Here is a 144179-nt window from a genome sequence, read left to right on the forward strand (position 1 = left end):
TGCGTATTAGCAACTGCGTTCCTTGCTGAATCAGGCCCAGAGATCCTAGATATAGAAACACAGATAAGTTGCATGGAAATGATGAGCTGCAGACGTTTGGAGAACCCCTGATTATGCTGCTGAGGCTGGAATCAGAGGGAAAGCTGTCCCTGTGACACACTGTTTGGTGAAATCTTCCAGTTGCTGTATTACAAGCTCTACATAGTCACCTACATTTCAGAGATACTAACTCTAATACTACCCAAACATCACACTGTTACTTGTACTACTTGTAATACTACTTACAGTTGGGAGCTGATTAGCTGGAGCACCATTATCATATGAGTTTTATCACTCGTTGTGCATGATAACACTCATTGATAAATAAGGTCCGTGGCATATTAAGCAAGTGATATGAATACCTGTGACTAGCCATACCGTGAGAACTATTGATACGACCTATTGGTGGAGCAGGAAAGTATTACCAGAAGAGGACTGTCAGGACATCAAGGTGCCCACACGCTGTATGCACAGCACCCTTTACACCACACAAGTGGAGAAGTTGTCCATAGCAACCAATCAGCTTATAGCTAGCATTTATCAAGTACTGTAAAATGAAAGGTAGAAGCTGATTGGTTGCTATGGACAACTTCTCCTCTTGTCCAGTTCTCCACTCTTTGGGAGATTTGATGCATCTTTCCTAAAGTTTTTCCAATGATCTGTACTACTGCACGCGCTCAACACTTTTGCCACATACAAATCTTTTGTGAGTGTAGACTCCCAAAACTATCAGAATAGTTATGTAATTAGGCATAGATGCCACTGATCTAAGCACCGTAAAGGCCTGTGATGCACCACCAGACATATCCATGTGAGTCTAAATTAAATTCTAGCAATAAAGAGACAGATATTACATTTATTTGATAAAAGTATCAGCCAGGCACCTACAAAGTCAGTATGACCTAATAAATAAGTGTGTGAATAGACCACCGGGCAGATCCAGGTATCCGAGTGAGCAGGTAGAGAAAGCCAATGCCCACAACCCAATTGATTGGTCTTGGATGCCTCATCTTGCAAAGGAGAATGTCTCCTTCAACTAACACATCCCACCTTAGCAGAGCCGGCTCTGCAATCTTGGATGATGCCACTAATCTCACACACCTGAAAGGCCACATGAAAGGCCATAGCAAATGCTGACTGAAAAAGGAAAGATTTAAAAGGGGAATTACAAATGGTAAATGCAGTCTCTAGCAATAGTGGCAAAAAAGTGCATCTACCGGCTGCTGCCTATCCTCCTAGAATGGAGAGGCCCAAGCCCACCATTTTAGAGCCTTCTAGATAAGAACTCTCTTGGTAAAGTCAGTTTTCCCATAAGGTCCCAAAAATAGGAAATACTGGCCAAATATTTGATGCCCTCTGTCTGCTAATCACCTGAACCACCCATAGGTTAGCACAAAAGAAGATTCCTGGTCAATACCCAGTCAGCTGGCCAAGGGGCGGCACACCAAGACCCATCCAGAAAATCCCCAAAGCCATAGGCTTCTGCAGCTTCGATAAAACACCTGCATCTGAGCATTTTTCCGAATGGGTGAAAACCAAGTCAGTATAACACTAAACTGATGAGAGAAGAAGCTCCATATTCTCAGGTCCCACATAATTTCAGTCGAAAGCCTAATGAAATAATGATCCTTGACCACCCCTGCTGTAGATTGCTCTAGCGTCCGACAAAACACCTTCCCTGTAGGATCATTCAGCATGCGAAGTTGAAGAAACCCAAGAGATAATGAATTAGCTGCAAGTTGAGTTTACCAGTGCTCAATGACACAGCAAGCAAGGGTATACATTTTGATACCCAAATAAGTCAGCGTCATTGATGGACCTCCTATTTTGTCATGCACCATGGGAGCACCAAATTCTGCAAAGAGTGCAGACACCAAAAACTTCAAGGGGGAACATCAGTCGGAGCCAGCAGGGCCAACGACTAAAAATATGTCTAGGTAATGGGCAATGCCACCACCCCGGTGCCAGACTCCACACACCAATGTAAAAAGGTACTGAAATGTTCAAGAAAGGCACATGATACTGAACAGCCCATAGGCAAACATTTGCAAAGCCAACAAATGAAATGGCAATTCAATATTGATCATTCCCAACAAAGCACTCTGGCCCATGGACTGAACCATCGTCAGGGCAGCCTAGAATAATTGGTATGCTACAAATGGGATGGATTCATTGACTGATGCCCCCACTATAAAAGAGAGGTTCTGTATCAGTAGATACTTGCCAAACAACAGCCCCCCAGGGGAGGAGAAGCGAAAGGGCCAACCATTCAGCTCTAACAAACATCCTTGTCACAGTCTGCTCAGGAAGATCTCCTTCTGAGGAGCTGAAAGCTGATGTCCCGGGTTGAGGAAGGAACTGGAGGCAAGGGGCCTGGATGTATGTCCTCCTCATCCACAAGTACCAGATGTTGACGATACCTGACCAAAGGCGCAGAGTCTAACTTGCTGAGAGGTGTTCACCAGTGACCCTTCAAAGTGGAATATGGGTATTCAAGCTGCACCCAGCAAGCAGGTCACGGCCCTTAGGTCAGGTATCCAATACAAGTGGGAAATGGAGGAACGTAACACCCTGTACCCTGCTGGTACTGTATTGGCACGATGGAGTAACTTCCCAGAATAGTATATTGGAGGGGAATGAGTAAGGCTCACTGTGGACCTAGACTAGCACAGGAGAGTGACACTTGAGCAGTACATGGATGTTGTACTGAGTACATGGGTTGAGAACCCAGACGCACCGCTGGCACAGGAGAATGACACTTGTGTTGTACTCAGGTGTTGTACTGAGTACACTGGCTCAGAACCCATGTGCACTGCTGGCACAGGAGAGTGACACTTGTGTTGTACTCGGGTGGTGTACTGAGTACACGGGCTGAGAACCGAGATGCACCACTGGCACAGGAGAATCACTTTGAAGAGTAGAGAGGGAATACCAGAGATGACCTGTGAGAGGAAAGGAACCTGGAACGTAGTAACGGCAAGCATACACCAGTAGTAATGATGTTGTACAGGCAACTTTCTGCTGTCCTGAGCCAGGTTATATACCCTAAGGTAGCAGTCCTTTGGAGGACAGCGTCAGCTAACAGCAACCATGCTACCATTGGGTAAAGGATCAGTTTGTTGATAATGCTTGTCATGGCTGCGCCCATGATGGCAACCACAGTAACCAAGTCACTGGGCAGCACATGGAAGTCCAAGTGATCCTAAGGTATAATCCTCAGCACGTCACTTGCCGCCACACCAGACGTTTGACCGCTTGAGAAGTCAGGGGAAGTCAGTGCTGGAGTGAGTAATGGGCGATCCTAGTCCGGAACCTGACACTCCTTCAGTACCTTTAGCTGAACAACCTCCCGCAACTCGAATATCAACTTCAGATTACAGGGCATTCCCACGGGAATAGCACCACAATCTGAAGCCGATTACCCACAGATGGCCCATTGCTCAACCAGGCCACAGTAGCTTGATCAGGGTACCAGGCAATGGGCCATGACCCACAAATGAATCAGCAAAGGGGTCTTATCGAGCCCCAGTAGTACTGCCACCACCAGATTGGGCGGCTGGGGTGAAACCTGTGGTATAAGACCAATCCTTCGCCGAACACATCACCGATTGCTTAAATTACAGTGAATGTTGTTAAAGGCATAACAATAACTGACAACAGGCGCCACCAAGGAAGGACAAGAAGGTCCCTGTCTGAGATGAACATTCCCAGCATCAGGTGGAGGCCTGGATGGCAGTGTGACTTCCAACCAGACCTCCACATTGTTGCAATCAAATCCAATAATGGAGACCCCCAACTGTTTCTGTTATAACTCCTAGTCATACGCCCTCCACATAAATTCCCAGGACGCCTTAAACATACAGTGGACAATCAGGGCTTCTCCATTCAGTCCTATGGGAGTTATCTGCAGTAATTTGCTGTCATTACATGAAGCACTGTACACTGTACATTGTGTGTCCGTGGGGTCTCACTCAGTTTATTGTTTTCCGAAGACAAGTGGAATTCTACTTGAACCAAAGAGGAGCCAACCATGATTTCTTACGCTATTGTTTATTTTATGTAGAGATGTGCGGTTCAGTTTTCCAGAAATCCAAATCCACCTGAATTTCGTGAATCCCAGTAAATCCGAGTCACGGTTCTAATCTCCTGAGGAGATCTTGGTGAATCCGGGTCGTGGTTCTGATCTGTTTGCGGTTCAGAATTCAGATTTTAAATCCGAATTTAAGGTTTTGGATTGCAGAAATTACATGATTTTAGCTGCTTTTAAAACGTTTTATCTAATTTTTATTTAAAAAATCCAGATCCAAAACCAAAACCAAATTCAGATCCAAAACCTTGAAGGAGATACAGATCCAAAACCAAAACACGGGCATCGGCACACATCCCTAATTTTATGTAATCTCTCAGGAATACTCATTTCTTATGCACTCTCAAAAAAAGTTCACACTATCCAAACATACAAATATACCAATATTTCTTGCAGGTTTGTGAAAAGTTTGCTAGTAACTAATACCATATCAGTCTCAATGCATTGTTTCCTTAAATCTCAAGAACCACTTAAAGAACAATGTTTACTATATTACAAAAGCGCACTTGGAGCTCCTTAGCCTGATAATATAATTCAGTGCTGATTGGAATGCATTCTTTCACTTATTTGCACATAAAAGAGAAGTTAGAGACCTATCCAGCATATTTTGCCATTTAAAAGCATCAGTATCCTGCTGAGATGTTTAGTACTGTGATAGAAAACAGTAAATTAAGATTCATAAATACTAAACCGTCCTAGTTTCATTAGGTATGGAGTCCTTTGGTGCTTTGGAAAAAAAAAAAGGTCCTTTGAAGCATTTAAAATTTTCTCTCTCATTTCAGATTCATTATATATTAATTATGAGCATTATCAGGAATTAAAAAACATTGCCTCTAACCGCTACATTAGTGCTAATTCACTTGGCAGCTCGCTTTTATGCAATGAGCAAACATTGTAGTCATCTGCCATTCATTATTTATATATTTTAAAGTTGTGAAGACGCTTTGCCTTGGGGTAGAGAGTCTTTTAACCTCTTTACAAATGAAAAGGTTTTAATGTCTGCAACTTAAAAACCTAAGCAACAAATGACACAAATAAAAAATAGAAGTGAAGAAACTACAAACGAGGAATTAAAACAGTGTCTTCTAATAAATTAGTTGTTAGTACTGATATTTGTATAAACGGTACTTTGAGATGGGATGACTTCCCTAGAACTGCAGTAATCTAATATTTTAGGCGATAGAGTAAGATTAAAGGCTTCCAGTTTCTACAAGTATCAATTCAAGGTTCTACTTAACGTTTGCAAGAATTGTTACGTCACCTTTGGAAAATTGCTTTTTCAGTAAATTGTCTGACTTACGTAGATTGCAGATGTGTTATTCACCTAGTCAATCATTGAGTCTAGGTTCCGGAATGCAGGAATATCTCCACTCAACAATTCATGTGAATTAATGATGTTGTTAACTACTGCGCTTTTAGAGTTAGTGTATTTTATTTGTAATAATTTTTTTTTATTTATCTTAGTAATGTGTGAAATGGCAAAAACCCAAATATGGACAGATATATACATATATAAACTAATTTAATGGCTGCATTAGAGACAGTCTGCAACTAAAAAGCAGGCTTATGTCACAAGGGCACAGTTTTGTAGGTGGATAATTCCGTCATTCACTGGCAGAACCATAATTGTGTCTATATATTGCCAGCTGTAACTCATGGCCTGATTCAGAGCCGGACGCTATTTGCGGCCGCTCGTTCAGAAAAAGGGGCTGGCTATTTAAATTAAGCGCTCGCTCTTTGCGGTCTGTTGACGCCTCTATGTCTGAACGAGCGAACGAAACATGCGCTCACTATCTTCGAAGAAACGCCCCCCTGACCGCTCGCATCATACGTCATCTCCGCTATTTATTTGATTAATCGAGTACATCGAAAGGCGTATGAACTGCTCGCAGTCCTTGTGGTAGCATATTCCTACCGCAATCATGCGAGCAGTTCAGGCTAAAAGACAACCAAGTGACGTGGTCGATGACGCTGCTTTGTTAATTATGCACACACTTAAAACGCCCGTTTTGACCGTGTGGCACGCCTGCGTTCGGATCTCCACTCCCCGTTTTCAAGCACCTTCCCCTGTTACCACCCACAAACGCCTCATCCTGTCACTCAAATTAGCAGGCACTCACTATTTTGCGAGCACACAATTTTCGACCGCAATGACTGGTTCACGCATGCGTATTAAAACCCATACGCATGCGCAGATGTGCGAACATCGCTCGGAGCGAACGAGCGGCCGCTTATGAGCGGCTCTGAATCAGGCCCTCAGTGTATTTCTATTATAACCAGGACCAGGAAGCTGGCCAAGACCTATAAGCTCATTTTAAAAGTTGAGGAGCAGTGATGGATTTTACCTACCGGTTGCAGCACCCCAAGTAAATTCAGTGGCTTCACATTTGTAGGGCTTTTTGCTAATAGCAGGCTGGACTGGCAGTTTCAGAGGGAAGTGACTTAGATGCATCCCCAGACTGCCAGTTCGGACTGTGACTAGTAGTAGATGATTTCAACGTGAAGCTACTCCCCTTCTATTATGTCAGCCGACCATGGGTTACAGCCAAAGTAGTCTCTAGAAGCCAAAGGTGTAACCGCCTGCCCTGTTGGGAGGGACTGTGTAATGTCCATGCCTCTCTGCGTTCCCTGCGCGCAGCCACACAGTGAGTAGCATTTGGAGAAGGACGAGATACCAAACTAGATGACGATCAGAGAGGGGAGCCGTGGTGCCAGCTGCAGACGGCAAATGTGAGACAACTCCTCAAAATTCGAAAAGTAGGAGCCACCACAGAATAACTCAGAAAATAGTGCACTAAGGGTCTTTTCAGCAAGGATCGCAACTGCAAATATGCACGCAATCGGCTGAAAGTTTTGCGTACTGCGCACGCATATGCATCGCAATGCGTGTGCGCAAACCGGCCACTGCGATCAGGACTGTGATCTCAGTGGCTATGCAGACCCATCGCAGAGTGATTGACAGGAAGTGTCATTTGTGGGTGGTGGAGGGGAGGGGGGGTAGGCCATACGCAGGCATGCCAGTGCATTCGTTGCATGGGCGTGCATATATTATCCACTGCATACCTTACGCAGCTTCAATACTCATAACGTATAAAGAGGTTAGCAATTTCTGAGTAAGGCCAGAGCTTGTGAAAGTGTGCATGAGGCTGCGATGGTACTCGATGTTACCGATGGTTTCGAAGTCTTGCTAAGGATTATGGATGTGTGTAAGGTAAAGTGGGCGTCCTCATGTAGTGCTGCGGCAGCGTAGAAATCGCAATGGATTAGCATACTATCACGGTGAGACTGCGTGCGTAATTGCTATTGCAATCGCATCTGCGATCCGCAATTAATCAGGCCCTAAGATTCATCCTAGGGAAGTTTTTGGTAACTCCAACCCTTGACAAGTTTTGACCTACATGTCAAGGAATCCATGCATGGGGAATTTTAGGCAGTAATTCTTTGTTAATAAACTTTCTGCATTCTCAGCTGACAGTGAGTATAGTCCGTTTTGGAGGCTCTTCCAGTACCTCCTGGTAAGTTAATGTTCAATTTCAAAACCCAAGACTATATGACCCAATAGTGCAGGTCAATATGGTCTTGGCCTGCACTAAAGTTTCACAACAGCAGGAGAACCACAGGTTGGCCAGGACTGGTTTAGTGTTAGAAACACTCTTAGCAGGAGTGCCATGAAAGGTGAGCACTTACTTGCACTTTTTTTTAGCGTGCTTGCGTGTCTTTCCACATTGTGCAGCTTTTCCCACTTGTAACTTGAACTTGTGACGATGTATACTAAGATGAGGGAAACAGTAGGAGTGGGCATGTTGAAGCAACATGGTGGCCTAAGCATAGTGAGGTCATGGTGTGGGTGTGTTGACATGATTGCGTCTGCCTAGTGGTGGCTGATATTCGGGTACTGAAATCCTGTTGTAAGTTGTGAAATAATGATGATGGATGAAAGTGACTAAAACACACTTATTATTGCAAATAGAGGGAAACTGCTGCAAATCTGTTTTAAAAGTCAAGTTATATTACACTGAATATTTGTCTTACATAAATAAAGTACAGTATGCTTAATACTCTGTTGGGGAATGGAGAAGTTGCCCATACAGTATGTTATATTTGTGCCTTGTTCGCGTTGCAAATGCTCATTGACATTTACATGTCATGGGTGGGTACACATTAGAACGATGTGGTTGCCCGTACAGACTAAACTTTATAGCGTGTGATCGCACAATATATCATTCTGTGCATCCAGAAGCATGAGGTCGTACACGATATTTTCTGATCTGCCCTGCAGCATGACAGATCAGAAAATGATGTACTGTATATGACCCACGGAAGCGCGCAATCAGGCGTACACACAGTGCAATCTGCAAAATATGTTGTTCCAATTTGCCTGGAAAGGATATATCGTGGCATTATCACTCTACTGTGTACCCAGCCTTACATTTGTGTCCAGTTCTGAGTAAGTCCCTTTTTCTTGTCTTATTTGTTTTTATATGTATATTTTTAATATTACATTTTGTTATGATACATCTGACTTTTACTATTACCTTTACCAATAGACTGACAAATGGTGGCTCCAATTAGCGCTCTCTGCTTTGATTGTTTTTACCAAATGTTGTAGGTTTAAACTAAATAGGGCCTAATTCAGCATGGATCGCTATTGCGGTACCGTATGCAGACGGACGATTGTTGCATAATGCACATGCGTATCCACCAAAGTGCGCATGTGCAAGCTAGCATTGTGATTGCACTCCGATCACTTATGCAGATTCAAAGTCATCCCAGATAGAAGGATGGGATGTCAGCGTTTTGGGGTGGTGATGGGGGAGTGGTCGGAGAAATGTAGGCGTACCTTGCCATTTGAACACCGTTGAATAGGCGTGCATAAATTAGCCCCTGCCATGGCATACGCAATGTCACACCTCTCGGACGGATTATGGATGCGGCCCGTATTTAGGGAGTTGGCTAGACCTATGCCTGAGGCACATAGTCTAATGTGACGGCGGTATTCACCAGGGACCCTCGCAAGAAGGTTTGGAGTTGACACACAGGTCGCGGCCCTCAGGATAGGTTCCCTTATATAGGTGCTGGCAAACTCTGGATGGAGTGGAGAAGACGTATTGCTTAGTCGACTTGCTAGGTCAGAACCAAACGGACTAGACGGTACCAGGGAGCAGGCGAAAACAGGTCACAGGGATTAGCCGAAGTCAAAACCAGATATCAGATGCAGTACCAAGGGTCAGGTGAATTCAGGGTCCCAAACGAAGGTAAGGTCAGGAACAGGTAATGGAATAACACAGGAACGCTGGAGTATGGTAAATGAACCTATACTCTGGCACTGGAGCATTCCCACAGACTTCCTTATATAGGCAGGGCTACCCCAGTCACTTCCTGTGACATCACTAAGGGCGTGTGTATGGTCCTTTAAATTGAACACAGGTCGGCGCGCGTGCCCGTATGGAGCCGCGGCCACCTGCATCAGACTGAGGAGGAAGAGACAGAGACTAGCGGGGGATGCCGGTGACGCATCCCCGCTGCCCCTCCTCAGACCAGCGCCGTCGAACCCTGTAAGCGGGTGCCGGAGTCTGGGGCACTGTGACATTACCCCCTCCTCTAGGGGTGGGCACCGAACACCCCACAAAAGGCTTGCCAGGGAACTGCTGATGGAATTTCTGAAGAAGTCGGGGTGCATGAATATCTGACACCTTAATCCAACAGTGCTCTTCCGGACCATATCCTTTCCAGTCTACCGAGATTTGGACTATGCTTCGGGACATCCTGGAGTCTAAAATCTGCTTCACCTCGTACTCCTCCTGATGATCTACTGGAATAGCTGATGGAGGATCACAGGATTTCAAAAATCTATTCTGAACCATTGGTTTCAAACGGGAAACATGAAAAACTAGAGCTATCGACCCAAAGCCTGGTTATTCCAGTAACACAGGGTGTAACCCATACTGTATGAAGAATGGAGAATGACCCGCTGACTCATGAAACAAGTTGTTATGAGCAAATTCAGCCCAAGGAAGCAAAGAAACCCAATCATCCTGATTAGCCGACACATACATGCGAATGAAGTTTTCCGAATCTTGATTTACTCGTTCCGTCTGACCGTTACTCTGAGGATGATAGGCCGATGAAAAGCTTAGTTTGACCCCAAAACTTTTACATAACGTTTCCCAAATTTTGAAAGTAAATTGCATCCAACGATCTGACACAATATCCTTTGGAAATCCATGCAACCGAAAAATCTCCCTTATAAAAGTCACTGCTAAGTTTGGAGCCGAAGGTAGTCCTTTTAATGGAACAAAATGTGCAACTTTGGAAAACCTGTCCACAACTACCCAGATGGTAGTAAATCCTTGACAAGAAAGCAAGCCTGTCACAAAGTCCATCGAAATGTGGGTCCAAGGACAATTAGGCACTGGTAGTGGAAGCAGGGGTCCTGATGGTGCGTGCTGCGGAACTTTATGCTGAGCACAAATGTGACAAGCTGCCACAAAGTCCTTCACATCCTGCCAAACAGTTGGCCACCTATAATTCCTGAGATGTAGCTCCAAAGTTTTCCTTATGCCTGCATTGCCCGAGAAGCACGATGAATGCACCCACTGAAGTAACCTCTACCGGAACTCAGAAGCTATAAATGTCTTTCCCATTGGGATTTCTACCCGGTTGGTAACCACCACAAGTCACACAGGGTTCAGAATTGGCTTGTCTTCTTTCACCTCCTTTACCTCAGCAGTGTTGAATGCTCGGGATAGTGCATTAGCCTTGACATTCTTATTACCCGGTCGGTAAGTAATCACTAAATTAAACTGATCAAAAAACAGTGACCACTGGGATTGATGGTAATTTAGGCAGTGAGCTGTTTTAAGATACGTCAAATTTTTATGGTCGGTATATACTGTCATCGGATACTTTGCTCCTTCTAACAAGTAATGCCACTCTTGAAGGGCCAACTTGATGGCTAATAGTTCTTTATCCCTGACAGCGTAATTTATTTCTGGTGCAGAGAACTTTCTGGAGAAGAACCCACAGGAATACCACTTGCCCGCATTATCCTTCTGTGACAGTACTGCTCCAACACCAACCATGGAGACATCCACCTCCAGGAAAAAGGCTTGTTCACAACTTGGCTGCCTAAGAATGGGTGCTGAAAGAAAACACTGCTTTAAACTGAGGAAAGCATCTTCTGCCTCAGGAGGGCACACACGAGTGTCTTGACCCTTTCTGGTAAGAGCAGTGATGGGAGCTGCAAAGGACGAGTAGTTCCTGATGAATTGGTGGTAAAAATTGCAAAAACCCAAAAAGCGTTGAATTGCTTTCAATCCGACTGGACAGGGCCAGTTGTTGATTGTGGTAAGCTTTTCTGGGTCCATCTGAAGGCAGGAGCCCGAGATGATATATCCTAGAAACGTTAGTTCCTTTTGTTCGAAGGAGCATTTCTCGAGCTTTCAAAAAATCTGGTTGGCCCGAAGTCGGGACAGTACGTCACATACATGTTGGTGATGACTCTTTTCATCTTCAGAGAATATCAGGATGTCATCCAAGTAAACCACTACATATTTGTATAGTAAGTCCCGGAATATATGATTCATATATTTCTGAAAGACAGCTGGGGCATTACTTAATCCAAAATGCTTGACTAAATATTCGTAATGGCCATCACGAGTGTTAAAGGCAGTCTTCTACTCATCCCCGGGTCGGATTCTGATCAGATTGTAGGCCCCACGAAGATCTAGTTTAGTGAAAATCCTTGCTCCTTTGATTCGGTTGAAGAGCTCAGAAATCAAGGGCAGAGGATACCGGTCTTTAGTGGTAATGGCGTTCAGGCCCCGGTAGTCAATGCATGGTCTCAACCCCCCATCCTTCTTTTTGACAAAGAACAGACCAGCTCCAGCGGGTGATTTGGACTCCCTGATAAAACCTCGTTCCAAATTCTCTTTAACATATTCTGATACTGCTTGGGACTCAGGAAGAGAAAGAGGAAAGACCCTTCCACGAGGAGGCATCTTTCCTGGTAACAAGTCTATAGCACAATCCCACTCCCTGTGTGCAGGAAGTGTTTCAGCAGCCTTGTTACAGAATACATCCCTGAAGGACCTGTATGGAACGGGAAGAGGATTTCCAGAAGAAGTTACCGAATTCAGGATAACACGATGTGGGGGTTTGACCGACAACAAACATAACCCATGGCATTGAGGACCCCATGACAGGATTTGAGGCCCTTTCCAGTCTAAAATGGGAGTATGCCTGCGGAGCCAAGGTAGACCCAAAATGACTGGATACTTGGCTGACTGAAGTATGTAGAATGCTATCTGCTCTCGATGGAGCGCGCCCACCTGCATGGATATTTCTGTCATTCGAGAGTGGATGGTAGCTGTGGGAAGTTTATTCCCATCCACTCCAATGATACATAAGGTTGTTTGTAGAGGTACACTCTGAATTCCCAGTTTTTGCACCTTCTTAGCAGAAATTAAGTTACTACCGGCACCTGAATCTAAGAAAGCCTTAGAGATCTCAGAGGAATTCCCATGTAACAGAGTTACATTGATGGTAAACTGAGGAATAGTACAGTCTTTTGGGGTGTGTTGAAACCAACCTAATCTGACCACCCCTTGATCAGTTAGGCGTTCTTGTTTCCCGGACGCTTTGGGCAGCCGGAAAGATGACCCGGTTCACCACAGTACAGACAGAGCTTGTTTTTGAACGTCCTCTCCCTCTCTGAGGCAGGAAGGCGAGACTTCCCAACCTGCATAGGCTATTCAGGATACTCCACCAGTGCCGGGAACTGCAGAGCGAGCTTGAAGGTGAAGCGATGGGACTGTTCCTTCTCTCTTGCCATCTTCCTGTGGCGAAGATCTACCCGGATACACAAAGAGATTAAAGCATCTAAAGTGGTTGGAAATTCTCTGGATGCGAGTACATCTTTGATCTGATCTGACAACCCCTGCATAAATGTGGCCATCAGGGCTTCATTATTCCACCCTAATTCTGAAGTAAGGGTTCGAACCTGCACATCATACTGTCCTGCTGATTGATTGCCTTGTTTCAGCTGCAAGATAGCTGACCCCACAGAGGATACTCGTCCAGGCTCATCGAAGACTCTTCAAAAAACTTTCAGAAATTCAGAGCTGTTATTGACCAAGGGATCATTCCTTTGCCACAATGGTGAAGCCCAGGTCAATGCCTGACCGGACAGCAGTGATATAATGTAAGCCACCTTCGTCCTCTCTGAAGGAAAGTTTGCTGCTTGGACCTCAAATTGAATTGAGCATTGGTTTAGGAATCCTCGATAGCCTTTGGGATCCCCATCATACTTTGTGGGATTTGGAATTCGTAATAGAGCGGTAGCCCCTGCAGCTTGTACAGTAACGTAGGAGGAGTGGATAACTGCACCGAAGGTGACTGAGCAGCACGACTTGCTGCATTAGGATCTGCAGACACTGCATAATCTTGGCCTGGTCTTGTTCTTGCTTCTCTACCCTAGCAAGAAGGTTCTCGATCAGGTCTCGTGGGGATGGTTTCCCAGCAGCATCCATATCTTTTTTGGCCAGAGTATTCTCTCACACATCTCGGACGGATTATGGATGAGGCCCATATTTAGGGAGTTGGCTAGACCTATGCCTGAGGCGCGGAGTCTAATGTGCCGGTGGTGTTCTCCAGCGACCCTCGCAAGAAGGTATGGAGTTGGCTGCATCCGACACACAGGTCGCGGCCCTCAGGATAGGTTCCCTTATACAGGTGCTGGCAAACTCTGGATGGAGTGGAGAAGACGTATTGCTTAGTCGACAGGCCCGGGTCAGAACTAATCTGACTAGACGGTACCAGGGAGCAGGCGAAAATAGGTCACAGGGATTAGCCAAAGTCAAAACCAGATATCAGATGCAGTACCAAGGGTCAGGCAAATTCAGGGTCACAAACGAAGCCAAGATCAGGAACAGGTAATGGAATAACACAGGCAGGGCCGGCGCTAGGCTGTGCTGTGCCCAGCGCCGTCCTCTGTTGCCGCCCCATCCCTCCTCCGCTCCATCCCCCTGAGCTTAAATATCTCCTATAGCGCTGGGAGGGTGGTCGGCGTTTCCTGCGCCCTCCGAAAACAGTAGCGTTCCGGGCGACAGACCGGCTTGCCCGTGCCTGGAGCCGCTACTGAACACAGGAATGCTGGAGTATGGTAAATGAGCCTATACTCTGGCACTGGAGCATTCCCACAGACTTCTTTATATAGGCAGGGTTACCCCAGTCACTTCCTGTGACATCACTAAGGGCGTGAGTATGGCCGTATACATTTAACACAGGTCGGTGCGCATGCCCGTAGGGAGCCGCTGCTGCCTGTATCAGACTGAGGAGGGGGAGACAGAGACTAGCGGAGGATGTCAGTGATGCACCCCCCGCTGCCCCTCCGCAGACCAGCGCCGTCAGACCCGGTAAGCAGGTGCCGGATTCCGACGTGCTCTGACACGCAGCTTGAGTGCTCACTGCGAGCGACGAGGTTAGCAATTTCTGAGTAAGGTCAGACCTGTTGTAATTGTGTGTGAGGGGCTGATGTTACTCGATGTTCCCGATGTATACGCAAGATTGCAAGGTATTACGGATGTGTGAAAGCGGTAGTGGGTGCCTCTATGCTGGCTTTGGGCATCTCTATAATTGCTTTGCGATTGCAGTCATTAGCATAATGCGCAATCACAGCTGCAATCGCAATAGCAATCCGCAGTGAATGAGGCCCATAGTCCAGCCCAACTACATTGGCTCATGCATGAAATGAAGAATTAGAGGTGTCATTTTGCTACTTTGTAATAATTGTTCTATTGTTCTTGTATACGATGGATTAAAATGACAATGCGAGCTTCTGCTAGTATTTATCCAGGCATTTTACTGTATATGGCTCAGATGTATCACTGTGAAATTAGAGCACATCAATTATATCATTTTGTTTTTTCTATTTATGAAAAGATGAAAAGAAAAACACAAAACAAATGATGCACATAAAATGCTCTCAAACATCTGTGTCCTGTAGGGAAGTAATGCAATCGTGTCAAAAAGAAAAAGCATTGTGTCCACAAGAATATTTCAGAACATCTTTAAAAATGAAAAAAAAAAATATATATATATCGGAGTACATTCTTTTGAACTTATGCATAATAAAAAGAAAAAAATATTTCAAAGCAAAGGCCACAGATAGATGTATGCCTTTTGTTATTTAAAAAACTAGTAAACATATCTTCCAGTTCAGGTTAAAACAGATGTCTGTTATTTATTTTATCTGAAGAAGTTCTTTATATTATAACAAAACGCATTAGGAGAGTACTCTATCAGCTGCTCTATTTGATTTTAAACCCTTGAGTCCGTGCAGTTAGTCAGACTAATTCTCCACATACATCCCACTCATCATCCACACTCAAGCAGTGAAATAAAATTAAAAACAATACATACCTTGTCCCTACTGCTACTTAATTCCTGCGGGGAGCTGGGGTCACTAGATTCATTGCAATGGGCTGTAACCAGGGGGCAAACCCTTACCAGGGGCTTTTTAAGAGAGGAGGTGGCCTGTTTTCAGTCTCCGTGTGGGTCCCCTTTCTGCCGCGGCGCAGTACACTCAGGCACTGTGCCAGATTCTCTGTGCATGCCCATGTCTCTGGGGCTCATGCCATGTTCATGGTGACTTCTCTGCAGCGCATGTACAAGTCTCCGGGAAAATGGCCACAGCACCATTTTCCCGGTGATTTCTGCAGCACCAACGTGGGACTCCGTTGAGGTACCTTTGGACCAGGGACCGTGTGCACCACACACCCAACACCCATTATAGATACAGTACGCGACTTAAGCTTACCTTCCAATGCAGAAAAAATGCTGTGTAGTGAATGAGGTTACTGAACTAAAAGTCCTATATCTCCCACTTTCTGGCAAACATAGGGCACCCAATCAATGTGATCATCAGGCATTAATCTCTTACACTGCAGAAGGTTATTTATTTATAATAGTGCACACATATTTTGCAGAGCTTTACAGAGAATTTTTGGCCAATCACATCAGTCCCTGCCCCAGTGGAGCTTACAATCTATACTCTCTATCACATGCTGACACACACAGAGACACTAGGGTTAATTTTTGTGGGGAGCCAAATAACCTACCAGTATATTTTTGGAGTGCGGGAGGGAAACCAGAGTACCTGGAGAAAAACTCACACAAGCACAGGGAGAATATTCAAACTCCACACAGTTAGGGCCATAGTGGGAATTGAACCCATGACCTCAGTGCTGTGAAGCAGTAATGCTAACCATTACACTGTTTGTGCTGCCCATTAGGTTAGGGATGGGGAAATATCTCCTCCATCCTGGCTTACATTAACACCCTAGCTTTCACATCTGCTGGTATGTCTTAATTCATGCTACAGTATAATTAGTTTAGCCCTCTAGACTGTAGTGGGAATGTGGCTGCAGAACCCGGATTACAGTGTCCAAATTGGATGTGAATAGCATTACATGCCGTGAGTTCCCAGAGTTGATCCCCAGCGCTCAACAATAAACAGATGGTCTCTTGTTTCACAGAGGTGGAGGAGAGTGACAAAGCCACCCAGGGTTCCCAGTAAGAGTCACAGAATGCCCTGTTTTAGTGGGGAGCCCGGGGACTACATGTGGATGATCTAAGTCACTTTGGCTAGTGTATTTGTATGTGACAGTCTAGCAATAGACAGAGGATGATTATACCTTCCACAATTCCCAGAAGGTTGTGTTATTCCCTTCTCTCACCCTGGTAAGGTTGTGACTAGTGCTTCATCATTCCATCATTCCTTCTGTTGCTGCTAGAATCCATAAACTAACGGCATAGAGGGAGAGGGATGCCAATGTTTGCGCAGGTTGAGCGATTATCGGTAATCTGCACATGCGTCTGAGTTGCACTGTGCTTGCGTAATGTTTCATTGTAGTTTTCGCTCGCAGAGAGGATTTGTCACAAAGTGATTGGCAGGGACTTTTTTTGGGCAGCAACGCGAAAGTGGCGACCCAAACACAGCCCTATCGTGACCGTTTCCATGGCATGGCATGTGTCTGCCTGCGGCTGTGATCTCTTACACAGTGAAAATGGCTTCTGCATCTCATTTCCCGTGGCCAATCAACGCTACTATAGGGTTACTCAGAAGTCCCAGTGGCTGCGACACATACATTTTCGCATAACTGTTGCGGAAAATTTGCAGCTGCGGCCTGCGGTGGTATTAGCGCACATCTCTGAATCACAGCCTCACTATATAAAAATGTGAGATATTTTATGTGAATACATCTGACATAATAAAATACTTTGCTGATATGTCAGTACAAAAAACATATGTGCGACAATCAGTCTTATATAAATACAGTACATTAATTCATAGAAAGTCAAACAAAAATGTCAATTAGAATGAACCATTCCAGAAAGTATGACAATCTAATAAATACATTCTTGATTTACTTTAAATGTTCATTTATCTTAATGCTGCATAGAAGTGATCAGTTAAACTTTCTCCAGCATACATATTTAAACTTTCATGATTTAATATAGGCAAGTTAATTTAATGCTAGATAATTTTGCATCCTTCATCTGTCCTTCACTGATGTGTATTATTTAAAAAAAAAATCGCTCTGGGTTTGATAGAAGCTGCAGGAGAAATATGCATTTGCAAGTTCGGGAAAGTATAAGTGTCAATCACCTTGACATTATTTACATCATTGTAATTCTTCCACATTTCCCGGACTCTAGACATTTTAGAGTCATTGGTTAGTGCAGCCATGAGGGAGGGCTGTCTTTCAACAGGTAACAGAGGTGTAGTGGACAAGCATCCAATGACCAGAATGACCTGTCCCTGGTAGGGATGAGCGGGTTCCAGGGCTGGATTTCCCCCCTAGGCATCCTAGGCGCTCGATCACAGCGCTCCCAGAAGAGCACTGCGCGAGTACAATGTGATGTCATGATGTCATGCGGTCCCGCCTCCACTCCCAGAGAGCCTCCGGGCAGACTGTATCACTGTTATACAGCTTCCTGCGCAAGCGCGCCGTAGCGCTCAGGAGGATTCCCGCCGATATCGCTGTGAGACCTGTTCCCCGCCGCCAGTCTTCTGCTGCCACTGTTGGAGCCACCAGGACCAGGTAAGTCTAAGTGGGGGGCTCTGATGGAGGGGGATATGAGGAGAGGCTGTGATGGAGGGGGCTATGAGGAGGTGGTGTGATGGAGGGGGCTATGATGAGGGGCTGTGATGGAGGGGGCTATGAGGAGAGGCTGTGATGGAGGGGGCTATGAGGAGGAGGTGTGATGGAGGGGGCTATGAGGAGGTGGTGTGATGGAGGGGGCTATGAGGAGAGGGTGTGATGGAGGGGGCTATGATGAGGGGCTGTGATGGAGGGGGCTATGAGGAGGGGCTATGAGGAGGGGCTGTGATGGAGAGGCTGTGATGGAGGGGGCTATGAGGAGGGGCTGTGATGGAGGGGCTGTGATGAGGGTAGGTTGAGGGAGTGGGGCCCCAAACTGGTATCCTGCCTAGGGCCCCATGAGGTCTAAATCCAGCTCTGGCGGGTTCGGTTCCCTGAGAACCGAACCCACCTGAACTTTGGGGATCTGAGTCAGTTCCGAGTCGGCTCAGGTTTTCCCGCCTGACTCAGATCTGAAAACAAGGCAAAATTTCATCATCCCACTGTCAGATTCTCACGGGTTTTGGATTCTGTAAAGGTCCTGCGATCGCCTCCATTTTTCATTCTGGCTGTGGAGAGTGAAGAGGGAGGGAACTGGGAGCTGTGCTGCTGTGCATAGGGCTGGTTACAGTGTTGCTTAATGTCCATAGTGGCTGGCTGTTGTCCTTATAGGGGCTGGCTGTCTGTTGTTGTGACTGAGGTTATCCTGTCCATTATATAGAGGCTGGCTGTCTGTTGTCCATATATAGGGACTGGCTGACTGTTGTCCTGTCCATAGGGGCCAGCTGTAGTCCATAGGGGCAGGCTGTTCTGCTGTGTTGTCCAGGGGGTGCTCTGTCCATAAGGGGTGCTCTTCACCCCCAGTGTGACAAAAAAAAATCTGTGCCTGTTAGCAACACTTGTCATCAACGTAGGTGCGCAGGGGTGCTGTGCTGCTGTCTGTCAAGGGGCTGCTGCCTTTTTCAGGGGTGCTCTTCAGCCACCCCAGTGTGAAAAACAAATTTTTTTTTGTGTGTGCATGTTAGCCTGCCACATACGACCAGTGTTCAAATAATAACAATTTTTTTTGTGTGCATGTTATCCACACCTGTCATCAACGTAGGTGTGCAGGGGTGCTGTGCTGCCCATCTGTCAAGGGGCTGCTGCCTCTTTCAGGGGTGCTCTTCACCCACCCCCAGTGTGAAAACAACAAACAATTTTTTTTGCGTGCGTGTTAGCCTGCCACATACTACCAGTGTTCAATAATAAAAAAAATGTTTGTGTGCATTTTAGGCTGCCACATACTACAAGTGTTAAAATGATAAAAAAAAAAATTGTGTGTGTGTTAGCCTGCCACACCACCAGTGTTAAAAAAAATAATACCAACTTTTCCTGTGTATGTGTGCGCCTGTTAGCCACACTTATCAGCAACATAAGTGTGCAGGGGTGCTGCCTGTGTTATTTATCAAGAGGCTGCTGCCTCGTTCGGGTGTTCTCCCTCACAAGTGCCCAAAAAAATTAATTCAATCAATTTGTTTTTTTTTCTCTGTGTGTGTGTGTGTTAGCCATGGCATCACAAACAACTCTGCTGAGATTTGCATAAACATTTTCAAAGGTGAAAATAGAGGACATGGTTTAAAAAATGTAATAAATCAGCTAAAATTGTGGGCCTGATTCAGACTCGCTCGCAAGCAGGTCGATGGTGGAGCATTGCGCATGCGCCGCGTGCACAATGCGCGTGCGCGAACCCTGGAGTGAGTGACAAATTCACTCACTCCGGGGCTCACTACAAACGGGGCGGCTGTCCATGTTGATCAACAGCTTGCCCCATTTTGTAGGAGGGGAGGGGGGGTGGCTGGTCAAACAGAGGCGTTCCTGAAGGAACAGAGAAAAATGGTGATAGCGCAAACTATATTTCGTTGTAGAAAGAGTTGAATGAACAGTATCTGCGAAAGATCACACTTAAAAAATCACTAGGCAGATGTATATGAAAAATATTTAATAAGAATCAAATCAAATCAACATAATATATTGAAAAGGTTGATACATAAAAATCAATAGGTCAAGCATGAATATGTGGCTCATATGATGAAAGGATTGGCATGTTTAAACAAAAACAGACAATATAAATAAATAGAATGATGTACAAATCAATGGTAAATCAGCAGATCAAAATTTATATATGTGAACTGGGTAGATGGATCCCAATTCAAGGGATGAAAAGATATGAAAATACTGAGGCACGTCACTGTATGATTGAAAAGTTACCTAACCTGCAGGTTGGTCTAATAAACATCCATATCTCACGCTATATTCGATGTGTTGTAATTTCTCCCCAGATGGAATCAGCGGAATGGCTGGACAGCTATATATATTGGTCCAAAGGAGTTCTATAATCCTATGGATGATGTGATTAGCATTCCATGTCCCACAGAGTTGATGGAGTCATAAGAACAAGTGGTATCTCCCAATAATGATAGCCGCTCAACACCGGGCAATATGGTGCGTGGTACAGCAGGAGATCCTATGATCCTGTGTGTGGGTGTAGCCAGGGTCCAGCTGTGTGATGGGGGGTTAGCGGAGCCAGATGAGTCCTTCATTTCTTTGGACCAAGATCCTGCACATTTATCACTGGATACCATCCGGCTCCACTAACACACTACACATTTTCGGACCTGAGCTACAGGAGGAGCAGCTGCACTCTGGAATACGGTTGCATGGAGTTGCCCCTCTGACTCACTGAAAGTCAGGTAGAAGGGCCATGGGTAGGGAGTAGGGACCCTATAATCAGAGAACACAGTTTTAGCTGATTTATTCCATTTTTTAAACCATATTCTCTATTTTTTTCACCTTTGAAAATGTTTATGCAAATCTCAGCAGAGGCGTTTGTGATGCCATGGCTAGCGTGCATACACACACACACAGAAAAAAAACACATTGATTGATTGATTTAATTAATTTTTGGGGGGCACTTGGGAGGGAGAGCACCCGAACGAGGCAGCAGCCTCTTGATAAACAATACAGGCAGCACCCCTGTGCACCTACGTTGCTGATAAGTGTGGCTAACAGGCGCGCACACACACACAGAAAAAGTTGGTTTTTTTAACACTGGTGGTGTGGCAGGCTAACATGCACACAGAAATTTTTTTTATAATTTGAACACTGGTGGTGTGGCAGGCTAATACGCACACTAAAAAATTGATGGTTTTTTTTTCACACTGGGGGTGGGAGAAAAGCAGCAGCCCCTTGACACAACAGCACAGCACCCCTGCACACCTACATTGATGACAGGTGTGGCTAATGCACACACCAAAAAAAAAAATTTTTTATTTTTTCACTGGTGGTGTGGCAGGCTAACACGCACACACCAAAAAATTGTTTGTTTTTTCACACTGGGGGGTGAACCCCTGATAGAGGCAGCAGCCCCTTGACAGACAGCAGCACACCACCCCTGCGCACCTACGCTGATGAGAAGTGTGGCTAACACACACACAGAAAAAAATTCTTTGTTTTTTTCACACTGGGTGTGAAGAGCACCCATTATGGACAGAGCACCACCTGGACAACACAGCAGAACAGCCAGCTCCCATGGAGTGGACAACAACCAGCCAGCCCCTATGCACTATAGCCAGCCAGCCTCTTTGGACAGGACAACAGCCAGCCAGCACCTATATATGGACAACAGACAGCCAGCCCCTATATAATGGACAACAGACAGCCAGCCCCTATGGATGGACAGGACAACCTCAGTGACTCAGTCACAACAGCCAGCCAGCCCCTATATGGACAGCAGCCAGCCCAAATGGACATTAATAGCAGCAACTGTAGCCAGCCCCTATGTACAGCAGCACAGCACAGCTCCCAGCTCCCTCCCTCTTTACTCTCCACAGCCGGAATGAAAAATGGCAGCGATCGCGGAACCTTTATAGAATCGATAACCTGCGAGAGTCCGACAGCGGGATGATGACGTTTTGCATCATTTTCAGATCCAAGTCAGGTGGGAAAACCCGAGCCGACTCGGATCTGACTCAGATCCCCTAAGTTTGGGTGGGTTCGGATCTCTGAGATCCGAACCCACTCATATCTAGTATGAATGAATACTTTATTGTCATTAACAACACAAGTGATGTCAACGAAAAGCCATGCAGCTATATACCACATATCACCTGAGTGTGCACACACTTGATAGTTGTTCAAGTGTGTCTAAGGCAGTTGGACCAGTGATGACGTATTCCAAACCCACCAATAGGTAGGGGACCTAGCAGGCATGTGACAGGGCTAAAATATGCCCTGTGCAAGCCCCACCCCCGAACACATAATGGCATCACATCAAGGGGGCGGGGCTGCCAGAACCAGCAAGCAGGGAAGTGCTCAGATAATCCTTTGAGCACACCGGACGGCACCACAACCTGAGTGCCTGGAGTATCCTAAATTTGCTCTGGTTGGTTCTACAGTCTGCCAGTTAGTGTTTTAAGCACCCTTGCAAGCCAAATGTATGTGTTTTGGGGCAGCGATGCTGCCACCACCAGGGCTCTGCACCCTGGGCAGCAGCACCTCTGACACACACTTAGTTGAGGCCGTGTTATCAAATGTATTCCCCCATGCTTTATTTGCATTTGACTTGTCTTAACACATGTCTTCTGTCCTGCACTCGTTTTACCTGAGCTCCAGGACCATCTGTGCAACATCCAGCATTCTGGAGGTGAGAATGGCAAGGTAAGTGCCAGACTACACCACGCCCAGATCTCTCACCCGCCAATCGGTGATCAGAGAAGCGGTGAGTGTCAGACATGTTTCAGAAAATTTAGCGAAGCCCCATAAAGTGTACAAAACAATGTGGCTGCACTGTAAGCACATCCTATCACACACACTAAGATAAAAATTTATTTTTCCCATAATTGTGTATTAATACTTTCATTTTTGTTGATCAGTCTTGTCATCTAACCGCGAGTGCCTGATAATAGACCAATTTCAAATGACTGTGCATCACAATTTATAATGTAATGATCTAGAAAGTTTTTACAACTATTATTTTCTTCCAGTGCACAATATACAAAAAAAAATGAAAGTGAGATTCTCATCTCTGGTGCAAGATACATTTGATGACCCCTAACTGAGAGGTGATGCTGTCCATGTACTGAGAGTGGTTTGCTGGGATGGAAAAAGGACACTTACATAAATATTTGTATTACCAGACCGGATTGAAGTTGCAGGAAACATCTTGTGATTTAAAAATAACACTAAATATAAATAAATTAAAAAAAATCCACTTTCAGGGATGGGGGCATGGTGAACAATTAGCCGTAGAGATCCAGAGTTGTACACTTATGCCACCGCTGCTGAGTATGTGCACGCAGCTGCGATGTGAAATTATGCAAATGTAGCAGCCGTCGGAAGATGTAATATAGACGCTCAACTGCGGCTTTGCAAAGCCTGCCGGTCGCAGGTCTTTCGATTGTTACAGTAGTGAGTGAGTCTATGGTTCTGCAGAATGGCCATGAGAATTGAGACGCTGGTGCGATATTTCTTGCATACAGGCTCGAAGTTGCAGGGTGAGATACACCCCCGAAACGGTCGCGAGACATCTTCATTCTTTGCAGCCACTCCCCATTACCTCCCCCACAGGGGAGTATCTATAATGGGTGCAGGGTGTGCGGGGAACTCGGGACCGTGGGTCCAGGGAGGCCCCACTCCGCACACCCTGCACCCATAGTAATACTATGACACAGGGGTCCGGCGCTGTAAAAATGACTGGAAAATGGCTGCCGCGGCCATTTTCCAGTGGTTTGCGCATGTGCAGTACAGGGAAAATGGCCACCAGCGCCATTTTCCCAGTGACCAGCACATACTTTATAGACTCTGGGCGCACTCTAGTGCCCAGAGTCTATAACTCCGGCGCTGGTCGCGCACAGCTCAGTGCGCTGCTGGCCATCAGACAGAGAGGAGGGGGCCCGTGTCGGAGACTTCACACGGGCCTCCTCCTCTCTAGAAACGCCCCTGTTCCCCCAGATGCTCCACAACAATCAATCACACTGCTGCGAGTGACTGCAGTAATGTACCCTAATGCATGTGCAGTGTGACTTAGAGGTGTGCGCAGACGCCCGATAATCGATCAATTATGAAGACATCGGCATATCGTACATCTCTGAATCAGGCCCATAAGAACAATAAGGGAGTGTGAGTTAACAAAGTAAGTGAATAAAGGAACCTTCAATCAAATCGCTGATTAAAGGGATTCTTTTGTTGCATTGTTGCATAACTTCGGTAAAGTTTTCTATAAAACAATAATGGAAAGTAGTAACCTTATGGTAATGTACTGTTTTGGATTAAATAATTTGCTTACATCATTTTATTCTTCTAACTTATTTTCCATTTTTTTTATTTATTAATGCCCTATAGGAAGATGAAATCCCACAACTGCGGCACACAAATTAACCACTAATTCATTAACCACTAAAACTACTTAACTAAATAACAACTGAGATAACAATGTGGTATTTAAATATAGTCAGCCCTTTTATTTAAAACGTTGCATTATCTAATGGTGGTAGACAGTAGATCAGTGACTAAGATGCCAACAGCCACAATTACCCTTCTCTATGCCAAGTTATACCCCTTTTCCACCAAAATTCCGGGTCTGACCCGGAGTTGGAACAGGGTTCCTATCCGGATCACACCTGGAATTTAGCCGGTGCCGACTCGGGATATTCCCGAGTTGGCGCCGCTCACACCGGAGTCGGGTCTGCATAGACCCGGCTTTCCCGGCGTGAAAGCGGACGCTTGGAGATGACGTCATCTCCAAGCGCCACTGAAGCCGGACCAATCGGCCGGCCTGCAGCGCACTCCAGGTCATACTGACCCGGAGTGCGCTGTTCTCACAGCAGGGTTTCACGCCCATGTTAAACCCTGCTATTTACCTGGGTTGGATTGCCGGGTCACTCGACCCGGCGATCCAACCCTCACCCCTTTTACACCAGGGAGCTGCCTGGGTTAACCCTGCAATAACCCGGGTTTTAGCTCCGGTGTAAAAGGGGTATAATAGAGTCTCCAACTCCCACACCAATATACCATATAACACACATAAAGCGCACTCTCTTCTCATTCAGTTAGCTTAGTGCCTGTATCAAATTTCCTCCTTCTGCAGGACATTGCTAAACTAAATTATATTTATCAAAAGGTGATAGTGTCTATTTTCACCCTATATGTATAAACAGTTACTGCTGGTGATAACCACACCAGTGTAAGAATCTCTGAAGCTTTACTGGAGGGAAAGCCCAGAAACGGATTAACATCCACACGGCCTGGGGTTGAAAATGAACAAAGTCCTAGGAGTAAATTTACTAAAGTGAGAGTTTTTAGAAGTGAGTTTTAAAAGTGATGTTGCCCATAGCAACCAATAAGATTTTAGCTATTATCTTCTAGAAGGTGCTAGTTAAATGTTAAGTAGAATCTGATTGGTTGCTATAGGCAACATCACTTTTAAAACTCACTTCAAAACACTCTCACTTTAGTAAATTTTGAGAAGTGGAGGAGGTGTGACCAGTGCAGTGTGGGTGTGACCGGTGCAGTGTGGGTGCAGCTAGTGTCATGTGGGCGTGTACACCCCTACACTATCAGCCCCAATGTCTCCCTAAATGCATAAAAACAAATAAATGACATAGGCCCTCATTCAGACCCACTCGCAAGCGGGCGCACGTACGTTAGGCGTACGTACAAAAATATTTAAATTCAATGGCTCGCTCGTATTTTCGTTCGCATCTAAAATTCCTCCCTAAACTCTGACGACCCCTCCTCTAACTAACGAGCGTACGAAATAGCGAGCGTACATCCCCGAAATGGCTTGAAAGGAACGCACGCACAAGTATAAACAGGAAGTGGCCTTGTCAGATGTCGATTACCTGCTCCTTTATTCTGCCTACCTCCATCAATCGTATCATGCCAATCAATGTATCAATTAGCTTAATTGTTTGTTTTTTTTCAACACAATGCAAGAAACTTTACTCTTGTCCGTGTTTGTGTTTACCCGCAGAATACGTACGGATGAAACATTCGCTTTTATTGTTCAAAAAACATGTGAACCACAATTAAACAATTGTTCTATTGCTGTGGATCCCCGCATATTTCCCTGGGTTCATTTCTTTATTTAAATTTGCTTACGCATGTCACTGCATCAAGCCTATCATAACTCTCCAGAGATTTCTGACCCTGTCGAACACATGACTCATACACTAACCAATAAAATTGCTCCTGTTAATTTCCAAAATACATTAGCCAATCAGAAAATATTTACACACTTTATCAAAAATGATTTTTAAGAAAAACACCATTGCCATCATGAGAGCCTCCGCATTCACCAGGCACGAGCTGCTGGTGCTTACGGAGGTCATGGATCGCCGGATCACCAGCCAACCTCAACCCATCACCAACCGGCAGAAGCGCTCCGCGTATGCGGAGGCACGGTCCCGCCTGCGGTCCTTCGGCTCACGCCGCAACATCGGGCAGCTGGAGCGCAGGTGGTCCGACCTGCAACGGCGAACGCCCCGCTTGCTGGCATGCTTTCGCATGCAGATCCTGGAAAGTAAGTGTTATGTATTGTGGTTTTAATGTTTGTGTTTGTGGGGCAAACTGCGTGTGCATGTTTTCCTGTCTGTCCTATTTATTATTTGTACTCATATCTGCGTGTGCATGTTTTCCTGTCTGTCCTATTTATTATTTGTACTCATATCTGCGTGTGCATGTTTTCCATTCTGTCCTATTTATTATTTGTACTCATATCTGCGTGTGCATGTTTTCCTGTCTGTCCTATTTATTATTTGTACTCATATCTGCGTGTGCATGTTTTCCTGTCTGTCCTATTTATTATTTGTACTCATATCTGCGTGTGCAAGTTTTCCTGTCTGTCCTATTTATTATTTGTACTCATATCTGCGTGTGCATGTTTTCCTGTCTGTCCTATTTATTATTTGTACTCATATCTGCGTGTGCATGTTTTCCTGTCTGTCCTATTTATTATTTGTACTCATATCTGCGTGTGCATGTTTTCCTGTCTGTCCTATTTATTATTTGTACTCATATCTGCGTGTGCATGTTTTCCTGTCTGTCCTATTTATTATTTGTACTCATATCTGCGTGTGCATGTTTAACTGTCTGTCCTATTTATTATTTGTACTCATATCTGCGTGTGCATGTTTTCCTGTCTGTCCTATTTATTATTTGTACTCATATCTGCGTGTACATGTTTTCCCTCTATTTCTGATTTATTCATTCTACTCCTATTTGGCTTTTTTTTTGGGTTGTTTTTTTTTTTTAGTTTTGGTCCCCGGATTTGTCCATAAACTAACCGCAATTTGTTTGACATATTTTAGGGGGACAGCCAAGACTCCGCCGTCACCGTCCGTCCAGACGGCGTTCCCGGCCACTATCCCCAACCCCCAGCCAACACTCCACCCCAAATCTTTCCCCTATTCCCCACTCCTCCCCATCCTTCCCAGACCCTCTCCCGGAAATGTCGGGCCTCCTTCCCCTCCGTCCCACTTCCCCCTCTCCTCCACCCACCCCTCTTCCAATTACCCCCTCCCCGGAGTCCATCATAACTCCTCCCCATTCTTTGGGGAATGACGGATCCTCCGAGGAGGATCATGGAGGCATTTCCGGAGCTCCCGTTTTGGCTCCCGGTATGTTTTTATTTTGTTTTTTTTTAAAGCACAAACTGTTTGTATGTAATCATGTGTCGTGCCTTTCTTCGTGTTTTTGTGGCTTGACTTTTGGTGATTTTGCAGTTTGCCTTTACCTCTTCCTGGTGATTTCAACATACACATATCACACCTTTGGGAATTTGTACATAGGCCTTGTATTTTTGGCAGCACCCCCTTTTTTTTTTTTTTTTTAGGTTTAGGAGTGATTTCGTTGTGTTTTTGTTTTTTTAATGTGGATTCCCTATTGTTGTATTAACCCACACACTTTTCTCACCCACAGAGGAACAGAGGCGTCGGCAAGAGGTGGCGGATTGTGTTGGCCAGATGCGCCAACATGTAATTGGCATTCTGGTGGCCCTCGACCGGCTGTCTGGCCTCCTTCGCCAGTAGTTTTTTTATTTTTGTTAACTTTTCAAAATAAATTTATTCAGACAAATATACGTTCTGGCTCATTTTTTAAATCCAAAACCAAGATAGTTTAGCATGACATAAGTAGACTGTTCCTGCAAGGATTTCCCTTTTTTAAAAGTTAGATTGTGTTTTGTCTTTGTATGTCAAACAGACACAAGAAACACATAACAGTAACAATGTCATTTCCCTTTTTGGGTGTAGTGTCAATTACATATTTCTACATTTTACAGGTTCCTAGTTGGTGCGCAAGCTGCTTAGGCCAATCTTACAATATCCCAAGGTTGGGCCAGGCTTCCTTTTGGTGTGGGTTGGGAAGCTGAAAACATATTTCAGTTTAGCTCAACTGGCGTCAGTACTGGATTACCCCTTAGTCAAATGTAACTTGTGTTAACCTGGTTACACTTGCTGTTAACGTCCCAAAAAAGGAAGACCATTTCACTCTCCAAACATTTATTCACAACATAACAGAGAAAACAAAGTGGTCACTCCCAAAAAAAGAACACAGTGATAAATTCAAATACAACACATACCAAGAAATAATTAAATAAAAACAAAAAATCAAGAACTGGTTGACGAAGGACCATGCCAACATGATTCCACAAACATGGCGTTGCGATATGGGTTCCAGAATATATGCCCAAAAGGACCAGATCCAGGTTTGGTAAGGGTAGCAGGAAGTAGTGAGCATTGGAGTGCCAAAGATTATGTGAACAAACAGAAGATGGTGAGAAAAAAAACACAAAATTAGATGTTCGCAAACAAACACAAACACATTAGGTATAAACACTGTAGTTTTGTTACAACTTACCTAAAAAATCTGGCCACCACATCATCGCGTATGGCCTCCCCACATACTGACCTCCGACCAACCTTGGGGGGGCCATCCTCAGGTAAGGCATCCTCTGGCTGCATTGGGACACCACTCCTTATGGCAATGTTGTGAAATATCCCACACAGGACCACAATTTTAGACACCATATCCGGCACATACATGAGCTCGCCACCAGAGCGGTGGAGGCATCTGAATCGGCCTTTTAAAAGGCCGATACAGCGCTCCACCACTTGCCTGGTGGCTGTAAGTGCGGAATTATACGCACTTTGTGGCCCTGGTGTGGGAGCCAAATAAGGAGTGAGCAGCCAGGACATGCAAGGGTATCCACTGTCTCCTGTGAAAAAAAATAGACAACATCAGGAACACTGTGTATGAAGCTTAACATTGTTATGTACTAAAGGTCTCCACTTACCCAGAAGCCACGCATCACCAGCTTGTAGGTTGGTTAATTTCTGCCATATCCCTGATTGCCGGATGACGAAGGAGTCATGAGCACTTCCTGGTAATTTAGCATTCAGGGACAGGATCTGGAGGGAGGCATCACATACCACCATTACATTCAGGGAGTGATAGTGTTTACGGTTTCTAAATATTGCCTCCAGCCGTGCTGGAGGCTGAAGTGGTATGTGAGTACCATCCACAACCCCTATGATGTGTGGGAAGCCAGCTATTTGGTAAAAATTGGCCTTGGCCACACTAAGGGCACCCATATCCAAAGGCATTTTAATAAAATGATGGAGGTGCTTGAAAAGTGCCTCCATCACTGCCCTCAGGATCCGGGAAAAGGAGGATTGGGAGATGCCCGCCACTATTCCCACCGTTGTTTGAAACGATCCTGAGGCACAGAAATGTAACACCGCCATAAATTGCGTCAGTGGTGGTATTGCTGTTGGACTGTCAATTTGCCGCTCAAGATCACTTTCTATTAATGAGAGAGTGTCTATGATGATTTTGGGAGGTAGACGGTAGCATCTTAAAACCTCATCATCGGGCATTCCAAAAAGGGTGACACGTGTTCGAAATATCTGGGGCCTTGCATGCCTACGATGCCTACGCCTGGGACGAGTTTGAGGTTGGTCGTCTTCCGGGAGCAGGGCCAGAACAATTCGCCCCAGATCTACCTGAAATTCAAAGTTTACAATGTAAGGCTTTTGAGCCACCCCAAAAGTAACATAAAACTACTTAGCTTTATGATACCATCCATAGCTGCTTACATGCCGGGGTATTGTCATGTTACGTATAAACTGTAAAAAAGCCAAAAATGAGACATCAAAAATTTAGAGGGTGATTTTATGTTTGTCAAATTGGTGCAAGCCAACACATAAAATAGGCGAAACACACATTTGGCCATCGATGAAAACGACATTGCACACCGTACGTCAAATAGGGGTCAAATGGACCCCAAAAATGGAAAAGGGAAAAGCAAAACTGGTTTACATGATGAATAAGCCTCGAAAAATGCGTTAATTATTTCGCAAATGCAAGTCACTACACCAACAGCCAAAAATGCGTTAATTAGTTCGCAAATGCAAGTCACTACACCAACAGTCAAAAATGCGTTAATTAGTTCGCAAATGCAAGTCACTACACCAACAGTCAAAAATGCGTTAATTAGTTCGCAAATGCAAGTCACTACACCAACAGTCAAAAATGCGTTAATTAGTTCGCAAATGCAAGTCACTACACCAACAGTCAAAAATGCGTTAATTAGTTCGCAAATGCAAGTCACTACACCAACAGTCAAAAATGCGTTAATTAGTTCGCAAATGCAAGAAAAATAATGGACTTACCAAAATCGAATATATAAGATTTCCCTCAAAAAGGTCTTTGGGTCCGAAAGCCAAAACAAACTAAAATAGATGAAATTAGTGTTAAAAAAAATATATAAAACAAAAAACCAGAAGTAGACACCAATTGGCCACAAATTAGACTGCACAAAACTTACCAAATCAGGAAACGATGGCAAAAAAGAAACCAAAAAAATGCGAACGGAAAACCAAAACAACTGTAGCAAACCAAAAAAAATACAAACACCGCCAAATCCTCCAACCGCAAACAACCAAATCCAACCAACTTAACCGCCAACAATCCAACAACGCAACCTCGACTCCACACATACCAAGCCATAAATAGTGTTTATTTTCCCGCCCAAATTAAGGATGAATCATAGGGACGCACAATCAATGATGCGGCCGCAAACTAAGGACGCATGTATAAATACGTCACGAAATCACATTTAATTTCTGGTTGATTTCATTCTGGAAGCAGAGACATGGCTTCAGACCAGGGAAACAATGGCCAAAATTCCGGCGGTAAGGCCTTCATGCATTTTGTCTCAATGATTCTTTTAAAACATAATATTGTGCAAGTTGTGAAGTGGCTAAATCTGCATATTTACCCAAATAGGTGAGGAGGATGACATGGAAGAGACTGCTGGCCCCAGTCAACCCGCCAAAGCTGCCAAAAAAAAAAGGCAGCCACATTTCACAAGCAAGGAGATGGAGGTTTTGATCCAGAAGTGCGTTGACATCCTGCCCCAGGCAGCCAGGAATATGAGCCAAAGCCAGAAGTGGAGAATGTGGGAGGAGGTCGCCGTTGCTGTCAATAGGGTGGGTGATTATGTCCGTCTAGCCCGGGATGTCAAACGGCGGTAAGTAAACACTTTCCCATCCTATAAACAAACCCCATTGTAAAAAAAAGGATAATGGTTCCAATTTCATTCCACAGATGGGCAGACTTCAAATATCGTCTCAAGCAAAAACTTGCCGACAGGGCTAGGCATGCAAGGGGGACAGGTGGGGGTCCCACCCCTGTGTCATTGGAATTGACAGACTTAGAAGAGCTGGCACAGGGGTGTGTGCAGGCTGTGGAGGTGTTTGGCGTGTCCAACATGGATACGGACATGCCAGACTTTGCGGCTCCTCATGTTGGCCAAGGTAAGTCTTGTGATGTCACCAACTCTGAAATGCTATTGTGCCAATATGTAGATTCTAATGTGAGTCTTTTCGCATTTTTCCTAACAGAGACAGAGGCGGATGAGTCTGCTCCAGAGGGGAGCCTTGGCCGCAGAATTTCTGCTGGCTCTGCAGGGGAGGAACCAGTACATCCGGCTGAGGACCCTGCAGAAGCCAGTCCAGGGCGTGCCCCCTCGCAGGCAGTGCGCCTCCTCACAGAACTCAATTTTAAATCGGATTTCCATACGGAGATTCTGCAGAGGATGGACGTCAGTCTGATACGGGTGGCTGAGGCCCTGGAGCAAAATGCTGCGGCCAACGTGACCATTGCTCAGGCCCTGGCGGAAAATACCAGGGCCAACATCCGCATCGCCGATGCCCTGGAGCAGCTCGTTCGCCAGCACATGGTGGAGCCGACCTCCCTTCCTGCCGGAACATCCGGATCCTCCACCTCTGGCACAACATCAGCCAATCCTCCAAATGTGCCTAGCCCTGTGCCTAGTCCAGAGGCCACAACATCTGCCTCTGGACAGGCCAGCCCGATGGCATCCCGGACCCGGTCTGGCGCCCACCCTCACCCAGCCAAACGGACGAGAAAACGGTGACAGCAATGGCGACTTTTCCCACACTCCTTCTGTGCTTGGCTCATATTCCTTTCTGGTCAAAACTTCCCTCTCCTTTCTTGTGAAATGTTTTTAATTTTGGTATTTACGTTTATGTTACCAGTTATGGCTTTTTGTTTTTTTTTTACAAATATCTTTGCCACAAAAAAAAGGCAACAAAATATTAGGCCAATTTGTTTGTGTTTAAACAATAAATTTAAAACAAAAAACTGACATTGTATTGTGACATTATTGTACAAATGGGTTACATTTAATCCTGGCCCTAAAGACAAAAACTGACCCTCTTAAAAAAAAAAAAAGGCCTCTTTAAGGAACGTTTAAAAAATCACATAGCGATGCAAATTCCACAGTAAACCAAAAAAAAGGGGAGCTAATTAAAACATGATGACATTATTGTTTCAATAGGCCATAACCAACAAATTGTGGCCAAAATAAAACACCAAAAATGTACGCTAATTGATTGTGTAATCATGACATTAGCAGCTCTGATTTCCACCTGCGTACGCTTTTGTGCTATCCCAATAAACTGCTTTCCAAACACATACCAAGCCGGTTTTCAATCCAACACTAATTACTTTACTGACCAGCCGCGATTAATCGCAGCACCATCGTTGAGTCCCGGGACGGAGGAGAAGGCCATCGCCAATGTGGTCGAGTAATCCTGACCCTAAGCTGTGCGAGCATTTTGAAGGGAAAGCGGATGTTCCAGTGACGTATGAGACGGTCCGAACACATTTGACGTTCGCATCTGCTAATGTATGTACGCCCCAAAAACGCCTCGCCACGCCTGCGTTTTTTCATCTCCACCCCCGTCAACACCCAAAAACGCCCTGTTCTGTCAATCACATTTGACATGTCACTTCCTGTACGCTATTTTAGGAACGAGAGAAAAAAAGCTCGCAATCTGCCGTACGCACATGCGCAGTGTAACACCGACGCATGCGCGGTTAGTCAACATCGGAACGCAACGAGCGTACTGTTGTTAACGTGCGGCTCTGAATGAGGGCCATAATTTTCTGAGAAAAATAGAAATGTAATTTTAATACTTATGATTTATGGCCGACCAAGTGGCCAGCTGGTGGCTGGTCATCATCATGCTGATATGATGATGGGCCTATTTTTATGTGGTGACCTGGACAATGCTGGTGCTAGGTTAGGCAATGCTTCATTCTGACACCCCTGCCTCCCCCCATTTTCCTTTCCATTTGTTCACTTATCTCAGGACATCCTCTCATCTCATGCTGTGTTTCTCCATTCCTCGTCTGTGTCTGCTCCACCTCCAGTGCTCTCCTCTGACCTAACGATCTTCAGTCCTGTGTGGCTCCTCCAGTCCGTACTTGTAGTAGCAGCATCGCAACATTATTACATCACGTCTGTGACACAGCCAGGAACAGGTACCACCGGCAAATGGAGGCTTGGGGTCTGGGCGCTGTACCACTCTGATGATGATCCTTGTGTGAGGGAGACCTGGGGGCCGCAACAACCGTAATCCTGCCCTGCCAGCACCATGTAAACGAAGAATGTTTCTGAGAGACATCATTCTTTTTTTGTTAGGTGGACTCTTTGGTGCCCTTCAGAGGCTGGTGCCCTTAGGCATCTGCAAAAAGCTGACTAATGGTAGCATTGGCCCTAGGCCTGGAGATGTAGTATCATCCTCCATATTGCTGGCCCCAAAGAAGTCACTGTGCCCACTCGCGTGATATTGAGAGCAAACACCATGTCCTCTATTTCTCCTTGGCTTGATCCTTTGCATGCAGATGTGTCCTCTCATGTCACCACAGAGCTAGTGTCACACATCGGGGTTCCAGGCCCCATTACCTGATTTGGTGGTGCTGCCTCACGGTAATGAGTGCTCCTGCTAGATGGTGGAGACATCCTGGAGTTCTATGTCTGCCAGTCAGCCAGGTGATTGTCCATCCAGTCTCATCAACCTGAGCCAGCAAAGTATGGGTGCTGCCATCTTGAACGCTATCAGTTGACTACCCAACTTTCAACCAAGTGCCACTACCTGTTCAACTGAGCCACACAGCCTGTCAAGGACACGTGCTTCGCATTTAAACTTGCTCTGGCAATGGACTCATTGCCAGAAAAACCTCTTTCCTGAGACCTGCTTCCTGGCTCAATGTACCTGCATCTGTTCCAGTCCATTCCTGGTGGTGCTGACTCTGTCACCATTCCAGACTGTGCATTGCACACAGCATGTGCAAGCCTCCAATGTGCGCTACATGCAGCAAAGCCAGCATCCATTCCAGACTGTGCGTTACACACAGCAAGTGTCAGCATCCTCTCCAGACTGTGCACTATACACAGCAAGTAACTTTCAGGCTCTGTATACAGCAAGCTACAGTACTACATCAGTCGTAGGCCGTGTGCTATATACATAGCAACTACTACATCTGTTCCTGGCTGCACTCAATATGGCTGAACACATTATTCATTCCTGACTACGTGGCACACTCCATACATCATGGCTGATCCCTGCTTCCAGGGGGAACTTATCGCCAGTGCCAGGCAGTGTGCTATATCTAGCTAATGCTGTCAAACTACAGCAAATCAATCCATTTACTTCAAACTGCACACAAGATCCAAATATATCTCTCATCTGTCTCGACTGTATTATATTTGATAAGACTCATCTACCGGTCTCCTGGTGCCCCAGAGCCTACTGCCCCTGTCAGCCTGATCTAGTCTGTGCTTTCTATCTCATATCTCAATTAGTCCTGTTCCAGTCTGCCTTAATATTCCAGGCCACAAGGCAGCTCACCATCCTGCTCCACATTTTTCCTTGTACCCACTAATTCCATTAAGCATGAGTAGGAACTTCATCAAGCTGCCTAGCTTCATACACTCTCCTATTACAAAAGCTATCCCTAAGATTTCTGACCCAGGGCAACAAAACCACAGTGACCTGACAGCTAGGACCACTGTGCATGGCTGGGCGCAGTAATTACCATAACGCCTGAGAGGGAGACAAGCTCTAACACAAATGTTAATATGTACAGGCAAGTAGGTGTTGCTCTAATCCACTGACCGAGGACAAAAGGCATTTGCTGAATAATTGAGAGCTGTTCTGGTGTACAGAAGGGAGCAGTCTCTCAACCTTTTCCATTACCTACTGTATGTTTTAGATGGTAATGGTGATGACATTATAAGGGGGGAGCAGATCCCATGTAGGCATAACCTTCCTGGGGGTTGCAGCCCCAACTGTTATAGTGCTTCATGCCTTTTCGGACTTCTCTCTTCCTCCCATTAAAAGTATAAGATGAAACTTAGGGACAGATGTATTAAGCTCTGGAATGTGATAAAGTGGAGAGTGATAAATGACCAACCAATCAGCTCCCAACTGTCATCTTTCAAACTTAGGGGAAGATTTAATAAAGCTTGGAGAGAGATAAAATTGGAGATAAATAGCACCAACCAATCAACTCCTAACTAATAATTTACAGACACACAGGGCCTCATTTATCAATGAGTTTATCACTCAAAACTAGTGATAAATATCACTGTGTATGATAAATGGTGCTCCAGCCAATCAGCTCCCAACTGTCAACTGTTGGAAAAATGACAGTTGGGAGCTGATTGGCTGGAGCACCATTTATCATAAAAAGTGATATTTATCATTGGTTTTGAGTGATAAACTCATTGATAAATGAGGCCCTGGGCGGTATGTATCAAAGCTTACCGACGCGGTCTAAGCTCTTGAATGGCGGTGCTGACTTCATCGGATTTCTGTAGATAAAGTTAACGTGAAAAAAAAAATTGGAAAGAGCGTTGTTGAACTCCCGTGATGCTGCATACACAGCTGATGGGACAAGCGGCTGCGCGTACGTAACAAGGGACTTTTCACTTTTTTTTTTCACGGTAACTTTATGTACAGAAACCCGATGAAACCCCAGTCTGTAACATGACAGTTAGGAGCTGAGTGGTTGTTAGTTGTCACAAACTGTGCTAGAGACCTCCGGCTGAGACCCCTGCATCCCCCCATGCGCTTATGTCATCGCGTCTTGCTGAGTCGCCGGCCGCTCCTGTCAGTGGAATCCAGAGTGGAGCCTATGCCTGAAGGTGGTTTCCTGCATCCCCGCTGTTGCCTAGGTGTCCCAGCCACACTTCCATTCACTTCCTGCACTTCAGTGTGTCAGACCTCCGAATCATGGGCGTGGCCATCTTGGATCAAGTCAGGTGGTCCAAATCCATCCGGTCAGCAGCACTCTCCAGTTGCTCCAGCCAATCAGCATCCGACCAGGGGTATAAAAGCCCTTCCCTGACTCTGCCTCGTTGCCAGTACAATAGTGCACCTTGCCACAGCATGACCTATGTTCCTGTGCTCCGCTGTTCCTGCTCCAGTTTGTTTGTTCCTAGTTCCTGTGTACTCCAGTCGGGAGTACTCTTGCTCCCAATCCAGCACACTCCATCCCGAAGTCCTATTCTAAGTGCTTCACCTAATCCAGCACACTCCATCCCGGAGTCCTATTCTAAGTGCTTCACCCAATCAAGCACACTCCATCCCGGAGTCCTATTCAAAGTGCTTCACCCAATCCAGCACACTCCATCCCGGAATCCTATTCTAAGTGCTTCACCCATCCAGCACACTCCATCCCGGAGTCCTATTCAAAGTGCTTCACCCAATCTAGCACACTCCATCCCGGAGTCCTATTCTAAGTGCTTCACCCAATCCAGCACACTTCATCTCGGAGTCCTATTCAAAGTGCTTCACCCAATCCAGCACACTCCATCCCTCTCTGTCTATCTCCCTCTTTCTCTCTTTCCTCTCCCCTCCATCTCTCTCTCTCTCTCTACTTTCTCCTCCCTCTCTTTCTATCTCCCTCATTCTCTCTCTCTCCTCTCCCCTCCCTCTCTCTCTCTCTACTTTTGATGGGTACTGACTCTGTTCACATTGTGAACAAACTCTTACTTACAATATAAAGAAACTTTTATATAGAGAAACTTTTATATAGAGAAACTCTCTCTCTTTCTCTCTCTCTCCTCTCACCCCCTCTCTCTCTATCTCCCTCATTCTCTCTCTCTCTCTCCCTCATTCTCTCTCTCCCCTGGCTCTCTATCTCCCTCATTCATTCTCTCTCTCTCTCCTCTCACCCCCTCTCTCTCTATCTCCCTCATTCTCTCTCTCTCTCTCCATGCACCCCCTCTCTCTCTATCTCCCTCATTCTCTCTCTCTCTCTCAACTGATGTGTGCTCATTTACAGCTGAAAGTAAGTCAATATCATGAAATGCCCCCCAGGCTGAGCAGTACATGCCCTATGACATGCCCCCCAGGTTGAGCAGTAAATGCCCTATGACATGCCCCCCAGGCTGAGCAGTACACTCCCTATGACATGCCCCCCAGGCTGAGCAGTACACGTCCTATAACATGCCCCCCAGGCTGAGCAGTACACGCCCTATGACATGCCCCCCAGGTTGAGCAGTAAATGCCCTATGACATGCCACCCAGACTGAGCAGTACATGCCCTATGACATGCCCCCCAGGCTGAGCAGTACACACCCTATGGCATGCCCCCCAGGCTGAGCAGTACACGCCCTATGAGATGCCCCCCAAGCTGAGCAGTACACGCCCTATGACATACCCCCCAGTCTGAGCAGTACATGCCCTATGACATGCCCCCCAGGCTGAGCAGTACACGCCCTATGACATGCCCCCCAGGCTGAGCAGTACACGCCCGATGACATGCCCCCCAGGCTGAGCAGTACACACCCTATGACATGCCCCCCAGGCTGAGCAGTACACGCCCTATGACATGCCCCCCAGGCTGAGCAGTACACGCCCTATGACATGCCCCCCGGGCTGAGCAGTACACGTCCTATGACATGCCCCCCAGGCTGAGCAGTACACGCCCTATGACATACCCCCCAGGCTGAGCAGTACACGCCCTATAACATGCCCCCCAGGCTGAGCAGTACACGCCCTCTTCACAATCTCCCTGCAATGCTTTTACAAAAGTAGGCAAGTACATGTGTCAGTATGTGTCGTGTGTGGTATTATGTCCTTGCTGTTCCATCTGGTCTTTTTGCTGCAAATTTCATATCTAAAATGTAAATAATACTATTCAAACGGAGACTCAGGCGTTCTAAGCGCTGTACGTTTCAATTAGTTTCTGTCTCGCGGTTACGGATTAAGTGATTTTTTTAGCAACAGCTGAAAACTGGGATCTTTGAACCCTGTTTGAACAGTCCTGGATGTGTGTGTCACAGTTTAAAAACTGTTATATGAAATGTGTCAGGGAGAGGTGTAACATTCCTGAAAGAAGCTAAAGGGTATTGTATTGTTTGTCAGCTCTAAAATATCATGAGCTCATTGAAAGCTTTTGATGGGTACTGACTCTGTTCACATCGTGAACAAACTCTTACTCACAACATAAAGAAACTTTTGGAACAATAAAAACATGTTGAATCGTACATTGAAATAGAAAATGTCACATATTAAAACCATCAGCTTTGAGTCTATGGTATATGGAGCTCTCAGTGTTTGTGCAGAAATATATACAAAACACGCACTAGAGCAGGGGTCAGGGAACTTTTTTACCTTTTACCCCAAAATATATTTAGATACGCCGATGTTACCCCCTTGATTTAAAAGGAAGGAAATCATATAATAGTGCCCCTATATAATGCCCCTGTAGTAGTGCCCCCATAGTTATGCCCCTGTAGTAGTGCCCCCATATAATGCCCCTGTAGTAGTGCCCCCATAGTTATGCCCCTTGTAGTAGTGCCCCCATATAGTGCCTCTGTAGTTATGCCCCTGTAGTAGTGCCCCCATATAGTGCCCCTGTAGTAGTGCCCCCATATAATGTCCCTGTAGTAGTGCCCCATATAGTGCCCCTGTAGTAGTGCCCCCATATAATGCCCCTGTAGTAGTGCCCCCATATAATGCCCCTGTAGTAGTGCCCCATATAGTGCCCCTGCAGTAGTGCCCCCATATAATGCCCCTGTAGTGCCGCTTGTACAAAAAAACCACCAAAAAACGACTTACCTTAATCCCCGCTCCTGCATCCACCGCCGTCCTGTCCGCCCGACTGCTCCTCGGAACTATGGGAGAGACGTCTCTCTCATAGTGCGCATGGAGAGAGGCGGAAGCTGGAGTTCAGAAGAGAACTCCAGCCTCCGGCTAATGCGGCGCTGCAGGGAAGGAGCCGGGCACCCGCTGGTAATAACATCTCAGCGGGCGTCCGGCTTAGAGCCTCCCTGCGGCACAGCCGGGCATGCATATGCATCATTATAGAATGATTCATATGCATGCCTGGCTGTCCGTCCATTACCCCCAGGAATTTCATTTTTACCCCATGTGGGGTAATTTACCCCTGTTCCTCGACCACTGCGCTAGAGGATAGTAATACTTAAGGATAGGAAAAGCCTTGTTGTAGCAAGTAAACTTGGAATCTAAATATGTGGCCGAGAATGTAGTTTACATCCCGGCGTGTTTGACGCCGGCGCCCAGAATGCTGCAGCCGAAATCCCGACACCAGTCAGAATCCCTGCGTCGGCATCCTGACGGTAAGGAGTGGGGTTAGGGGGAGGGTTAGGGGTTAGGGTTAGGCACTAGTGGGAGGGTTAGGGTTAGGCACTAGGGCAGGAGGGTTAGGTTTAGGCTGCGGGGGGGTAGATATAGGCACAAGGGGGGAGGTTTTTGTTTAAGGTGCGGAGAGAGAAGGTTAGGGTTAGGGATAGGATTAGGATACCTACCCACAGGTGTCAGTATGCTAACCCTGTGGGGATGCCGGCACTGGGATTATGGACCTCATTCAGAGGCGTTCGTTAGTTGCAAGCGGTGGCACTGAATCAGTGAACGGCCATCTTCTTGTCGATTGTTAAGCTAAGGGTTACCACCCACAGCCTAACGACCGACCAGTTTGATGGTCGCGATGGTGATCACCTGGCTTATGACCAGACGCTAAGGTTGGGTCTGGGCACTCGTAAACCCCAGGGAGCTTTCTACTCTGATGGAGCAGGAAGCTCCCCACTGACATCACTGATGATGTCAGTGCGGCCGCCCACAAAATGGTAGGCATTTGTAAAGGAATGCCTCCGCTTTGGTAACCACCCCCCCAGACTGCCTACCAAATGGGCTAGCTGTCAATCAACATTGACAGCCGTCCCTTTGGTAACGAGCTCCAGAGCAACAGAGTTTCTCTGTCATTCCGGGGCTTTCGCATGTGCAGTGCGGTCGCTGTGCGTGCGCAGGCCTAACCATCAAGTCGATTATGAGCACATCGGTGCTTGCGACTGACTCTGAATAAGGTCCCATGATCCCCGGGATCCCGAGCGCCTGCATCCCGTACCCAACCCTGGTGGAGTAACTTGGTAGCATCACAGGATATTTGAGATATTATTCTATATACCACCCAACATTACTGAATGGGAAACAGGGCTAAATTATGTGGTATAGCTGGTACACCAAAACCCTCCCCAGATTAACCCAATCAGTCAGGGAAGCCACCAAAAATTGAGGGGTCAGGACAAATGGTAATAGCTGACCATCCTTTTTTCAATCCTCTAATCTTCTATTAATACTTCAATAAATAAACTGTACAGATATTGGGCCTGATTCAGCAAGGATCGCAACTGTGATTACAATTACGCAGTCTCACTGCAATCACTATGCCACCGCAGCACAACATAAGGACGCCCACCTTACCTTACACACATCCGTAATACATAGCAAGACTGAGAAACCATCTGTAAAATCTAGGGATGAGCGGGTTCGGATTTCTGAAATCTGAACCCCCCCATGCCCCCCCCGATCCGAGGCCGATCCGAGTCAGGCTCGACTTTTCCCGCCTGACTCAGATCTGAAATCGAGGCAAAACGTCATCATCCCGCCTTCCGGGTCTCGTGGGTTTTGGATCCTATATAAGGTACCCGCGTCGGTGCCATTTTCTCACTCGGCTGTGGACAGTGAAGAGGGAGGGTGGGAGTTAGGGCTGGCTGGGCTGTGTAGTGTAGTGTAGTGCAGTGTAGTGTTGTGCTGTGCTGCTGTTGTCCACTCCCCCAAAGTCCATAGGGGCTGGCTGGACTGTGTTGTGCAGTCAGTTGTCCATAGGGGCTGTGTCCACTCCAAAGTCCTGTGCAGTGTCCCAGTCCTAAAGGGGTGCTGTAGTGTTGTCCAGGGGTGCTCTGTCCATCAGGGGTGCTCCCCCCAAGTGCAAAAAAATAAATATTTTTTCTGTGTTTGTGAATTGTGCACACTGTGACTGCACGTGCATCAACAAAGGAGCAGCGCCAAGCGTGCGCCTGTGTCCCATAAGTAAAAGGCCGGCTGGCTTGTCCGTTAAAGGGTGCTGTAACCCCCAAAGTACACTCGAAACAAAATTAAAAAATATTTTCTGTGTTTGTGAATTGTGTGCACTGTGGCTGCACGTGCATCAACAAAGGAGCAGCGCCAAGCGTGCGCCTGTGTCCCATAAGTAAAGGGCCGGCTGGCTCATTTCTTAAAGGGTGGTGTAACCCACAAAGATCACTAGTCTCCAACAAAAATAAAAAATAATTTTCTGTGTTTGCGTGCGCCTTAGCCGCACGTATATATCAATATAACATAAATGGAGGACCAAACTTTCTCCGATAAAAATAAAATAGGGAAAGATCAAGAACCACTTCCTCCTAGTGCTGTTGCTGCTGCTGGGAGTTGTTCATCATCCCAGAGAGGAAGTAGGAACACCACTACTTTTACTAAACAATTGACCCTCCAACAGTCCTTAGCGAGGAGGATGAAGTACGACAGCAGTCATCCTGAAGCAAAACGTATAACTGAGGCCTTGACTGCTATGTTGGTGTTAGACGTGCATCTAAAATCCGCCATTAGTGCAGTGGGATTTAGACAATTGATGGAGGTAGTGTGTCCCCGGTTCCAAATCCCATCTAGATTCCACCTGCATCCTCAAAGCAGCAGCGACAAGCGTGCGTCTGTCTGTTAAAGGGTGGTGTAACCCTCAAAGTGCGCTCCACAAACAATAAAAAAATTCTTCTTTTTTTTCTGTCTTTGTGAATTGTGTGGGCTGTAGCCGCACCTGCATCCTCAAAGCAGCAGCAACAAGCGTGCGTCTGTCTGTTAAAGGGTGGTGTAACCCTCAAAGTGGGAAGGGTGGTTTTGGCAAAACCAATCCAGATCCAAAACACGAAGAAAGATCCAGATCCAAAACCAAAACACAAAACACGAAAAGTGGCCGGTGCACACCCCTAATAAAATCGAGTACCATCGCAGCCTCACACACACTTGCACAAGGTCAGACCTTACTTAGAAATCTCTAATCATCCGGTACGCAGTGAGAGCTCAGGCTGCATATGGGATCACAGTGGATAATTTACGCACCCCCCTGTCAGCATTCAAACGCACTGGCATGCCTGCGTTCGCCAACCACGCCCCCATCACCCCCCCAAATGATACTTCCTGTCAACAGCCTTGTAGTGTACTGGGGACTTAGGACCTCATTCAGACCCGGTTGCGAGCAAGATGTTTTGGTCCTGCGCACACACAGCGGCCGCACTGCGCGTGCGCAAGCCCCGGAGCGAGAGAGAAACTCTCTCGCTCCGGAGCTCACTACAAAAGGGCCGGCTGTCGATCTTGATCGACATCTCGGCCCGTTTTGTAGGCGGGGCGGGGGGGTGGCTACACAAACGGAGGTGTTCCTGACGGAACACTTGCCGTTTTGTGAGTGGCCGCACTGACATCAGTAGTGCAGGAAGCTCCCTGGGGCTTGCGGTTGCCGAGACCCAACCTTAGGGTCTTGTCGCAAGCCCCGATGGTCGCGATGGTCTTGACCATCGTGACCGTCACCCTGGTCGGTCACTAAGCTGTGGATGGTAACCCACAGCTTAGCTAGCGACCAGGAGGCCGCACTAAAAAAAAGAAGCGGCCGCCCTCATTCAGAGAGAGCGATCGCTTCTTGCGACCGCCTCTGAATGAGGGCCTTAATGTTTGCACCTTTATCACAATCCTGACAGTGTAATTTTGCACAATTCAGCGTGGTGGGATGTATGGCGCGATTCAGTCATATCAGTACCCGATCTTTTGCCTTTTTTCTCAGATAAGAGGTATGCGTACCTTGTGCTTTTGTCACATTAGCAGTGTGCAAAAGATGCACATTGAGTAAAACAGTGAGCAATAAAAAGGCATGGCGTGGCTTAATCGCATTTTTCATGACGCACGCATAAACGTATCTTCCTTTCACGACAAACAGCCCCGTTTGGCACGATTTGAGAATATGTGTATGTGAACAATTCTGTAGGTCAAGTTCCTGGGAGTTAACATCAGGTCATAATCAGCATTATCCATTACTGTATTTTCTTGCTTGTTTCAAATAATTTCTCACTTTGCTCAAAACACATAAATACACATATGATAAACTACGTGTATAATTAAATGCACACAATGTAATATATTTCAATTAAGAACAGAAAATTACATGTTTGAAGTAAAGACAGATGCACTTTATTTTCATGATTCGCTATATAAAATTAAGTGAAGTTTAAACAAACAGTAGGTTAGGAGAAAACAGGAACTGTATGATTTAATAAGTCGGGAGATTCAATTGAGATATTATACATTGCTTCTAGCCTTTTGCAAAAATCCACTAGCTCCAGGCACATACAAAAAGTACAGTGATGAAGACAAACTTTAAATTACAACATGATTGCATCGGTTTAGCTTTTTGGCATGGCAAAAAAATTGAAAAGACTATTAAATCTAAAAATGTATAATTCTGTTCAACCTCACCCTAGCAGTAAAAGTCTCCCTCCTGTAATCCCCGGGTTGTGCAAGGCTTTATTTAGAAGTCAATCATTATTTATTGATGTCCATCTCTCAGTCCTTTCTAATTCTGGCTTATACCCCCTCCCTGTTTCATGGTCCAGTAGAACAAAAAATCATTTAGAAGTATAATTAAAAATGCAAATAACACAGTATCACAAGTTAAAGATCAAGATTAAAAATAAAGCATAAAATAAAAAATTTAATTCTTACTCAAAATTGCAACGCATTTCACAGAACTTGGCCGCTCCCTCAGGCAGTGTTGAATAGTGAAAATTATTTTATTTTTTAAATTTCGTTTATCCGTGACATTCGTGAGTTGTATTATGATGAATTTAATCTACCTAATAAATCAATGATTAATCATTATAAATTTTTTGTTGAATCCTCCCTTATTTGTCAATTGCAGCCTATATATAATTCTTGGGTAAGAGGGTCTTTGACCACTTATATCTTAAGTGCAGACACTACCTTTAACAATATTATATTGCTCTGCTCCCATTTATGGAGAGTAAGGGACTAGTTTTGCATAGTGGAAGTGTCACAATGAAATTTTGATCTATAAAGAACCCAGTTCTCAGAGCCAGAGATACTCTCCTGATTTCAATTCTATTTCCTTTTGGTTAAGTTAGGAAACCCACTAGTTCTTCTTAGGTCGCAGAGATTAGGCAACCATTAGCGGTTAGCGTTACATTTATTTCTACATGTCTGTAAAGGAACTCTGCAACCTGGAGAGCAGCCCAGAGCATTTATAGGGCCCTCCGGTACTCACATTGCAACTTGTAGAGCCACCTGAAGATTCCAACAACTCATCCCATGGATATGATGACATGATGTCACATGTTCAGGGGCCTACAAAGGGAGTATTTTAGTCCTGCTACATCCCTGCATTCAGTGTATGGGCAATGAGCTTGCAGAAATGTTAGTCTTGAATATGCGAAAGACTTACACAAAAGGCAGTGAGGATGAATTCCGTAAAAGAACAAGGGTTGTCCCGGCACTCCGCCATTACTAAATTCAAACAATAGTTACTGTAGTATGGGTTGAGTCTCTCATATCCAAAATGCTTGGGACCAGAAGTATTTTGGATATCGTATTTTTTTGTTTTTAGGAATATTTGCATACTATAATGAAATATCTTGGGAATGGGACCCAAGTCTAAACACAGAATGAACTTTTGTTTCATATACACCTTATACACATAGCCTGAAGGTAATTTTATACAATATGTTAATTCCGTATTTCTGAATATTTGGATATGGGAGACTCAAATCACATTAAAATCAGGAATTATTATAAATATGCACCAAAAACTACTTGACAATTCTAACTTAAGAGAGTGAAAAGTTCCACCAAAATGTAAGATTTTACAAATTTCAGTAATTCACTAAGTTACCAGAAAAAGGCAGAATCTGAAAACAAGTGTGTAATTTAAATTAAGAACAGCATGAATAAAACTTTTTTCAAAATTACAAGAAATTTAAGAAATTAACATTTCAATCAACATTTTATTCCAATAAAATATTGCAACTTATTTTTTAATATAAGTTAGTAATAAAAAGAAAAAGCCCCATGTATATCAAACCAAGCAAGATTCGGTTACAGTATTTCTATTCACTGATTTATTGCATCCACACATATTTTGAGACTTATACAGTACTTATAAGGCATGTGTAGTGCTTCCCTCATCTTTACTGCTCTTACTGTAAAGAGCCCTCTTGTTTCCTGATGAAATCATACACAAACAACCTCATACCGCTGCAGTAAAGAGAAATCCAAGAAAACTTAAGGTACAGTCAGCTCCTAGAAAGACATGTTAGCTTAGGAATAGTCAGTAATGTTTCACATTTACTAACAATGGCTTGGAAGTATGCACATAGCAGAAATAAAACAAACTAAGCTCATAGTACTGGAAATTTAATATCTAAAGATGAAACATGTGAAGTGAACAGAAAAAACTTATGTAAATCCACATGTTTACTTGAAGTGCCAGGCTAGGGTTAGTGCTGTTTAAAAAATCTTTATTAATAATAATATTTTTTTTATTAATAATAATAAAAATATTTATTAATAATAATAATAATAATAATAAAATTTGTAATAAAAAAATGGTTGCTTGACTAACAGCATGGCAGAGTATTATTTATTGATTATTAATTTAGTCTTTCATTTACATCCAGAGTATAAAGGAAACGGTCAAGCGTTACAAGAGAACTAACAGAGAGAAGCGGGAGGAAAACACAAGCTAAGCTGGAGTGGAATACATTATCGGTATTAACAAATCACATAGATGTATCAATCCTTATAAAGAGGGCAATTGGAGAAGTTACCCATAGCAGCTTCTAGCTATCATGTCTCAAGTACATGCTATTAAATAATAGCTTGAAGCTGATTGGTTGGCTATGGGCCACTGTTCCTCCTGTCCCCTTTCAATGGTTTGATACATCCCCCCATGTGGACCTGCATTGGATTTCATAGTAAGAGTAAATGTTATGTGTGAAACACATAAGGATATTTGTCATAGCTGCTCAAATATTTCCACCATCCATGTATTATATTCTGATAATTTCCTTTAACAAAAATAAATAACTTTTAATATTTTTAGCTTTCCCCAGTATTTTATATGTAGTACATAATATAGGCAGGGTAATATAAGCAAAATAATGTTATATAAAATTACATTTATTATTATTTCTGTACTTTGCTGAAGTACTTTTAGTACATCTTAATCATTTTCTAGGTGTTTATTATCATAATTACTAAATCACCTGTATCATATTATTATTATTACTATTATTATTATTACTAATAGAAGTAGCATTATTATTACTAAATCACATGTATCTTATTATTATTATTATTAGTAGTAGTAGTAGTAGTAGTAGTAGTAGTAGTAGTAGTAGTAGCAGCATTATAATTATTAATAATAATAATAATAATAATAAAAAATATTATTAGTAGTATAAAAAATAGCTTATTAATGACCATTGTCTTATTTTGCTTGCAGACACTGTAAAAAAAGATTAACAATGAATTTCTACCTTTTATTGTAATGTTGAGAAGATATTGTTATTGTGTTAAAAAAAAGTAATATATGACTGTAAATAAATGACTCAGTTACCTTTTTGCAACTTCTATTCAATTTAGATATTATCATGTAAGCTGATTGTATTTGCTCCTGTAATGAGATATTATAATGTGGACCTCAATAGCTGAAATGTTGTGCAGTGTGGGAAATTCATAAGATATTTTCAGTAACTCTGGAAAAATGAGTTTCTAAATGGTGTCTGATTGCTCGACCAGCAATCTGAACCCCACTGATAGCATCGCTAGAGTCTCAGCACAGCCTGATAGCTTATGGGCAGAGATTTAATGATGGTACAAAATAAGAGGTTTCATGGAGTTCAAAGCAGTCTGGTTTCAAAACAACTAGCTTAGACATTAAAAGTAACAAGAGAACCTGCAGTTGAGGGTTATTTACTATTGAAGTACAAATGTGCAGTAAGATTGTGTTATCTATCTTGCACTAGATCAGTGATGGGCAACTTGGCATATTTCATAGGTCACATGTTTAACCCACCAACATTCAACAGAGCCACGTATTCTCCTAAATTGAAAGAAATCTAAAACCCATATGACCACTGTATCTCCACATCACCATTCTAAAATGCCCCCATTTGCTCCAAAATTCCAGCCAACTGCCCCATTTTTAGTCTTATTTTGGGTTTATGAAAAGGTTAACCATAGAGCAAAATATAACCTTATGGAAAAATGTAGGCTTCTTTGACATCCTAAGGGGGCCTATGTATTAATAATCGCGAAACTGACGCAATTATTAACAGTCCGTATCGCAACAGATTTGTTTTTCAGTTTTAACAAAATTACCCCTTCCATGTATAAACTGTAAAATAACTCACATGGACAGCAGTAGTGATAACCGCTGTCCCTGCAAGTTACAGTACATCCCCAGCATATCGGAGGAGACTTTTACATTGTCGAAAGGACTCCTCCAAAGAATCTGACACTACGCATGTGCACAGTATCAGTTTCTGGAGCCGGTTGGAGGCTGCGAGAATACCTGAATAGGCAGAAAGCAGTTTATGCCATCTAATGATGGAGTAAACCAACTGGACCAAACTCCAAAAAGCTTTGTTTTAACTTTAATGGGGACTGCGATCTGCAGTGCTAGTGAGCCTTCTGCAGGAGAGTTCTGTGTAATCGCCTGTATTAGGCTGTTGTTACATAGCGGGGATACATAAAATTATGCAGAAACTGTAGCTTCTGCATAATTTTATGAAACATCGGTTTGAAAAATAGACCCCTAAGTCACCTTATCTTGATAAAAAAAGTGCCACAAGACTGCACAAGTCAGGTCATCCTCAGGTAAAATCCCCTGCATCCAATTATTTACCAGCCCGGGGGATCTCTTATCAGTTGATCTATTTTATTCCTTAAGTAGCGTTTTCATTGCATATGACTGTATCTTATAATACATATGTATTAAAGAGCTGGCCCTAAAGTAAGTCCCCAGATAACTGAACCCTAGTTTTGCTGTAAGAGGTCAATTTAAAACACATGATAGATATTCACTCTTTATAATTCCAAAGTCATTTTGGTAAATACTGCTGTATATCATCACAAAAGAGCAGAAAAATGGAAAGTAATTTGCAATTTGAAAAATAGAATAATCTTGTAGAATTATTAAAGGTTGACTAAGAGGACATGGGTCCAGGGATTTCATGATGGAGAAAAAAATTATCACCATACAAATGACAGCCAATTCAACTCAAATTAAATATAACAGATACAAGACAGTAGTTAGCAAATGGGTAATAGGCAATAATTATCTCTAGAATTTAATTTACCGATGGGCCCCAGTGCATTGTGGCCTTGCCCCTTTCTGTGAAGGGGCGGGGCTTAGTGGATCGCGGACAGGGGGCATGCTGCCATCATGGCCTGATTAACAATGGGTGAGTTAAGCTCCAGACCCTGGCCCATTCAGCCCCGGCCACCCGAAGCCCCGCCCATGGCCAGCGAAGCTCTACCTACCCACGGACGGCCAAAGCTCCCCCAAACTTCCCGGGTAAACTAGGTTTAGACCATTTACCCCTGTGATGTCACGCGCAGCCAGCGGGGGGGAGGAGCCCAGGCTGCTTCAGGCGCCTACTGCACTGCACAAATACAGAGCAGAGGAGTCAGGTCCATCCATCACTGAGGGGCCTATTTATCATCAAAGGCCGTATGGCCTCCGATAATGAATTAATGAACTCAGGCCCTGATTCAGAGCCGGACGCTCTGACAGAGTGCTCACTCTGAATCAGGGCCGGCCCTCTTACTATTTGGAGAGGCCTCCTGGCCGCTCGCATAGCTGTGGGTGACCACCCACAGCTATAGCGAGCGGAAAAAATTATGGTTGCGATGGTCAAGACCATCGCGACCATCGGGCTTGCGACGCGACCCTGCAGTAGGGTCTCACTGCCGCAAGCCCTAGAGTGCTTTCGGCTCTATCAGAGCCAAAAGTACTCCCACTGACATCACTAGTGATGTCAGTGGGGCAGGCCCCAGACGGTAGGTGTTCCCATGGGAACGCCTCCGTCTGGGCAGCCACACCCACCAAAGGGGGCGTGCTGGCAATCACAATCGACGGCACGCCCCCTTTGGTGCGAGACCCATAATGACGGCTTGGCCGTCGTTATTCGGGTCTCGCGCATGCGCACGACGGAGCCGCCTCCGTCGTGCGATTGCACACTTGGGTAACATCGACCCGCTTGTGAGCGCTCAGCGCTCGCGAGCGGGTCTGAATCAGGCCCTCAGTGCAAGGGATACTTAAGTATCCAACTCGCAGTGGGGGAAATGTGACACCGGCGCAATTCATCATTGTTCCGGTGAGGGGACAACTGCTCTGAAAAGCAGTTGTCCCCATGGTTAGTATCGCAGCTACTTCTGTAGCTGCATTAATTAGCTGCTCCACGTCGTCCCGGCTGCGCATGCGTGACCTTGGGTCATGCATTCGCAAAGCCATCGGTGAGGTAGTGAGGAGGCAGCGGAGGGTTGCCCTTGGATCCCTCTTCACATCCCCGGAACTCCTTCCCATAGGAAGGAGCGGGAAACCGAGGAGAAGCGCCTTTTGTAGATGGCACTTGTTCTTGGCAGGAAACTAAAAACTTTCAGTTTTCGGAGTTTGCTGATTACCAAGGGGGTCCTATCGGACCCCTGATGATGAATGGCCCGGTACCTTAAATATGTGGAAACTAGCATTTCCGCATGGTTACCGGGCCAATTATCATTAGATAATTAGGCTCCTGAGAGACATATCCTCCCTCTGGGAAAGTAACTGTAGGTGTGAAAAATATTTTAGTGTTATCTAAGGGGGTTGGTTTATGAGGAGGGAGAGGGTGGATTTATTTTCTTTCTTGAGGATGCAGTGTTTTAATATGTTGGTGTATTAATGTTGTATGTGTGTGTCGTGCTGGAGTGTATTAATATTGTGTGTGTATGTGTGTGTAAAGGGTGTATTCATATATGTGTTTTATGTGGGTCACTGATGCTCTCTCTATTATATCACGTCCACTGCAACACTCTGTATTATATTGTGAGCACTGCGACAATCTCTGCATTATATGGTAGGTACTATGGCACTCTCTACTATATGGCGGTAACTGCGGCACTCTGTAAATATATGGCGGTCCCTGTGGCACTCCCTGTATTATATGGCAGTCACTGCGGCACTCTGTATTATATGGTGAGCACTGTGACACTTTGCATTATATGGTGGGCACTGCAACACTGCATTATATGGTTGGTACTGCGGCACTCTCTACAATATGGCAATAGCTGCGGCACTCTCTGTATTATATGGTGGTCACTGCAGCACTCTGTAAATATATGGCGGTCACTGTGGCACTCTCTGTATTATATGGCGGTCACTATGGCACTCTGGACCTCATTTAGAGTCTCTCGCAAGATGCGATCGCTCGCTGGCAAAAAGGGGCCGGATATTGTAATGAAGTGCTCACACTGCGTCTCGTAAGGATGCCCACTATGTTTTAGCGAGTTACGGCAAAGTGCGCTCGCAAGTGTCTAAAGATTCCCCCTTACCACTCGCAACAGACGTCATCTCCAGGAAATTAAAGATTAATCGGGAGCATCGAGAGCCATCGGAGCTGCTCGCAGCCCTTGGGGTTGACTTAGCCTGCCGCAAGCACTGCGAGCAGTGCTGGCTAAAATACATTCAGGTGACGTGTACCATGACGTTACTTTGTAAATTATGCACGCCCTTTAAACGGCTTTTTGGTGGCCTGACACGCCTGTGTTCGCACAAACACTCCCCCATTCATAAGCACCTTCCCCTGTTACCACCCACAAATGGCCTTTCCTGTCAATCAACTATCGGGAGTCACTTCCTGCTCGCAAGCCGTACAAGCAACGGATTTTGTGATCGCAAGGACTCATACGCACATGCGCACAACGAAGTGCACGCATGCGTGGTCTGTTAACATCGGCCGTGTACGAGTGAGCAGCCGCTTGCAAGAGAATCTGAATGAGATCCCCTGTGTATTACATGGCGGTCACTGCAGAACTCTATTATATGGCAGTCACTGCAGCACTCTGCATTATATCATGGTCACTGCGACACTGCAGTATATACTGGTCAGTGCGACACTCTCTATATTATATAGTGGGCACTGTGGCACTCTGTATTATATGACAGTGATTGTGGCACTCCGGGTCTCATTCAGACCGATTGGCGAGCGCTGAGCACTCGCAAGCGGGTCGATGGTGGCCTAGTGTGCATGCACACGACGGAGCCGGCTCCGTCGTGCGCATGTGCGAGACCCGGATAGCGACGGGCAAACCGTCGCTCCTGTTCTCATACCAAAGGGGGTGTGCTGTCGATGTTGAGTGACAGCACGCCCCTTTGGTGGGCAGACCGGGGGAGTGGCTGCCCATACGGAGGTGTTCCCATGTGAACGCCTACCGTCTGGGGCCGGCCCCACTGACATCACAAGTGATGTCATTGGGAGTGCTTTCGGCTCTGTTTGAGCCGAAAGCACTCTAGGGCTTGCGGCAACGAGACCCTACCACAAGGGTCTCATCGCAAGCCCAATGGTTGCGATGGTCTTGACCATCGCGACCATCTTCCTGGCCGCTCACTATAGCTGTGGGTGGTCACCCACAGCTATGCGAGCGGCCAGGAGGCCGCTCTAAAAAACAGAAGGCCGGCCCTGGTTCAGAGCGAGCGCTCTGTCACAGCATCCGGCACTGAATCAGGCCCTCTATGTATTATATGGTGATCACTGCAACACACTCTGCATTTTATAGTGAGCAATGCGACACTCTGCATTATATGTTGGGCATTGCTGCACTCTCTGTATTATATGGTGGTCACTGCGGCACTCTCTGTAAATATATGGCGGTCATGTGGCACTCTCTGTATTACATGGCAATCACTGTGGCACTCACTGCATTATGTGGTGGGCTCTGCAACACTCTCTGCATTATATGGTGAGCACTGTGACACACTGCTTTATATGGTGGTCTCTGCGACACTGTATTATATTATTCGCACTGCGACACTCTGCATTATATGGTGATCACTGTGACATTCTCTGCATTATATGGTGAGCACTGCGATACTGCATTATATGGAATCGGTATGATTCCCGGCAGTGCCTGGCCGACAACAACAGAGTTCCCGGCAGTGGAAGCCCGACAGCGCTGGAAATCCCGATCGTGGATAGGTAAGTACTAACTAACCTAACCTAACCCCCTAACCCTAACCTCCCCCCCAAGTGCCTAACCCTAATCCCCCCTCTAAGTGCCTAACCCTAACCCCCCCCTTCCCCGCTGCCTATACCTAAGTCCCCAGGGCGGGTGCCTAACCCTAACCCTCCCTCCCCCTAGCCTAACCCTAACCCTCCCGGGGAGGTGCCTAACCCTAAGTCCCCCCCAGGAGCCCTAAACCTAACCCTCCCCCCAGTGGCTGTTTGCTCATGGCGCCCGGCATCCCTTCAATCAGGATGCCAGACGCCGGTCTCCCGGCGTCGGGGAAATGTCAGGCATCTACTTCTAGACGCCTGGTATTTCATCCCCCGCCGGGATATGACAGTCAGGAAGCCGGCTGCTGGTTTTAAGGCAGCCGGCTTCCCGATTGTATACCCATTATATGGTGTGTAATATATTGTGATCACTGCAACACTCTGCATTATATGGTGAGCACTGCGACACTCTGCACTATATGGTGAGCACTGCGACACTCTGCATTATATGCTGTGTAATATATGGTGATCACTGCAAAGCTCTGCATTATATGGTGAGTACTGCGACACTCTCTTCATCTTATAGTGAGCAATGCGACACTCTGCATTATATGGCAGGCCCTGCTGCACTCTCTGTTTTATATGGCGGTCACTGCGGCACTCTCTGTAAATATATGGCGGTCACCATGGCATTCTCTGTATTACATGGCGGTCACCGCGGCACTCTCTAGATTGCATGGAAATCACTGTGGCACTCTCTGTATTACATGGTAGTCACTGTGGCACTCACTGCATTATATGGCGGGCTCTGTGACACTCACTGCATTATATGGTGGTCACTGTGACACTCACTGCATTATATGGTGTTCACTGTGACATTCTCTGCATTATATGGTGAGCACTGCAACACACTGCATTATATGGTGGTCACTGTGACACTCTCTGCATTATATGGTGGGCACTGTGGCACTCTCTGCATTATATGGTGGACACTGCGGCACTCTATATTAATTATATGGTGGGTACTGCGACACTCTGCATTATATGGTGGGCACTGCGGCACTCTGCATTATATGGTGGACACTGCGGCACTCTATATTACGTATATGGTGGGCATTGCGACACTCTGCATTATGTGGTGGGCACTGCGACACTCTGCATTATATGGTGGGCACTGCGACACTGCATTAGATAGAAAGTAATGTGAAAACTCTATGCATTATATGGTGGGCACTGCAGCACAAAGTGTAGCAGGCGCTGGCACCTTAATGTAACAGGACTAACAATGAGTTTTTCCCTCACCGTACATACATTTCAGACTTTACAATACTGATAGCTGTATCCAAGGTAGCCCAAGGTGACTAGAGCTACAGCTTCTAAACCCTATGCTTTCTGGAGACTGGACATAAAAATTATTAATTACCTGGTTTTAAACTATAACTAGAATACCAGATTTAGCATTATTGTTGTTATTTTTTTATTTTTTATTTGGACCTGTGCATTTTATAAAAATTTCACTTATGCTCCTCTGCTAGCTAGCCACGCCCCTGGCTGGCCACACCCCCTTTAGTTGTGCACCGCCTCCCTTCAGTGAGCCCCTAGCAATGCATTCCCCCTATGGGCCCTTCATGTCCCAGTCCGACACTGCTAGTAGTTAAATAGGCATCTTCATTGTTACTGCTGCTGCTATAACTATATAATTATATAACATATGTTTTTTCAATTACTTCAACACACTATTTTCTAAACATGTAATAACCTTCTCAATAACACCTATATGAAGAAATATCAAAACATATTATTACTCAGTAGACTGGCATACCCCAGACTGATCAGTCATTTCCTTTGAAGTGAACACAAAGTTACTTTGTTGGAGTACTCTCTTGCTAGGTAGTTACTGTCCTACTATATGCATGTACTTATAATCCACTCTAGGCAGAAGTAACAGAATTAGCGGCTAATGCTGGTCTTTCTAGATTCCAGAGAACAATAGAATCCACTTTCCAATTATAAAGCACATTTAAAACAGATCCACTTTAGTAGCAGTTATCTTTAGCACTCAATAGTATCAGTAGATCCTCAAGATTTGTGATGTCTAACAATGCCACCAATATTGTAAGAGCAATATAGCTGTATTAATTCCAACATGTCCCATGTTTTGCTCACGCAAATCAACTTTGTGGTGCAATTTTTTTTTTAAAATGACAAGGCCGTGCATTAGATGCTCTCTGTGGCTCAAAAAATTTGTGGACATATTCGCCTTTCAGCAGGCACAAGTAGAAGATCCTGTAGGAAATGTTGAATTTGCCCTGCCACCAGCTGAAGCAAGAGTTAGTTAAAAGGTGGAACTTCACCCTTCATATGCTTCAGCAGATGGAGGAACAGTAAAAAGCCATCCAAAGCTGCACAGCATACTATGTGTAATGGTCTGGTTTAGTTGTGGGCCCGGGGTGGTTACAGGAGCAAACACAGAAGCAGATTTAAATAAAAAGGTAGAATTTTTAATGAGTGGCTTAGAAGACATGGGAATGGCAAAAGCAAAAAGTCCAGGTTTAGCACTAAAGTGCACTTGATTACTGTAGTGAGGATAATAGGAGAATGTCCAGAAAGTGGCAGATAAGAACAGTCTGGTATGCAGGTTAGTGAGCTGAAATAAATACAGGCAGTGGTGATGAGTCCAGCTGGGAGTGAAATAAATACAGGCAGAGGTAATGAGTCCAGCTGGGAGTGAAATGGAGTCAGGGTGCAGGGTGTCAGCAGGCTCAGGCACTCAGGCAGGGGAAAAGGTAGTGGAGGATGCAGGGTTGTCCAGCAGGTTTTAGGAGTTGACAAGCAGGCTGGCATGTAGCGTTTACACAGGTAACAAGAGGTGAGCACAGAGAACTCCCTCTCAGCTAGACTGAGATACACGTTACACTGGCAATGAAGGAAGGCTCTGGACCTTCCTAAATACCCCGTGCTGTGCTATGACTGGCTGGAGGGAAAACATGACTCACCAGGATTGGGCAGTTGAATTACATGGTCAGAAGGCAAGATGGCGGCGCCCATGCCAAACGGAACGGAAACACTGCCAGGCCTTATCAGCCCTGAATGACAATGTGCCCTCACAGAACCATGCGCAGCCAAAGCCCCTCACCAAACACCAGCATCACTGCCAGACACCCCCCACCATAGTGACCTCACAGGTAATACCCGCTGATCACCATGCCGAGAAACCCTGGCTGTGACACTATGACAAAGGAAGAGGAAGGGGAATGTACCTTACTCAAGCTCTATGGAAAATACTTTCCGTGTTGTGCACAGTGCTGTAACCCTTCGAAGTAGTCACCTATGGAGTGAGTTCAGACAGGTTGAGTGAGGTAATTCCCCTAATTAGACTGTTGGAAAAGCAGCTCGAGAAACTGAAGAAGGAGCTGAGACAAAGCGATTCTGCTAAGTATGACAGACTTTTAGATCAAGTCCTGTATTCACTTCACCAAGATCCAAGGGTTATCAGGAGATTACAATAGGATCAATACATTTTGGCGATTGTGCTGGATCCCAGGTTTAAGTCATGTGTTGTGTCTTTCTTCCCAATGGACACAGATCTGAAGAGATGCAAAGAGCTGTTGGTAAGCAAATTGTCAGCTCAAGTGGCACGTGATGCAGCGATGGTTTCTCCTTTTGTTTCTCCAGGAAGGGCATCTGCCAAGGAAAAAATAAACTTTCCCTAAGACCCACAAGTTTTGACATCTGGTCAGGTCTAAAATAATTGGCTACAATTAATGAGACCTCTACCATGACTCCATTTGATATGGTCACCATTCAAAGAATGGTTGAGAACTATTTTAAATTTTTTAATGATAGCATCCAAATAGGCATGTCAGACAGTCTGTTTGACTACTGACAACAAAAATGGCAATTTGGAGGCCCTTGCACAAACTGGCTTTGCTTTACTTGAGCTGCCCACCCTCCAGTGTGTACCCTTCAGCACAGCCGGTAACCTTGTCAGCGATCAGCATAGAAGGCTACTTCCTCAAAATGTGGAGAAGATGATGTCCATCAAAATTAACTACAAATTCTATGCCAATTACATCCAGGTATTACAGAGGCACCTGTAACGATGGACTCCAGTGGGGATGAATTAATATTGTATGAAGGTGATGTAGACACAGATGAGGGTGAGGAATCAGATGATTATGACACCAGCATCTTGCCTCTGTAAAACCAGTTTGTGCATGTAGAGATCATTGTTAGCAATGTCAGCTGCCCATTGGTAGCTTGTTTTGTGGGGGCCCAAGCAAACCAATCACTTCATGATTGATATTGTTCATGAAGGTGTTTGTGGTGAAGATGGCAGGTGCTTGGATCTAGCTGAGAAAAGAGTTCTAGCTGATGCTGGTCTGCTTTTTGGTACTTTTTAGCCAAAGTTTCTGAATTTTGAAAAACTTTTTTGATGGATGCGCTGCAGATGACATAACAGGGAGGAGGTTCCTAGATGGTTAAGGTTCCTACCTATACTTACTCTGGCTTTACAACTGGTAAAGATGTCTTGATAATTGTCTGGATTTGGATAGATCCATGGGCACCATGCAGTTAAAGCTTTGCTGCTCCCAGGATGCACTAGGTCCATCCTACTATATACCCCGCCCCAGCCACAGGCACCTCGGTAAGTAGCCAAGGTCGGAGGAGATAAAAACAGAGAGAAGGAAGACTGGGACACACAAGAACCATACTCACAGAAAGGGAGACGGAAAACCTGTGACCAGCCACATAGCCCATTTGAAGCCAGGTGCGTTAGGGCAGGCGCCCTGTGGACCCTATGGACCTCATAGAAACAGAGATAACAAAGGTAAGTTCTTACCATATCTATTATTTTCTACTTCAGGTTCCATAGGGGGTCCACAGGGTTGACCTTGGGGATGTCCCAAAGCAGTTCAACTAAGGGCGGGGACGCTCCTGTGCTGAAAGGAGAATACGGTGCCCGAAGGATGCATCCTGAGAGGCGAACGTGTCAAACTTATAGAATCATAGAAAAGTCTGTATGGAGACCAAGTGGCCGCCTTACACAGCTGAACAGCTGAGGCGCCATGGCCAGCAGCCCACTAGGGACCCACAGACCGAGTGGAATGAGCCTTAACAGAGGCTGGGACAGGTAACCTCGCCTGGGAATAGGCCTCACAAATAACTAAACGAAGCCAATGGGCCACAGTTTGCTTGTTGGCAGGCCAACCTCTCTTATGAAAACCAAAGAGGACAAACAAATAATCAGACCTGTGAACGGAACTAGTGCAATCAATATAAACCTTGAGAGCACAGACAACATCTAAGGAAGCCTCACCAGATGAGAGATCAGGTAACTGAAATGCCGGCACCACAATTTCTTGATTAATGTGGAACTTGGAGACAACCTTAGGAAGAAAATCCGGACAGGTGCGAAGAACCGCCCTGTCCTGGTGGAAAATCAGAAAAGGCGAACGGCAAGACAGTGCGCCTAGTTCTGACACCCTTCTGGCTGAAGCAATTGCCAGGAGAAAAACAGTCTTAAGTGTCATCCACTTTAGCTCCACAGACTCTAGAGGCTCAAACGGAGGACCCTGCAAGGCCCGAAGGACCACAGCCAAATCCCAAGGAGCCACTGGTGGAACAAAGGGAGGTTGAATCCGGAGGACACCTTGGAAAATGGTACGAAAATCAAGTAGCGATTCTACGCTGGAACCACACAGAAAGTGCGGACACATGAACCTTCTTTGAAGCAAGGCGTAATCCCAAGTCCAAACCAGAAACGCTTGAGGATCATAGTTCCTGGACTCACACAATTGAAAATAAGTATGCCACACCCTGTGGTAGATCCTGGCAGAAGCTGGCTTACGTGCTTGTAACATTGTGCCAATGACTGAGCTAGAAAAGTCCAGGGCTCTCAAGACTGATGTCTCAAGAGCCACACCATCAAAGACAGTTGACCCAGGTCCGGGTGTAGGCAGGGCCCCTGAGACAACAAGTCCCAACGTTGAGGCAGAAGAAATGGAACGTTGATGGATAGACTCTTAAGATTGGAGTATCAGGGATGTCTGGGCCAAGCCAGAGCCACCAGCAGCAGCGTGCCACCATCTTGTTTGAATTTACGAAGGTGGCACTCCGCCCAGGAAAGGATGTGTGACACCTCCGACATCGCTGCTCTACTGCGAGTCCTCCTTGATGGTTGATGTATGCCACTGTGGTGGCATTGTCAGACTGAATTTGTACTGCTCTTCCGTGAAGAGCGTGACCGGACAACTGGAAGGCCCTTTACACGGCCCGAAGCTCTAGAATATTGATGGGAAGAACCGCTTCTTCCGCTGTCCAACAACCCTGAAGCGACAGGGGACCCAACACCGCCCCCCAACCCCGAAGACTGGCATCTGTCGTGAGAAGGACCCAGTCTGGGATCCAAAAGGGGTGGCCCTTGGTGAGATGAGTTGTCTGAAGCCACCAGGTCAACAATAGGCAGACCTGCAGAGACAATACAAGCATTTGCATCCGGATTCAGTGAGGCAACCCGTCCCACTTGGATAGAATCAGCCTCTGAAGGGGCCAGGAATGGAATTGGGCATACTCCACCATGTCGAATGTTGACACCATGGACCCTAGAATTCTCATTGCAGTGACACCTGGGAACTCTTTAGGCAACTGCCGACTCTCAGTTGTAGAGAGGCAGCTTTCTCCGGAGTCAGGAAGATCCGTTGCTGACAGGAGTCTAGAAGGGCTCCCAAATGAACCATCCTCTGTGATGGAATGAGAGAGGACTTTTTCCAGTTTACTAGCCACTAGCCACTTGCACTTGGAGACAAGCGATCGTGAGGTGCAGATGTTGTAAAAGGACCTATGGAGAGCTGCCCAGCAATAGGAGGTCATCTAAATACGGTAGAAGCCTTATAACGTGGCTGTGCAGATGCGCCGCCATGACAGCCATCACTTTCGTGAACACTCTCGAAGCCATGGTCAGACCAAAGGGTAGAGCCTGAAACTGGTAGTTTCTATATTATTCTTTTTCCCAAGAACTCACATACCGAACCTACAATCCTCTCATTGATTATCCAATGCGAATTGTATAATAATCAACAGCAGAGATTGGGTCTGATGCAGTGGTTCACTGTTGACTTTTTTCAAGGGATGCCTGCACTGGGAAATCTCTCATTCTCTCTCCACTACACTGTATGAGATAAGATAGTAGAGCCCAGCTGCATCCAAGGATACATCCAACTTACCTTCATTTCTACTTTCTCATTTCAATTACTCTTCTTAGTCTGACTAGCTGCAGCAGGTGACTGCGGCATCAGCACCGGCTGATCCAAGGGGGGGGCGATCGACCCCCAGCCCCCATACACAGGCCGCCGCCCAATTGCCAAAAGTCCTGCCCGGCACCCATTTATTGTGTGCTACTACCTGGGGGCACTGCATGAAGGGGGCTGCTATGTGGGGGCACTGCATAGAGGGGGCAGCTATCTGGGTGCACAGCATAAAGGGGGCAGCTATCTGGGTGCACTGCATAAAGGGGGCAGCTATCTGGGGGCACTGCATAAAGGGGCAGCTATCTGGTGGCACTGCATAAAGGGGGCAGCTATCTGGATGCAATGCTTAAAGTGGGCAGCTATCTGGGGGCACTGCATAAAGTGGACAGCTGTCTGGGTGCACTCCATAAAGGGGGCAGCTATCTGGGTGCACTGCATAAAAGGGGGCAGCTATCTGGGGGCACTGCATAAAGGGGGCAGCTATCTGGGGGCACTGCATAAAGTGGGCAGCTATCTGGGTGCACTGCATAAAGTGGGCAGCTATCTGGGTGCACTGCATAAAGGAGGCAGCTATCTGGGTGCACTGCATAAAGTGGGCAGCTATCTGGGTGCACTGCATAAAGGGGGCTGCTATCTGGGTGCACTGCATAAAGTGGGCAGCTATCTGGGGGCACTGCATAAAGGGGGCAGCTATCTGGGGGCACTGCATAAAGGAGACAGCTATCTGGGTGCACTGCATAGATGGGGCAGCTATCTGGGTGCACTGCATAAAGGGAGCAGCTATCTTGGTGCACTGCATAAAGGGGGCTGCTATCTGGTGGCACTGCATATAGGTGGCTGCTATCTGGGGGCACTGTATAAAGGGGGCTGCTATCTGGGGGCACTATATAAAGGGGGTTGCTACTGTACCTGGGGGCACTGTGTAAGGGGGCTGTTACTGTACCTGGGGGCACTGTGTAAGGGGGCTGCTACTTGGGGACACTGTATAGGGGGGCTGCTTATTTGTGTAAGGGGGCTTCTACTTGGGGGCACTGTACTTGGGGACACTGTATAGGGGGGCTGCTTATTTGTGTAAGGGGGCTGCTACTTGGGGGCACTGTATAGGGGGGCTGCTACTTGGGTGCACTGTATAGGAGGGCTGCTACTGAAGGCATAAATAGGGGGACTACTACAGGGGGAACTACTACTGGGGGAACTGCCTAGAGTGGACTACTACTGGGGGCAATGCATAGGGGAGGACCACTTCTGAGGGCACTGCATAGGGGGGCCCAAAATATATTTTTGCACCAGGGCCCACCACTCTAGTTCCGCCACTGGTCTCAGTCTACAGTCCGGGAGCGTGGCAGAGATTAACAGCCTGTTAATAACCTCCTCCGCAGCTGGCCCCCCTGTCCTCCTTTGCACAAAGTCAGAGATTTGATTTCTAACATGCGTAGTGAGGACAGTAGGGCACTTGGATCCATCAAGGCAGGCACCATCTTCTTGACTTCAGCAGTTGTGCAGACTGCTACTGGGATGGGCTGGCTGACACACTATGATCAAGTCTTCTCCTGCCTGGCTGTCACTATTCAGGATCCGAGGAGTGCTGTCACTATCACTGTCTGTGAGTCTTTGCGGAGTATATCAGTGGGGTTGGGAGTTAGGGTCTTGTGTACATAGGGGCTGGGGGGAGCCTTTGTGTGGCAAATTATTATTGAGTGGGTGTGGGGGGGGGAAACGGGGGACAGGTGCACATGTTGGGCTGGCCTGGGGGACTCTGGGAAACCTGTTCTGTGGTGGGGAATATTATTGTGGGGGATGGGGGGGTCTGGTGAACATGTGGGGTTGGGGAGAGCCTGTTCTGTGGGGAATATTATTATTGGGGGTAGCCTCTGTGGAGCATATTATTAATGGGAGGGTCTGATGCACATGTGGTGCTGGGGGGAGCCTATGGGGAGCATTAATATATAATTGGGGGATCTAAGGGGAGGAGTTGGTATTCTTAAATCGCACCCCCTAAAAGTAAAGTCTAGATCTAGGGGCCACGCAGGCAATCTGTTAGCCTGATCGTCTCCTCTCCACTCTTTCCTCCCCAGGCTGTGAAGTGTCAAGTTTAATTTCACAGCCTGGGAAGAGGGAAGAGCGGAGAAGAGACAATCTGGCTAGCTACAGCAGGGCAATCAGTCTGGCTGGGAGATGCAGACAGACTGGACTCAGGATGTCTGTGGTGGGGCCTGCCATCCTGCTAATGGGAGAATGAGATCATCTGTCTAAGAAGGAGGGGAGTTGATCTGTCTAAGGGGGAGGGGAAATCTGCAGGGGAGATACTGAACTAGGGGGAGGGGTTCTTCTATACTAGGGGAGATATGATCTATCTGTGGGGTTATTTTGTGCCATGGGGAGATGGCCTTTCTTTGGGGGAGGGTGGGTCTGCTATACTAGGCGGGAGATGATCTGTCTGTTGGGTGGGGTCATTTTGTGCTAAGTGGAGATGGTCTTTTTGTGGGGGAGAGAGGGTCTGCTATACAAGGGGGGAGATAAAGTTTGTGAGGAGTCATTTTGTGGTAAGGGGAGATGATCTGCCTGTTGCGGGGGTATTTCTGTGCTGTGGGAGATGATCTGTGTGCGGTGGAGGATGGCTATTCTGTGCTATGGGGATAAATTGATCCAGTTTGTTAAATTTAGGACAAGTTCAATAGGTCTACAAGGTGATATATGAAGGAAATTGGAAAATCTGTTCATCTGATGCTCAAAATGCTCAACAAGTTTCACTTAAAACCTAGGACCTCATTCAGACCCGTTCGCAAGTGGGTCAATGGTGAAGCCCTAACTGCGCGTGCGCAAGCCCCGGAGCGAGAGAGAAATTCTCTCGCTCCGTGGCTCACTACAAAGGGGACTGGCTTTCGATGTTGATCGACAGCTCGTCCTTTTTTGTAGACAGGGAGGGGGGGTGGCTGGGCAAACTGAGGCGTTCCTCAAGGAACGCCTGCCGTTTGTGGGCGGCCCCACTGACATCACCAGTGATGTCAGTAGGGAGCTTCCTGCTCTATCAGAGCAGGAAGCTCCCTGGGGCTTGCGGTAGATGAGACACTACCGCAAGGGTCTCGTGGCAAGCCCCGATGGTCGTGACCATCACCTGGCCATTCGCTAAAGCTGTGGGTGTTCACCCACAGCTCAGCGAGCGGCCAGGAGGCTGGCTCTTAACAAAGAAGCGGCCTCCCTCATTCAGAGCGAGCGCTCGCTTTTTGCGAGTGGCTCTGAATGAGGTCCATTGTGGTTTTCTTTTATATACACATTTGCTGATGGACCCGGCATCAGCAAATGTGTATGCACTTGCCGCAGACAGGGTCCAGGTGCAGGTTGTGTACAGCTGATATGTCTTAACGATGTAATTCAGACATATCTGATGCTGACTGCTGGTTGTGTGTATGGGCGACCCGCCCATCGTCCATACACATGCAACGGGAACCCGAAAGTGATTAGTGGAGTAAATGTGACTTTTTTTATTTTTTTAAACAGGCCTCAACATTTCAAGATCCAGACAACAAAAATTGAGGTTGTGAAGACTGCAGGTAGGATATAGCAAAACAATCCACTGACGCTATTTGCTACCTTCCTTAATCTCCTGGCACCCAACAGCTGTTTATACCATTTATGTTACTCAACGCTATTCCTCCCCATCCTCTCCAATCTAAAACTTTCTCCACAGCGCCACTTCTGTGGGCCTTTGCAAGCAGCTGCAAATCTATGAATAGATATTCCCTAATTGTAGTGTTATGTGATGGAGGATTGGGATGACAAAGGGGGTAGTTTATCTGGACAAATAGGGAGGTGCTCTTTGTACCACTGCAAACCCATTTAAACTAGAGTATGTTGCACTCCCCTTGTCCCAGTTATTGCCGAATACCTCAGTGTTATTATAGTAAAGATGCACTTATACTTTGTATTTAAGCTGTAATTAGTTATGTAATGCACTTATAATGTTCATTCTAGCATCCTGTAATCAGTGAGGAGAGCATATTTTATTTTTGAAGGGCTAAATTTTAGTGGTAATGTATTGCTACAGCTACACTAGCAATAGTGACATATTAAGTCCCAAATGTTGCCCTTAAAAAAATTAAAATATGCCTTTCTCACTGATTACATGCAGGGTGCTACAAGGAACACTACCTCTATTAATCTGTAATTAGACAAAATGTTTGATTTAGACCCTTTTTCTCGGTTGCTGACACTTTGTGGTACCCTATAAATGAAATTAAACTTCATAACAATAGTTAATATACTTATTAATTACTCAAAATCATTCAAGGTTTGATAATGTGTTTTATTTCAATTCCATTTCAGCAAATTCTGAAAACTGGATCACAACTTTACAGGAGCCAGGGAAACGGTAACAAACCTGAAGAAAAGGTAGGATTAAAACAGCATAGTCTGTCAACATTGTTCCAGTTATTTAATTTCTACAATATTTAACTTAAATTATATTGACTTCTATTTAACGAAAATCAAATGACTGCATTGTGTATGTATGTGTGGGTGCATAATTGTGATATTGTGTGTGTGTGTGTGTGTGTATATATACAGTCAGGTGCATAAATATTGGGACATTGACAGAATTTTCATATTTTGGCCTCTATTCACCACCACAATGGCTTTGAAATGAAACAAACAAGATGTGCTTTAACTGCAGACTTTCAGATTTAATTTGAGGGAACTTACATCCAAATCAGGTGAACGGTGTAGGAATTACAACGGTTTCTATATGTGCCTCCCACTTTTTAAGGGGCCAAAAGTAATGGGACTATCAACTCAAAAGCTATTTCATGGACTGGTGTGGGCTATTCCCTCATTATTTCATTATCAATTAAGCAGGTAAAAGGTCTGGAGTTGATTCTAGGTGTGACATTTGCATTTGGAATCAGTTGCTGACGACTCTCAATATGAGATCCAAAGAGCTGTCACTATCAGTGAAGCAAGCCATCATTAGGCTGAAAAATCAAATCAAACCCATCAGAGAGATAGCAAAAACATTAAGGGGGTCATTCAGACCCGGTCGTTAGCGCCGATACGCTCAGACTGGTACGATGGCCCCCCACAGAGCATGCGCACGACGGCGCCGGTGCCATCGTGCGCATGCATGAGACCCGCTACGACCAACAGTGCCGGTCGTAGCGGGTCTTGATCCAAAGGGGGCGATCTGTTGATGTTGATTGACAGCTCGCCCCATTTGGAAGGTGGGCCAGGGGGGTGGCAGCCCAGACATAGGCATTCCCATGGGAATGCCTACCATTTGGGGGTGGCCCCACTGACATCACTAGTGATGTCAGTGGAGAGCTTCCGGCTCAGACAGAGCCAGAAGCTCTCCGGGGCTTACAACAAGGGAGACCCTACCCTAGGGTCTCGTCGTAAGCCCTGATGGTCGCGATGGTCTCTGACCATCGCGACCATCACCGGAGCGGTCGTTAGAGCTGTGGGTGTTAACCCACAGCCTAACGACCGCAACAGAGGTGGGCGGTCAGGATGCAAGTGGCCGCCCAGTTTCTGAGCGACCGCTTGCATCCTCCGATCGCCTCTGAATGAGGCCCTAGGTGTGGCCAAATCAACTGTTTGGAACATTCTTAAAAATAAAGAATGCATCGGAGAGCTCAGCAACACCAAAAGACCCGGAAGACCACGAAAAACAACTGTGGTGGATGACAGAAGAATTATTTCCCTGGTGAAGAAAAACCCCTTCACAACAGTTGGCCAAATCAAGAACACTCTCCAGGAGGTAGGTGTATATGTGTCAAAGTCAACAATCAAGAGAAGACTTCACAAGAGTGGATATAGAGGGTTCACCACAAGATGTAAAATATTGGTGAGCCTCAAAAACAAGAAGACCAGATTAGAGTTTGCCAAACAACATCTACAAAAGTGATTACAGTTCTGGAACAACATCCTATAGAGAGATGAGACAAAGATCAACTTGTACCAGAGTGATGGGAAGAGAAGAGTATGGAGAAGGAAAGGAACTGCTCATGATCCAAAACATACCACCTCATCAGTGAAGCATGGTGGTGGTAGTGTCATGGTGTGGGCATGTATGGCTGCCAATGGAACTGGTTCCCTTGTATTTATTGATGATGTGACTGCTGACAAAAGCAGCAGAATGAATTCTGAAGTGTTTTGGGCAATATTATATGCTCATATTCAGTCAAATGCTTCAGAACTCATTGGACGGCGCTTCACAGTGCAGATGGACAATGACCCAGAGCATACTGCAAAAGCAACCAAAGATTTTTTTAAGGCTAAAAAGTGGAATGTTATGCAATGGCCAACTCAATCCCCTGACCTGAATCCGATTGAGAATGCATTTCACTTGATTAAGACAAAACTGAAGGGAAAATGCCCCAAGAACAAGCAGGAACTGAAGACATTTGCAGTAGAGGCCTGACAGAGCATCACCAGGGATGAAACCCAGTGTCTGGTGATGTCTATGCGTTCCAGACTTCAGGCTGTAATTGCCTGCAAAGGATTTGCAACAAAGTATTAAAAAGTGAAAGTTAGATTTAGTATTGTTTAGTTTGTCCCATTACTTTTGGCCCCTTAAAAAGTGGGAGGCACATATAGAAACCATTGTAATTCCTACACCGTTCACCTGATTTGGATGTAATTACCCTAAAATTAAATCTGAAAGTCTGCAGTTAAAGCACATCTTGTTTGTTCATTTCAAAGCCATTGTGGTGGTGAATAGAGGCCAAAATATGAAAATTCTGTTAATGTCCCAATATTTATGCACCTGACTGTATGTGTGTATATATATATATAAATATATATATATATATATATATATATATATATTTGGTTTTTGGGTTTTTTTGTGTGTGTGGCTATGCATACATATATCCTTGTGGGATGTCTTCAATACCAACAATAGAAATATCCTTGTCATCTACAATTTTTTAACATACACGTGTGTGTGTGTGTGTGTGTGTGTGTGTGTGTGTGTGTGTGTGTGTGTGTGTGTGTGTGTGTGTGTGTGTGTTCCAATGTGAGGTTACAGCTTTTGTTAAGATTTGTAAGCAAGCATACACGAATGAAGACCAAGCAAAGTCAGTATATGACACAGCACAGGAGTATATAAAAGAATTAACACACAGGAGCTAGAACCTTACAATACTATAAAAATGGTCCATGCCAAACCACTGGCCAGGTATTAAAGTATAAAAATCAATCACATAATTTACTTTCATAAAAGATGGATACATAACGCAAAGTCATAAGCGGGTGTGAACGTACAACTGTAGTTCTGACCAAGCTTTTTAACCATCTGGAGCAGGATATCAAAGGATCCTTGGATTGCCACTTTCTTCTAGCAGATATGTTTCCTTACATTTATAACCTGGTATGGATCACACTTGGATGGATTTATGTATGCTGTCACGTTCAGGTTTGTTACATGCTTTTCTTGATATTTGTTTCTGTAAGTGCATTTATTAAATATTATTTTTAATGTACTTGGTGGTGTTTCACTATATACAATTTTTGTTTTTGGGAATTCGAACACATTGCAAAGTTTCTGAAAGCAGCAAATTAGTTATTTTGAAAATTTTGGAAGTATCCAAGAAGAGTGAGAAATACACAGCGCTAAAAAGTAAAGTACATTTGATCATGACAAGACATGGAAAATTATTTTTGAGCGCAAAAGAGTGGACATGCTGGCAAAACACTCCACACATCACTACAGCCTGGACTGGACATGGACTGACTGACATGACTTATTATTGTTGTGCAAGTTAAATACTGTACACCATCATTCCAAGATAAGAGCGCCCCCGCAGCTAATAAAGGCACATTTGTATGCAACTTTACAGATGGAGCGAAAAAGAAAATTGAAAGGTGGTGCACAGGAAATATGTGAGAAGAAAAAGCAGCTGCTGGCCTCGGAAGCAGAAAAGTGTACCAAGTTGACTGACCTTTTTAAGGTTAGTGCTTCTAGTGGACCTTCAACGGCACAGCAAACTGCACCAAGAGATGAAAGAGAAGAGGATTACAGCTGCAGTTTGGCTGGACCTTCAGAAACAACACAGGCATCAAAATAAGGAAGACGAGAAGAAACTGCAAGTGCAGAATGGCCTACTGCAACCTACACATTGATAGAAGGAAGAACAGAGGAATCGGAGAGCTCTTCCTCTGATGTGGAACTCACAACTCAGAGGACAGAAACTGAGTTATCCGAGGGAACATTGGATAACCAGAATGCAAATGAAGTTGCAAATATTTTTGATAGGCCAAAGAAAATGAGAGGGCTTTCTTTTTTCAATCACATCCAATACAACCAATGAATGACAACTGTCTCTCTTTTGCTGGAAAAAAGGTATTTCTACAGAAAAATGGTTCAAAACGTTCTTGGATATCCTACAGCAAGTCATCAAATGCATTATACTGCATAGTATGCTTGGCATATAGCAAGTCCAATGAAAATAGTGTGTTTATAGATGGAATGAAAGACTGGATGCATACTTACCAACGCATCAATGAATATGAGACTAGCAAACATCACACTACTTGTGTGGAGGCTCATATGCAAATTTGAAGAACAAAGACATTGGAGAATTGCTGTTTTCAGAGCAACATCAGAAAAGAAGAGAGGAGATAAAATGTAACATACAGGTTATGGAAATGGTTGTTGAAGTTATCAAACTGATTGGAAAACGAGGTTTGTGCTACAGAGGAAGCAAATCTGAAGCTGCATATTCATTGGATGATTCACTATTGGACCATGGGAATTTCCTTGAATTGCTGATTCTACTTAGCAAATATAATCCAGTGTTGAAGAGACATTTGGACAAAATAGTCAAGAAAAGTCTCCAGGCACACAGATTGGGAAGTAAAGGTCATGGAAGTTTATTAACATTCATATCAAAAACAATGGCAAACAATGTCATCCAGGTGATTGCTGGCTTAATTAAGAAGACTGTTGCAGATGAAGTAAGGGAAGCTGGTATGTATTCTGTACAGCTGGACACAACGCAAGATATATCAGCAAGCGACCAATGTTCCATTATAGTTCGGTATGTGGACAAACTGAAAGGCATCCAGGAAAGACTGCTGGCAGTTGTCAATTGTACAGATTCCACAGGGAGAGGGTTCCCTGAACTTTTGAAGGGAGTACTGGAGGCAAATGGCTTGGATATAAGTCACTGCATTGGTAATGCAACAGATGGAGCTGCAAATATGCAAGGCATATACAATGGCTTTTCTACGTGGCTTACCAATGAATCACCAGGACAAGTGCATGTGTGGTGTTATAGCCATATATTAAATCTTGTAATTAGTGATGCAACTCGTTCACCAGTTGCTGCAACATCACTCTTTTCTCTTTTAAATGGGATTGCTGTTTTTTTAAAGGAATCTTATAAAATAATGAATATATGGGATCAGACAAGTGAACAGACCGACGCTGGATGACATCACAGGCTGCAAACCATTGGAGAAACACAGTGGTCTAAGGATGCAGCAGTGAGCAAAATATTTGGATAATTTGAGAACCCAAGAAGTTCCATGTATGTCGATGTAATTCTCTCACTCAGTGCAATTAAAAATCTGAAAACAACAATGCAGATTTTAAGAGCAAAAGCTCAAAATTACAAAGAAGCACTTCTTCAATATGAAACCATAATTACAGGATTTGTTTATCTATGCATCTTTAAATTGACAACGCCATTATCTAAATATCTTCAAACTGTTGGAATTGATCTCCTTAAAGCACATCAGATGGTAATGGGTACTGTGGACCAGCTAGAAAAGATACAACGTGACATCGAAGAGATAAAAATTACAGTCTCTGATTTTATCGACTGGGCAACAGGGGAACTTGAGCAGCGCAGGCCAACACAAAACATTGTCATCCAGTCGTTCTTTCCACCAAAGAGATTACAGAAGAGTTTTTTGCCTGGAGAACCTTCATCTGAAGACCCAATTGCTGATTCATTTAAAGATTTTGAGGTAGGTGTGCATAACCGAATATTGGACACAACCATAGAAAGCCTAAAGGCAAGATTTGAGAAGAATGTGGCATTGTATAGGGATCTGACCTGTTTGTCTCCTGTACAGTTTGAAGAGCTAAAGTCCTCATTGCCTCGTGATGCACTTCAAAAGTTGAGTGAAGTCCTTGTGAAGTTTGATCAGCAAATAACAAAAGAAGAATGTCAATCAGAGCTGGCGAGTTTGGCAAATAACTGGGAAAGGCTGAAAAGCTCTCTAGCTGAAGAATATACATTGAACAGCCTTGAGGAAAATGTGGAGGATTCTGACATCATACTGATAGAAAATTGTGAAGTAGCTTACAATGAGAAGAAATCTGTGTGTAAACGATGTAACAACTGTGCTGTGTGTGTTTACATGTCGCTGGAGCGTTACAGCTTGTTCTCTGGAGCATACCCAACCATAGGTCTAGCCTACAAATACCTCTTAACACTGTCAACAACTCAAGTGGCGTGTGAAAGACTGAGGAGTACGCTTAGTGCAGAGCATTTAGAAGCATTTCTTCTAATGTCTGTAGAAAAAGACATTCTACAACAAATGGATACCGAAAGAATCATCAATAACCTATCATTGCAAAGTCCACTGCTATGCAAGGAGTTATATCTTCAATAGTGTTAACAGACAAAACCTTCTCCTTACCCCTAGACCACCCTGATCATTCATTACTGCCTGCAGTCAACATCAATAACAGACTTTAACCTGCTGTTTTCAAAAAATTTAGGGCACTTGGCCAGTGCCCACAAGGTCCCCTCTCATAAGGTTGTGAAGGAGCTAACCGGTTCCCACACCAAAACAATCTTGATTACTCGCCAAAGGATCAGCCCACATTTTCCTTCCAGTATGGTATAGATGTAGTTTGGCCATTAGGTTTACTATAATTTTAAGGCAGTTAGGTTGTGCCCATAGATAGGTTTCCAATACTAAAGTATCCTGTGACTGAACGTATGGTGGCACGGATACCATCAGACCTGTGTGTGTGTGTGTGTGTGTGTGTGTGTGTGTGTGTGTGTGTGTGTGTGTGTGTGTGTATATGAGTGTGCATGTTTGTCCTGTCTGCCAATCCCTGATAGGAGGATTGGCCTCTGTGCATACGATGTTCACTAAGAGCAGCACTCACTTGTTTCCCTGGATCATACCCCTGTCATCACGTCACTGGTTCTTCTACAGTGAGGTCACGGTTTGTTTTATGTTTATAGTACCTGTATTTATTTAATTCATTGTATTATGTGTTGTGTTTTGCATTGTTAGCTTAGGGTGCTTAGTTAAGGATAGTACACACACATAGCCTGTAGTTGTATTACACACTAGGGGGTCAGTTTTAGGGCCTGTGTGTTGTTAGGCTAGTGTGGATGGGAATACTATCCTATAGATAGGGGTAGTGCAGGTTTGAGGGCGGGTTGCTGCTGTGTTCATTCCATCCAGGTGCTGAGATACCATAACTCACCCATCAATGTGACAAGTGTGATGCTGGTGAGTGTCATCCCTGTGTGTTGTGTGTGTTTTGTAGGCCTGGCCTGTCTGACACACGTGGGTGTTAGGGCAGACAGTCTGTGTGTTCCCCAGTTCATCTCTTCTTATAGGCAGAGTCTGTCCGAAGCAAGTGGTTGCTAGGACAGACTGAGGGCGTTTCCTGTAGGTCTGTTGGGTTGTCAGGTGAGCACTACTGGCAATGTTCACCTCTGCGTGTGAGCGCACATAGGTGACTGAAGGGTGTCTGTGGCGCTGGCGCCAAGGATGACGATAACCCGACCCACCTAATTATTTGGCGGACTCTTCCATGTTGTCTATGTCTAAACATCTTGTAGTTGCTTGGCCCTAACATCTGTTTCTTTCCAAAGAGAAAGCGAGAGAGAGAGAGAGAGTTGACATCCAGCACTGTCTGAACATATCAACAGACTGAAGGTGAGACCATGTGGAGCAAGGTAAGTTCCAGACTACACCTGCACCCACGCAGGCTCCACTACACCACCACAAACACAAGTGGAGAGGTTACTGTTGATCTGATATGACATTAAAAGTAGTCTTTTGCTTATTTCCTAATATGTGGCATACTTTTCGGTTATAAGGTTTAATCTGAAAAACAGTAAGATAGTATTTTTGGTTAATATGTTATAAATGTTGCGTGTGTTGAATACTTGATGTTAGAGAAAAGCACAAACTTTTATATATAACTGTAATTAGCTAGCTATGAAAGCCATCACTGCCCCCAAGAGGAGGTAAAGTGGGAGGGTGTCCTAAATTTTTATTAGATGTAAACAAAGGCAGAGTGAATTTTTCTTGTTTTCTGCGAGGGAGATTTCAAAATTAGTCTAATTTTAATTGGTCTAAAATTCACATTTAATAGTACCACCAAAATAACGATATATCTTATGATGACCATTCTTCATGCTTTAGCAAAGATTTTACAGAATCAAGTACTATCACTTTAGTGCTAGCCCTTGGTACGGTACTAGCTACATCTGGATTCAGCATTATCACTTCCTTGCCATTGGTGTGCGGACTCTATAAACTTGTGTTAGTTGATTCCATACGTATACGTATATATTATCTGGTTTGCTTGGAGTACTTACACAGTTAATATACATAGCAATAACCTTATTAAAATTCAGATTGAAGTGATATTTTTATTTAGTATAGGACTGGCCAGAAGGGAACAACTTTGGTGTGAGTTGGTCATCTTAACAATAATATGTATTGCAATATGTGGAACTAACATTCCCTGTTTTTAATAGAGTATATCTTAAATTAGTTAGACTGCATTAATAATGTATATGAGAAGTTTGGAAGATCCTTTGTGTCTTTGTTTGCACACTGTTGTCACAGCTCACTTTCACTTAGTTTTCAGTCTTTACAATCATTAAATACTTGGGCTACATAATTATACTTTTTAGCCTCTTTTCATTATAAATCAGCTTTGTGTCAAACCATATTGCAAGTCCACTCCAACTGCTGTTGCATATTCACCATTAGTCTAAAAGCTGCTATTGCTTGGTGAGTACTTGCCTTTTAAAAGCAGTGTACAGCTAAAGCCGCATACATACTGGGTGATATTTTGAATGGCTGAACAATAACGATATTGTTATCATTCGGTTGTTCAGTATATCATTCAGTGTGTGTGCTCAATGTCATTAAGGACATTGGGCCTGATTCAGAGCCGCTCGTAAGCAGCCGCTCGTTCGTTCCGAGCGATGTTTGCCCAACTGCGCATGCGTACGGATCATAATACGCATGCGCGAACCAGTCAGTGCGGCCGAAAATTGTTTGTTCGCTAAATAGCTAATGCCTGCTATTTTGAGTGACAGGAGGAGGCGTATGTGGGTGGTAATGGGGGAAGGTGCTTGAAAACGGGGAGTGGAGATCCGAACGCAGGCGTGCTTAAAGGTCAAAACGGGCGTTTTAAGGGTGTGCATAATTAATACAGCAGCATCATTGACCACGTCACTGGGTTATTTTATAGTCAGAACTGCTCGCAAGATTGCGGTAGGAAAAACCAACCACAAGAATAGCGAGCAGTTCATACGCTGGTCGATGTACTCGATTAATCTAATAAATAGCGGACATGACGTAGGATGCGAGCGGCCAGGGGGCGTAGTTTTCCAAAAAATGACTGCATGTTTTGTTCGCTCGTTCACACCTAGAGGCATGAACAGACCGCAAAGAGCGAACGGTTCATTTTAATAGCCACCCCTTTTTCCTGAACAAGCGAGCGCAAATAGCGTCCGGCTCTGAATGAGGTCCATTGCGCACACCCCTGCCGGGGACACACAAGACGATATCGCTCATTGAGCATATAGTCTAGTGTGTATGCCCCATTAGACCCAACTCAGTTAAAAATGTTGTTTATATTTAGTGTAGGACTGACCAGAAAGGGAAGACTTTGACGTGAGTTGGTCATCTTAACATGTATTGCAATATATGGAAATCACATTCCTTGTTTTTAAGAGTATAGCTTGAAGTAGCTATAATTGCTATAAAATGTATTTAATCAGTGCAGAGGATTAAATGTCACCCCAGTTGTCATTCCTTAACTACTTCTGATACAACACAATACTTTCTAAACTTTTTATATATTATGTCCATCTATATGACATGGTCCACCTTGTAATGTTGTAACTCCGCCCACCATTAATTTCTGATGTAGTAATCCCGCCTACTTTGTGGCTCCACCTACAGTTCATTTGGCGCTGCCCACTGGGGGCCACTTTTAGAAATATTTCCAGGGCCACTTTTATTTCCCAATCCGCCCCTGCCCACGGGTCACCACAAGCAGTGACCGGTGGCTTACCTATCCCCATCGTGTCCGGCAGCAGTCCAGGGAGAGCCCAGAGCCTGTGCTAGTGCAGGCTCTGAGGTCCCGCCGTTATCCCCAGATCAATACTGGCATCACGGCGCCAGCAGGGATGGAGGAGCGGCGACTTAGACGTCCAATGGACAGTCTGAAGTTGCCACTCATAGAAAGTGTTAAAAAAAATAATTAAACTAAAGATAAGCTTAGGGGCTGCCCAGCAGCCCCCCTGCGCTAGGGTGACCCGACTTCAACAACTAAAACTGAGGTGCCTGTGGCTGGGGCGGGGTATATAGGAGGATGGACCCAGTGCATCCTGGGATCAGCAAAGCTTTAACTGCGTTGTGTCCACTGATCCAAATCCAGCTATACCCCAAGGTCAACCCTGTTGACCCCCTATGGAACCTGAAGTAGAAAAATAACCTGTGCACCAATTAGGGGATTTGGAAAACATGCACTGTTAGGGATGCACTGCTGTAGAGCCCAATATGTACATATATGCCCAGGGCAGTGCTAGGTTCTTCTGCTGCTCCCCCAGACTCCCGGACTTGCTCTAATACTCTGGAATGGGGCCCACATCTCAAATAAAACCATTCAGCTTAGGCAGAAAGGCCCTACTGCCACATCTAATGGCTTACTGTGATCACTGGTCCTGTATATGCTGGAATTATGACACACACTACACTTTGTATGACACATATTAAAGCTGGATAAGTGGCAATTATGCCCTCTTCATGGACTGGCCACACTCACTCTAAAATCAAGCATTTGGAAACCCCCTCTAGAAATCCTGCATTTGCCACTGGTGTGCGTGCGCAAACTAGTATGAGCGATCAGAATGTGCTCAGTGAAATGAGTGACAGGAGAGGCCGTTTGTGGGTGGTAACAGGGGTAGGGCAGTAGTAACGGGGGAGTGGAGTTGTGGACACAGGCATGCCAGTGTTTCAACGCTGTTTCAGAGGCGTTCATAATTAACAGGCAGCGTCAGAGAACACATCACCTAGTAGATTTTTACGCAGAACTGCTCTCAGTGCTTGCGGTAGGGTACAGTCAACCGCAAGCGCTGCTGTCTGATCCGATGGTTCCCGATGTACCGATGGTTGTATATACTTCCTCGAGATGATGTACGCTAGTGGGCAGCTAAAGACAGGCTGGTGGGCGTCTATAAACACAAAGTGATCGCTTGACAAGACATAGTGGGCGTGCTTATGTCTAGCTATGCGAGCGGATGCCTTGATGTCACTTAGCTGAATTTCCATACGCTGGAAGCGAGCGGTCACAACTAGCGAATGGGTCTGAATCAGGTCCAATGTTTGTAAAGCTTCTGGAAACTGTCGAAAAAGTATTTTTTAGGAAATGTCTTCAGAAGTGCTGTCACATGGTCCTGAATCTCCTTGATGTCCGCAAACCATGATCCCTTCATGACCCTCTTAAGACGAGGAAATAAAAAAAAAAGTCTGAAGGAGCAAGATCAGGGGAGTAGGGTGGGTGACCCACGCTGAGTCAAGAATTGGCGCACAAGGATGGCAGAATGCGATGGTGCATTGTCGTGCAGCAACACCCAATTTCTGGGCTGGATCATCTGTTGCCTAACGCACCGGATGCGCTGCAACAAACATTTCAGTACTTTCAGGTAGAATGCGGCATTCACTGTACACTTTCACCAACATTTTGTGTGTCTCCGTCGCCAATATGCCCAATTTGAAGAAGAACTTAATGTTGTGTCGTTGCTCCCTTGCTATTCGACACACACTGCTCGGGACACTCTGTTGAAATGAATGCAATGGCAGTGCGGTGGCGGCCTCGGGCAAACCCCGACTGAGGGCAGGTCCAGACATGTCCATGTATGTCAGCGCGCATGAGCGACCTTGTTGCACCCCATACATATATATTAGGGGTGAGCGGGTTCGGATTTCTGAAATCCGAACCCCCCCGAGCCACCCCGATCTGAGGCCGATCCGAGTCAGGCTCGACTTTTCCCGCCTGACTCGGATCTGAAATTGAGGCAAATCGTCATCTTCCCGCCTTCCGGGTCTCGCGGGTTTTGGATCCTATATAAGGTACCCTCGTCGACGCCATTTTCTCACTCGGCTGTGGACAGTGAAGAGGGAGGGTGGGAGTTAGGGCTGGCTGGGCTGTGTAGTGTAGTGTAGTGTAGTGCAGAGTAGTGTTGTGCTGTGCTGTGCTGCGCTGTGCTGCTGTTGTCCATAGGGGCTGTGTCCACTACTTCAAAGTCCATAGGGGCTGGCTGGACTGTGTTGTGCAGTCAGTTCTCCATAGGGGCTGTGTCCACTCCAAAGTCCTGTGCAGTGTCCCAGTCCTAAAGGGGTGCTGTAGTGTTGTCCGGGGGTGCTCCCCCCAAGTGCTAAAAAAATAATATTTTTTCTGTGTTTGTGAATTGTGTGCGCAGGAGCCGCACGTGCATCAACAAAGTAGTGCCAAGCGTGCGCCTGTGTCATAAGTAAAGGGCCGGCTGGCTTGACCGTTAAAGGGTGCTGTAACCCCCAAAGTACACTCCAAACCAAATAAAAAAATATTTTCTGTGTTTGTGAATGGTGTGCGCAGTAGCCGCACGTGCATCAACAAAGTAGTGCCAAGCGTGCGCCTGTGTCATAAGTAAAGGGCCGGCTGGCTTGACCGTTAAAGGGTGCTGTAACCCCCAAAGTACACTCCAAACCAAATAAAAAAATATTTTCTGTGTTTGTGAATTGTGTGCACAGTAGCCGCACGTGCATCAACAAAGTAGTGCCAAGCGTGTGCCTGTGTCATAAGTAAAGGGCCGGCTGGCTTGACCGTTAAAGGGTGAATAACCCCCAAAGTACACTCCAAACCAAATAAAAAAATATTTTCTGTGTTTGTGAATTGTGTGCACTGCGGCTGCACGTGCATCAACAAAGGAGCAGTGCCAAGCGTGTGCCTGTGTCCCATAAGTAAAGAGCCGGCTGGCTCATTTCTTAAAGGGTGGTGTAACCCCCAAAGTGCACTACTCTCCAGCAAAAATAAAAAAATATTTTCTGTGTTTGTGTGCGCCTTAGCCGCACGTATATATCAATATAACATAAATGGAGGACCAAACTTTCTCCGATAAAAATAAAATAGGGAAAGATCAAGAACCACTTCCTCCTAGTGCTGTTGCTGCTGCTGGGAGCTGTTCATCATCCCAGAGAGGAAGTAGGAACACCACTACTTTTACTAAACAATTGACCCTCCAACAGTCCCTAGCGATGAGGATGAAGTACGACAGCCGTCATCCTGAAGCAAAATGTATAACTGAGGCCTTGACTGCTATGTTGGTGTTAGACGTGCGTCCGGTATCCGCCATTAGTGCAGTGGGATTTAGACAATTGATGGAGGTAGTGTGTCCCCGGTTCCAAATCCCGTCTAGATTCCACCTGCATCCTCAAAGCAGCAGCGACAAGCGTGCGTCTGTCTGTTAAAGGGTGGTGTAACCCTCAAAGTGCGCTCCACAAACAATAAAAAAAATATTTTTTTTTTCTCTTTGTGAAATGTGTGGGCTGTAGCCGCACCTGCATCCTTAAAGCAGCAGCGACAAGCGTGCGTCTGTCTGTTAAAGGGTGGTGTAACCCTCAAAGTGTGCTCCACAAACAATAAAAATATTCTTCTTTTTTTTTCTGTCTTTGTGAAATGTGTGGGCTGTAGCCGCACCTGCATCCTTAAAGCAGCAGCGACAAGCGTGCGTCTGTCTGTTAAAGGGTGGTGTAACCCTCAAAGTGTGCTACACAAACAATACAAAAATTCTTCTTTTTTCTGTCTTTGTGAATTGTGTGGGCTGTAGCCACACTTGCATCCTCAAAGCAGCAGCGACAAGCGTGCGTCTGTCTGTTAAAGGGTGGTGTAACCCTCAAAGTGCGCTCCACAAACAATAAAAAAATTCTTCTTTTTTTTCTGTCTTTGTGAAATGTGTGGGCTGTAGCCGCACCTGCATCCTTAAAGCAGCAGCGACAAGCGTGCATCTGTCTGTTAAAGGATTACATCGGTGACAGCATCCAAGTAGGCATGTCAGACAGTCCATACCTGTACTGGCAGGAAAAAGAAGCAATTTGGAGGTCCCTGTACAAACTAGCTCTATTTTACCTGAGTTGCCCCCCCTCCGGTGTGTACTCCGAAAGAGTGTTTAGTGCAGCCGGGAACCTTGTCAGTGAAAGGCGTAGGAGGTTGCTTCCACAAAATGTGGAGAAGATGATGTTCATTAAATGAATTATCAACTCTTCCAGGGAGACCAGCCTCCAGAACGTACAGAGGGACCTGTGGTTGTGGATTCCAGCGGGTACGAATTAATACTCTGTGAGGATGAGGATGTACACAACACTGAAGAGGGTGAGGAATCGGTGGATGAGGAGGATGAGGACAATATCCTGTCTCCGTAGAGCCAGTTTGTGCAGGGACAGATTAATTGCCAGCTTGTTTTGTGGGGGCCCAAACGAACCAATCATTTCAGCCACAGTTGTGTGGCAGACCCTGGTGCTGAAATGTTTTGTTTGTTAAAGTGTGCATGTCCTGTTTATACAACATAAGGGTGGGTGGGAGGGCCCAAGGACAATTCCATCTTGCAACTCTTTTTTTCTTTGAATTATGTACTGTTTGGGGCCTAGTTTTTCAAACTGCCATCCTGTCTGCCACTGCAGTGTCACTCCTAGATGGACCACGTGTTTGTGCCGCCCACTCGTATCTCTTAGCATAGTCATCCAGCTACCTCGGTGCAACCTTTTTGACATAAAAATACTATTGTGAGGTGTGAGGTGTTCAGAATAGACTGGAAATGAGTGGAAATTAAGGTTATTGAGGTTAATAATAGCATAGGAGCAGAAAAACACACAAATTCTGTGATTTTAGCTGTTTTTATGCTTTTTTAAAAAAAATACAGATCCAAAACACAAAACCCAGACCCCAAAACACGGAAGGGTGGTTTTGGCAAAACCAATCCAGATCCAAAACATGAAGAAAGATCCAGATCCAAAACCAAAACACAAAACACGAAAAGTGGCCGGTGCACACCTCTAATATATATATATATATACATATATATATATATATATATATATGTATACACACACAAACACACTGTATGTCACATATACTTTACACACACACACCTACTGTATGCCACACATACAGTACAATACACATAAACTTACCTTGCAGCAGCTGCCAGTTGTAGACCTGTGATAAGGATGGGACCTGGCAGGCTGGAACCATGACATTAGGCCCCTCCCCCTAGCGACAAAATGCAGTGATTCGCGGGTCAATCAGGAGGGGGTGGAGGAGCCAAATGATGCAATTCTAACGGATTCACGTCATATTGGCTCCGCCTCCTCCCGATTAACTCGCGAATCGCAGCATTTTGCTGTGAAGGGGTGGGGCTTAAGGAGATGGTGACTGCTCTCCAGCCTGTTACGGGGGTTACTGGGTACTCCGAAACCCTCCCTGCATGCACTAGTGAGCCCCTTGATAAACAACACAGCACCCCTTTATGGACAATAAAGCACCCCTGCAGAGTGTGGATGGTCCACTTGCAGTGTCACAAATACGTGGATGATAAACTGCGGTCTGGCCGCCAGTGTCACCGAACAATAATAACATAGCTAGCACACACACAAAAAAATGAAAAAAAATGTAAAAAAAATATTTTTTTATTTTTTGCTTTTGTGGAATTATAATTATTAATATTAACTTTCTTTTTTTACACTGGGGAAGAGCACGCCTGTATTGACAGAGCACTCCTGGAGGACACAACACCCCTTTATGAACTGTAGCCCTAGCTTGATTGACAGGACAACAGTGACAGAGCAGCACCCCCCACTTTATGTACTGTAGCCTCAGCCCAACAACACTGCACCCTTGAACAACTACAACACTGCACTCTTAAACAACAGAGAAGAACAGAGGACCTGATTCACAGCCGGACGCTCTGACAGAGCGCTCGCTCTGAATCAGGGCCGTCCTTAGACCACCCACAGCTATAGCGAGCAGCCAGGAAGATGGTCGCGATGGCCTTGTGGTAGGGTCTCGTTGCCGCAAGCCCTAGAGTGCTTTCGGCTCTATCAGAGCTGAAGGCACTCCCACTGACATCAATGGTGATGTCAGTGGGGCCGGCCCCAGACGGTAGGCGTTCCCATGGGAACGCCTCCGTCTGGCCAGCCACGCCCACCAAAGGGGGGGTGCTGTCACTCACCATTGACAGCACGCCCCCTTTGTAGCGAGACCTATAGCGACGGCTTGCCCAACGCACTCAGCGCTCGCGAGCGGGTCTGAATTAGGCCCAGAGACCCTGATTCAGAGCCGGACGCTCTGACAGAGCGCTCGCTCTGAATCAGGGCCGGGCTATTTTTTTTTAGAACGGCTTCTGGCTGCTCGCATAGCTGTGGGTGACCACCCACAGCTATAGCGAGGGCCAGGAAGATGGTCGCGATGGTCAAGACCATCGTGACCATCGGGCTTGCGACGAGACCCTTGTGGTAGGGTCTCGTTGCCGCAAGCCCTTGAGTGCTTTTGGCTCTATCAGAGCCGAAGGCACTCCCACTGACATCACTTGTGATGTCAGTGGGGCCGGCCCCAGACGGTAGGCATTCCCATAGGAATGCCTCCGTCTGGGCAGCCACGCCCCTGGCACGCCCACCAAAGGGGGCGTGCTGTTACTCACCATCGACAGCACGCCCCCTTTGGTACGAGGCCATCGCTATCCGGGTCTCACGCATGCACACAACGGAGCTGGCTCCGTCGTGTGCATGCGCTCTGGGCCACCATCAACCCAGTTGTGAGCGCTCAGCGCTTGCGACCGGGTCTGAATCTGGCCCAGAGCCCCTTCATTGACAGGACAACAGTGATACAGCAGCAGCCCCCAGTTTATGTACTGCAGCCTCAGCCCGAGAACACTGCACCCTTGAACAACAGAGAAGAACAGAGCACATCTGTTCTGTACACTGGCCCTGATTCAGAGCCGGACGCTCTGACAGAGTGCTCGCTCTGAATCAGGGCCGTCCTTCTATTTTTTTAGAGCGGCCTCCTGGCCGCATAGAGTCTCATTGCCGCAAGCCCTGGAGTGATTTTGGCTCTATCATGAGCCGAAGGCACTCCCACTGACATCACTTGTGAAGTCAGTGGGGCCGGCCCCAGATGGTAGGCGTTCCCATAGGAATGCCTCTGTCTGGGCATCCACGCCCCCGGCACGCCCACCAAAGGAGGCGTGCTGTCACTCACCATCGACAGCACGCCCCCTTTGGTACGAGACCCATAGCGACGGCTTGGCCGTCGCTATCCGGGTCTCGCGCATGCGTACGATGGAGCCGGGTTCGTCGAGCGCATGCACACTGGGCCAACATCGACTCGCTTGCGAGCGGGTCTGAATTAGGCCCACTCTCTGCAGCCGGAGAGTGTACAGAACAGGACCTTTATAGAATCCAAAACCTGTGAGAATCCGACAGCGGGATGATGACGTTTTGCCTCGTTTTGGATTCTGAGTTAGGTGGGAAAACCTGAGCCGGACTCATGGCTCAATTCAGACTCGATCGCTAGGCTGCGTTTGCACGCAGTCTGCCGATGTTTGCAATCTGCACATGCATACGCATCGCAGTGCGCAAGCTAGTACATGTGATCGGGAAGTGTTCGCTCACTGCGCATAGCCAGCTCGCTAGCTAGAGTGACAGGACAAGCCGTATGTGGGTGGTGACAGGGGATGGTCCATGAAAACGGGGGAGTGGTGGTGCGAACGCAGACGTGCTTGAGCGTCTTAACGCCGTTTCAAAGGTGTGCATAATTAAGATGCAGTGTCATAGTACACGTCACATGGTTGATTTACACACTGTAGCACTCGCAGTGTTTGTGGTAGGGTATGGTCAATCACAAGTGCTGCGTTCGCTTCCGATGGTACCCGAAGTTACCGATGGTTGCATACACATACTGGAGATGAAGTGCATAAGTGGGCGTCTTAAGACACGCTGGTGGGTGTCTGCATACACACCGCAATTGCACGCCAAGGCATAGTGGGGGTGCTAATGCCTTGCCGTGCGATCGCGGATTTGCATACTTTCACTGCATGCGAACGCATCTAGTGAGCGGGTCTGAATCGAGCCCTCAGATCCTACTCAGATCCCCTATGTTCAGGTAGGTCTGGTTTTCACAGAACCGGACCCGCTCATCTTCTCAGAGAACCGGACCCGCTCATCTCTACTGAAAACTAGGTTCCGCTGTCTGGCAGTTCTGGTGGCATTTTGTTGTATTCTCCATCTAAAATATCTGACATTGTACTCAGCTGCGCTCTTTTACATAATCTGTGTTTGCGACAACCTCATGCACATGATTATATAAAGGCTCCCATACAAGGCACGATTTATACGTGCCGATCCGACAGATCGGCATAACATAGGTGCTGTATCCTAACGTGTATGGGCACAATATCGTTCCTGACATCTTGCTGCGCGCTCCCACGGGATCATATATCGCACCCCCAGATCTTCCCACAGGTTCATCTGATCTGGAATGCGATGTACGATCCCATTCAGATGGAGGAGGGGGGAGCCAGCATATTGTGACAGATCGGCAGTTGCCCTACATGGTGCATTGCACCGTGTATGGGCACCTTTAGAGACAGTGAGTGGGCAGGGAATTTTGATGGTTCTGGTGACAATCTGACATCAGACAGTGGGAGGCAGGGACTGTAAGACAGAACCTCATACACCAACACTTCACCAGTTAGTTACAGTATAAACTCTTCTTGAATGTTTGTATGATTTACCTGTCATTTTTTACCCCATCTGTGTACATTTACATACACTCATAATGTTATTATGTAACTAAAAATGTTTGTCAAATTTTACACAAAGAAATAGTCATATCATAACTTGAAAATCTTTAGAAAGTAAATAACAGAATGTCACAGTGTTTTGTGAGTTTTTTACTCAAAGTGATAGGTAAACCACAGCATAGTACATCTGAGCATTGTTGTAAGTAAACCCAAAAAATAACATTGCATACAGTATATGAAATGCAAAACATAATAAATATTTATTTTACAGAATGTTTAACATAAATAACTTTTTAAGAGCGTAAAAATGTCACACTTTATTACAGCTAACCCCTAGTGGATCGTGATGGCAGCCGTATGTGGTGCGTATTGAGCACCTTTTGGTACTACCCACAGGTGTGCTTTGTGGGGTGTTGCCCCCAGTAGTACTAAATCCAGTAGCGCACACAGGGGGGGGTTTCTGGGTTCTCAGAAACCTCCCCTGATAGACTGTAGTGAAGGCACCGTGTTTTTAAGCCCCGCCCCCTCACAGCAAATTGCAGAGATTTGCGGGTCATATGGAGGAGTCAGAGCCAATATGACTCGATTTAATTAGAATCTAGTCATTTGGAGTCATTTGGCCGCGCCCCCTCCCGACTGACCCACAAATCGCGACAATTTGCTGTGAGGGGACGGGGCTTAAGAATATGGTGCCAGCCTGCTAGACCCTGTCCCGATCAGACCTGCTGCAAGGTGAGCTTGTTTGTAATGTACTGTATATGTGACACATGTGTATGACATATGTGTATGTGTGTGCGTGTGTAAGGTATGCGTGACATATGTATGTATATATTAGGGATGAGCGGGTTCGGTTCCCTGAGAACCGAACCCACCCGAACTTCGGGGATCCGGGGCGATCCGAGTCCAAGCTTGGATCTCCCTGTCTGCCCCGGATCCCTCTCCCGAGGCAAAACCTCGAGATCTGCTGTCGGATCTCGAGGTTTTGCCTCGAGCGGCCATTTTTAAAAAAATGCCTTTGCCTTTAATGGGCAAAGTGCTGATTGGCTGACAGAGCCGTCTGTCACGGCTCTCAGTCAATCAGCATTATGGTGCTCATTTGCATGTAGCACGGACTCGTGAGATCCGTGCTACATGCATCTGTGTGATTGACAGTGACACAGAGCACAGATGGGTAAACTTTAATAACCTTGCGGCTCCCACCATTGACTACAATGGAGGGAGCCGTTCATTGGCTGAGAGACGGGAGATGACCTCTCTCAGCCAATGAACGCTTAGCTGCGGGGTTTCCATGGTGATACCCCGCCGCTAAGCTCTCATTCGGGAAGTACCGTTCTATAGAACGGTACTAAGTTCGTGGATCGCGTTTTCGTTTTGTTTTTTTGCCAAGTCCGGGGATGCCTACTTTGGAACGAAGAGGACAGAACCTCGCATAGGAGATGGTGAGTATGTTTTTTTTCACAGGTCCCCTATGGATACTTTACCGGACAAGTGGACGATGTTACATAGGTGAGTATGTGTACATGTGTGTGTGTGTGTGTATGTATGTTTAATAAACTTATACTGTCATGGTGTGTGTGTCCTGTGTTTTTTTAAACATTTTTTTTACAGGTGAACTACAGGTACTAGTGGGCCCTTAATGCCCTGCATGCTGGTACTTGTGGTTCTCCAAGTACCAGCATGCGGGGCAGGCTAGCTGGGACTTGCAGTTCTACTTGCAAAGACAATGTTTGATATTCTTTATTTACACCACACCACACAATCAACCTGCCACCCACCGCCTCCAGGGGTGGCGGGGATAGCCCCGGGCTATCAGCCTGGGCCTGGGGTGCCCTGGAGAGGGTGACCCCTTTATTGGGGGGGTCCCCAGCTCTCCAGGGATCCCCGGCCTGGGCTGACTAGCGGTCAGGGCTGATGCTGCGCTGGGGGGCCCGGTGAAAGGGCTCCCCTGGCTGTGGCATCAGCCCCCCGCTAGAAAAAGTCCAGTGCTGGTTCTGGAACATACAGGGGAACCCTACTAATTTTATTCCCCTGTATTTCCAGAACCAGGACCGGATCAGAGCCCAGAGCTGGTTGCGCAGAATACGGGGGACCCCTACGTCGTTTGTCCCCCGTATTTTGGCAACCAGCGCTGGTTCTGACTAGCCCGGTGCTGGTTGTGCTTAAGTACAGGGGACCCCTACGTCGTTTGTCCCCTGTATTTAAGCACACCCAGCACTGGGTTACTAATGCCCGGGGCTGGTTGCTCTGTTTTTGGGGGGTGCACGCCATATTTTTCTTTTTTTACACAGGTTTTTTTTTTTTTTTTTTTACCACAGCAGCACAGACGGGTCTCACGGACCTGTCATTGCTCTGTGCCAATCACACAGATGCATGTAGCACGGATCTCCCGGGTTCGTGCTACATGCAAATGGGCACCATAACGCTGATTGGCTTCCTGTCTGCCACTGCAGTGCCACTCCTAGATGGGCCACGTGTTTGTGCCGCCCACTTGTGTCGCTTAGCATAGTCATCCAGCTACCTCGGTGCAACCTTTTGGCCTAAAAACAATATTGTGAGGTGTGAGGTGTTCAGAATAGAGTGGAAATGAGTGGAAATTAATGTTATTCGGGTTATTAATAGCGTAGGAACAAAAAAAGGCCCATTTTATGTGATTTTAGCATTTTTTTTTATTTTTTAAGAAAAAATCCAGATCCAAAACACAAAACCCAGAACCCAAAACACGGAAGGGTGGTTTTGGCAAAAACAATCCAGATCCAAAACACGAAGAAAGATCCAGATCCAAAACCAAAATACAAAACACGAAAAGAGGCCGGTGCACACCCCTAGTATATATGTGTGTGTGTATGTATATATGAGTGTATATCTATATGCCTGTGTATGCATATATGTATGTATGTGTATAAATATAAATATATATATATATATATATATACATATATATAGATTCAAAAGTAGAACCGGCACTCAATATGTGGTGATTGCAGTTGCCGAGGTGCCTTTTGCAAATGATTCGACACTGTAGCAAGAAGACAGCGGCACCAGCCTCGAGAAAAGGGTCCTGAAAAGTGGCCCTGAAACATCGGCATCTTTTTGGCATGCAATAATCTTCAGTAAATTGTATTTCCAAGTCCGGGAGTGCCGCTATCTTCTTGCTACAGTATATATATATATATATATATATATGTGTGTGTCCAACACAAACAAGCTGCGGCACTCGGAGATTTAGTGAAAAAAGTCTTTTAGTTTAAGTTACATTGTATCCACATACCACCAACGTTTCGGGACTCTCCCGTCCCTTTGTCAAGGCAAAAGCATGCTTTTGCCTTGACAAAGGGACGGGAGAGTCCCGAAACGTTGGTGGTATGTGGATACAATGTAACTTAAACTAAAAGACTTTTTTCACTAAATCTCCGAGTGCCGCAGCTTGTTTGTGTTGGACACATGGATGGTATTTTTTCCTGAAGGCACCGGAGTTGTCATTTATATTGAGGAACAGAGTGCCGGTCCGTGTTTGGTATATATATATATATATATATATATATATATATATATATATATTAGGGGTGTGCACCGGCCACTTTTCGTGTTTTGTGTTTTGGTTTTGGATCTGGATCTTTCTTCGTGTTTTGGATCTGGATTGGTTTTGCCAAAACACCCCCCTTCCGTGTTTTGGGTTCTGGGTTTTGTGTTTTGGATCTGTATTTTTTTGAAAAAAAGCATAAAAACAGCTAAAATCACAGAATTTGTGGGTTTTTCTGCTCCTATGCTATTATTAACCTCAATAACCTTAATTTCCACTCATTTCCAGTCTATTCTGAACACCTCACACCTCACAATAGTGTTTTTATGTCCAAAAGGTTGCACCGAGGTAGCTGGATGACTATGCTAAGAGATACGAGTGGGCGGCACAAACACGTGGTCCATCTAGGAGTGACACTGCAATGGCAGACAGGATGGCAGTTTGAAAAACTAGGCCCCAAACTATACATAATGCAAAGAAAAAAAAGAGGTGCAAGATGGAATTGTCCTTGGGCCCTCCCACCCACCCTTATGTTGTATAAACAGGACATGCACACTTTAACAAACCAAACATTTCAGCGCCAGGGTCTGCCACACGACTGTGGCTGAAATGATTGGTTCGTTTGGGCCCCCACAAAACAAGCTGGCAATTAATCTGTCCCTGCACAAACTGGCTCTACGGAGGCAAGATGTCATCCTCATCCTCCTCATCCACCGATTCCTCACCCTCTTCAGTGTTGTGTACAACCTCATCCTCACAGAGTATTAATTCGTCCCCACTGGAATTAACAACCACAGGTCCCTCTGTACGTTCTGGAGGCTGGTCTCCCTGGAAGAGTTGATAATTCATTTTATGAACATCATCTTCTCCACATTTTGTGGAAGCAACCTCCTACGCCTTTCGCTGACAAGGTTCCCGGCTGCACTAAACACTCTTTCGGAGTACACACTGGAGGGGGGGCAACTCAGGTAAAATAGAGCCAGTTTGTACAGGGACCTCCAAATTGCTTCTTTTTCCTGCCAGTACAGGTACGGACTGTCTGACATGCCTACTTGGATGCTGTCACTGATGTAATCCTTTAACAGACAGATGCACGCTTGTCGCTGCTGCTTTGAGGATGCAAGTGCGGCTACAGCCCACACAATTCACAAAGACAGAAAAAAAAAGAATAATATTTTTATTGTTTGTGGAGCGCACTTTGAGGGTCACACCACCCTTTAACAGACAGACGCACGCTTGTCGCTGCTGCTTTGAGGATGCAAGTGCGGCTACAGCCCACACAATTCACAAAGACAGAAAAAAGAAGAATATTTTTATTGTCTGTGTAGCACACTTTGAGGGTGTCACCACCATTTAACAGACAGACGCACGCTTGTTGCTGCTGCTTTGAGGATGCAAGTGCAGCTACAGCCCACACAAATCACAAAGACAGAAAAAAAAAGAATATTTTTATTGTTTGTGTAGCACACTTTGAGGGTTACACCACCCTTTAACAGACAGACGCACGCTTGTTGCTGCTGCATTGAGGATGCAAGTGCGGCTACAGCCCACACAATTCACAAAGACAGAAAAAAGAAGAAGAATATTTTTATTGTTTGTGGAGCGCACTTTGAGGGTTACACCATCCTTTAACAGACAGACGCACGCTTGTCGCTGCTGCTTTGAGGATGCAGGTGGAATCTAGACGGGATTTGGAACCGGGGACACACTACCTCCATCAATTATCTAAATCCCACTGCACTAATGGCGGATACCGGACGCACGTCTAACACCAACATAGCAGTCAAGGCCTCATTTATACATTTTGCTTCAGGATGACTGCTGTCGTACTTCATCCTCATCGCTAGGGACTGTTGGAGGGTCAATTGTTTAGTAAAAGTAGTGATGTTCCTACTTCCTCTCTGGGATGATGAACAACTCCCAGCAGCAGCAACAGCACTAGGAGGAAGTGGTTCTTGATCTTTCCCTATTTTATTTTTATCGGAGAAAGTTTGGTCCTCCATTTATGTTATATTGATATATACGTGCGGCTAAGGCGCACACAAACACAGAAAATATTTCTTTATTTTTGCTGGAGAGTAGTGCACTTTGTGGGTAACACCACCCTTTAAGAAATGAGCCAGCCGGCTCTTTACTTATGGGACACAGGCGCACGCTTGGCGCTGCTCCTTTGTTGTTGCACGTGCGGCTACTGCGCACACAATTCACAAACACAGAAAATATTTTTTTTTTGGTTTGGACTGGAGTGTACTTTGGGGGTTACAGCACCCTTTAACGGTCAAGCCAGCCGGCCCTTTACTTATGACACAGGCGCACGCTTGGCACTACCGTGTTGATGCACGTGCGGCTACTGCGCACACAGTTCACAAACACAGAAAATATATATTTTTTTGGTTTGGACTGGAGTGTACTTTGGGGGTTACAGCACCCTTTAACGGTCAAGCCAGCCGGCCCTTTACTTATGACACAGGCGCACGCTTGGCACTACCGTGTTGATGCACGTGCGGCTACTGCGCACACAGTTCACAAACACAGAAAATATATATTTTTTTGGTTTGGACTGGAGTGTACTTTGGGGGTTACAGCACCTTTTAACGGTCAAGCCAGCCGGCCCTTTACTTATGACACAGGCGCACGCTTGGCACTACTTTGTTGATGCACGTGCGGCTACTGCGCACACAATTCACAAACACAGAAAATATTTTTTTTTTGGGTTTGGACTGGAGTGTACTTAGGGGGTTACAGCACCCTTTAACGGTCAAGCCAGCCGGCCCTTTACTTATGACACAGGCGCACGCTTGGCACTACTTTGTTGATGCACGTGCGGCTACTGCGCACACAATTCACAAACACAGAAAATATTTTTTTTTTGGTTTGGACTGGAGTGTACTTTGGGGGTTACAGCACCCTTTAACGGTCAAGCCAGCCGGCCCTTTACTTATGACACAGGCGCACGCTTGGCACTACTTTGTTGATGCACATGCGGCTACTGCGCACACAATTCACAAACACAGAAAATATTTTTTTTTTGGTTTGGACTGGAGTGTACTTTGGGGGTTACAGCACCCTTTAACTCTCAAGCCAGCCGGCCCTTTACTTATGACACAGGCGCACGCTTGGCACTACTTTGTTGATGCACGTGCGGCTACTGCGCACACAATTCACAAACACAGAAAATATATATTTTTTTGGTTTGGACTGGAGTATACTTTGGGGGTTACAGCACCCTTTAACGGTCAAGCCAGCCGGCCCTTTACTTATGACACAGGCGCACGCTTGGCACTACTTTGTTGATGCACGCGCGGCTACTGTGCACACAATTCACAAACACAGAAAAAATATTATTTTTTTAGCACTTGGGGGGAGCACTCCTGATGGACAGAGCACCCCCTGGACAACACTACAGCACCCCTTTAGGACTGGGACACTGCACAGGACAGTGGACACAGCCCCTATGGAGAACTGACTGCACAACACAGTCCAGCCAGCCCCTAAGAACTTTGAAGTAGTGGACACAGCCCCTATTAACAACAGCAGCACAGCACAACACAGCCAGCCCCTATGGACTTTGAAGTAGTGGACACAGCCCCTATGGACAACAGCAGCACAGCGCAGCACAGCACAGCACAACACTACTCTGCACTACACTACACTACACTACACAGCCCAGCCAGCCCTAACTCCCACCCTCCCTCTTCACTGTCCACAGCCGAGTGAGAAAATGGTGCCGACGCGGGTACCTTATATAGGATCCAAAACCCACGAGACCCCGAAGGCGGGATGATGACGTTTTGCCTCGATTTCAGATCCGAGTCAGGCGGGAAAAGTCGAGCCTGATTCGGATCGGCCTCGGATCGGGGGGGCTCGGGGGGGTTCGGATTTCAGAAATCCGAACCCGCTCACCCCTAATATATATATATATATATATATATATATATATATATATATATATATACACAGTATATACATATATATATATATATATATATATAAATATATATATAAACCCTCCCATAAAAATCCTGCATTTGACCCTGAGATCCTGGCTTAGGGAGGCGGAATATAATTTGGGAGCCTAATTGCAGTGACATAACTTCTCCTACCACTCCCCCATCACCACTCCCGTAGACTGACGTCCCATCCCTTGATCTGCGATCGCTTTATATCTGCATAGCTGATCACAGTGCAATCGCAGTGCCAAGTCACGCACGTGCACTGTGACGCATACGCATGCGCAGTAAGCACCATTGGCCAATCTGCAAACACTGTTGCAGTTGCGATCCGTAATGAATCAGGTCCCCTGTCACAGACGGACTAATTCAGAGTTGCAAGTACTGTAAGTCAGATTGTATGATGTTTAGAAACTGCGAATCAATTGTAACCTGCAAATAGACAGGGCCATTGAGAGCGGCGATGGGTGCGGGTACTGGGGGCGTGGCTGAAACAGGGAAGGCGTGGCTATGCACTCTACTAAAATTGTAAAAAAAATAATATGTATTCATGGCGTACGCGCTGCACAGGGTGGCACCTGGGGCTGCTCAGCCAGGGGCAGCTACAGGGGGGAGCAATCAGTGTGATCGCTTCCCCCACACATCATGCAGGGAGAGAGAAGACTGACTGCTGCTTCTCAGTGGCAACAGCATCCCTGGAACCACTGCAACCCAGCAATCAGTAGCGGGTGCTGGGCGTGTGTTAGCGAGACTGCTACCACTGAGCAGCAGTAGTCTCCTCTCTCTCCCTGGCTGATGTGCCACTGCGTGTAATCGGGGGGGCAGAGCCAGGCCTCTGCCAGGCCCCTCCTACAAGCCTAGTCCTGGGTAAAGAGGACCCTCCCCCCACTCGCTCAGTGCCCTTGCATATAGATTATTGACCAATTACAGATGATTCAGAATGATACACATCTCCACATTCAGCTAAACAGGTGTAACGGGCCAGCAGTTACGTTACACTACACTACAAAATGATAGCTAGGAGCTGATTGGTTGCTATGGGATTCTTCCCCACCTGTCGTCTTTAGAAGGTTTGATACATCTGTCCCTAAATCAGGCACCTGGAAGGCATGCATGGGAAAGGGTTTCTTTTAAAAATTATATATCTATATAGTATTCCTTTAAATAAATGCCACTCTTCTAGTAATTCTGATAACAATGCTAGACAAAAAAAAGTTAATTAATAAGCTTATCTACAAAGCTCATTTCTGCTATACAGTATCCTCTACAGTTATCCCCTTCTCCACCTCCCCTAGAAGTACTGTGCGGTAGTACTTTGCGGCGATTTACAGTGTCCAAGCTTCTGGAGTATTATAAGGTTATGTTGTTTTCGCATTATACTGCAGCATTTAAAATAGGGAACTGTTAAGAAATACACAGCCAGAGTCAGGGAAAGTCTATAATTGCGGTATTTGCAGAGGTAAAAACTGCTTTCTTCTTTTATTTTTTAATGTAGCAAGATTAATAAAAAAAACACAGTTATCTGCAGCAGGAAAGCAATTATATCACCTTTCCGCATACTTTTCTGTGTGCTATGCTTACTTTTGACCGTTCCAATCCTATTACAGGATTTAAATAACGCTCAGGGTGTAACTCACACAGTAATCATAAATGATCACACCGAGACGGTAATAAAAGATAAAACCATGAATATTTCTGGCACATTATCACTGTTCTAAGGACCTTTATATTTGTACTAGAGACTTTTATTTATTTATCATCAGCCTTTTCCTAACACTATTAATGTCAGTATCCGATGAAAAGACCTTTGCTGGGGTGAGTGGGATCAGAAAAAAAGGGCCTGGTTCTCAGTCAGAATTCGCACATATGGCTGATGTTTTTCAACTGAGCATGTGTCTAAATAGTTAAAACTTTGCACAGCGCATACATCATGCTCACCAACTTTTCTACCCCCTCCTCTGGGAGGGGGCAGCCACGTCGGCCAAGAGGGGGCATGGTGGCTGCACAGGTGGGCTGTGAGGGGGGCTGTGGCAATGTGATTGCATCATCATAGCCCTATCCCCCGCTATACAGTGCCGAGATCATAGGCATTGTAGGCAGAGACGGTTTTAGGGGTGGACTAACAGGACCGTCATCCGGAGCGCCGGTCCCTAGAGGACTGTCTTTGACTACGCTGGTGCACAGAGCATGGCCCGCAAGGAACTAATGCTCCCAGCTGTCAGCCACGCACTGGACTCCGAGGAAGATAGGGTTCCTGTCGGAGTTAGAAAGAGTGTGTGAGAAAGGGTTGTGCTGCTCCCCTCCCCCAGGGTCTTCCCTGAGTGCCGCTGCAGGGAGGATATGTAAGCTATTGTTCCTTCAGGAACAATAGAGACTGGGACTGTGGCAGCAAGAGGCAGTGGAGGATCCAGGAAAGAGAGAGGAGGGGGGGGTGATCGCCCCCTATAGCTGCTAGTAATATCCTTGTCCACTGCGGAATGGGAACACGGGGGGAAGAGGAGCCCTGTGCCAGATGTGGATAGGGGAAGGGAGAGAGCCCTGTGCGGGATGTGGAAACACTGAAAAGAGGAAGGGGAGCCCTGTGTTAATGTAGCTAGGGGAAGGGGAGCCCTGTGTTAATGTAGCTAGGGGAAGAGGAGCACTGTGTTAGTGTAGCTAGGGGAAGGGGAGCCTTGTGTTATGTAGTTAGGGGAAGGGGAGCCCTGTGTTAATGTAGCTAGGGGAAGGGGAGCACAGTGTTAATGTAGATAGGGGAAGGGGACCCCTGTGTTAATGTAGCTAGGGGAAGGGGAGCCCTGTGTTAATGTAGCTAGGGGAAGGGGAACCCTGTGTTAATGTAGCTAGGGGAAGGGGAGCCCTGTGTTAATGTAGCTAGAGGAAGGGGAGCCCTGTGTTAGTGTAGCTAGGGGAAGGGGAGCACTGTGTTAATGTAGCTAGGGGAAGGGGAGCCCTGTGTTAATGTAGCTAGGGGAAGGGGAGTCCTGTGTTAATGTAGCTAGGGGAAGGGGAGCACTGTGTTAATGTAGCTAGGGGAAGGGGAGCCCTGTGTTAATGTAGCTAGGGGAAGGGGAGCACTGTGTTAATGTAGCTAGGGGAAGGGGAGCCCTGTGTAAATGTAGCTAGGGGAAGGGGAGCACAGTGTTAATGTAGCTAGGGGAAGGGGAGCACTGTGTTAATGTAGCTAGGGGAAGGGGAGCCCTGTGTTAATGTATAGGGCAGCACAGACAGTGTAATGGTTAGCGTTACTGCCTCACAGCAATAAGGTCATGGGTTCAAATCCCACCATGGCCCTAACTGTGTGGAGTTTGTATATTCTCCCTGTGCTTGTGTGGGTTTCCTCCGGGTACTCCGGTTTCCTCCCACATTCCAAAAATATACTGGTAGGTTAATTGGCTCCCAACAAAATTAACCCAAGTGTGTGTGAGTATGTGATAGGGAACATAGATTGTAAGCTCCACTGGGGCAGGGACTGATGTGAATGGCCAAATATTCTCTCTGTAAAGCGCTGCGGAATATGTGTGCACTATATAAATAACTGGTAATAAATAAATAAATGTAGCTAGGGGAAGGGGAGCACTGTGTTAATGTAGCTAGGGGAAGGGGAGCACTGTGTTAATGTAGCTAGGGGAAGGGGAGCCCTGTATTAATGTAGCTAGGGGAAGGGGAGCCCTGTGTGGGATGTGGAAAGGGAGCACAGTGGATGGGGGAATGGGAGCACTATATAGGATGTGGATAGGTGAAGGGAAGAGCAGTATGCGACGTGGATAGGGGTGGGGGAGCTTAGTGTGGGATGTAGAGTTTTATTTATATATACATATACACACTAGATAGATATAACATATGGATAGTAAATAAATGAGCCCATGAGGCTGCTGCTTTGACAGTCCATGGACCGTCTGTTGATCTTCTGTGCTGCAAGCCGGATCCTGCCACCCACTGAGACACCATGGTGAGCAAGGGGATTTGTGGTGGAGGGATTTATGTATGTGTGCTGTCAGTGTGTGTGGTTTAGATAGGTGTGTGAGAGAGTTGTCAGTGGGGAGGGGGGTGTGAGAAGCAGTGTTATATTAGTTAGCATGAGGGTTTTCAGTTGGGGGGCAGTGTTCATATTTAAGTGTTTTAACATAGAGAACAACATTTCCCAGCATATAGAGCATTATGGGGATGCCGCAATCCACCCGTGTATGCGCCGCTGCCACTGACTGTCTACCATGCACTGGCCACGGCAATGTATAATAGTAGCGGTGCACTGCACTTCTTCTCAGCCGGATGCAGTGCTACTAATATATATTACAGCGTCCAGCGCTACAGCTGCCTGCACTGTGCGCTCCACCACCTCCTCGTATCCTGCAGTGTCTCTACCATGGCATAATGTGTATAAGGGGCTCTACTGTGGCTACAGTGTATAAATGTCTCTACTGCATTGTAACATGTATAAAGGGCTCTACTGTAGTGTAACGTGTATAACCAGCTCTACTGTGGTGTAATATGTATAAAGGGCTCTACTGTGAAATAACGTATATAAACGACTCTACTGTAGTGTAACGTGTAAAAGCGGCTCTACTTTGGTGTAACATGTATAAAGGGCTCTACTATGGCATAATGTGTAAAAGGGGCTCTACTGTGACGTAACATGTTTAAGTGGCTCTACTGTAGTGTAACGTGTATAAGGGGCTCTATTGTGGTGTAACGTGTGTAAGGAGTACTACTGTGTGTAATCTGAATAACGGTGAGCTGTAAAGTGAATTAATACTATTCTGTGATCACGCCCCTTCCCCACAAAGCCACAACTCTATATTTTGCTGCGCACCTTTGGCACGCACTTTCCCTCTTACTACTGTAGGGGCACCAAAGGAAACTTTTACCCTGAGCTCCAGAAGGTCTAGAACAGGCCCTGATTGTAGGGGTGGGGCTACAATAACATGATTCAGTGTGAAACGCGTCATCAGCCACCCCGGACTACCCACTTGTGTACTGTAAGTGGGTGGCTGTAGGGGGTGAGGCTGCAGGTGGCTAGAGGGTGGTGTGTGAGACTTGCCCTCTTTTCTGGGTGGCCGGGAGCACCACCCAATTTTTGGGAGCCTTCTGGCCATTCCGGGAGAGTAGGCACGTATCTCATGTTGTGTGCGCACAGAGTGGCAGTAGCTATTGAGATACACAGTCTCAGAATGTATTTGGCGTACCTGGGCGATGAATGGGAGGTGGCTGTTTAGATGCATAGAGATGCACAGTCTGATGGGAATGTCTCCTAACTGTTTGCAAACTCAGATGCTTAATCACTTACATTGGAGACCATGCTCTGACTGAGAATCTGCACCTAGCAAGGGGCTGGTGTAAGCAGGGGCATATCTACCCATTCCCCAGGATGGCACTCACCAGGGGCACCGGCCAAAAGGGGGGCACCGTCCAGTAGTGCCACCTGCAGCCAAATGGTGGACTACCCCAGGGGCTTGAACTAGCCCCGCTAGTCCCCCAGGCCCCACAAGTGTAGGGCAGACTGTAGTGAGAGCGGTCTGCCCTACACAGTTACAAACACACAGCTGCCAGCGGTGGCAGTGTCTTTATTATAGCAGCCAGCCAATGAGAGTCAGTCAGACTGTCATTGGCTGCAGCGTCCACGGAGGGAACCGACTGGAGCTCACTCATGAGCTCCGCCTTCTGGCTCCCCCCCGCAGCAGGTGATGGGAGAGACGTCATGACATCTCTCCCATCCCATAGTGTAGAGTGAGAATGGGCCCGGTGGAGTGGACGTCGGCAGGAGCAGGGTTCAGGTAAGTTGCTTTTTTGTGTGTGTGTGTGGTTTTTTTTTCTGGCACATCACAGGGGGGGTACGAGGGGGTACTGTAGGGGGTGGCTGCTACTTTGGGCACTTTATGGGGGGGTGGCCACTACTGGGGGCACTGTATAGGGGGATGCTACTGGGTTCACTGTATAGGGGGGATGCTACTGGGGGAACTGTAAAGGAGGGCTACTACTGGGAACACATTATGGGAAGGATGGTCGCTAGTGAGGGCCCTGTATAGGGGGACCCTACGTGGGACACTGTATAGGGGGGACTACTACTGGAGGCAATGCATTAAGGGGACTACTACTGGGGGCACTGCATAGGGTGAACTACTACTGGGGGAACTGCATAGAGGGGACTACTACTCGGAACACTGTATAGAAGATACTACTACTGGGGGCACTGCATGGGGGGATTACTACTGGGGGCAATGCATAGGGGGGACTACTACTGGGGGCACTTCCTGAAATTATGGGGGGAGGGGGTGCCAGTCCATTACCTTGTCAGGGGTGCTCGAATCCCTAGATACACCCTTGGGTGCAAGTTTCGATGGTGCATCTGATGGTACTGTAGCATTTAAAGACACACCAAGCAGGGTTGTTGCATCTATAGAGTCACATAGTGGGCATCCCAGTCCTTGCACATTCAGACACACACAAAATATTCTACAATAGGCTAAAGCCATCTAAAGATGGAGAAAGCCATGGGGACTGCTTTTATGATCGAAAATGGGGGGCTGAAGCAGATATCAGCTTACTGCTGTTTATAGCGGTGTGTAAAGATGGTCTGGTGGTTTCGGTCCCCACTGCCAGCAATGGATTGCAGCAATATTCTCATGCATAGATGGCTGTTCCCAGGGGCGGATTGGGAATTGAAAGTGGCCCTGGAAAAATCTGAAAAAGAGGCCCCGTGTGCGCGGGCAAAAAGGGCGTGGCCTCACGGAAAGGGGTGTGGCCTCGCATGATATGCCATGCCCGCAAGCCACTCCCTGCCATTTTCATCATGCTGGGGGCATACTCACTGCTCGAGGAGCTGATGTGCATGCCCACAGCCCCTCTTTCAAGTGAATAAACACAGCATGTGAATGAGCATTTTCTTACCTATATGATTTCTCTGCAATGGGGAATCTCTGAAGAAATTGATCCTGGACAGGCCGTGTCTTAAGTCGGTAGTCACTATTCAAGCAGGAGATCACATGGTCTGGAAACCACCTGTTTGTGTAGCAATAAAGCCGATGTCACCATCATGCAACAGTAGTTCAACTAGATAATACTTAAGGGCCTATTCATCATCACTTGTTTTCTACAAAAGCAAGTGAAAATTAACATGTTCACCTGCAATTGTAGAAATTAAGTTATCAGGCCATTCATCGAGAAGGTACATCAGGAGATATCAGGCCATCCTCTTGCGGAATGGCCTGCTGACCCCATACAATAGTATGGCGACAGAATTTATCAAGCTCCGAAAATGCAATCATTTCAGAACTTGACTGCAGGGAAACAGGTCCGGGTTGTGAAGAGGGATCCTTTTGGATCCCTCCCCCCCGTCCGGCTCCTTCTGCCGGACATCAGGGCTCTTGTGCGCATGCGTGACATGTAGGTCACTCATGTGCACTTGTCTCACTGCTCCGAAAGGAGCAGTGAAACACTTCGGGGAGACAGCTGATTTTTGGATCAGCTGTCTCCACGCCGGAGCAATGATGAATTGCTCTGGCGCTCGCAGCGAGATGGAATGTTAATTATCCGGGTCCGTTCGGACCCTGATAATTAACATAATGAATAGGCCCATAGTAACAGAAGTTTTTGGCCAGGACACATGTGAGTTTCCCTTATCAAACAAATTTATATTAATAAAATATATTTGTTAATTTGGTACCATTTGCATCAGTGATATGGTTTCATTTGAATTGTTGTCTTACTGAAGATTACTGTCCGTCCCCCAGTCTTTTTTTCTAATAATACCAGCAGTCCTATCGTCCTCTGTGTGTCTCCTGCACAATCGCCTTGGTGTCTCCAGCCCATCCCCCCCTATGTGTCTCTTCAGTGCTTTCCTCCTCCGTCTCTTCAATGCCATCTCCCTGCGTCTCCCCAGCGCCGTCATCCTGCGTCTCCCCAGCGCCGTCATCCTGCGTCTCCCCAGCGCTGTCATCCTGCATCTCCCCAGCGCCGTCATCCTGCCCTAGCACATAATAGCCCAGTCCCCAGATAAATCATCTCCCCTTAGCACTAAATAACCCCACTCCCCCCCAGACAGATCATTTGCCCCTAGAACAGAATAACCCCCTTCCCCCCAAACAGATCATCATTTCCCCCTTAGTACAGACTAGCTCCCCTGACAGAAATCCATTAGCCAGTGCAGCTCTGCAGGCAGCCTGTCAGTCTTTCAAATAAAATGTTCTGCAAGCAGGACTGACAGGCTGGCCGCAGCAGGTGCTAATGACAGCACTGGCCTGCAAATTGAGTCTCCTGGCCACCCCCAACTATCTCCAGTCATGTCCCCTATGAGTCCTCCTCTGTACAGTCCGGCTGGTAAGCAGCAGGTGGGGACCCAATGTAGTGCAGAGATGGTGAGCGGGCATCGTCAGCACTGCTGTCTCCCCCGTCTAGTTTATCAGGAAGTGCCTTACTTACCTTTCCTGCCGGTCCCGGACCTGCTCTGCGGCCTCTACCTCCGAGGTGCGTGACATCACTGGCCGCCGGCGTTTGTGGCGCACGTTGTTCTCCCTTCAGCTTGGTGGGACTTGGAGCCTTTCCTTTTCCCGCGATAACAGCTGCGGGCCGCACTATTAGCTGTGACAGGCAGCTGGTGGGCTGCCTGTCATGAAAGAAAGCCATGACGGGGACTTGCTAAAGGGGGCGGGGCCACAGATGACAAGCGGCCCCACACACCAATCGGCCCACCGGGAATCTTCCCGCTGTAGGCAATGGCCAATCAGCCCCTGGTTGTTCCAGGTGCACCTTAGTCAGCAATATACTGCCACCAACTCAGCAGAGGACACCGCAAGGCCTCGCCGTACATGAAAGTTATTGCAAATACCAGCTGCATATTCGTTAGTATCACAGTCATGGTAAACAAACCATGACAATGGAAATAAGTACCATTATGAAATGGTGCTCTATATGCTATGGAGAACATGACACATCTGTAGAAAAGGAGTGCACTCCTGCATTATTTCCCCTTCCTCTGTGCTGTGACCCCGGCGGAATGATGACGTCATGACACAAACGTGACCATTTGTGCACTATATGACTGTACAGTACTTAGCTCCTCAGAGGTGAGACAGATTACTGCTGTATATAACTTGCATTACCGCTAATACAACCACCACTGTAAACACCGCTATGTACCACTGTCACTACTGTGTATTACGGGTGTGCACCGGCCACGTTTTGTGTTTTGGTTTTGGATCTGGATCTTTCTTCGTGTTTTGGATCTGGATTGGTTTTGCCAAAACCACCCTTCCGTGTTTTGGGTTCTGGGTTTTGTGTTTTGGATCTGTGTTTTTTTTTAAAAAAGCATAAAAACAGCTAAAATCACAGAATTTGTGGGTTTTTCTGCTCCTATGCTATTAATAACCACAATAACATTAATTTCCACTCATTTCCAGTCTATTCTGAACACCTCACACCTCACAATATTATTTTAAGTCCAAAAGGTTGCACCGAGGTAGCTGGATGACTATGCTAAGCGACACGAGTGGGCAGCACAAACACGTGGCCCATCTAGGAGTGACACTGCAGTGGCAGACAGGATGGCAGTAGGCCCCAAACAGTACATAATGCAAAGAAAAAAAAGAGGTGCAAGATGGAATTGTCCTTGGGCCCTCCCACCTACCCTTATGTTGTATAAACAGGACATGCACACTTTAATAAACCAATCATTTCAGCACCAGGGTCTGCCACACGACTGCGGCTGAAATGATTGGTTCGTTTGGGCCCCCACAAAACAAGCTGGCAATTAATCTGTCCCTGCACAAACTGGCTCTACGGAGGCAAGATGTCGTCCTCATCCATCCTCCTCATCCACCGATTCTTCACCCCCTTCAGTGTTGTGTACATCCTCATCCTCACAGAGCATTAATTCGTCCCCGATGGAATCCACCACCACATGTCCCTCTTTACATTCTGGAGGCTGGTCTCCCTGGAAGAGTTGATAATCATTTTTATGAACATCATCTTCTCCACATTTTGTGGAAGAGACCACCTACGCCTTTCGCTGACAAGGTTCCCGGCTGCACTAAACACTCTTTCGGAGTACACACTGGAGGGGGGGCAACTCAGGTAAAACAGAGCCAGTTTGTACAGGGGCCTCCAAATTGCCTCTTTTTCCTGCCAGTACAGGTACGGACTGTCTGACATCCCTACTTGGATGCTGTCACCAATGTAATTCTCCACCATTCTGTCAGTGGTGACAGTATCATATGCAGTGACAGTAGACATGTCAGAAATTGTTGCCATGTCCTTCAGTCTGGACCAGATGTCCAAACCGGCCCTTGACTTATGACACAGTCGCACTCTTGGCGCTGCTACTGTGTTGATGCATGTGTAGCTACAGCGCACAGAAGTCACAAACACAGAAAAAAAATATATTTTTTGGAGCACTTTGGGGTAACACCACCCTTTAACAGACTTATGGGACACAGGCGCACGCTTGGCGCTGCTGCTTTGTTGATGCACGTGCGGCTACTGCACATACATTTCACACACAAACACAGAAAAAAAAGTAGAATTGTTTATTTTTTGTGGATCGCAATTTGGGGGTTACCCCACCCTTTAAGAGATGAGCCAGCCGGCCATTTACTTATGGGACACAGGCGCACGCTTGGCGCTGCTCCTTTGTTGATGCACGTGCGACTACTGCGCATACATTTCGTACACAAACACAGAAAAAAAAGTAGAATTATTTATTTTTTGTGGAGCGCACTTTGGGGGTTACACCACCCTTTAAGAGATGAGCCAGCCGGCCCTTTACTTATGGGACACAGGCGCACGCTTGGCACTGCTCCTTTGTTGATGCACGTGCAGCCACAGTACAAACAATTCACAAACACAGAAAATAATTTTTTATTTTGTTTGGAGTGCACTTTGGGGGTTACACCACCCTTTAACAGACTTATGGGATGCAGGCACATGCTTGGCGCTGCTCCTTTGTTGGTGCACGTGCGGCTACTGTGCATACATTTCGCACACAAACACAGAAAAAAAAGAATTGTTTATTTTTTGTGGCACACACTATGGGGGTTACACCATGCTTTAACAGATGAGCCAGCCGGCCCTTTACTTATGGGACACAGGCGCATGCTTGGCGCTGCTCCTTTGTTGATGCACGTGCAGCCACAGTACAAACAATTCACAAACACAGAAAATTATTTTTTCTTTTTTTTGGAGTGCACTTTGGGGGTTACAGCACCCTTTAATGACAAACCAGCCGGCCCTTGATTTATGACATAGGCGCACGCTTGGCGTTACTTTGTTGATGCACATGCGGCTACTGCGCACACAATTCACAAACACAGAAAGAAAAAAAAAATTTATTTTTTTTGGAGTGCACTTTGGGGGAGCACCCCTGATGGACAGATCACCCCCTGGACAACACTACAGCACCCCTTTAGGACTACAGCCTTTATGGGATACTGCACAACACAGTCCAGCCAGCCCCTATAGACTTTGGAGTGGACACAGCCTCTATGGACAAATGACTGCACAACACAGCCCAGCCAGCCCCTATGACAGCAGCACAACACAGCCCAGCCAGCCCCTATGACAGCAGCACAACACAGCCCAGCCAGCCCCTATGGACAACAGCAGCACAACACAGCCCTGTCAGCCCCCATGGACTGAGTGGACACAGCCCCTATGGACAACAGCAGCACAACACAGCCCAGCCAGCCCTAGCTCCCACCATCCCTCTTCACTGTCTACAGCCGGAGTGAGAAATGGCGTTGACAGGGGGACCTTTTATAGAATCCAAAACCTGCGAGATCCGGAAGGCGGGATGATGACGTTTTGCCTCGATTTCAGTTCCGAGTTAGGCAGGAAAACCCGAGCCAGATCTTGGTTCCCGGCTCGGATCGGGAGGGCTCGGGGGGTTTCGGATTTCAGAAATCCGTACCCGCTCATCCCTACTGTGTATCAGGGTTGCCTACCCTCCCGATTTGGTCGGAAGCCTCCCGAAAATATCAGGTGCCGCTCCCGACCCTCGGAAAGTTAGGCAAGCCTCCCAACTGCTGCCTGCCCCCTGGACTGCTACTAGAAACCCCCACAGCGTCATCGTGGCTCCGCCACCTGTTTCACAATGCTTTATTTTTGGCATTGTGAAGAGGGGGTGGGGCCATGAAGAGGCGATCGTTCAGTCACGCCCCTGGCCATGCCTCCAAAATGGCATCATAGCCGGCCACGCCCCCCACTGTATGCAGACATTCAACTTCCTCCCGGAATATCGGCAAGTATGCTGTGTATGTTACCGCTGTTACCAATAAACCTGCAAGCCTGGTGAAGGACTCACTGTGTGGGCTAACCTCCATTTCACATTCTGCAGGCACCTGTTGTAATCATCCAGGTTCTGCACCAATAGGTCATATCAATAGTATCTGAGTACATACTATGGGGTTGCCTGGTCATCCGATGCACACAAGGGGGTCCTGAGTGCCTAGAAACTCCCTCTGACTGGCCACAATTGTGAGTGTGAGTGTTATTTACTTGGCCCAGCCCCCAACAAGAGCTGCTGCATTGCATTGCATCTTCCCTGTGATGGTAAGTGTAAGCTGGATATATATGTTGTGGCAGGGACAGCAGAATTTCACTGGTTTAAATGTGGAACAGCAGTTGAACATTGATCCAGTCCAGGTTTTCTTTAAGGTCAAAGATGAACTGCAGCTAGGCTGATTAGTAGCACCTGTTAGCTAGCTTTAAAAATGGTGTTTGTGCACAAGGATGATGATCCTGATGGTGAAGTAGTCGCCCAGGTTATAGGCCCAGGGGTGACTAGTGTTAGGGATCCTGGACCTGTGAGTCCACTAAAAGAACTGTTTTGCTGTTTGGAAGAGTCTGTGTACCAGCCTGTAACATCTTGCCTATGGACACTGCACTGTCCTGTATTCCTGCCTGTGGTAAGAAAATGAACATCTGTTGGATTTTACCCAGTCTATGTGATTCTTGTTACAATATATATATACACAAATATATATATATATATTGAAAGATCATTCAGTACATGGAAATGGAAGTAAAAGAGACTGGGCTGACAGAAGCTTCTCATGAAAGTATAATGACAAGTGTAAGTTGAGCTTGGTACATGCTGTTTGCAATTTACAATCTCACTTAGAAATACCAGATTATAAAAGGCAGCACAATAATAGCATACTGTAAATGTTTTGCTTGTCAGATTTAGGAGGAAACGCTGCAGGTCTCCAGAATGCAGAATAACAAAATAAAACTCAGACAAAATTCGAGAAGGCACAGAGGACGAGACTCTTTATCTTAACCGTAGCTGTAGCGGACCCTTAAGCTGGCCACACACTAGACCAACTTGCATCCAACCAGCCAACTAGTTGATTGGTTGGAAAGAAAATCTGGGAACGTATGGGAGTAACTGATGATCAGCAATTTGCTCCTAAATGCCTGAAAACAGATGAAAATGGTCATCAGACAAGTTTATTAAATGTTTGATCTAATAAATTTGTTCAAACAACAGTTTTTGACCATTTTCCGGCATTTGAGAGCAAATTGCTGATTGTCATTTGCTTTCATACCTTACCAGATTTTCATTCCAACCAATCAACTAGTTGGCTGGTTGGACAGATCTTTAGATGTGTGGCCAACTTTAGCCAGTCTTTTAGCTATGAAAATAAACAGGGAGGTCTGAAGACCAATTACTAAAGTAGTTACATCTGAGATTAAAGTGGTACATCATAAGGTATTCCAGATGTGGACTGAAAATCATATCAATTTAAAGGTTCAAATTTTAATAAACATGTAACACAAAATATAGCGTCTGATTCTGAATTACTGTACACGCGACTCTGACAATACACTGGCTGTGAGCCTAAAGCTGGCCACACACCTAAAGATTATCTGTCCAACCAGCCAACTAGTTGATTGGTTGGAATGAAAATCTGGTAAGGTATGAAAGCAAATGACAATCAGTAATTTGCTCCCAAATGCCGGTAAATGGACAAAAACTGTTGTTTGAACAAATTGTTTAGATCAAACATTTAACAAACTTGTCTGACCGACCATTTTCATCTGTTTTCTGGCATTTAGGAACAAATTGCTGATCATCATTTACTCCCATACCTTACCAGATTTTCATTCCAACCAATCAACTAGTTGGCTGGTTGTATGTAAGTTGGTCTAGTGTGTGGCCAGCTTTAGACTAATGTGATTATCTGACCCATGTTGTGAGTCGTGTGAATATCTGCAAATGTCCCGCCCCCAGCTCTCCATACTCGAGAGTAGCTGTCATTACTTTTATCGGCACTTACACCTATCCCCATGCTAGGTGCAGGATATATGGCTGCAAAAGGCATCTGCTCAGCAATGAGTGAATCGTGGGACCATGAACTGTGGCATCGCACAGATGGGCAGGGCCGTAATGAACGCTCTGTACGCAGGGCCGCCATCAGGGTGGGACTGCCAGGTCTGGAATCCTGGGCCCAGACAGAGGGGGTCTGCCTGTAATCCCTCAGCCCGCCCAGTTTGCTGCTCACACACATCCCTGCCAACTGCCCACTTCCACAGCCGCTTTCCATCCAGCCCAGCTGCTGTCCACCCACTAGCCTGTCCAACGTGCAATTACATTTTTTTTCCATGAGACCCAACGCTTGACGTCACACCGTGCTACTGAAAGAGAGGAGCCACCTTGCATGGGGAGTAGGTCTTGGAGCAACAAGAACAAGGTAAGTATAGGGGCTGGCTAGAGCTGGAGACCCAGAAGGGGGGCAGGCTGTAGACCCAGAAGAGGGATCAGGTAAGTACAGTATGCAAGAAGTGAACACTGTGATCTAGATCTCATTCATGTATACTATTTAGCAGGGCTGGATAAAGGACCATTTGGGCTGAAAATTTACAAAGGCCTATACTGAGAAGGGGAGGAGCTGTGACTAGTGCTGTGTGGGTGTGAACAGAGCCATGTGACTGTGTACACCCCTTACACTATTAACCCCGGCTCCCATGTGTCCTTAAATACATACTAATAGAAATTTGCATAATTTTGTGAGACAACTGGAATACATTTTAATACTTATGCTGTATGGCTGATTGTGCTCTGGTCACAGGGCTGGTGTAAGTTTGCAAATGCCCTAGGCAAAGCTTCATTCTGCCACCCCTGCCCTACCCATTTCCCAGTTTTTTATCCTTTTTTTGACTTACCTCAGGCCATCCTCTCGTCTCATACTGTGTTTCTCCATTCCTCGTATGTGTCTGCTCTACCTCCAGTGCTCTCCTCTGACCTAACGATCTTCAATGCTGTGTGGCTCCTCCAGTCCAGACTTGTAGTAGCAGCATCGCAACTTTATTACATCACGTCTGCGATGCTGCCAGGAACAAGTACCACTGGCAAATGGGGGCTTGGGGTCCGAGCGCTGCACCACTCTGGTGACAATCCCTGTGTTTCTTAGGTGGACTGTTTTTTAGGTGGACTCTCCGGCGCCGTTCAGAGGCTGGTGCCCTTAGGCAGCTGCCTAATGGTAGCGCCAACTCTGGCTGGTTATTATTATGCTGCCATGATGATTGGATGTACTCAGCATCTTTGGATGCAGCTGCTGTGTGTAAATATGCCAATGCTGCAGGGGGCATCTTATGTGAATAGACGCCTCCTGCAGGCTTCTGTTATCTGCCGCTGCGTCCGAGGAGGCAGCATCTGATCATCTGCAAATACTTTGGCCATCTAAATAACTTATATAATAATAATTTACAAGCACCTGTGCAATACCATTAAGCTGATGTGAGCGACCACTATATTTTTTATTGCAGTTCTGAGAGGCATGAAGGGAGCCAGCATTGGGAGGATGTGCTGGTTCATATAGTGCCATTTGAAGGTTTCTGGGGTACCTCTTAGGTGAGTCAGCTCTCAGCTTATATATATTTATATATGTGCTGTTATTATGCAGTATATTAATATGTAATTATATGACCCAGAGAGGGTGCTACTATTAGGTAGCATTAATTATTTTGGGGTGAGCGTTTGGGCGTGGGGCCCCCGGGGTTACTCTGGCTGGGCTTTTTCAGGGCATTACCACTTAACTCACATAGATACTTTTTCATCACCTTTTTATTTGTTTGTTTATTATTTATGTAATTTGAATTCTTTCTCATTATATTAACACTTATTGATTATATTTATACATCTATACTTTACATATCATTATCACCTTCTTTCCTTTTTTCATGTGATGCCCTGGGGATGAACCTTGGCTGGATTCTTTTTGGGTGCCCTGCGCCTCAGATGTGAACCCCTGAATGTTAGGGATGCAGGTATAGAGGAGCCCTGACGCTGGCCCAGCGCTTAATCATATATTTGCAAATGTATGCAACTAATACCTCTGAATTTCTATTATCATGTAGGGTTCAAGTATTTTTGCTGATATTTTTGCAGTGTGCTGGAGGGAACACCCTTTTTTTCTGTGGTTCAGAGTAAACCCCGCTCTTTACAAGCACCTGTGCAATACCATTAGCTGATGTGAGCGACCACTATAATTTTTTTTATTGTCATCTATATAACTCTCAGGTTCTGCAGGATGGGCGGTGTTTTCACGCTACCAGGCCAGGAAATTACCCTGGCCTCAGCACATCTACAAAACGGGAACGAAACGCTCTAATTTTGTAAAACATTCACCACTGTCATCTCCGCCCCTAATGGCCGCAGTTTGTCAATCATATTGCGTGCTATCTGGAATACGCAGATCTCTCACCATCGTTGTTGTATGCAAACCATTTTAGATTTGTGTAAAATCTATAATTTTATATTATATATTATGCTTTGGAGGCATGGGTCTGTAGTCCCATCCTCCCCATTGTTAATCCGGCCCTGTACCACACTATAATGTAGAGATGCAGTTTAACAGTGCTAGTAGTATAGTAGTAGAAGCTACATAACTTTATTTATCATATGACCTTACACAACATAATATTGTCTTGAAGTGTCATGTACACTAGATATACTGACAGTTATCAAAAATTACGAAAGTTGCTCTTGGGCTAACCAGTCGCACCCTGTAAGCTCTCCATTGGGGTCCAGTATCTACCACCAGATGGGTCCCAAGTAATCTAGATTAACTCATGTAGATGCACCCTCATCCATTTATCTGTCACTACCTGCTGCTCTTCCTCAATCCCAATGTCCTCCTTGCAGTAATTGAGGCAGTCGCATTGTTCCAGTCATCTTGCCAATCAGAGGCCTGCTGCACTCTCTACAGCACTGGTGCCCTCCATGGACTACTAGCTCCTAAAATTAGGCACAGCTCTGGTCTGGATCTAGACCTGGAAATCAATGCCATACCCTCGGGCTGCATCCACGCTAAAGTCCTGCCAAGCTTTTGGCCTGCATTTCTAGCTCTAAGCTCCTCCCACCTTCACCCTGAGACTTCTGTTGACTTTGCTTTGCAGCTCATTCATGCTTAATTTTTTCATCTTGGGTCTTTACTAACCAAACCTCCACTCTACATAGCCTTCGGTCTGCACAACTGACCCAGCTGATATGCATTTCTTGACTACCTCCTGGATTCCACCTGCAGCCTACATGACATCTACTGTGCTAAGATCTACTTACTGGTGCAAGATATACAGATACCTGCTATCTTCTTGTTTGTGAATCACGTTCTACTGAGCTCCATTCCTACTCTTCTCAACAATCTAAGAAAGAGTGAAAGCTGTTGGAGTTCCTTTTACTGGCCACTGCTATTATAGAGCCCAGTGAAGCTTCTTCCATCCTGTTTCAGCGCTCGACCTGCATCCAAAGCTTTTTGCAGTGTGCCAGTCCTGCGCCCACAAACAGAAAGGAGCATGAGGCCAATCACCTTGATTATTTGCCACTCTTCTTAATAAGGACCAGTGCACTCATGTAGCCAGGGAAATACTTAACTACTCCAGCAGTTAATATGTTTCGACACTGGTAAACTTTCGGGAACTCTGCACCATCCTCGTAATTTTGACCCATTCTTCCTTGCAGAATTGGTTTATTTCGGCCACATTAAGTGTTTTTTCGAGCATCAGTTGCCTGTTTAAAGTCTTACATCTATATTGAATTCAAGTTAGGACTTTAACTAGGCCCCTCCAAAATCGTAATTTAGTTTCTTTTGAGCCATTCAGAGTTGAGCTTGCTCTTGTGCTTCAGATCGTTGTCTTGCTACATAACCCAATTGTGCATGAGCTTCAGATCATGGACTGATGACCAGATATTCTCCCTCAATATTTTCTGGTAGAGAGCAGGATTCATGATTCCATCAATTGTGGCAAGTTGCCCAGGCTCTGAAGCAGCAAAGCTTCCCCACACCACCACACTACCACCACCATGTGTGACTGTTGGTATGATGTTCTTATTGTTGAATGCTGTGTTAGCTACAGTATACACCAAATGTAACAGGACCCATTTCTTCCAAAAAGTAACATTTTTGACTTATCCCTCTACAGAACATAGGACCTCATTCAGAGTCGGTCGAAGCGGCCGCTCGGTCGTACGGGAAAAGGGGCCGGATATGCAAATGATTCCCTCGCAAGTTGCGTCCCTAAGTTAGGATCGCTAGCTGGCCGACCAAGGGGAGGAAGCGGCCAGAAGACAAAAAAATACGCCCCCTTCTCGTACACATTACACGTCATCTCCAGGCTTATAAGGATTAATCGACCATCGGAACTGGTCGTAGAGCATAAGGTTGACCATACCCTCTCTTAAGCTCTACGATCATGTCAGTGTAAATACCTCCCATGTCACATGTGCCATGACGCTACTTTGTTAATTATGCACTCCCATAAACCGTATGCACTCCCATAAAATGCAGTTCGCATAATTAGGCACGCCTGCGTTCGGATCTCCACTCCCCCATTTTCAAGCGCCTTCCCCTGTTACCTCCCTCAAACGCCTCATTCTGTCACTCAAACTACCGACCTGGCTGTGTTCAAGGAGAGAGAAATTTCTGATCGTAGTGGCTAGTTTGCGCGCGCGCATTGCGAACTTTACGCATGCGCAGTATAGCGAACATCGGTGGCGTACGACCGTGCAGCCGCTTCGATCGACTCTGAATGAGGTCCATAAGCCCAAAAATTTTGGGGGTTGTCTAAATCTTTCTTTTTGGCAAATGCGAGATGAGCCTTTATGTTCCTCTTGGTAAGCGGTGGTTTTCATTTTTGCCTAGTCTCTTTCTTATAGTGGAATCATAAATGGTGACATTGACTGAAGTGAGTGAGGCCTTCAGTTTCCTTAAATTATTGTTCATATATTGGGTTCAGATTATTGGGTTCATATATGTATCTGTAAATCTGGCTCTGATACTAACCAGTGCCTCTCTAGCCATTTACCTCACTGCTTTCTTTATAACCTCTTCTGGAATTTCTTTTGCTGGTGGTTTATACCTCTTTTACACAAGAGCTAAAACCTGGGTTATTGCACGGTTAACCCAGGTAGCTTCTTGGTGTAAAGGGGGACAGGGCTGGATTCCCAGGTCGAGTGACCCGGCAACCCAACCCAGGTAACTTGTAAGGTTTAACGCAGGAATCACCCGTGAAATCCTGGAGTGTAAACCGCGTGATCCAGGTCATGATCCGGATCGCACCGCATGCCTGCCGACTGGCTGGCTTCAGCGGCGCTTGGAGATTATGTCATCTCCAAGCATCCACTTCAACACCGGAAAAGCCGGGTCACTGCAGACGCGGCTCTGGTGTGAACAACACCGACTCGGGAATATGCTGGGTCGGCGCAGAGGAAGATCCAGGTCTGATCCAGATTGGAACCCTGTTCCAACCTCCGGGTCAGTCCCAGAATTTAGTTATAAAAGCGGTATTACTGTGCTGCTTGTTCAGACCTTGTAGTCAAACCCAACTTGCTGGAAATGCTCTATTTTAGTGATGTTTAGATTCAACAGGGCTGACCGTAATCAAGCCTGATTGTGTCTAATCTAGGGGTGTGCACCGGCCACTTTTCGTGTTTTGTGTTTTGGTTTTGGATCTGGATCTTTCTTCGTGTTTTGGATCTGGATTGGTTTTGCCAAAACCACCCTTCCGTGTTTTGGGTTCTGGGTTTTGTGTTTTGGATCCGTATTTTTTTTTAAAAAAGCATAAAAACAGCTTAAATCACAGAATTTGTGGGTTTTTCTGCTCCTATGCAATTATTAACCTCAATAACCTTCATTTCCACTCATTTCCAGTCTATTCTGAACACCTCACACCTCACAATATTGTTTTTATGGCCAAAAGATTGCACCAAGGTATGCTAAGCGACACGGGTGGGCGGCACAGACACGTGGCCCATCTAGGAGTGACACTGCAGTGGCAGACAGGATGGCAGTTTGAAAAACTAGGCCCCAAACAGTACATACTGCAAAGAAAAAAAAAGAGGTGCAAGATGGAATTGTCCTTGGGCCCTCCCACCCACCCTTATGTTGTATAAATAGGACATGCACACTTTAACAAACCAATCATTTCAGCGCCAGGGTCTGCCACATGACTGGGGCTGAAATGATTGGTTCGTTTGGGCCCCCACAAAACAAGCTGCCAATTAATGTGTCCCTGCACAAACTGGCTCTACGGAGGCAAGATGTCGTCCTCATCCTCCTCATCCACCGATTCCTTGGATAAAACAGGAAAAAGGGATTTATGTGTCCCTGGACTGCTTACGGTCTTAGCCAAAGTTGCCGTATAAGGGAGGATGTTCCCAGGTGGTTAACGTCCCTACCCCTACTTATTTCACCTTTACATATGGTACATATGGCAAGACAGTTGTTGTCCGGATTTAGATAGAAATATTGCCAGACCAAAGAGGTGGAATGTTTGGTCTTCTGCCCAGGCATGACCGTGATGGGCTTTTTCATCCCACGGACAACAACTGTCTCCCCCGGAGCCTGATTTAAACAAACCACATCACCATCAGAATCCTCCTCGCCAACTTCCTCCTCAGTGCCAGCTACACCAGTATCCTCATCCTCTTGTACTTCAACAGTGACATCTTCAATTTGCATATCAGCAAGCGGACTGTGGGTGCTCCTTTCAGCACTTGCAGGGGGCGTGCAAATGGTGGAAAGAGCCACCTCTTCCCGTCCAGTGCTGGGAAGGTCAGGCATCACAACTGCCACCACACTTGGACTCTCCTTGGGGATTTGTGATATCTTCTTAGAACGCACAGTTCTTCGCTGTGCTTTTGCCAGCTTAACTCGTTTGATTTTTTTAGCGGGAGGAGGGCTTCCATCGTCATGTGAAGCTGAACCACTAGGAGTGGACACAGCCCCTATGGACAACTGACTGCACAACACAGTCCAGCCAGCCCCTATGGACTTTGAAGTAGTGGACACAGCCCCTATGGACAACAGCAGCACAGCGCAGCACAGCACAACACTACTCTGCACTACACTACACTACACTACACAGCCTAGCCAGCCCTAACTCCCACCCTCCCTCTTCACTGTCCACAGCCGAGTGAGAATATGGCGCCGACGCGGGTACCTTATATAGGATACAAAACCCGCGAGACCCGGAAGGCGGGATGATGATGTTTTGCCTCGATTTCAGATCCGAGTCAGGCGGGAAAAGTCGAGTCTGACTCGGATCGGCCTCGGATCGGGGGGGCTCGGGGGGGTTCGGATTTCAGAAATCCGAACCCGCTCACCCCTAGTCTAATCTAACTGAACCAAATGATCAATTCAATTTGGTTCATTGGTTGAATGAATAATTTAAGGGGCAATTACCAATTCACACCAGGCCAATTGGTGTTGGATAACTTTTTTCCTTCAATAAATAAAAAACTGTATTTTGTGTTTGAAACAATTATGTGACAAACTAGCATATTCAGAAGATATCAGGAAGGGGGCAAAACATTTTTTAATGTCACTGTACTGCATATAAAATGAAGTTTGCATAGAAACATAAGGTTAATGTGCTCTCAGTATGATTGCACCAGTCCCTGGGACAGTCCCACAACCATCGACTGCAACTGACATCCAGGGTCAGGCTTAGTCATTCTTACATTTGTGTAACCTTGCATCTGAAAATACAGAGGCACATCCCAACTGTCAAAAGGAATTACACCATAGGTAAATATAAAAGTCCTTATTATTGCCAAATTACTAAGGGCTCTATTTATTAACATTATTTTTACTCAAATAAAGTGAAAAAGGGTGTTTTCACACCCTTCTCACATTATTTTAGTATCACCTAAAGTTACTAAAGGGTAATTGGAGTAGAATTCGTAAAATTCTACTCCAAGCCCTAATTATCACTTATTTTTAGTAAGCAGATTGCATTTCCCATAATTCTAATGGGAATGTGATCTGGCCAAAGTTACTAAAAATAAATTGTGAAAAAATACCGGGGAAAGCCCTGTGATAATAACGCCACCTGGAGGTGGCATTATCCAGGGTCTTCCCCAGTTACCAGACTCCTGCTCTGCTGTAACGGGCAGAGCAGAGCCCAGAGCTGGCCCCAGTGGTCACCTGTGTGGTCTAAACAGACCACATTCTGATCACTGCCAAAAAAAAGAAAAAAAAATTAATAAAAAAAAAAACTTACCTGAGACCAGGGACCGATGATTGGGGCTCCGATGATGTCCTGCCTCCGGTCAGCTGGTCTCCCATCTTGCACTGGGGCCCGATCGTCACCTGACCGGGTCCCAGTGCAGGATGGGATGTCAGCTGACCGGAGCCACGGAGAACATCACCGGAGCACCGATCACTGCAGGTAAGTGTAATTAAGGGAGGGGGGTCCGTGATCGCAGGGATTTGGGTCGAGGCTTAGCGTCGACCGGTCAGCGTATGAATTGTCACTGTATTTTTGGCAAAAATACTGTGATAAGTGTGCGGAGGGGATTCACAGGGACAGAGCTTTATCGCAAGCTCTGTCCCTGCAAGGGGTTTTTAGTAAATCCCTGTGATATTGGCTGAATTCGCAATGTTAATTCAGTCGGTAATATCACACTACAATCTGCATTCCCTATGCGGATTGTAGTATATAGAGCCCTAAATGAGCTAATTAATGAATTTAGTGGGAGCCGCACTGATTATAGAAGCTGGAGCACAATACATGAAAAGTAAATGGAGCTGCAATAATCAGTAAAAATGATTATATTGGAATCTATGCAACACTGAATAGCACATCACCTATAGGCAGAGTAGCCAAATATTAGGTGGAGCTAACTTTCAAATGAATACAGTCTGTCAATTGGTTAACAGTGACAGTGACACCAATAAGCCATGCCCCAAGTTAGTAGTGAATTAAATGTAGAGAAAGCATAACCTGTATATAGAGAAAATAATTTGAAGCGGAGGGAAAAATGGCAAAAAGCAGGTCAAACATTGGGGTATGGGTCGTGATATTAACAAGTGTGCAATGTAAATCTAGATATTGATAAGAGCTCTAGACACAATCCAAGTGAGAAATCTCAAGACACCAGCGAGGAAAAACAGTAGTTAAGATCTCTTACATAAATGTATGTCAGCAGGAATTCTGGATTGTTGCTACTATCGGCTAGAGATGTGCGGTTCGGTTCTCCAGAAATCCGAATCCACCCGAATTTTGTGAATCCGTGTAAATCCGAATCGCATTTCTAATCTCCTGAGGAGATCCGGGTAAATCCGGGACATGATTCTGATCTTTTTTGCGGTTCGGAATTCGGATTTTAAATCCGAATTTTGGGTTTTGGATTGCATAAATTACATGATTCCTTGAAGAAGGCTTAAGGCCGAAACGCGTTGGAGGCAACACACCCCTGCACAGGACTACTGCACTACCCCACCTTGTACCCCATCATCAACTCCACGGCAAGGTGGCACAGAATTACGAACGCGGACCGCCGCATCATCCCTTATCACAAAGCAGTGACGAGCACCCATCCGGCGCACCCGGCGGGCTCGCAGGGTGCCAGTGACCACCGGACCGATACCGGAGTACACGACATCTGTACAAGGACTAGAGACTGCAACCTACCGGTAGGTAACTACAACATCAGTGCGGGACGCCGCCACTGCCACTTCACGGGACTTTATCATAGACATCATCACTATCCTGGTCCTCTAAGACTGTGACCATAGGTCCAGCAGAGGGGACGTGCAGAAGTAAGGGCCGCACGGAAAGGAGCCCCCTAAAAGGGCTCACCAACTCCCTGACCAGGAAATCACTAAACCCGCCACTCAACCCCAATCTCATTCACGATACCGCCTGGGGAGCACTGTGACTCACCAATAAACAGGTTGGATTCGATCTCAAGTGTCTGGCTTTTCATTACACACCAACAACACCCACACAGTAGACGAACACCAATACACGCCATCGATTGTTACTACATAACCACCCATATTCCGCTTTCCCACCTACCCTCCCCTGTCACCACCCCCCCTTTCCCCCCCCCCCACCCCGTCCTCTCACCCCTCACCCCACCATCATATATACATACATTTCTCCCACAAACCCACCCCTTTTTTTTCCTCCCCTCGCAGCATGTATCCACATACAGGAGCGCACGTGTAAACCCCTCTCGTCCTACATGATTTAAGCTGTTTTTAAAACTTTTTATCTCTTTTTTTTATTTTAAAAAATCCAGATCCAAAACCAAAACACTTGAGGTGGTTTACAAAACCAAATCCATTTCCAAAACCTTGAATGAGATACAGATCCAAAACCAAAACACGAGGTCGGAGCACATCCCTACTATCAGCTATTATTAGCAGTACCTGTATTAGAGGGGCAAGGTCTATTGTATCTTCAGGGACCCCCACAAAGAGGTCTGGATATTTCTGACCCCGTTACCTTGGTTGACTCTCTCTGTGCAGGTTCCTAGTATGATAGGCTGGTGGTGAACAAGCTTTGCAAAGTAGTCAGCAAGCCAAGGTCTGATACACAGATATATGTCACAGAGGTATTGCAGAGGCATATCCATGTTTACTTAAGGCTGCACCGTGGCCATGGGACTATGAGTGCCTGGAGTTGTGCAGGAGGGATGCAGCACCAGTCTTCCCCAAGTGACTCAACTGACTCCTAGCAAATTGTGGTTGAAAACTCTGTTCCAAAATATCTCATGAATGATAGAGGGGCTTTGTCATCATGGCAAACAACCTTTTCATCAGTGACAAAATCCAGCAACATTGGGTGAAGCTGATCACTTAGTACCATTAAGTACCTATTTGCATTATCCTTATCTAAGGGAATGACTGCACCTTAATCATGCTGAAAGAATGCCACCCACTACATTGCGGAACCACTAGAAACATTTACTGATGAAAGCAGGCACTCAGAGCAATGTTCACTAGATTGTCACGAGATGTAGTCACAATCCTGGCACATGGGATGCCAGTGAATAGAATAACGGTGCCGGAATCCCGACACCTGTCAGAATCCCGGTGCCAGCATGCTGACCACCAGCATCCTGAAGGTAAGTAGCGGGAATACAGGGAGGTTTAGGGTTAGGCATTAGGGGGAGGGTTAGAGTTAGACACTAGGGGGGGAAGTTAGGTTCAGGGTGTGGGGAGGGAGGGGTAGGGGGATGGTTAGGATACCTACTGACAGGTGTTAGTATCCTAACCCTGTCGGGATGTTGGCATCAGGATTTTGATCCCTGGGATTCCGAGCACTGGTATCCCATACCCAACCCAGTACCACATGTGCCAGAGTTATAAGTAGACTGTAACCTGGCTTTAATATAATTCTCTGTGGAGTTCCTGTCAGACCTTTTCAATATGGTCAGTATCGCTCATTTGACTATGTGTTTCTGTTGTGTTTTGTTCAATACATGCAAGTTAAAGAGTCTCAGAAATGACTAAAAATCCAGAATGTAGTCCATTGCTCCCTTGTACAATAGCTTGTTTCACACTAGGGGTGAGCGGGTTCGGAATTCTGAAATCCGAACCCCCCCGAGCCCCCCCCTATCCGAGGCCGATCCGAGTCAGGCTCGACTTTTCCCGCCTGACTCGGATCTGAAATCGAGGCAAAACGTCATCATCCCGCATTCCGGGTCTCGCGGGTTTTGGATCCTATATAAGGTACCCGCGTCTGCACCATTTTCTCACTCGGCTGTGGACAGTGAAGAGGGAGGGTGGGAGTTAAGACTGGCTGGGTTGTATTGTGTTGTGCGGCTGTTGTCTATAGGGGCTGGCTGGACTGTGTTGTGCTGCTGTTGTCCATAGGGGCTGGCAGGGCTGTGTTGTGCAGTCAGTTATCCATAGGGGCTGTGCCCACTCCAAAAGTCTATAGGGGCTGGCTGGGCTGTGTTGTGCAGTGTCCTATAAAGGCTGTAGCCCTAAAGGGGTGCTGTAGTGTTGTCCAGGGGGTGATCTGTCCATCAGGGGTGCTCCCCCAAGTCCAAAAAAAACATTTATTTCTGTGTTTGTGAATTGTGTGCACTGTAGCTGCACGTGCATCAACAAAGGAGCAGCGCCAAGCGTGCGCCTGTGTCATAAGTAGAGGGCCGGCTGGCTTGTCTCTTAAAGGGTGGTGTAACTCCCCAAAGTGCACTTCAAAAAAATTTTTAAATTCTTCTTTTCTGTGTTGTGAATTGTGTGCGCTGTATCCACATGTCCATCAACAAAGGAGCAGCGCCAAGCATGCGCCTGTGTCATAAGTCTGTTAAAGGGTTGTGTAACCCCCAAAGTGCTCTCCAAAAAAAATAAAAAATTCTTCTGGCAAGGCTCACTACGACCTTGTCTGCAACCTTTGGGAGAGGTGCTCCACCCTTACAGTTGTGTATGTAATGCTGAAACCAATCGGCAATGCAAGGGGGAACACTGCACAGCAGTGGCGTAACTAGAGTATTTGGAGCCCAGGGCAAATTTTAAAATGGAGCCCCTCCCTTCGGCGCACATGGCAAACAGTGGGTGTGGTCACAAGGGGTGTGGTCACTTAACAATGGAGCGTGTCAACAGGACACATATACCCCTTTCTCGTCACTCTTAACATTCCTTTCCATATGCACCTTAACCCCTGTAGTGCTCCTTATACAGTCCCCCTAGTGGTGCCTCCAGTAGTAGTCCACCAAATTAGTGCACCCAGTAGAGGTTCCCCCCAGTGGTGCCTCCAATTAGTGCCCCCAGTAGTCCCCCTGATTACTGTCCACAGTAGTAATCCCCCCGATTACTGTCCCCAGTAGAGGTGTCCCCCCAAATGCATAGCAAAAAAATAAAATAAAATAAAACTTACCTGCATCCACGCTCCTGCTTCCACTCCGGCTCCCGCTTCCGCCACCACGACGTGGGAAGCCTAGCGCCGGTCCTGTGTAAATGTGTAGCACTGACCACACTCACTGCAGACAGCACTACACTGGGTAACTAGGATGGGCCGGTACCATGGCCGGCGGCGCCGGCGGTCCCACGGCGCCCAGGGCACGTGCCCTGCTCACCCTGCACTAGGTACGCCACTGCTGCACAGCAGTAATGATTGCTAAGAAATATTCTGACTATGGGCCATATTCAATTGCAGGTGAAAAGTCCCGGACTTTTCGCATGCCGGACTTTTCGCCGTCTTCACGTGTTTTAGCCGCGGAAACTGAATAGCGCCCCCACTATTCACCGTATTCAATTCCAAAGGATGCGAAAATGCGTCCCTGCATAACTGAAACATGCGAAAAGTGCTGTCAGTTTTGGGGAAATCAGGCGGACACCACCCAAAAGATGCACTAACATTGGGGATCAGTATAGATGTCCCCGATTAGCCCCCCTGGAGCTATTTGGGGTACTTAAGTGCTTTCATTTGCCTCTATATAGCATGGTGAAGAATAGCATTTAGCAGTTTTTTTGGAGAAAATAACTAGTCCCAGCAAATTTGGGGTACATGAATATGGGTGCAAGTATGGTTAAAAATCGCAAAAGTGACATTTTATAAAACGTAAAAAACTCACCTTCAACAAGCACCTGCAATGAAAAAAACCTCCCCCATACTTGCAGACCCCCCAAAGTCTACCCCAACTTTGAACTTTTTCACCCCCTTTTTCCATTTTTGGGGTGTTCTTTTAATTATTTTAGTTTTTTTTTACGCAGTGCCTTTGGGGACCTGTCCTAAGGGTGAAGGGTGGTTTCCCCACCTTTGCACCCCGAAACCGCAATTCTGCACTTTTTTCCAGCAGCTATTCATAGGCGAATCTTTTTAATCTATTACATTGCATTGCGTTTTCGCACTGGCGAAAAGTTGCTACAATTGAATACGGGGATAGGTTTCCGCTGGTGAAATGACATTCAACGCTAACTGAATATGGCCCTATGTGTCTAAGCAGAAGTGTAAGAAATTTGGGACCTTTATACATTAAGACAGGTAAAGTGTGGCTAGATGATGCTTTATTTTTAATGGCAAACCCTATCAAATTGAGGCTATTATCTTTACCGTTGCTACTGCTTTTAAAAAAAGTTTGCATCTTTATTAGACAAGGAACCTGAAATATTTCTGGGGCTGATTTGGTCTCCACAATCAGTTCTGAATAGTCACATTATTCATTGAGTACACGTCAGGCCATAATTTAGATGAGATTATGTTTATACTAGACATATTGTTTCACTGCCTTAGATGGTTGTTTTTTTATTTCATTCATATTCTGATAGAACACAGAACTAGTGTTCTAGAAGAATAGAAAATTATTATTTTTTTTAATCAAAAGCACCTTTTGATCTGACTCGTTTAGAAATTTAAATCTTCAACTTGGCAAACATTTGCATATGTTAAAAAATGGAATCATTGAACAAAACAAGGGGACATTTGACACTCCAATTATTGTAAAATGGTAGAAATTGGAGTAATTTTAAGAGAGAAATGACATATGATCACCGCAATATTATTATTGTGAGGCAGTGCGTGCATCTCGCAGAAAGAATCAACAATACAGAGATTTCTCTCTCCAATAATTGCACTAATAATTCTACTAGTCCACTAAAGATAACAAAAATAATAAAGATGTAATTTGAGAACAATCCATTATAAACAGCACATCAGAGAAAAACACCTCATTTGGCAGAAAAATCTGCATCGAGTACACTCAGACCTATTACAAACACATTAGTGTCCTGAACAAAAACCTCTCCAGTCACAAGGGCACTAATAGCACAAGTACTGTTAGTGAGATCTCTATATGTAAAGTTTTAAATGGTACTGATATCAATTCCTCTAATTGTGTGACCTCCATTATCACTGAAGTCATTGATCTCGGTCCCCTTCCCTTCATTTTACATTGCTGGGAACAGCTCAACTAATGGTGCATACACACGGACAGATATATCGTTACGATATGAACGATAACTAATATCATTTAACGATATATTGTTCATATCGTTTAACGATATCAATGATCGTCTGTGCATGCAGGCCAATCTGGACAATATCGTCAACTTTGCATGTTCAGAGATGTGGCAGGATGACTCACTGAAAGATATCTTTCATGTCGTTGGTGGTACAGATAGTCCAGTGTGTATGCACCTTAACAATCTTACCCATGTAACATGTAACAATAAAAGCTCTATTTATAAAAGGTATACGAGACCTTGCGAAAAGGGACAAGGGGCGAGATGTAATAGTGTCCAAGTTTGGAAAATGTACGAGTATAGAGCTATTCTCGCACATTTATAGAACTCATCCTATGTAATAGGTTGTAACTAGTGAGAACGTGCAAACTTGCATGTTTCTCCCACCACCGTAACCCGCAATGGCAAAACACTCATCCAGATGTTTTGCCATTGTGAGCATACAAGTCGGGCAATGTAATAGATAGAGATGAGTGGTTCGGAATCCAAACTGCTCCGAACATCGGGGATCCAAATCCACCCGAGAAGCAGCTCAGTTGTTCCCGCCTGACTCGGATCCCACATCAAGGCCGAACGTCATCCTCCCGATGTCGGATTCTCACAAGACTTTGTTTCTATATAGGGCACCGCGACCGGGACTCGGCGCCATTTCACTCACACGCTGTTCACTGCTCTGCTCATTACAGTGGCAGTGTCCAGACTTACAAGTGGCTGTGCTGTTAAAGTGACTGTAGGGGTCACACTGCACGCTGATGTACAGTATGCTGTACTACACTCTGCTGATTAAGTAGCTGTGTCCAAACTTACAAGTGGCTGTGCTGTTAAAGTGACTGTGAGTGTGAATAGGGGGAACACTGCACGCTGATGTATGCTGCGCTATACTCTGCTGACTAATGTGGCTGTGTCTCCTCAGTAGATTAGAACCGTGATTCAGATTTATCCGGATTCATGAAATTCGGGTGGATTTGGATTTCTGGAGAACCGCACCGCACTTCTCTAAGGTAGACTCCTACTTTTTTAGGAGCAGAATTTATTTAGGCAGAAAAGAGATTGCAGAGGAGAAAAATACGTCATCTCCAAACAGTAGGTTCTGTAATCAGTAATTAATGGATATGGGCATTTTAAACGTGTCACTTTCTAAGCGAAATAAAGCCCAGGTTGCACTACTTTCTAAATTACTAAAAATTGCATCGACTAAGCATCTAAATAATAGTGATTGTTCCATCAGCTTAAATTCATTTATTTAAAAAAACAATAACACTCAAACTTTTTCAGTTTAAATAAACGTGATGAGCGTACAATTGCTGCCAATACTTCTAATGTGACATTGAAAACCTCTAATGATCTTTGCTCTTGTTTGATAGAATTCTCAGATCTCAGTTCTTTGAAGCCTCCCTTTATTTTTAATCTCTCATATATAGTACTAAGGGGCCCATAATTATATCCATTACCTTTATTTGCTAGATTCTGCCTCTGTAATCAGATAATTGGAATTGTTAGGAGAGTAATCACATTTCATATTAGTTTCCTGTTATATGAAATACTTATATTTTGATATAGAAATAGCTTCACCTATCTTGACTCTCTGCAATCTGGATTCCACTCCCACAATTCCACTGAGACTGCACTCACAAAGCTCACAATGGACCCACTTACAGCAGAGTCTAAGGTCACTTCTCTATACTTGACCACTATGCTGCTTTCAACATTGTTGATCACCCTCCTCTTCTGAACAGCCTTCACCCCATCGGCCTTTGTGACTAATGAGGAGATGTATCAAAACTTCTTGAGAGGATAGGTGGACTATTTCACCATAGTAACCATTCAACTTCTAGCTATCATTTATCTAGAACAATTTATAAAATGATAGGTAGTATCTGATTGATTGTTATGGGCAAATTCTCCACTTGTCCTCTTTAGAAGGTTAGATACATCTCCTCCAAAGTTTTCTCCTAGTTCGCTTCCTATGTATTGCACTGCTCCTTCAGTGTCTCTTATACATCATCTGCCCAACTCTCACTATCTTCCACATGACTCTTAGGCTTCCACATGACTATGGCCCTGATTCAGAGCCGGACGCTCTGACCAGAGCGCTCGCTCTGAATCAGGGCCCACCTCCATAAATATGGAGCGTCCTCCTGGACGCTTGTATAGCTGTGGGTCACCACCCACAGCATATACGAGCGTGCAGGATGATGGTCGCGATGGTCTTGACCATCGCGACCATCGCCACTGCAACCAGAAGCCTGCGGTTGAGTTTTTCAACCACAGGGCCAGGAGTGATTTTGGCTCTATCAGAGCCAAAATCACTCCCACTGACATCACTAGTGATGTCAGTGGGGCCGGCTTCTGACGGTAGGCGTTCCCTTGGGAACGCCTCCGTCTCGCAGGTACGCCCCCGGCATGCCCACCAAAGGGGGCGTGCTGTCAATCAACATCGACAGCACGCCCCCTTTGATCAGACACAACGAGCGAAGGAAAGTCCTTCGCTCGTCGCGTCTCGCGCATGCGCATGACGGAGCTCCCTCCGTCGTGCGCATGCGCAGTGCACACCATCGGACAGCCGCTCGCGAGTGGGTCTGAATGAGGCCCAATGTTCCTTGCCCCCTTCTGTTTCTCACTGTACACATCTTCTCTTGGGGAACTTTTTCACTCTTTTGTCCTACAGTAACACCTCTCTATACTGACAACACACAAATCTATCTCTCCTCCCCTGACTTCTCCCCTTCGGTACTATATCATGTAAACAATTGTCACTGCTATCTCCACATGGGTGTCCCAATGCTAAAGATTAACATGGGTGCCCCAATGCTATCTAAAAATCAACATGTTCTAAACAGAGCTTATCTTCTTCCATCATCCCCTCAGATCTTCCTCATCATCAATAGAACCACAATTTCCGTAGTCTCCCAAGCCCGGTGTCTTGGTTTCACACTTGACCCTTTGCTTCATACTTCACAACCACCTCTCTATAAGTTATGTCACCTTAACCTCAGAAATGCAGCATTGCCAAAGGGGATGTAGTTAATAGACCGGCAGACTACATGCCGCCGGTCTATATCCCGACAACCAAAGCCTGATGGGGGACTTAAGATAGACACCTATCTTAATCCCTATGCCGGAATACAGAAGGACGCTGGACCGATCGAGGTAAGTCCGGGCATCTTAGCACTTAGCCATGGGTGGTTTAGGTTAAGGGACTCCCTGGGAGGGCTTAGGGTTAGTCACCCCCCCAGGAGAGTTAACCTAGAGGGAGGGGGGTTAGACACCCCTGTGGGGAGGTTAGGGTCAGGCACCCCCAGGAGGGTTAGGTTTAGGGTGCGGTAAGGGGTGGTTAGGGTTAGGCACCCCCAGGGGAAGGTTAGGATTAGGCACTGGGGGGGACGTTAGGGTTAGACACTACTAAGGGAGGGCTCAGGGGGGAGAGGGGTAGGAATAGGGTACTTACCTGCACTGTTGGGATCTTTCCCCTTTGGGCTGCCGGTGTTGGGCTATGAACCAGCAGCTATTCAGCCAAAGGGACTTCATACCCATTCCTTGCCAAAGTATGCTCTTCCCTAACCCAAGATACTACCATGTCTAATCCACTGTTTCATCATCTCCCACTTTGACTACTGCAATATCCACCTACAGTATCTGGCATTAATAATTACCTCCTTTGTTTCAACACCACTTTGCAAATCACTCCACTGGCTCCCTGTGCCTCCATAATCCAATACATAAATGGCTCACCCTTACTTACAAATCAAATAATTCTAACTCTAACCTGCACCTTGAGAATGTGAATTCCTGATGCCAGCTACTTCTTAAGAACAAGTGAGAAAAAAGATGTGGAGACAGGAACTGGGTCCTTAAATAGACAATAAAGTAAGAGAGGTGAGGGTTGTTCCTGCACTCTACACACTATTGTCACACCTTTTTTTCCTCATATTTTCCAGGATACCCTTTTGGAGAAATTCTAAATCATTCAAAGGAGAGAGAAAGTGCTGGGACAAACTTCCCCTACTGCAATCTCTAATGTGCCTTGCCTGGACTCTGGTAACCACATCTCACAGCTACCTACAAGACTTCTATCTGACTGATACATACCTATGGAGGTACCTTCAACTACCATTCAGACTCTCCTACAGCCTTCAAATACTTTAAGGCTACTTCAAAACCCATCTGTTAATTAAACTTATCCTACTCCCACCTACACTACCCACTGTAATAATGCACCCTCGCAATCTTCACTCTGAGTCGCACTATCCCCTCTTGTGGTTTCCACTGTGCCCTTTTTCCAATGCGATTGTAAGCTCTCTCTGTGATGAAAAAGTAATTTTATTCTTAAAGAAGTGTGGCATGATACAGAATATAATGTCAATATATATATGTGTCTCTCTGTAGGATGGTGTATCTGTATAATGTCATCCTAAAGTCTAATGTGAGGTGTCAAAACCCTTAGTGTAGTCTTTGAAGCTGGGATGAATGTTAGAAGGGCTTTCCTTCCCATAGCATTATAAAACCTGGTCAACTGTTAAAATCTGTGGTTGTGGGTATTGAACACAAAGTACAGGGTTTGTTCATAGCCCCAGTGGGCCAGGTCTATAAACCCTGGAGTCAGGATGTGCAGCTGGACATAAAAAGGACCTTACTTTGACCTGTATAAGTGGTACCAGTTTGCTGTCCCACAACTTTAAACAGTTTGGGTGAGCCAATCAGCCACTCTCTGTGGGGAGGGTTAGTATCTGCCCCCCAAGGGGGGTGAGGGGGGAAATAGCTGGGCACACAGGGATAAAATACAGGCTCCCAGGGCAGAAGAGATGATTCTCTGCTTGAGGCTGTCGACAAGACACAGGGCACCTGAACTCTTCATTGGGAAGGCCTCATCCCAAAGCTGTTCTATCAGTCGCGATCTGAATGGTGTTTTTTCAAGTTTACTTGAAATTGTGATTAACTGTGTTTGTTACTTTTGGTAACATCCTTATATACCTTGTAATTTTTGTACATAAGCTTTGAAGATATTTCTTGAATTAAACTAAACTAATTTTAGTTCTTGGAATCTGTGTTTTCATGACCCAAACGTCTCATGTTTGGCATGTTACCTATGTTTAAATATTAATAAGTTGTGTGTACAGGTGAGAGCAGAAGCTTGCCTTATGCTTTAGCGTTAAACGGTCTCCTGCTGGTGGCAGACACCAGAGTTAATAACCACACGCGCTGAGGTATTGGCGACTCTAAGATTGTCGTATCTGGGAAGAGTCGTCATGGCGGTCCATGACACTCTCATGAACAGCTCCTTCCCTCACTAGATAGATAAACAGATACAGTATGAGATAGATAGAGAGATAGATATGATATAGACAGATATGATATAGATAGATATATTGCTATGAGATAGATATATACATACTGTAGATAGATAGATAGATAGATAGATAGATAGATAGATAGATAGATATAAGATATATAGATAGATATGAGATAGATATAAGCAATAAGACTTACCTCTAGTCTTCAATCCTTCAAGCGTTTCCTGAAAACTTGCCTCTTCAGGCAAGCTTATCAGATTCCAAAATCGACCACATAACCTTCACAGCTTCCATGTCTTATTACATCCCCTATCACAGTCCACACATAACCTCACACATTGTCTTTCTTTCACATACTCCTGACATTTAGCTGACATTCCTGTGTGACTGGATCATGCAGCCAACCAAGAAACTCTGCATTCTGGCTGGACCAAATTGCAATATATACTACCTATCCGTGTATCAATGCCTATTTCCCTATAGATTGTAAGCTTGCGAGCAGGTCCTTCCTACCTATATATCTGTATGTTATTACCCTGTTTTATTCTATAAATGTTTCCAATTGTAAAGCACAATGGAATATGCTGCACTATTTAAGAAACTGGTAATAATAATAATAATATGAGATAGATAGATATTAGATAGATAGATAGATAGATATGAGATAGATAGATAGATAGATAGATAGATAGATAGATAGATAGATAGATAGATAGATATGTATTATATATAGATACATAGATAGATATGAGATAGATAGATAGATAGATAGATAGATAGATAGATAGATAGATAGATAGATAGATATGAGATAGATAAATACGTAGATAGATAAATAGATATGAGATAGAAAAATACATAGATAGATAAATAGATATGAGATAGAAATATAGTTGATAGATATGAAAAAGATAGATATGAGTTGATAGATATGATATAGATAAATAGATGATAGATATGAGAATAGATAGATAGATAGATAGATAGATAGATAGATAGATAGATAGATAGATAGATAGATAGGGGACATGCAGTCAGGGCAGGAAGGAGAGGCAGAGCCTCCCCTGTCATACTCCTGAGATTTGATATAAAAATTATTAGAATAATACAAAAAAGATATTTATAACTTATAAACATCTTATTTGTTTATTGTAATCATTTTTATAGTTAACACTCACCTACTTTGTGGAGCTCCCTTTAACTGTAGGGACGAGAGATGAGGCAGCAACAGCTCAGCCTCGCTTCTGTATAGTCAGACACTGCTTGCAGAGCTGGGGGCGGGGCCACACCACAGGCAGTAAGCTGCACAGAAAGGGGCCTATTCATCATCACTTATTTTTCACAAAAGCATGTGAAAATTAAAATTATCACTCACTTTTGTAAAAAAATGTGTCAGTGCTATTCATCAAGTTTCGAAAAAGCATTTTTTTTCTAAACCTGATGATGTTGCTGAATGCCACTCTGACATGGTGTTTAGCCCCCGATAACCTTCACAGGCTGCAGTTTACACAGCTGCATGTGATGATTTACAAGGCACTATTCAGATCCCTCCCTGCTGTGTCTGCACTGCAGAGCATATTGCCAGGCTCACCGAAAGAAAACAGGTGAGCCGGGCTAAGGAGAGGCGGCAGCACGAAGGAGGCAGGTCAGACACCATCGTGGGGGCTGGACCGTTCACCCGTGGGGGGGGGCTGTTGGACACCCGCGGGGGGAGATGGGGCCGGATTGTACACCCGCTGAGTGAAATCCGCAGCCTGTCTTCAACTCTTTCTTCATAGCCAGTGAAAAGTTTCTTTGTAGTAACAGCAGTTTTTCGGAAGTGATAGTTTAGGGCAGGAGGCATGATGAATGCCCCCTAAACTGTGTTTGATCTCGCAGCGAGTTCAAACCATAATTATCACATGTGATAATTATGTTTTGATGAATAGGCCCCCAAAGAGAGCTAATAGAGGTAGGGGAGCATTTCTTGAGCACTTACAGACACCTTGGATGAGTCATGTGACCATGAAGAGCACTGCAGTGTTTAGAGATCGGAGTTCACTCAGCTTAGTTAGCAGCAGCAGCAAGAGAAGACACAGTGATGCAGATATGAGAAAAATAGATAGATATGAGAAAGATCAGTAGATAGATATGAAATTATAGATATAATATAGATGATTGATAGATAGATAGACAATGAAATACATAGATGATAGATAGATAGATAGATAGATAGATAGATAGATAGATAGATAGATACATACATACATACATACAATGAAATACATAGATATTAGATAGATATATAGATAGATAGGTAATTAGATAGATAGATAGATAGATAGATAGATAGATAGGTAATTAGATAGATAGATAGATAGATAGATAGATAGAGAAATACATAGATAGAGAGATAGATAGATAGATAGATAGATAGATAGATAGATAGATAGATAGATAGATAGATAGATAGATAGATAGATAGATAATGAAATACATAGATATTAGATAGATAGATAGAAGATATATAGAATAATTATACTAAAGAGGGAGGTGTTTATTATATTGATGCCTTCAGTAGATGTACAGTATATAGAAGATAGATAGATAGATAGATAGATAGAATAATTATACTAAAGGGGATGCCTTGATGCCTTCAGTTGATCTAAATAGAAGATAGATAGATATGAGACAGATAGAGTAGATAGATAGATAGATAGATAGGAGATCGATAGATATTATTTAGACAGATAGATAGATAGACAAATAGATAGTAGACAGATAAGTAGATAGATAGATAGATATGAGATGATAGATAGATAGATAGATAGATAGATAGATAGATAGATAGATAGATAGATAGAGCTAATAGAGGTAGGGGAGCATTTCTTGAGCACTGCGGACACCTTGGATGAGTCATGTGACCATGAAGAGCACTGCAGTGTTTAGAGATCGGAGCTCACTCAGCTTAGTTAGCAGCAGCAGCAAGAGAAGACACAGTGATGCAGATATGAGAAAAATAGATAGATATGAGAAAGATCAGTAGATAGATATGAAATTATAGATATAATATAGATGATTGATAGATAGATAGATAGATAGACAATGAAATACATAGATGATAGATAGATAGATAGATAGATAGATAGATAGATACATACATACATACATACATACAATGAAATACATAGATATTAGATAGATATATAGATAGATAGGTAATTAGATAGATAGATAGATAGATAGGTAATTAGATAGATAGATAGATAGATAGATAGATAGAGAAATACATAGATAGAGAGATAGATAGATAGATAGATAGATAGATAGATAATGAAATACATAGATATTAGATAGATAGATAGATAGATAGATAGCTATGAGATAGATGGTAGATAGATAGATAGATAGATAGATAGATAGAAGATATATAGAATAATTATACTAAAGAGGGAGGTGTTTATTATATTGATGCCTTCAGTAGATGTACAGTATATAGAAGATAGATAGATAGATAGATAGATAGATAGATAGAATAATTATACTAAAGGGGATGCCTTGATGCCTTCAGTAGATCTAAATAGAAGATAGATAGATATGAGACAGATAGAGTAGATAGATAGATAGATAGATAGATAGATAGATAGATAGATAGGAGATCGATAGATATTATTTAGACAGATAGATAGATAAGTAGATAAATAGATAGTAGACAGATAAGTAGATAGATAGATATGAGATGATAGATAGATAGATAGATAGATAGATAGATAGATAGATAGATAGATAGGAGATCGATAGATATTATTTAGATAGATAGATAGATAGATAGATAGATAGATAGGAGATAGATGGTAGATAGATAAATATGAGATGATAGATAGATAGATAGATAGATAGATAGATAGATAGATAGATAATGAAATACATAGATATATAGCTATGAGATAGATGGTAGATAGATAGGTAGATAGATAGATAGACAGATAGATAGATAGATAGATAGACAGATAGATAGGAGATCGATAGATATTATTTAGATAGATAGATAGATAGATAGATAGATAGATAGATAGATAGTTAGATAGATATGAGACAGATAAGTAGATAGATAGATATGAGATGATAGATAGATAGATAGATAGATAGATAGATAGATAGATAGATAGATAGGAGATCAATAGATATCATTTAGACAGATATTAGATAGATAGACAGATAGATAGATAGATAGATAATGAATGGAGGGGGTGTGGTTATATATATATATATATATAGCAAAATAGGCGGCACTCAGGCATCTTAAGATGCCTGAGTGCCGCCTATTTTGCTATTTTTATATTGCTATTTGCTATTACTATTTTGCATGTTTCCATCCCTCCATAGGGCTGGTACTCCAGGAGTGCACCGGCGCACGTTTTCAAGGAGCATATAAGTGCCGGCTATTTCTTTTCTTATATATATATAGATATATATATATATATATATATATATTAGGGGTGAGCGGGTTCGGATTTCTGAAATCCGAACCCTCCCCGAGCCCCCCGATCCGAGGCTGATCCGAGTCAGGCTCGACTTTTCCCGCCTGACTCGGAACTGAAATCGAGGCAAAATGTCATCATCCCGCCTTCCGGGTCTCGCGGGTTTTGGATCCTATATAAGGTACCCGCGTCGGCTCCATTTTCTCAATCGGCTGTGGACAGTGAAGAGGGAGGGTGGGAGTTAGGGTTGGCTGGGCTGTGTAGTGTAGTGTAGTGTTGTAGTGTAGTGTAGTGTAGTGCAGTGTAGTGTTGTGCTGTGCTGTGCTGTGCTGCTGTTGTCCATAGGGGCTGTGTCCACTACTTCAAAGTCCATAGGGGCTGGCTGGACTGTGTTGTGCAGTCAGTTGTCCATAGGGGCTGTGTCCACTCCAAAGTCCTGTGCAGTGTCCCATTCCTAAAGGGGTGCTGTAGTGTTGACCAGCAGGTGCTCTGTCAGTCAGGGGTGCTCCCCCCAAGTGCTAAAAAAAATAAAACATTTTCTGTGTTTGTGAATTGTGTGCACTGTGGCTGCACGTGCATCAACAAAGGAGCAGCGCCAAGCGTGCGCCTGTGTCCCTTAAGTAAAAGGCCGGCTGGATTGTCCGTTAAACGGTGCTGTAACCCCCAAAGGGCACTCCATACAAAATAAAAAAATATATTTTTTTGTGTTTGTGAATTGTGTGCGCAGTAGCCGCACGTGCATCAACAAAGTAGTGCCAAGCGTGCGCCTGTGTCCCATAAATAAAGGGCCGGCTGGATTGACCGCTAAAGGGTGCTGTAACCCCCACTGGGCACTCCAAACAAAATGAAAAAATATATTTTTTGTTTGTGAATTGTGTGCGCAATAGCCGCATGTGCATCAACAAGTAGTGCCAAGCGTGCGACTGTGTCCCATAAATAAAGGGCCGGCTGGATTGACCGCTAAAGGGTGCTGTAACCCCCAAAGGGCACTCCAAACAAAATAAAAAAATATATTTTTTTGTTTGTGAATTCTGTGCGCAGTAGCCGCACGTGCATCAACAAAGTAGTGCCAAGCGTGCGCCTGTGTCCCATAAGTAAAGGCCGGCTGGCTTGTCCGTTAAAGGGTGCTGTAACCCCCAAAGTACACTCCAAACAAAAGAAAAAAATATTTTCTGTGTTTGTGAATTGTGTGCGCAGTAGCCGCAAGTGCATCAACAAAGTAGTGCCAAGCGTGCGCCTGTGTCATAAGTAATTGGCTGGCTGGCTTGACCGTTAAAGGGTGCTGTAACCCCCAAAGTACACTCCAAACAAAATAAAAAAATATTTTCTGTGTTTGTGAATTGTGTGCACAGTAGCTGCAAGTGCATCAACAAAGTAGTCCCAAGCGTGTGCCTGTGTCCCATAAATAAAGGGCCGGCTGGATTGACCGCTAAAGGGTGGTGTAAACCCCAAAGTACACAACAAATAAAATTTTTTAAATATTTTCTGTGTTTGTGAATTGTGTGCGCAGTAGCCGCACGTGCATCAATAAAGTAGTGCCAAGCGTGCGCCTGTGTCATAAGTAAAGGGCCGGCAGGCTTGTCCATTAAAGGGTGCTGTAACCCCCACTGGGCACTCCAAACAAAAAAAATATATATTTTTTTTTCTGTGTTTGTGAATTGTGTGCACTGTGGCGGCACGTGCATCAACGAAGGAGCAGCGCCAAGCGTGCGCCTGTGTCCCATAAGTAAAAGGCTGGCAGGCTTGTCCGTTAAAGGGTGCTGTAACCCCAAAAGGGCACTCCAAACAAAGAAAAAAAAAAAATTTTGTGTTTGTGAATTGTGTGCGCAGTAGCAGCACGTGCATCAACAAAGTAGTGCCAAGCGTGCGCCTGTGTCCCATAAATAAAGGGCCAGCTGGATTGACCGCAAAAGGGTGCTGTAACCCCCAAAGGGCACCCCAAAAAAATAAAAAAATATATTTTTTTGTGTTTGTGAATTGTGTGCGCAGTACCCGCACGTGCATCAACAAAGTAGTGCCAAGCGTGCGCCTGTGTCATAAGTAAAGGGCCGGCAGGCTTGTCCGTTAAAGGGTGCTGTAACCCCCAAAGTACACTCCAAACAAAATAAAATATATTTTTTTGTGTTTGTGAATTGTGTGCCCAGAAGCCGCAAGTGCATCAACAAAGTAGTGCCAAGTGTGCGCCTGTGTCATAAGTAAAGGGCCAGCTGGCTTGTCCATTAAAGGGTGCTGTAACCACCAAAGTACACTCCAAACAAAATTAAAAAATATTTTCTGTGTTTGTGAATTGTGTGCGCAGTAGCCGCACGTGCATCAACAAAGTAGTCCCAAGCGTGCGCCTGTGTCATAAGTAAAGGGCCGGCTGGCTTGTCCATTAAAGGGTGCTGTAACCCCCAAAGGGCACTCCAAACAAAATAAAAAAATATATTTTTCTGTGTTTGTGAATTGTGTGCACTGTGACTGCACGTGCAAAAACGAAGGAGCAGCGCCAAGCGTGCGCCTGTGTCATAAGTAAAGGGCCAGCTGGCTTGTCCGTTAAAGGGTGCTGTAACCCCCAAAGTACACTCCAAACAAAATAAAAAAATATTTTCAGTGTTTGTGAATTGTGTGCGCAGTAGCCGCACGTGCATCAACAAAGAAGTCCCAAGCGTGCGCCTGTGTCCCATAATTAAAGGGCTGGCTGGATTGACCGCTAAAGGGTGCTGTAAACCCCAAAGTACACACCAAACAAAATTATAAAAATATTTTCTGTGTTTGTGAATTGTGTGCGCAGTCGCCGCACGTGCATCAACAAAGTAGTGCCAAGCATGCGCCTGTGTCATAAGTAAAGGGCCGGCTGGCTTGTCCATTAAAGGGTGCTGTATCCCCCAAAGGGCACTCCAAACAAAATAAAAATATATATTTTTCTGTGTTTGTGAATTGTGTGCACTGTGGCTGCACGTGCATCAACGAAGGAGCAGCGCCAAGCGTGCGCCTGTGTCCCATAAGTAAAAGGCCGGCTGGCTTGTCCGTTAAAGGGTGCTGAAACCCCCAAAGGGCACTCCAAACAAAATAAAAAAATATATTTTTCTGTGTTTGTGAATTGTGTGCACTGTAGCTGCACGTGCATCAACAAAGTAGTGCCAAGCGTGCGCCTGTGTCCCTTAAATAAAGAGCTGGCTGGATTGACAGCTAAAGGGTGCTGTATCCCCCACAGGGCACTCCAAACAAAATAAAAATATATATTTTTTTGTGTTTGTGAATTGTGTGCGAAGTAGCCGCACGTGCATCAACAAAGTAGTGCCAAGCGTGCGCCTGTGTCCCATAAGTAAAAGGCCAGCTGGCTTGTCAATTAAAGGGTGCTGTAACCCCCAAAGGGCACTCCAAACAAAATAAAAATATATATTTTTTTGTGTTTGTGAATTGTGTGCACAGTAGCCGCATGTGCATCAACAATGTAGTGCCAAGCATGCGCCTGTGTCATAAGTAAAGGGCCAGCTGGCTTGTCCGTTAAAGGGTGCTGTAGCACCCAAAGTACACTCCAAACAAAATAAAAAAATATTTTCTGTGTTTGTGAATTGTGTGCCCAGTAGCCGCAAGTGCATCAACAAAGTAGTGCCAAGCGTGCGCCTGTGTCATAAGTAAAGGGCCAGCTGGCTTGTCCCTTAAAGGGTGCTGTAACCCCCAAAGGGCACTCCAAACAAAATAAAAAAATATATTTTTCTATGTTTGTGAATTGTGTGCACTGTGGCTGTACGTTCATCAACGAAGGAGCAGCGCCAAGCGTGCGCCTGTGTCCCATAAGTAAAAGGCCGGCTGGCTTGTCCATTAAAGGGTGCTGTAACCCCCAAAGGGCACTCCAAACAAAATAAAAAAATATATTTTTCTGTGTTTGTGAATTGTGTGCACTGTGGCTGCACGTGCATCAACGAAGGAGCAGCACCAAGCGTGCGCCTGTGTCCCATAAGTAAAAGGCCGGCTGGCTTGTCCGTTAAAGGGTGCTGTAAACCCCAAAGGGCACTCCAAACAAAATAAAAAAATATTTTTTTCTGTGTTTGTGAATTATGTGCACTTTGGCTGCACCTGCATCAACAAAGGAGCAGCGCCAAGCGTGCGCCTGTGTCCAATAAATAAAAGGCAGGCTGGCATGTCCATTAAAGGGTGCTGTAACCCCCAAAGGGCACTCCAAACAAAATAAAAAATTTTATTTTTTTGTGTTTGTGAATTGTGTGCGCAGTAGCCGCACGTGCATCAAAAAAGTAGTGCCAAGCATGCGCCTGTGTCCCATAAATAAAGGGCCGGCTGGATTGACCACTAAAGGGTGCTGTAACCACCAAAGGGCACTCCAAACAAAATAAAAAAAAAAATTCTGTGTTTGTGAATTGTGTGCACTGTGACTGCACGAGCATCAACGAAGGAGCAGTGCCAAGCGTGCGCCTGTGTCCCATAAGTAAAAGGTTGGCTGGCTTGTCCGTTGCAGGGTGCTGTAAACCCCAAAGGGCACTCCAAACAAAATAAAAAAATATAATTTTCTGTGTTTGTGAATTGTGTGCACTGTGGCTGCACGTGCATCAACGAAGGAGCAGCGCCAAGCGTGCACCTGTGTCCCATAAGTAAAAGGCCGGCTGGCTTGTCCATTACAGGGTGCTGTAACCCCCAAAGGGCACTCCAAACAAAATAAAAAAATATATTTTTTTGTGTTTGTGAATTGTGTGCGCAGTAGCAGCACGTGCATCAACAAAGTAGTGCCAAGAGTGCGCCTGTGTCCCATAAATAAAGGGCCAGCTGGATTGACCGCTAAAGGGTGCTGTAACCCCCAAAGGGCACTCCAAACAAAATAAAAATATATATTTTTTTGTGTTTGTGAATTGTGTGCGCAGTAGCCGCACGTGCATCAACAAAGTAGTGCCAAGCGTGCGCCTGTGTCCCATAAATAAAAGGCCGGCTGGCTTGTCCGTTAAAGGGTGCTGTAACCCCCAAAGGGCACTCCAAACAAAATAAAAAAATATATTTTTTTGTGTTTGTGAATTGTGTGCGCAGTAGCCGCACGTGCATCAACAAAGTAGTGCCAAGCGTGCGCCTGTGTCCCATAAGTAAAAGGCCAGCTGGCTTGTCCATTAAAGGGTGCTGTAACCCCCAAAGGGCACTCCAAACAAAATAAAAAAATATATTTTTTTGTTTGTGAATTGTGTGCCCAGTAGCCGCATGTGCATTAACAAAGTAGTGCCAAGCGTGCGCCTGTGTCATAAGTAAAGGGCGGGCTGGCTTGTCCGTTAAAGGGTGCTGTAACCCCCAAAGTACACACCAAATAAAATTTTAAAAATATTTTCTGTGTTTGTGAATTGTGTGCGCAGTAGCCGCACGTGCATCAATAAAGTAGTGCCAAGCGTGCGCCTGTGTCATAAGTAAAGGGCCGGCTGGCTTGTCCGTTAAAGGGTGCTGTAACCCCCAATGGGCACTCCAAACAAAAAAATATATATATATTTTTCTGTGTTTGTGAATTGTGTGCACTGTGGCTGCACGTGCATCAACGAAGGAGCAGCGCCAAGCGTGCGCCTTTGTCCCATAAGTAAAAGGCTGGCAGGCATGTCCGTTAAAGGGTGCTGTAAACCCCAAAGGGCACTCCAAAAAAGATTTAAAAAAAAAATTTTGTGTTTGTGAATTGTGTGCGCAGTAGCAGCACGTGCATCAACAAAGTAGTGCCAAGCATGCGCCTGTGTCCCATAAATAAAGGGCCAGCTGGATTGACCGCTAAAGGGTGCTGTAACCCCCAACGGGCACTCCAAACAAAATAAAAAAATATATTTTTTTGTGTTTGTGAATTGTGTGCGCAGTAGCCGCACGTGCATCAAAAAAGTAGTGCCAAGCGTGCGCCTGTGTCCCATAAATAAAGGGCCAGCTGGATTGACCAGTAAAGGGTGCTGTAACCTCCAAAGTACACTCCAAATAAAATATATTTTTTTGTGTTTGTGAATTGTGTGCCCAGAAGCCGCAAGTGCATCAACAAAGTAGTGCCAAGCGTGCGCCTGTGTCATAAGTAAAGGGCCAGCTGGCTTGTCCATTAAAGGGTGCTGTAACTCCCAAAGTACACTCCAAACAAAATAAAAAAATATTTTCTGTGTTTGTGAATTGTGTGCGCAGTAGCCGCACGTGCATCAACAAAGTAGTCCCAAGCGTGCGCCTGTGTCATAAGTAAAGGGCCAGCTGGCTTGTCCATTAAAGGGTGCTGTAACCCCCAAAGGGCACTCCAAACAAAATAAAAATATATATTTTTCTGTGTTTGTGAATTGTGTGCACTGTGGCTGCACATGCATCAACGAAGGAGCAGCGCCAAGCGTGCGCCTGTGTCATAAGTAAAGGGCCAGCTGGCTTGTCCGTTAAAGGGTGCTGTAACCCCCAAAGGGCACTCCAAACAAAATAAAAAAATATATTTTTTTGTGTTTGTGAATTGTGTGCGCAGTAGCCGCACGTGCATCAAAAAAGTAGTGCCAAGCGTGCGCCTGTGTCCCATAAATAAAGGGCCAGCTGGATTGACCACTTAAGGGTGCTGTAACCCCCAAAGGGCACTCCAAACAAAATTAAAAAAAAAATTCTGTTTGTGAATTGTGTGCACTGTGGCTGCACGAGCATCAACGAAGGAGCAGTGCCAAGCGTGCGCCTGTATCCCATAGGTAAAAGGTCGGCTGGCTTGTCCATTACAGGGTGCTGTAACCCCCAAAGGGCACTCCAAACAAAATAAAAAAAATTATTTTTCTGTGTTTGTGAATTGTGTGCACTGTGGCTGCACGTGCATCAACGAAGGAGCAGCACCAAGCGTGCGCCTCTGTCCCATAAGTAAAAGGCAGGCAGGCTTGTCCGTTAAAGGGTGCTGTAAACCCCAAAAGGCACTCCAAACAAAATAAAAAAAAAAATTTGTGTTTGTGAATTGTGTGCGCAGTAGCAGCACGTGCATCAACAAAGTAGTGCCAAGAGTGCGCCTGTGTCCCATAAATAAAGGGCCGGCTGGATTGACCGCTAAAGGGTGCTGTAACCCCCAAAGGGCACTCCAAACAAAATAAAAAAATATATTTTTTTGTGTTTGTGAATTGTGTGCGCAGTAGCCGCACGTGCATCAACAAAGTAGTGCCAAGCATGCGCCTGTGTCCCATAAATAAAAGGCCGGCTGGCTTGTCCGTTAAAGGGTGCTGTAACCCCCAAAGGGCACTCCAAACAAAATAAAAAAATATATTTTTTTGTGTTTGTGAATTGTGTGCGCAGTAGCCGCACGTGCATCAACAAAGTAGGGCCAAGCGTGCGCCTGTGTCCCATAAATAAAGGGCTGGCTGGATTGACTACTAAAGGGTGCTGTAACCCCCAAAGGGCACTCCAAACAAAATAAAAAAATATATTTTTTTGTGTTTGTGAATTGTGTGCGCAGTAGCCGCACGTGCATCAACAAAGTAGTGCCAAGCGTGCGCCTGTGTCCCATAAGTAAAAGGCCAGCTGGCTTGTCCATTAAAGGGTGCTGTAACCCCCAAAGGGCACTCCAAACAAAATAAAAAAATATATTTTTTTGTTTGTGAATTGTGTGCCCAGTAGCCGCATGTGCATCAACAAAGTAGTGCCAAGCGTGCGCCTGTGTCATAAGTAAAGGGCCGGCTGGCTTGTCCATTAAAGGGTGCTGTAACCCCCAAAGTACACTCCAAATAAAATATATTTTTTTGTGTTTGTGAATTGTGTGCCCAGAAGCCGCAAGTGCATCAACAAAGTAGTGCCAAGCGTGCGCCTGTGTCATAAGTAAAGGGCCAGCTGGCTTGTCCATTAAAGGGTGCTGTAACTCCCAAAGTACACTCCAAACAAAATAAAAAAATATTTTCTGTGTTTGTGAATTGTGTGCGCAGTAGCCGCACGTGCATCAACAAAGTAGTCCCAAGCGTGCGCCTGTGTCATAAGTAAAAGGCCGGCTGGCTTGTCCATTAAAGGGTGCTGTAACCCCCAAAGGGCACTCCAAACAAAATAAAAATATATATTTTTCTGTGTTTGTGAATTGTGTGCACTGTGGCTGCACATGCATCAACGAAGGAGCAGCGCCAAGCATGCGCCTGTGTCATAAGTAAAGGGCCAGCTGGCTTGTCCGTTAAAGGGTGCTGTAACCCCCAAAGTACACTCCAAACAAAATAAAAAAATATTTTCTGTGTTTGTGAATTGTGTGCGCAGTAGCCGCACGTGCATCAACAAAGTAGTCCCAAGCGTGCGCCTGTGTCCCATAAATAAAGGGCCGGCTGGATTGACCACTAAAGGGTGCTGTAAACCCCAAAGGGTACTCCAAACAAAATAAAAATATATATTTTTCTGTGTTTGTGAATTGTGTGCACTGTGCCTGCACGTGCATCAACGAAGGAGCAGCGCCAAGCGTGCGCCTGTGTCCCATAATTAAAAGGCCTGCTGACTTATCCGTTACAGGGTGCTGTAACCCCCAAAGGGCACTCCAAACAAAATAAAAAAATATTTTTTTTCTGTGTTTGTGAATTGTGTGCGCAGTAGCCGCACGTGCATCAACAAAGTAGTGCCAAGCGTGCGCTTGTGTCTCATAAGTAAAAGGCCAGCTGGCTTGTCCGTTAAAGGGTGCTGTAACCCCCAAAGGGCACTCCAAACAAAATAAAAAAATATATTTTTGGTGTTTGTGAATTGTGTGCGCAGTAGACGCATGTGCATCAACAAAGTAGTGCCAAGCGTGCGCCTGTGTCATAAGTAAAGGGCCAGATGGCTTGTCCGTTAAAGGGTGCTGTAACTCCCAAAGTACTCTCCAAACAAAAAAAATATATATTTTCTGTGTTTGTGAATTGTGTGCCTAGTAGCCGCAAGTGCATCAACAAAGTAGTGCCAAGCGTGCGCCTGTGTCATAAGTAAAGGGCCAGCTGGCTTGTCCGTTAAAGGGTGCTGTAACCCCCAAAGTACACTCCAAACAAAATAAAAAAATATTTTCTGTGCTTGTGAATTGTGTGCCCAGTAGCCGCACGTGCATCAACAAAGTAGTGCCAAGTGTGCGCCTGTGTCATAAGTAAAAGGCCGGCAGGCTTGTCCGTTAAAGTGTGCTGTAACCCCCAAAGGGCACTCCAAACAAAATAAAAATATATATTTTTTTGTATTTGTGAATTGTGAGCGCAGTAGCCGCACGTGCATCAAAAAAGTAGTGCCAAGCATGCGCCTGTGTCCCATAAATAAAGGGCTGGCTGGATTGACCACTAAAGGGTGCTGTAACCACCAAAGGGCACTCCAAACAAAATTTAAAAAAAAATTCTGTGTTTGTGAATTGTGTGCACTGTGGCTGCACAAGCATCAACGAAGGAGCAGTGCCAAGCGTGCGCCTGTGTCCCATAAGTAAAAGGTCGGCTGGCTTGTCCATTACAAAGTGCTGTAACCCCCAAAGGGCACTCCAAACAAAATAAAAAAATATTTTTTTCTGTGTTTGTGAATTGTGCGCACTGTGGCTGCACATGCATCAACAAAGGAGCAGCGCCAAGCGTGCGCCTGTGTCCCATACTTAAAAGGCCTGCTGACTTATCCGTTACAGGGCTCTGTAACCCACAAAGGGCACTCCATACAAAATAAAAAAATATATTTTTTTGTGTTTGTGAATTGTGTGCGCAGTAGCCGCACGTGCATCAACAAAGTAGTGCCAAGCGTGCGCCTGTGTCCCATAAGTAAAAGGCTGGCTGGCTTGTCCGTTAAAGGGTGCTGTAACCCCCAAAGGGCACTCCAAACAAAATAAATAAAAATATTTTTTGTTTGTGAATTGTGTGCGCAGTAGCCGCATGTGCATCAGCAAAGTAGTGCCAAGCGTGCGCCTGTGTCATAAGTAAAGGGCCAGCTGGCTTTTCCGTTAAAGGGTGCTGTAACCCCCAAAGTACACTCCAAACAAAATAAAAAAATATATTTTTCTGTGTTTGTGAATTGTGTGCACTGTGGCTGCACATGCATCAACGAAGGAGCAGCGCCAAGCGTGCGCCTGTGTCATAAGTAAAGGGCCAGCTGGCTTGTCCGTTAAAGGGTGCTGTAACCCCCAAAGTACACTCCAAACAAAATAAAAAAATATTTTCTGTGTTTGTGAGTTGTGTGCGCAGTAGCCGCACGTGCATCAACAAAGTAGTCCCAAGCGTGCGCCTGTGTCCCATAAATATAGGGCTGGCTGGATTGACCACTAAAGGGTGCTGTAAACCCCAAAGTACACACCAAACAAAATTATTAAAATATTTTCTGTGTTTGTGACTTGTGTGCGCAGTAGCCGCACGTGCATCAACAAAGTAGTGCCAAGCGTGCGCCTGTGTCATAAGTAAAGGGCCAGCTGGCTTTTCCGTTAAAGGGTGCTGTAACCCCCAAAGTACTCTCCAAACAAAAAAAATATATATTTTCTGTGTTTGTGAATTGTGTGCGCAGTAGCCGCACGTGCATCAACAAAGTAGTCCCAAGCGTGCGCCTGTGTCATAAGTAAAGGGCCAGCTGGCTTGTCCGTTAAAGGTGCTGTAACCCCCAAAGTACACTCCAAACAAAATAAAAAAATATTTTCTGTGCTTGTGAATTTTGTGCCCAGTAGCCGCACGTGCATCAACAAAGTAGTGCCAAGTGTGCGCCTGTGTCATAAGTAAAAGGCCGGCAGGCTTGTCCGTTAAAGGGTGCTGTAACCCCCAAAGGGCACTCCAAACAAAATAAAAAAATATATTTTTTGGTGTTTGTGAATAGTGTGCACTGTGGCTGCTCGTGCATCAACAAAGGAGCAGCGCCAAGCGTGCGCCTGTTTCCCATAAGTAAAAGGCCGGCTGACTTGTCCGTTAAAGGGTGCTGTAACCCCCAAATGGCACTCCAAACAAAATAAAAAAATATATTTTTTTGTATTTGTGAATTGTGTGCGCAGTAGCCGCACGTGCATCAAAAAAGTAGTGCCAAGCATGCGCCTGTGTCCCATAAATAAAGGGCCGGCTGGATTGACCACTAAAGGGTGCTGTAACCACCAAAGGGCACTCCAAACAAAATGTAAAAAAAAATTCTGTGTTTGTGAATTGTGTGCACTGTGGCTGCACAAGCATCAACGAAGGAGCAGTGCCAAGTGTGCGCCTGTGTCCCATAAGTAAAAGGTCGGCTGGCTTGTCCGTTACAAAGTGCTGTAACCCCCAAAGGGCACTCCAAACAAAATAAAAAAATATATTTTTCTGTGTTTGTGAATTGTGTGCACTGTGGCTGCACGTGCATCAACGAAGGAGCAGCGCCAAGCGTGCGCCTGTGTCCAATAAGTAAAAGGCCGGCAGGCTTGTCCGTTAAAGGGTGCTGTAACCCCCAAAGGGCACTCAAAACAAAATAAAAAAATATTTTTTTCTGTGTTTGTGAATTGTGTGCACTGTGGCTGCACATGCATCAACAAAGGAGCAGCGCCAAGCGTGCGCCTGTGTCCCATACTTAAAAGGCCTGCTGACTTATCCGTTACAGGGTGCTGTAACCCCCAAAGGGCTCTCCATACAAAATAAAAAAATATATTTTTTTGTGTTTGTGAATTGTGTGCGCAGTAGCCGCACGTGCATCAACAAAGTAGTGCCAAGTGTGCGCCTGTGTCCCATAAGTAAAAGGCTGGCTGGCTTGTCCGCTAAAGGGTGCTGTAACCCCCAAAGGGCACTCCAAACAAAATAAATAAAAATATTTTTTGTTTGTGAATTGTGTGCGCAGTAGCCGCATGTGCATCAACAAAGTAGTGCCAAGCGTGCGCCTGTGTCATAAGTAAAGGGCCAGCTGGCTTTTCCGTTAAAGGGTGCTGTAACCCCAAAAGTACACTCCAAACAAAATAAAAAAATATTTTCTGTGTTTGTGAATTGTGTGCGCTGTAGCCGCACGTGCATCAACAAAGTAGTCCCAAGCGTGCGCCTGTGTCATAAGTAAAAGGCCGGCTGGCTTGTCCGTTAAAGGGTGCTGTAACCCCCAAAGGGCAATCCAAACAAAATAAAAAAATATATTTTTCTGTGTTTGTGAATTGTGTGCACTGTGGCTGCATGTGCATCAACGAAGGAGCAGCGCCAAGCGTGCGCCTGTGTCCCATAAGTAAAAGGCCGGCTGGCTTGTCCATTAAAGGGTGCTGTAACCCCCAAAGGGCACTCCAAACAAAATAAAAAAAATGTTTTTTTGTGTTTGTGAATTGTGTGCACAGTAGCCGCACGTGCATCAACAAAGTAGTTCCATGCATGCGCCTGTGTCCCATAAATAAAGGGCCGGCTGGATTGACCGCTAAAAGGTGCTGTAACCCCCAAAGAGCACTCCAAACAAAATAAAAAAAGTATTTTTCTGTGTTTGTGAATTGTGTGCACTGTGGCTGCACGTGCATCAACAAAGGAGCAGCGTCAAGCGTGCGCCTGTGTCCCATAAGTATAGGGCTGGCTGGCTCATTTCTTAAAGGATGGTGTAACCCACAAAGTGCACTAGTCTCCAACAAAAAGAAAAAAATATTTTCTGTGTTTGTGTGCGCCTTAGCCCGCACGTATATATCAATATAACATAAATGGAGGCCCAAACTTTCTCCGATAAAAATAAAATAGGGAAAGATCAAGAACCACTTCCTCCTAGTGCTGAAGCTGCTGCCAGTAGTCATGACATAGACGATAACATGCCATCAACGTCGTCTCCCAAGGCCGACGCCCAATGTCATAGTAGAGGGCACATACAATCCCAAATGACAAAGTTCAGGAAAATTACCATGAAATAAACATTTAAATCATCTGAAGAGAAACGTAAACTTGCCAATATGCCATTTACGACACAGAGTGGCAAGGAATGGCTAAGGTCTTTCCCTATGTTCATGACTAGTGGTTCAGCTTCACATGATGATGGAAGCCCTCCTCCCACTAAAAAAATCAAACGAGTTAAGCTGGCAAAAGCACAGCAAAGAACTGTGCGTTCTAAGAAGATATCACAAATCCCCAAGGAGAGTCCAAGTGTGGTGGTGGTTGCGATGCCTGACCTTCCCAGCACTGGACGGAAGAGGGTTCTCTTTCCACCATTTGCACGCCCCCTGCAAGTGCTGAAAGGAGCACCCACAGTCCACTTGCAGATATGCAAATTGAAGATGTCACTGTTGAAGTACAACAGGATTAGGATACTGGTGTGAGTATACTGGTGTAGCTGGCGCTGAGGAGGAAGTTGGCGAGGAGGATTCTGATGGTGATGTGGTTTGTTTAAATCAGGCTCCGGGGGAGACAGTTGTTGTCCGTGGGATGAAAAAGCCCATCACGGTCATGCCTGGGCAGAAAACCAAACATTCCACCTCTTTGGTCTGGCAATATTTCTATCCAAATCCGGACAACAACTGTCTTGCCATATGTACCATATGTAAAGGTGGAATAAGTAGGGGTAGGGACGTTAACCACATAGGAACATCCTCCCTTATACGGCACCTGCAGCGCATTCATAAAAAGTTACTGTCAAGTTCAGAAACTTTGGCTAATACCGTAAGCAGTCCAGGGACACCTAAATCCCGTTGTCCTGTTGTATCCAAGCGCCTGCAAACCACATCGTCAACTCCCTCCTCGTCAATTTCCTCCTTAGTCAGGATCGGAAGTAGTCCTGCAGGCCATGTCACTGGCATGACTGACTCTCCTATCTGGGATTCCTCCGGAGGATCCTGCATTGCTACGCCTCCTGCTGCCGCTGCTACTGTTGCTGCTGCTGGGAGTCATTCATCATCCCAGAGAGGAAGTAGGAACACCACTACTTTTACTAAACAATTGACCCTCCAACAGTCCTTAGCGAGGAGGATGAAGTACGACAGCAGTCATCCTGAAGCAAAACGTATAACTGAGGCCTTGACTGCTATGTTGGTGTTAGACGTGCGTCCGGTATCCGCCATTAGTGCAGTGGGATTTAGACAATTGATGGAGGTAGTGTGTCCCCCGGTTCCAAATCCCGTCTAGATTCCCCTTCACTAGGCAGGCGATACCGAGACTGTACAGAAACGTCAGAAAAAGTGTCCTCAGTGTCCTGAAAAATGCCGTTGTACCCAATGTCCACTTAACCACGGACATGTGGACAAGTGGAACAGGGCAGACTAAGGACTATATGACTGTGACAGCCCACTGGGTAGATGTATCACCTTACGCAGCAACAGTAGCAGCGTCACCAGTAGCAGCATCTCAGAAATGCCAGCTCGATCCAAGGCAGGCTACGCTGTGTATCACCAGTTTCAGTATGAGGCACACC

The sequence above is a fragment of the Taudactylus pleione genome, unplaced genomic scaffold (genome assembly GCF_031769625.1).
Source record: "Taudactylus pleione unplaced genomic scaffold, aTauple2 ptg000276l, whole genome shotgun sequence".
Taxonomy (NCBI): domain Eukaryota; kingdom Metazoa; phylum Chordata; class Amphibia; order Anura; family Myobatrachidae; genus Taudactylus; species Taudactylus pleione.